General features: G+C 48.3%; 10 protein-coding genes across 12 annotated transcripts; all 10 read left to right on the top strand.

The window, feature by feature from the left end:
* The first annotated feature begins 7,022 nt into the window (after positions 1-7,022).
* Positions 7,023-8,779, top strand: HOXD13 (homeobox D13). Its single transcript, XM_056350377.1, has 2 exons — positions 7,023-7,737; positions 8,529-8,779. The coding sequence occupies exons 1-2, from the start codon at positions 7,023-7,025 to the stop codon at positions 8,777-8,779; spliced, it is 966 nt and encodes a 321-aa protein (XP_056206352.1).
* A 5,698-nt stretch (positions 8,780-14,477) lies between these two features.
* On the top strand, positions 14,478-16,130 carry HOXD12 (homeobox D12). Its single transcript, XM_056350315.1, has 2 exons — positions 14,478-15,114; positions 15,381-16,130. Exons 1-2 carry the CDS (start codon positions 14,553-14,555, stop codon positions 15,617-15,619), a joined length of 801 nt encoding a protein of 266 aa, XP_056206290.1. The 5' UTR covers positions 14,478-14,552; the 3' UTR covers positions 15,620-16,130.
* Positions 16,131-21,799: 5,669 nt separating this feature from the next.
* Positions 21,800-23,355, top strand: HOXD11 (homeobox D11). The gene is made up of 2 exons (XM_056349997.1): positions 21,800-22,484; positions 23,059-23,355. Exons 1-2 carry the CDS (start codon positions 21,878-21,880, stop codon positions 23,292-23,294), a joined length of 843 nt encoding a protein of 280 aa, XP_056205972.1. The 5' UTR covers positions 21,800-21,877; the 3' UTR covers positions 23,295-23,355.
* Positions 23,356-30,826: 7,471 nt separating this feature from the next.
* On the top strand, positions 30,827-33,675 carry HOXD10 (homeobox D10). Its single transcript, XM_056349872.1, has 2 exons — positions 30,827-31,622; positions 33,011-33,675. The coding sequence occupies exons 1-2, from the start codon at positions 30,881-30,883 to the stop codon at positions 33,286-33,288; spliced, it is 1,020 nt and encodes a 339-aa protein (XP_056205847.1). The 5' UTR covers positions 30,827-30,880; the 3' UTR covers positions 33,289-33,675.
* Positions 33,676-37,144: 3,469 nt separating this feature from the next.
* On the top strand, positions 37,145-38,735 carry HOXD9 (homeobox D9). The gene is made up of 2 exons (XM_056349822.1): positions 37,145-37,965; positions 38,407-38,735. The coding sequence occupies exons 1-2, from the start codon at positions 37,308-37,310 to the stop codon at positions 38,646-38,648; spliced, it is 900 nt and encodes a 299-aa protein (XP_056205797.1). The 5' UTR covers positions 37,145-37,307; the 3' UTR covers positions 38,649-38,735.
* Positions 38,736-43,274: 4,539 nt separating this feature from the next.
* HOXD8 (homeobox D8) lies at positions 43,275-45,512 on the top strand. Its single transcript, XM_056349352.1, has 2 exons — positions 43,275-44,122; positions 44,720-45,512. The coding sequence occupies exons 1-2, from the start codon at positions 43,588-43,590 to the stop codon at positions 45,013-45,015; spliced, it is 831 nt and encodes a 276-aa protein (XP_056205327.1). The 5' UTR covers positions 43,275-43,587; the 3' UTR covers positions 45,016-45,512.
* A 15,464-nt stretch (positions 45,513-60,976) lies between these two features.
* On the top strand, positions 60,977-137,312 carry MTX2 (metaxin 2). Of its 3 annotated transcripts, none has more exons than XM_056349007.1 (11): positions 60,977-60,981; positions 102,055-102,105; positions 115,913-115,960; positions 116,929-116,975; positions 129,511-129,583; positions 132,508-132,584; positions 133,333-133,425; positions 134,141-134,179; positions 134,590-134,715; positions 135,355-135,431; positions 136,812-137,312. In XM_056349007.1, exons 2-11 carry the CDS (start codon positions 102,066-102,068, stop codon positions 137,020-137,022), a joined length of 831 nt encoding a protein of 276 aa, XP_056204982.1. In that variant the 5' UTR covers positions 60,977-60,981; positions 102,055-102,065; the 3' UTR covers positions 137,023-137,312. The 3 variants fall into 3 exon arrangements, with proteins under 3 accessions (XP_056204982.1, XP_056204981.1, XP_056204980.1); XM_056349006.1 differs by lacking the exon at positions 60,977-60,981 and adding an exon at positions 67,558-67,561; XM_056349005.1 differs by lacking the exon at positions 60,977-60,981 and having other exon boundaries at positions 101,957-102,105.
* On the top strand, positions 61,076-62,840 carry HOXD4 (homeobox D4). The gene is made up of 2 exons (XM_056349010.1): positions 61,076-61,657; positions 62,061-62,840. Exons 1-2 carry the CDS (start codon positions 61,249-61,251, stop codon positions 62,363-62,365), a joined length of 714 nt encoding a protein of 237 aa, XP_056204985.1. The 5' UTR covers positions 61,076-61,248; the 3' UTR covers positions 62,366-62,840.
* HOXD3 (homeobox D3) lies at positions 76,194-79,321 on the top strand. Its single transcript, XM_056349008.1, has 2 exons — positions 76,194-76,731; positions 77,186-79,321. Exons 1-2 carry the CDS (start codon positions 76,236-76,238, stop codon positions 77,935-77,937), a joined length of 1,248 nt encoding a protein of 415 aa, XP_056204983.1. The 5' UTR covers positions 76,194-76,235; the 3' UTR covers positions 77,938-79,321.
* On the top strand, positions 86,469-89,482 carry HOXD1 (homeobox D1). Its single transcript, XM_056349009.1, has 2 exons — positions 86,469-87,214; positions 87,353-89,482. Exons 1-2 carry the CDS (start codon positions 86,776-86,778, stop codon positions 87,622-87,624), a joined length of 711 nt encoding a protein of 236 aa, XP_056204984.1. The 5' UTR covers positions 86,469-86,775; the 3' UTR covers positions 87,625-89,482.
* Positions 137,313-138,526: the final 1,214 nt, after the last annotated feature.

Below are 138,526 nucleotides of genomic sequence, written 5' to 3'. Positions count from 1 at the left end.
ATGTCATTCATCAAAAAGTGGTGCTCGTCATTAAGGTACGAATGACGCTGTTCGAATAATCATTTATTGTAACAGGTTTATAAGCAAATAAATACAAGCTTCTGTCAGTGGATAATGAAGGCGGCTTCAGAGCAGACAAATATATCCAGGTGGAAAGAAAGAAAGACAAGAAGTGAGGAGTAAAGCTCTTGTCCTTAGCTTGATCAGATCTTGCTTGAATTGCTCTGGGGTTTGGCCTCTGGGGTGGAATTGACAGTCTGATTAATAAAATGAGCTGTGCAACATTTCCCCCTTCATTTAGGTGCATCATTATGCTCTGATTTTTGTTTTGTTGCCTTTTAGGTCCTAATGATGCAGCTTCTTTCTCATTTGTCCTCGGACAGAACTACATGCTAAATATCAGATAATGCGTTTCTTTATTATTATTTCTGAGGCGGATTTTACATCATAACGCGAGGAAATGCTGGAAGAGGACCAGAGGACCGAGAACCTCCTGCCGCTGATATCTCTTTACTTTTCCCTCCCATTTCCAGACCACATTAGAACTTTTATTTAGGAATTTACACTGACACCCCCACGCACCCCCTCACACGCGCAAACCTTACGCCCAGACTTTAAAAGACCGCTGCTGCCGGCACGCACTGATTCGAGTGCACCTACAGCAGTTGCCTGGAAATTAGAATATTTATTATGATCTAGTGTATTATAGTTCCCATTTTTTTTCGTTGTGTCCTTACATTTGATCTCCTTCTTACTTTCTATAATCTTGCTTATCGACGAAGCTAGCCTGCGATTTTTCTTCCCTCCGGGACAGCACCGGCTGTTGTAGGGTATGATAGCGGGGGAAATAACCGAAGGACATAAAACGCGGCCGTGACTTAAGGCACTCCGCGCCGTGCCATCTCATCCTCCCAGCAGTTTTCTCTCCAGCCCTCTGCTTCCTCCCTCCCCACCGCCAATAAAGTCTACACATTTAAAAATTAAAAAATACTGATAGAAACAAGTGATGGGGGGTTATTGCCTACAGGCTTCGAGCGAGCAGAGGCATCACCTCCAGCACCCTCTCTCCAAAGTTACCTGTGGCTCAGTTAGCTCATCCCTCCGCTCTTTGCCGGGTGCCGCGGAGCGCAGCGTCGCCGCGCTGCAGGGGACACGGGCTGCCGCGCTCGGCAGACGTGACAGTCGGAAAGTCTCCCTTCAGTGATAACTTTGCTAGTAATAATGACGCTGATGGCAACCATTTAAACGAAGATAAATCCTTTGTCGTTAGCATCTCCAGAGTGCGCTTCGATAGCTGCCCAGCCTTTATTCTCGCCGTAATTTTCCCCCCCCCACATCATCTAGTATTTAAACCCTGGGAATCTGAGTTTCATCGCCCGGAGAAACACCCCAACGTTTCCTGTGATTAAACGCGGGTTTGATTTTTTGCGAGGAGAGCTGTTCCTGCTGTTAGTCACACACATCTCCTAAGTTCTTGTGCTCTTGCTCATGATTCATAGCTCGAAAATGGGATACTTGACAGATATTTTTTTTTAATAACCTGTTAAAAGTCTCCCTAAACATTCCTCCAAATATTTAGGAAACATTCTGGGCGTTGTTTGCAAAACCCAGCTTTTCATTAATGAGCGTTTTATGTCAGCCCTTTGAAATGCGAATTTAGACTGCAGTGTGGTGTCCTGCGTTTTACAGCCCCAAAACCAGACAAAAGTAAATATCAACTTTTCCTTGCCCGCGGGGGCGGCGGCGGAGCGGGCAGGACGCAAGCCGCGGGCCGAGCCGCAGACGACACCCCCGGGGCCCCCGGCCGGGACGGGAGCGGGGGCTCTGCGCTGCCCTGCAGGCGGGCAGGAGGGTGTCCCCGCCGCCGCACCCCAGCTCGTGCTGTCCCGAGCGCGGCCCGGCGGGCGAGGGGGCGCGCAGCCCTGCCAGTGCCGGAGCCGGTGCCGGTGCCCGGAGCCGCCGCTGCCCCAGCCGCACCCAGCTCCGCGGCAGCCGGCGGCCCTGGCTGCGCGGCCGGCGGGGCGGGGCGGAGCGGAGCGGAAGGCTGCGGCCGGGTTTATTGCTGTCGTTTGGCGCCCTCGTCTGTTTTCATAAAGGCTGTAACGGGGCGAGCATCTCTCCCCCTGCTCTTTCGGAAACCGCAGCCCAGATACCACATCTCCGAGGCACTCGTGTGTGCATACCGCCAAAGCCGGCACAACTTTAGGCTCCAGAAATGTTACTGCACGGCTGGGAAGGAGGGGATTTTTTTTTTATTCGGCGTTATACGGAGCTGGTGGAAAGGACTACATGAAAAGCCCCGACGTGAGAAAAAGAAGTGACAGGCAGGCACGGCTATGAATAATCTTTATTAGTGTTACATTATATTTTGCACCTTTTAAATAATACTGATACCTTAGGTTATGTACAACGCCTCTCCAAATATAGCTACATTCATATGCAAAGAAATTAACATTTATAAAAGATGTTAATAAACTTCCACTAAGTAGATGTGAGGTGACAAAACCCTTCCCTGCCATGCAGTTAATCAGTTCACCCCAAACCGTCAACTCACTAATAAACTAGTCATCTGACATTTATATTCCCAGCAAACCAGATGCATTTACTACACTGATGTTTATATACATATATATATCTCCAAAAACAATAGCACAGCCTAAAAATCTTTTGGCATATGTTTACAGTTGTTCAAAACCAACAGCTCAGCCTAAAGATCCTCTGGCATTAGAGTGACATTAGCGTGCAAAGAGGAAGGAGGTTATGGAGACCGACGAAATATGCAGGGTTTTGTTAGACACTGTTTATTCAGTTTTTCTTGTGTCAGTAGCTGTTTAGGCCTATGGCCAAACTTATTTTCATTTTTACCTTGCAAGTTATTACTCGAGGCATCAAAGAATATTTCAGTGCTTCTTTATTAAATCTTACCCAGGAAAAAAGAGGTCACACAACTTAATTGAAATGAAGTTCGTATTAAATCAGGCAAACAACACCTCGGCCAGCTTTTCGCCACTCGGAGCGTGCTTGGGAAGACGGACAGGAGTATCTGCTTCCTCCTCCCCGGCGGGGAGGGCTGCCAACAGGGGCCCGGGGCAGCGCGCAGCGCCGGGGGGCTGTAAGCGACAGCGCAAGGTCTGCGGGACGCGGCTCGCCGGGCGGGAGCAGGCGGCGGCGCGCTGGGCGCGGGGCGTGCGGGGCGCGGGCAGTCGCGGCCGGGGGCGCCGGGGGAGCGGGGCCGCCCCAGGGACCCAGCGGTGCGGGGGGGCCGCGCAGCGCCCGCGGCAGGCACGGCGACGCCACCTGGCGGCACTACGGCGGCACTGCGCGGCGGGGCCGCCGGCGCTGCCCGCCCGGCCCGCCGGAAGCTGCCTGGCAGCGCAGCTCCGCGCCCGCGCAGCGCCTGCCTCCGTGTCTCGGCGCGCACCGCGCTCCCGCTCAGTCCCGGCTCTCCCCTCCGCCTCAGGCCGTCGTATACTCATATATATATATATATATATATATATATATATATACACATGGAGTATCGGGCCAGTCTCGGGGCGTCTACCTGCATGTTCAGTCCCAATTCTCCGTGAAATATCACCCGCGAGCGGGGAAGGACACGAACCCAGCGTGTCCCCGAGTCACGCCGCCCTGGAGCACCGTCCCCCTCTGCGCTGCCCAGGCTGAGATCCCGCGGGCGCTCGCTTTGGGAGGTTAATGATTACATGATGTCTTCTGGGGCTGCCTTTTCACACAAACATGTTTTAATTTAAACGATGAAGCGTGACTCCAGCCGCAAAGCTGCTCGGCCAATGCTTCATTTTCGGTGGCAGATGCGGCAGGTCGGCGGGCTCGTCCCAGGTCAGGGTCGCCGCGCTGCTTTAGCTCGGAGCTGGGAGTCAGGGACCGGCCAGCACCAGCCCGTGACCCCAGAGCTCAAGTTCAACGCCCGCAGCGCTCAGCCGCCCCTAAGCCCCGCACCAAGGCCGCGCGGGGAGTCCCGAGAAAACTTTCTCCGACTCAAAATGGATTTTTTTTTAAGATTGAAGTAAAGAGATAAGAAGCTGTGGCACAGATCTGGAGGGAAAAAATAGTTTAGCAATTTTCCCCGCGTTGCTGTTAAATCTTATCATTATTGTAACTGGCTTTTTTTTTTTTTTTTTTTTTTTAATAGGGAGAGGGGGAAATGAAAGCTCTTCTGTTCTGTTTAGCCATTAAAAATCCACGCAAGTTAAAAGGTAACAAAGGATCGCAGTGGGCGCGGGGGAAGGCTTGGGGGAAGTATAAATCGATTGTTTTTCTCTTCGTTTGCGTTCTCCGTTTTGTTCTGGACGACCTTTTTTTCCCCCCCTACAGCAAACACTAACAAGAGAAGCAACTTCCCAAAGCCACAGTTACCATCGGCAAATTCTGGCGAGGGAGGTGATGAAAAAAGTGGGTTGTTTTTCCTGGGAGAGACCAGCCAGAGGACAGATAGCAAATACTAAAAGCCTGTGCTGTAAACTTGAGTGGAGTCCTAACCGTTAAATCATGGCAAATGTATCTGAGGAAATGAGATAATTTCAGAGGAAAAAAATTACTCTTTTTGGGGTAACACAGCCACTTTCTGCGGCGATGCCATCCGGCACTTCTGTTACGCAGATTCCCGTGCAATGTGTCAATGGAAAATGCAATGCGGCTCCGCGGGGCGCTGGGCACCGGCGGAGCCGCTGCCGGGGGGAGGCAAGGACTGCCCCGCGGGCAAAAGGCCCGGCACGTCGCCCTGCTGCCGCGGAGCGACGTCTCGTTGGGACTGCCCGCCCCGGGCTCGGGCTGCGCCGGGCCGGGGCCGCAGCACGGCGCCCCGCACGGCCCCGGCCGGGGTGCGGGACGCGTCCTGTCACTTGTGAACTGGGCGGATGCTCCCGGAGATCCGACCTTGGCTCATGAGCTCATTATTTTTATTCGTGTGCATAATATCCTGCCGTGCAAGGCAGTGCTGTTTTCTACACCCTCCACAAAACGGCTCATTATAGAATTGAAGCTGTCGGTCATAAACCCGCCCAAAGACAGAGTTTTCTGGGACATCGAGGGGCTCTCACTGGAGCAGAGGGCTTGGCAGGGCTGAGGTCCTCTGCGGGCGTCGCTGCGGCTGCACCGTGGTTTGCTTCGATGTAACGGAGTTCAAAAAGCTCCAAACCCCTGAGCTTTAGGTGCTCGTTTCTTTCGGCGGCCTTATTTTCAGTGTCGTGACGAAAGAGAAAATCTGACCGCGTTTTTGCAAGAGGAAACACAACGGGAGATGGGAAAACGAATGGAAATATGTCCGGAGAAATAAAGTCTTGTTTCTCGGGACTTCAGTGCGTTAGCAATATTTTCACTAGAAAGCTGCGTGCAGGGACATAAAAGGATGAGAAAGTTGTGCCTCGACAAAGCGTCCTCCTAATTATGTAGGGTTCCATGTCCTGAGAGTAAATACCGATTCAGCTTATGACCGAGTGAAACACGTAATCACGTCTGGCTCACTTGTAAGGTGATTATGAAAGATTAATAGCCATTAAGTGGTTAGAGCTAATGAACGTGAACTCGTGTTTGCCATCCGGTTGTTGCTGTGATTACTGGCACCCGTTTGTCATTCCTCACCCCACTTCCAGAAACTGCCGACGATTATTAGACCCTCTACAAAGCAGGGCTGCGGGACGGAGGCCGCTGCGCGACCTGCCGCGCTACCGCTCGGCCCCTCCGCGCCCCCGCGGCAGCCCAGCGGCCCGGGGGGACCCACCACCGCGGGCCCGAGCTGCTTAGCAAGGGCACCCCCAGCCCCGAAATCGTGTCAGCAATGAGTTTCACCTCCACGGCGGCTGCCTTTCGCCTCCCTTGCGCCTGAGCCTCCGTCGGGACAGTAAACACGGCCCCAGCTATACGCTTTTCAGAGGGCGCGGAGTTTCCCTGTCCTTCCCCGCGGAGCTGCCGCCCTTCCCAGCAACTTGTTGCCCTCCACACCTAAGCGGGTTAAGTGTCTTCAACACACAACCGCGGAACGACAGGAGCCGGCCCAGAGGGGCTGGGGCTGGGGCTGGAGTTGGGGCTGGGACTCGTCTTCGGAGCTTTCTCCATTTCCAGTTCTTCGCTCTCCTGCAATTTCCATCCCGGCTCAGCGGGAGAGTCGAGAGAGACGACAGAAGGATTTGCCACAGTCTTGGGAAGTCACCACCAGAACAGCCGTCAGCATAAGCAAACGCTGCGTTTTAACTAGGCTGCCTTACCACGACATGAACTGACACTGCAAGGGGAAAAAAGCCACATCTAATCAGTGCCAGGTTTCGCATCTTGCGCTGCGCACAGGCCCGGTGCCTTTTCCTGGCTGGTAGCAATATCGGGGGGCTAAAGGGGGGTTCTCCCATGGACCGAGAGCTCAGTGGAGCCAGGGGACCCCTTCTCCCCTATAACAAAGCCCTTTTACTCCATACATCTCCGGGAAGGAAGGAGGTGGGGAGGATGGGACACAAAGACCGCGTCGGGTTTTTCCCCCCGCCACAGACACAACAATGAGCTGGGGAAGGTCTCGCTGGGGATCCGGTCAGACCCCTGCCAGCGGCTTCAAAAGGGCCAGAGGAGGACCAAGGGTCCGCTGGCCCTTTTGAAGCCGCGGGCAGGAGGAAGGGGGGCATGAAAGCGACGGGGGCGAGGCTGGCCCGGAGGGGCATCACTGCAGCCCGCCCGCCTGCTCAACCCCTCCCCAGCGCCGGGAGCGCGGCGGGGTGGGAGCGGGGCGGCGGGGCGGGGGTGGGAAGGGGGGGGGGCGCCGTCGGTGCGGACCAGGGGGCTGCGAGGCGAAAGGGGCAGTGCGGGCAGCTGGAGGGTCACATGTTTCGGCGGCAGCCTATGAGCAGCCCCCCGGGCTGCGGCAAACTAATCTGGAGCCGGCCGCCCCCACCCACGTCCCCCCTCCCAACCTGGACTTCGTTTTTATAAACGTACCGCCAGGATCCAACCTGTTGGAGGCAAATAACCATTTGCATCATGCCCGGCCGGGGACCCAGCCGCCGCCGCCGCCGCCCGCGATGTGCAAGGCCATGAGCAAAGCAGCGAGCTGGGAGATGGACGGACTGCGCGGCGACAGCAGCGGCGGCGGCGGCGGCGGTGGCGGCGGTGGCGGCGGTGGAGCCCCCGGGCAGTGCCGTAATTTTCTCTCCTCGCCCGTTTTCGGGGCGGCGCACACGGGCCGAGCAGCCGCCGCCGCCGCTGCCGCCGCCGCCGCCTCGGGGTTCGCCTACGCCGGCGGAGGGGAGCGCTCGGGGGCGGCGGCGAGGCCCGACCCCCCGGCCAAGGACTGCCCGGGCTCCGCCGCGCCGGCCGCCGCCCCCGCGCTCGGCTATGGGTATCACTTTGGCAATGGATACTATAGCTGCAGGATGTCCCACGGGGTTGGGATACAGCAAAACGCCCTGAAGTCTCCCCCCCATGCCTCCATTGGCGGCTTTCCCGTGGAAAAGTACATGGACGTCTCCAGTCTGACCAGCACGAGTGTGCCCGCCAATGAAGTCTCCTCCAGGGCGAAGGAAGTGTCCTTCTACCAGGGCTATACAACCCCCTACCAGCACGTTCCTGGGTACATAGACATGGTCTCAACGTTTGGCTCTGGGGAACCGAGACACGAAACATACATATCAATGGAGGGCTATCAGTCTTGGACTCTGGCTAATGGCTGGAATAGTCAGGTTTACTGTGCCAAAGATCAGACACAGAGCTCACACTTTTGGAAATCGTCCTTTCCAGGTACGAGAGGGAGAGAAATGGTCTGAGCTGAACCCCCCCCCCCGCGCCTCCTCCGCCTGCCCGTCCCCTCCCCCGCCCCCCGGGCTGCAGGGGCGGCCTGCCGAGGTGGACACGCTGCACAGACACGCACAGAGCGGAGGGAGAGGGGGGACGGTGGATTTTCCTTTTTCCTTCCCCTCCCCCCTCCCCACGAGGAAACCTCACCCTCTGCTTTCCACCCCGCGGGACAGACCCCAGAGCCCCCCCGCCACCCAGCGCCAGGGCCCCGGACCCCTGTCCCGCGGGCACCAGGACGGCCTCGGGCTCCTTCTGCTGCTTCCCTCGGTGGCCGGGCTCGTACTCGCGGTTGCAGCTTGCAGGACGATGATGGCTCGAAGGCTTGCGCTCCTCTGCCTCTCCGGCTGGCGATTGACCCGGCCTCAGAGCACTTAAGAGACTACGAGTAGTGAGGGCACAGAGGCACAAACCACATGCAAACAAACCCGGCGAAACACACACCAAAGCGATTTGTGTGTGTGCGCTGCCAGGACCGACCTGCTCTCGGCCCCCCGGCCAATGCCCCCGCCGTCCTGCACGCTCGCTAGCGATGCATGCCTGAAAAGTGATGACAGTCCATCAAGGTTTTGGTGCTTGACTAACGCGCAAATAATGTGGCAGTGTAAATAATAATAAACTGTAAACAACCCAGCATTATTTATTTGCCAGTGAAAACCAGTGCCCAACAAGTATTGGTTAAGCTTTAAACGCCTGTAATAAAAATCTAATTTTTCACATAATGTCTTTTACAATAGGAGACGTTGCACTAAACCAGCCCGATATGTGCGTCTACCGGCGTGGGAGAAAGAAGAGAGTGCCGTACACAAAACTGCAGCTTAAAGAACTCGAGAATGAATATGCCATTAACAAGTTCATTAACAAGGACAAGAGGCGAAGGATATCCGCAGCCACAAACCTGTCTGAGAGACAAGTTACCATTTGGTTTCAGAACAGGAGGGTGAAGGATAAGAAACTAGTCTCCAAACTGAAAGACAATGTATCTTGATCTATTAGTTGCGGACAGTGATGGATATATAAACTCAATTTACGACCAGCTAAAGACTTTTGGAAAGACTTGAAAATATATTTAATTTTTTTTCTCCTTCCAGCGGTGGCGAAACTTCGGGAATTGTTTTCCATGAAAGTCAGCGGTTTTCTCTCAGTGGAAGGGAGTGCTGACAAATCTTGAATTATAGTTCCGTTTCTTCCTTTTGAAAATAATAATAATATTAATATTAATTATATTTTCTGTTCTTCCCTCTAGGCCAGTATAAACGATTTTAAATATGTTGAAGGGTTACAGTTATAACTTTCTTAAATGCTTAACTCTTTAGGGGTTTTTCTGTAATTTTTTTTTTCTCTGAACAACAGCCAGTGCCAAAAGTGTCAGTTTTGATTTGGTATCGTAAACTTCAAAACACGCCTAGTGGAAAAAATAAAAAATCAATCGAAAAATGCAAGAAAGCCGGAGTCCGGACCCGTGGCAGCCCTCGGCTGCTGTCAAAACCCACCGAGACCCAGACAGAATTACGAATTGCGAGGAGGGGTAACGTCTGCAGCCGGATTTTTAATTGATTTTCCGAGAGAGAGAGAATCTCTCCGAGCTGTTGCAGGACGCAAAGAGCACGGTCCCTGGCACGTCCCACCGCGCTCCCCGCTTCCGCAGGTTTGGGTTTGTTTCGAGTTGGGGTTTTTTGTTTTGATTTTTTTTTTTCCCGCGGTTTCGTTTTCAGTGGAGGGATTTCATATTGGCCGGCTGAAAAGGGAGCCGCTTGTTCCTGGGAAAGGGCGCCTGGGGCCCGGCCGGGCGCTGCGCGGAGGCGCAGGTCGGGGCGCCCCCGGGAAGCAGTTTCGGCGGGACTGATGGGCCGGCTCGTCCCGCAGCCAGGGCAGAGGCTGCCGCTACGGAGGTGTGTATAACCTGAGCAGACCTTGTGTAAAATGCCCGCTCTAGCCTATTTGTCCGGACAAGCAAAAGACTCTTGTCCTTCCTCCCACCATGGCGCTTATAAAAAGCAACTCCTGGTCGGAGAAGCAAAGTTCACCGCTAACTTTTAATTTACAAAAATAAACGGGTGTTAATTACAGAAGCAATAAATAAGGAATTTCAAAAGATGCCATAATTTATATAGGCCGGAAGGCTAGGATTTTGTCGATTTTTTATTATTTTAAACCTAGTGTGCATGTTATGATATACACAGGGTGATCAGACACGCTACTCAACTACTAGGAGAGAGAAGCGATATCCTCTCTGTTAATGTGCCTCGTCTAATTATTAAAATGTGTGTGTTCCGAACTAGTATTATTTATTATAATATACTATTGCTCTAAACACTTTGATTACCAGCGTATGTGGGTAAGACATACGGTAAGACTATTTCTCCATAAACCATATATTTTCCTTTTCTTGTCTTAAAGTCTGCTTTTACTTTGTGTTGGAAGTACGGGCTCAACTTCCAAGCTGTTAACGATGTTGCCAAACTGTTCCTGAACCATCTTTAATAAAACGACTTCTTTTCGATATGTATAAAAAGAGAGGAAGAAATTTGCCTTCTTTTTGCAGCAGGGCGTTTCGCGGGCTCCAGGGTTGCCTGGGATCTGCCCAGGGCCGCTAACAGACCGCAGTTCTTGGGAAAGGAGAGGTCGATAACAAGCGAGGCGCGTTAGAGGAGGGAAAGGCGTATACGAGAGCGCCTGGCCGCTGGGGAAGGACTTTTTGGGAGGAAGAAATGCTGCCAGCGAGAAATACCCGGGGTGGGAGGCAGGGGAGAGTCTGTCTTTCCCTTCTCCCCCTAGCCCGGCTCTGCTTAGCCGGTGCCCGGCGGCCGAGGACGGCCCAGCGCCCCGTTGTCTCCTCCTCCCCAGCCCGGCACTTGCCGGTGCCCCGGCGAGGCGCGGACGGCCCCGGGCAGCGCCCTCCGTTCGCTCCACAACGGGCTGGCTCCAGCGGGGGGTGATCTTCCGCCTCCTCCGCCTTCTTCCTTCCTCTTTCTCTTCCGCTTGCACGTTCACGACTTTTGAGGCATTTATTTTCCCCGAACGGACGCAAAAAATCCACTTCGGAGCATTTCCGATTTTATCGCGAAGTGCATTTTTGTTCGATTCTGGGAACAGAGACTTGTGGGGCACACAATTTAAGTACCGGGATCAGCCCTCCCTGCTGATGCAGTCTTGTTTTCTCTGAATGTTTTAAATTCTTCTTGCCTCCCCCCCGCCCCCCGCCCTTGGCACCACACACCCCCCACACCCCCGCACACATACTGCGGTCCTATTAATTCTGGAGAAGTTTTTCCTCCCAGCCAGTCTCCCCGCGGACGGAAGGCCGGGCACTGCCAGAGCTGCTGTATTTCCCGGCCACGGAGCCGTCGCGGGCTGTTCCCTTCCTCCTTCCAGGCTTAACCTTTGGCTTTGCCGGGCTCCGGGCTCTCAGAAGACGCAGCTTTGCTACGGCCAAAACTCCCTTCCCAGGGCAGAGGAAACGCGAACGGTGGCTGGCAAATAGGTACCAGATGGAGACGAGTCGCCTTTTAATTTCGTAACAGCATAGAGAAACATTAAGAAACAAGCAGCGACAGCCAGGAACACGGCAAGGCCAGGGCTGCGAGCCGAGGCGCAGAAAGCCCGTCCACCTACCAGTGCAGATTAAAAGGGTTTTGTAAGCCTGGAGCTGGGGCATTGACGAGCCTTATTCAGAATCCCGGTGCTCACAGCCCGGGCTCTTCCCAGCGTGTACGGACCCGGCCGGACCCCGGCGCTCCGCGGGCGCGGACCGGGGCCGCCGCGGCGCAGCCCCCGCTGCAGCCGGGCACAGCCGTCCGCCCTTTAGAGAAAAGGGCATAATGGTTCGCTTGAAATGTAGCGCGTATTATTACAGATAATAATATGTACCTTGGCAAACTGAACTGCAGATGTGCGGTGGCACAATGATGCACTGCAGGTCAGCCGGCTCGCCTGTCCGCAGCTGCCATGGAGCTTGGCTCCTGTCAGGCAGCGCGTTTCCCAGCCATGTCTGAGGCAATCCTGCCATCTCCTGGACAACCCTCGGCATAGGCAGGGGAAGCCGCCGCCTCACTTCAGGAGCCGCGTTTCTGAGTGATAAATGAGCGAGGGAGACTACTCGGTCACACGCAGAGCAACCTTCATCTGTAAACTGGAAGAATATGCCAGTGAAATTATAGCCTGTGGTCAACTCTGATGTTCAGGCCGATCCGGCTGCCTATTTAAAAAACAGCAGCAACAACAACAACAAAAAAGAGCGGAAAGGAGCGTGTGAAAGCAGCCCGGCGGCTCGCTGTGTTCCTCAGCGGTAATATTTCCTGCACAGACAGAGGCAGGGGGACACCCGCGGCATTAAAACGCCGCCCCCCCAAACCAGAAGCCGGCTGTGGCTGGAAAAAACAGCCCCGGTCCGTCCGCGGCTCCCCGCACCGCGGCAGAGGCCAGCCGCCCTGGGAACAAGATGTTTCTGTCAGTTCTTTTCCTTACAGATTTAAACATAAACATCGCTTTCCGCAGCTGTGAGTGTCTCCAGCTACTCCAGATTTTGCTTTTCATATTTTTGCGCGGTATTAATTAGCAATTACAGATGAGTTGAGCATTAATTGAAAGCTCCGTTTTCTCTAACCCCATAAAAGTTAGTTTGAAGTGTCACCTTTCTTTCCGGTAACTGGGAACTCACATCCATTCCTTGTGTTTATTACGGGTGAAAATACAGTCTTTGAACACAAAATGCTCCTTCTGTCTTCCGAGAACCGAAGATCAGAGTCAGCTTTTTCGTAAAAGACGATTATGAAAATAAACTATTACCCATCCTCTCGAGGAGGGGGGGGGGGGGGGGAAAGAAGCAGAAACCAAGAACCAAGTAAGCTAATAAGAGGGAGATTCAATTGGTAGACATAACTCAAACAATAAAAATTAAAGGCAGTGGTCAGTAATATCCTCCAGCGGTGCTTGTGTGGTCCTGTGTGGTCTAGGAGAGAGCAATCACTTAAAGATTTCTTCCAGGGCAATGAAATTACTGCAGAATTTGCCTCAATTTCCCGTTAAACAGAAAGATGAATTTGATTAGGGGAATGTCAAGAGGGACAGCGTCTCTGATCTCGGAGTAGAAATAAAATCAAGATTAAAACTATGATTAACAGGACAATAATGGGGAAAATTAACCCTACCTGTTAACTAGGTTCGAGTTTTTAACGGAGATAATGAAAGTGGCGAAGTCCGGGCATTAAAGCTTTGCTTGAAGCTGGGCTCGCTCAGCCCAGGGGAGATTCTCTTAGAAAAGATGCCGAGGACAGAGGCGCCGGGTCGGGGTGACGGATGGGCCTCCGAGGTCCCCTGCGGGGCGCGGAACCGGAGCGGCCTGGGAGCGGGGTGCCCGCGGCGTTCGGCTGCGCTCTGGTGGGGTGCGCGTCCCCGTCAGCCGCTCGGCCCGCTGCGGGTGGCTCCGGGCGCAGCGCACAGCTTGCCTCCGTGGGCAGTGCACTGTCTCCCGACCCACATGGTCTGGGACAGGACACTAGCAACCTCCTGTGTGGATGCTCACAGATATGATTTTATTCGCGCTTACCCCGGTGCTAAGGGGAAAATGGGAGAGAGAATGGAGTAACTGGGCTCTTGGTTATCTCTCAGAAAAATACGTATAACCCTCCAAAATAACACTGTAATAACACTGTAAGGAATCATTTGCTTGACAGGGGAGAAAAATTCCTCCAGCGCAACTTGGGAGATAGCAGCGGGGTACTCAGCCGAGGCTGACCCTCCTCTGCCCACCGCCGCACTCACATCCTCTCTGCTGCAGAGCAGACGCCGGCATTTTCTTTCTTGCAGTCTTTCGATTCTATCTATTTTTGATATTTATTTTTTTATCTCGGCGGGTCGCTCAAATAATTCAGTGTTGCTGCTGTTGTTATTCTCGGTTTGATACTGTTTTTTTGATTGTATTTTAAAGACAAAATAATCCCCGAATTTTAGAAGCATCGTTTAAAACTTGTCGTTTCGGAGTGAAGATGAAAGGTGAAAGGAGTAAAAAGGGAAGACGTACGGACCTAAGAGAATACTAGTTGTTAGCGTACCAGAATGACGATCCTGGTAATATCCGATCAATTAAGGTTTTAATTGCAAGCATATGAAGATGCATGTGATGTTGCTCTCAATTAAAACAAACGCGTATATAAACCAGACAAAATCCGCGTTCTGCACACGCACGCACAAGGTGTACTCGTCTGTACGTGTGCCCCAGACAGTCACATCTCCTTCCCCTCAGTGGGAAGCAGCCACCGTGGGTTATTCCCCGCCCGCGGTGCACACTCTCATCGTGGGTGCTGTTCTCGCCCCGGCAGCTGCCCGGCGCAGGGCGGCCGGCCTGGAGGGGGCTGCCAGCCGGGGGGCACGGCCGGGCCGGGGGCTGCGCCCGGCGCTGCCCTGTCCCCTCGGCAACTCTGCAAATGTTTGTTTTCCCCTCATCTTTCCGCTAGTGCTGCAGCTTTGCCAGCCAGCCCCGGCCACTTTTATAGAAGCGGAGACCATGTTTTCCCCTCCCCCTTGCGAGCTCAGTGTTTTAATATTTCAAGTGTTATCATAAGACTTTTAAAAAGGGGGGGGGGAGAGAAGAGAAAAAAAAAGGGGGGGGGGGGGAACAACTCAGTGGCTGGAGGCGGTGCTGAAATTACCGGCTTTGAAGAACCTGTCTGCAAAGTTTCGTCCAATCGTTTCAGGCTTTCCGCTTATTCCCTGTTGTAACTAAATACTGCTGTAAGAACAGCTGAAGTCCTTTGTTGGAAATGTGTGATCGCAGTCTCTACAGATCTGGCTACGTTGGTTCTCTCTTGAATTTGCAATCTCCAGATTCCTTTTATTTTCCTAATTTGCGGGCTAATGGCAGTCAATTGGCGGCTCTGCCCACCATTTCCTACCCCCGGAGCTCGATCCCGTGGACTTGCTCAAGTTCGTGCGCAGCCCAGCCGCAGAGCCACGCGTTCAGCGGCGCAGCGCAGCCTTACCTCCCCGGCTCCGTTCCAATCAACATCAGCTCCAACGGCAACAAAGAGTGCCTGGAAGACAACAATAAATATTACGCCCACGATGCGAGCTCCAAACAAGAGGAGAGATGCAGGCAGAGGCAATCTTTTGCAAATGACCCAACTGTTACTCACGCAGCCAACTTAAAGCCCGTAAAGTATGACCACTCGAGCCTGCAGAGAAGTTTGCATGGCTCGGCTGCTCTTTTTGAAGTGAATTCCTGCACTTCCAGCTTAAAGGAGGACATCAAGAATTCCGTCAACTTGAACCTGACAGTTCAGCCCGCAGCAGTCCAGTCATGCCTCAGACCTTCAGTGCAGGATGGTATGCCTTAAATATCTCGCTTTAGTTAGAGGCGACCTAGCGATACTTGTTTTCTAAGAGATGCCTGTAATTGCTTTGTAACCCCCCTGTAACCCATTCGGAGCGATAATCGCTTAATCCGACTCGGAGGTAGATAGAAATTGTACTGTCAGATGTGCTTTGCCCGATTTGCCGACCTAGTCTAGCCCTGTTGTCTTGCGGGTTTCTTGCATATTCTCTTTAATACCCAGACCTGATCCACTAAATTATCGACGTGTTTGTTGTAGGTTTGCCTTGGTGCCCCACCCAGGGGAGATCAAGAAAGAAACGGAAACCTTACACAAAACAACAAATTGCTGAATTGGAAAACGAGTTTCTCCTCAATGAGTTTATTAACCGACAGAAGAGGAAAGAACTATCAAACAGACTGAATTTAAGCGATCAGCAAGTTAAAATTTGGTTTCAGAACCGGCGGATGAAAAAGAAAAGAGTAGTAATGCGAGAGCAGGCACTTTCTATGTACTAGAGCAGAGTCCGCCCGTTCCTGCATGAACTTGTGCCCGGAGTGTTCACCCCTAGAGTAGAGCGTATTCGCGAGTGAAACGCGGGGACTGTGTGTTTTTTAACATTTAAACCAAGTTCTCGAAACGCGTAGGATCCCTGCGTAAATTGGCAGACGCTGAGTTCTTAACCGAAGTGAAGAAGACAAGCCGGACCAGCATGGAAACCTGTATTATCAGCTTTTTACCTTTCTTTCTCCATTTATATAGATTTTCTCCTACTTCTTCCCCTCTCTTTCCCCGGAGAATGAGTGGTGCTAAACTAAAATCGATTTCTTTTATCTGTATGTAAACACCATTTTTCAGCAAAATAAAGGAATAATGCCTAGTAAAGACATCAGCTCTGTGAGTCCCGGCTGCTCCCTTCATCTGCTGCCCTGCACGCCAGGGCGAGCCTGTGGCGCCGGCTTGTTTTGTGGTTTGGAGTAACCTGCTCGAGCAGCGATGGGGGAAAGTGGTTAACAAATAAACCTTTTTCTGTCTTTTTTTTTTCCCTCCCCCTTCCCACCCCCCGCTCGGAGCTGCAGATCCGGCCGCAGCCCGGCGGAGAGGGCACGTGACACCCGCGCAAGGCCCGCGCGTAACCTGCGCGGCGGCAGCTGCCGCCCCGACGGCGGGGGCGCGGGCCCCGTGTGCCCGCCCGAGGGGCCGCCGCCCCCGCCCGCCGCCCGGGTTGCTCCCCGCGCACGGAGGAGAGGATCCCCTCTCGGGAAGGGGCGCCCCGCCGGGCCCCTGCCCGCGCCATGCGCCAGCCGGGCCCCGGGGGAGCGCGGGGTCCCGCGGTGGCAGAGGGGACCGCGGAGCCGGGCGCCGGGGCTGCCCCAGGTGGCCGGGCCGGGCCCTGCCCTCCCAGCGCCGCTGACTTTGGCCTTGTCCAGGCGCTGCCCCAAACAAACAGGCAAAGGGGAGCGGGCGGTGCCGAGGCCGCGGTGGGCTGGGGCCGGGGCAGGGGCCCGGACTGGGGCAGGGCTGGGGGCAGCCGGGGCCCCCCTCTCACCCCGAGGTGCTGCGGGCGCAGGAGAGGGGAGAGCCCGGAGGTTTTGGTGGGTTTGATGATTTTGTGAGACCGTCCCCATGGCCGTTTCCGCAGAGGTTTTTACGAGGAAAGAGGGGAACGCTTTGGGGTTTTTTTTTCACCAGACATAAACCTCAGAGGCTAACCCAACCAGAGGGACTGGGAGCGTTGCCCAAGCCGTTTGATTATTGGTTTAGGACGAGAATGAAATCGATTTTCCCCGCATGTTGCTGACAAGGGTTTCTCTGCCGGGAGCCGCCGGCCTCTGCAGCACCCGAGCAGTCAGGCTGGCCGGAGCGGCAGAGCCAGGGGAAATGGTAGAAGATACAGCCTTGGTCTGATACTTCAGGAAATAAATAAATAAACAAACAAACAAACAAATAAATACAAACTCACTGAATTTTAGGTCCGGATTAAAACGCGTTTTGGCTGCGATTTCCACCTAAATCTGTTTCTAATGGCGAGGAGTTTCCACACCCAAAACCTTGGGTTGCCTCTCCCAACAGCGACAGTAACTGCGCTGGCGGAGCCTGCGTTATTCGCTGGTATATAAAGTAAGCTCAGTTATGGTTGTTCGGGGTGTATGCCACAAGGCTGAACAACCACAAGGAATGGCACAAAGCAGCTACCTATTTACACGGGGCTATTGCCTTCCTGAGGGCAATAAACTCATTATTTCATGAAGAGACATATTTGAACTTTGCTCCTACCCACTCATGCAAGTCCTGCTCGCAAGGGCACAGTGGTCCAGATGACTTTGGAGGTAAATGCCGGATTTCTAGGCGGCTAGAAGTGCAGCCATCTTCCCGAAAGCTTTCCAGAGACCCCCAAAGGTAACGCTCGGGTGGTGTTTCGGGAGGGAGAAGGAAAACCAGCCCAACTTGGAGGCGCATTTCTCGCCGTCCAGAATGGCCACTCTTGCCGCATTGCCCAAGGCAGACAAAAACCTACCTCGCTCATGGCGGGGTGACCGCCAGTGGAAAAGCAGGGGCGAAGCAGCACCGGGTGAGGGCTCCCCGAGGGAAGGGAATGCACACCTAGCCACCTACAGCCAGAGGCATCACCCCTGGGTCCCTCCAAATCTTCGAGGCGTTCAGCCCCTGTGCTGTGCGCTGGCGCATTGCGGACAATAAAAGTCTCTTCATTCAGTAGCATTTCCCTAATTAAAAAAACTAGAAGCAATCCCAATGATGCAAGCCAGGAGAAAAGCAAAACCCAGATAAAGCCCCTTTTCTTATTCTCTCCTGGAATACTATTCAGCCGGCTACAGTCCATGAGAAATGGACCCTTTATGCCGTCCTTCCCTGTCCTAACCCGCCCCAGTAACACCAGTCCCTTTATTACTTGGGTGATGTGGAATCCGAACAGGAACCTCGAGTGAAGAGATGTGAAAGGCAATGTGTTATTTATTAAACGTATCTGATCCATGACGATGGCTCATTGTAAAGCTTCTAGTCTAAATCGCCCACGGAAGGAGAAAAAACAGAGGAGGTAGGACCAAAACTGCGGTGTGATGCGAAAGTATGTATTGCGTACCTCTGTGCGTGCCTGTATGTATACAGATGCACTTATTTCGGCAGCGACCGTTGTGTATAACCGTGTGTGCGCACACACACAGACGTACGTATTTGCGGGCTCCTACTGTGCATAGACACACAGGCGGTAGAAAATGGTGCACGATTTCACGCGTGCCCATGCTCCAGGTTTCAGCCGCTCCTCTGGGGCAGCGGGCGACGATAGTCGTTCTGGGCGTGTGGGGTGGCACACACACGTGTGGCAGAGCTGCAGACACGGGGCGCGCCCCGCCCGTGCGGCTGTGCCTGCGCGCACCCGCCTGAGCCGCCCCGTGGGCACATGTGTGCACACGCGTGTGCGACACGCCGAGTGGGCGTGCAGGAGATGCACCCGTGTGAAGCTGATGTACCCCACGCCCTACGACTGGATTATTTCGGGTGTCCTTCCAGCTGTATTTTGCCCCCTGCCCCGGCTTCGTGTGTGCATTCGGTGCGGGGGGGAGCAACGGGCACCCGCCTGCTGCTCCCACGCTCGCGTCCCCCCGCAGCATGCAGGCGACCGTCCATCCCTTTATTTACTCCAACATAAACATCTTTGCATTCCTACCGCAGCCTAAACCTGGTAAAGCCCTTTCGAGGGGGGTGGTGGTTCTCCATTCCTCCTCGTTTGATAAGGCTGCGAACGCAACTCGGCTTGTTGGGAATGGCTCTGGATGCCTTTGTGCTTCCTAAAAGAGCATAAATAATTAAAGTTTGGCAGGGAGGAAAAGCTTTCTTGCAGAACTGTAGTGGCAATAAATGAAATGACTCAGAATCTCTTCTCCAGTCGGTTTTTACGAGAGCTGCCAGACAGTGTCTGTTCACGTTCTCCAGATACTAGGGGCGCCATAACAAAGTTAAGGTCAAGTTAGTGTCTTATCTTGGGTGGCACAAAAATACCGCATCTTCTCCAGCCGGACTGGGTATATTTTAAAACCCGACTGTTATGCAAGTCGCCTTAATTTCCACGGAGGGCTTTTGGAAATGTCACTTGGACCTGAATACTCGGTAATTCCAGGCAACGGTTGCAGATGTTTCAAGACGTCTAACGGTAAAGTATTCGCCTGACTGTACATTATGTGCATTTGTTTCGATGCTATCTAATCTCCGTAAGGGGGGGAGAAGAAAAAAAAAAAAAAGACATGGAGAGGGGATATGGAATGTTCAGAGCTGGGCTGGGAACAGACCCCAGGGTGAAAATGTTCTGGCAGGCGGGGACCCCCAGCTCTGCCTTATTCCGACGGGGTCTCTGCTGCGATACTGGTCTCACATTCCCCAAATTAGATCGCTTTTTAAAGGACTGTTTCCTAAAAGGGCTGTTTTCGTATTAACAAATCGTCGCCATGTCTTTGAACTTGAATTAGTTGAAACTGGTTGGCTCCTGCGCCAAAATTTAATTGATGCTAGGCTTGCTGCATCGAAAGGAAGGTGAAGGATTCTGGCTAAGGCGTAATTAGTTGTTTGAACGATAAAGAAAATGAAGCTCCATAGGTTCCCAGAGCCATCTCTCTGGATGAGATAGGCGATCAGAAAGCTGGGGGCACAATCCAAACGGATTCCTGCCCTGCTCTGCTGCAAGCTCAGGGTGGTAAGTGACACAGGAGCCATTTTAACTGCGCAGGCATAATTTTTTGGTGGTGGTTCATGTGTTGCAGCAGAATCGAGAGGGCTCGAAAGTTACCGATAAAGGAATGGTGGTTTTGTGCTTTGATATCTAGTGATACCTTGTGAGAGTCTGTCTGCTCTAGGGAGCGATGTGTGGCGTTCGGGGTGATTTGCGAGCGAGGCACCAGGGCAAAAATGACCATACTGTACAAAGAAAAGAAAAAAAGGGAAGAAGGGGGAGGGAGGGAGGCATGAATTTCATCTTATCTGCCTGTCTTTGGTCTTTTGCTTTTTAGAGAGGGCAAGCTGGGCTGCGGTGTGGAAGCCCCTTGGGCAGCCCTCGCCTGCTCTGGGGGCCGGGGGAAGCAGGAGGGGCCGTGCCGGTGGCAGCGGCGGCGGCGGGGCGGGGGGCAGGGTGCGGGGCGCAGCCCGGGCTGCGGGGCTCCCGCCCCCGAACCTCTCCGTGGCGCGGGGCCGGGGGCGCGCAGGAGGCGCCTGTCGCAGAGGGGCCGAGCCCTCCACGGGCACCGCCGCCTCGCAGAGCCGGGAAGCCCCCGGGCCTTCCCCCCCTTTGCCCGCGGCGCTCTGGGGCCGGTTCCCTACCTGCCGGGCTCTCTGCTTGCTGTGGGACTTGGAGGCTGCCTTTCTGGAGGGGGTCTGGGGCCTGCCGCCGGCCGGGGCGCCCGGGGATTGCCCAGTGGCAGGGCGCGACCCTGCTCGGCGCGGAGAGCTCGCCCAGGCTTCGGGTTTATTTGGAGAGCGGCATGTGGCGGGGCTACTCTGGCTATGCTGTACAGTGGCGGAAAAAAGGCATTCCCATAGAGAGCTGGCACACGATTCTGGAATGAGGAATTGCTCGAGCATAGGGCTATTGCTGGCGCGTATTATTTATTCTCTTCTCTTTTCAGCCTTTGTGACCCGGTTTGTGCTTTTCTATGTAAAATCATATTTCAAGGGGAAAAAGAAAATTGGCGAAAATGAGCCCTCGAAGGCAGGGCGGCCGTGGGGCTGGCGGCTGCTGTGCGTGTCGCCCGCTCCCAACCCTGCTTTTCCCTTCCAAGGAAAATGAACATTTTGGTGGGAGTTGGAGGCAGGGGAACAGAGGTCACTTTGTGTGCTGCTCTGCTTCCCGAGGAAACCGTGCTTGGTGGACTTCTCTTCCTGCCCTAGCCCTTTGCTTTCCAGAAAAGCCCGAAAGTGTCTCCCTTTCGTAAAGCCGGCTACTGGGAGATGTTCTGTGTGTGCATTTCCCAGTTCACTTTGTCTCTGGCGCCCTGACACAAGCGCGCAGTGTTTGGGCTTGGAAGCGAGGGAAAATGAGGTGATCGGGACTCAGGCTTTGAATTTCGTGACCGGTTTTGATGCCAACTGTGGATTGCTGGAGCCGGGCGGGCAGATCCACCCGTGCGCTCGGGCGTGTGAATGGGACTTGGCTTTCCTGAGTGAACCATCACCCGCTCATCATCTGCGTGAGCGGCGGCCAGCGAGCATCGCTCCCTCTAACGAGGAGCGATCACGCTTCCGAGCCGAGGGTGCTCGGCCGGGAGCCCACGCCCCGGGGGCTACCTTCCCCGACGTGGCTGTGTCCCCCCCTCGGTGCCCGCGGAGGGCCGGCGGCCGGGCGGGCTGGACGGCGATGCGGGCGGGGGGCTGCGCGCCGCGGGGCTCCGCGCTGGGCTCCGGCGGTGGGCAGGCGCCTGCCCGGCCCCAGGTGATTAGCCGCACCACCTACGTGTATCTCATCGCCTGGTGAAAGGATGAGGGGGAAAAACGGCTATATTTGTACAAAGGCTGCACTCGTCTCTCCGTGCTGGGAGGGCTCTTTGGAGAGATCTTAGGAGCCTTTCCGAGGGGCTGATATAGATATAAGGACATTTCTACATCGCGTCACGTGACATAATTACCACTAGAATCAATCAAGATGAATTGCACGTCAGCACACGGTGGGGATTTTTTCTTAGTTGATCCTGTCCAAACCCTCTTGTGCAATAGATGGATCTTGTTCAATGCATTGAAGCCTCCTGGTTGCTTGCAATCGCAAAAAGGAAGACATGACTGAGTTTGACGATTGCAGTCACGGCACATCCAATATGTATCTGCCAGGGTGCGCTTATTACGTCTCACCCTCAGATTTCTCGACGAAACCCTCTTTTTTGTCGCAGTCGTCGTCCTGTCAAATGACTTTTCCTTATTCTTCTAATTTACCTCATGTCCAACCTGTGCGCGAAGTAGCATTCAGGGAATACGGATTAGAGCGCAGCAAATGGCAGTATAGGGGCAGTTACGCTCCTTATTACTCAGCTGAAGAGGTGATGCACAGAGACTTTCTGCAGCCTGCGAACAGGAGGACGGAAATGTTATTCAAAACGGACCCTGTCTGCGGCCACCACGGACCGTCTCCCGCCGCCTCCAACTTCTACAGCTCGGTGGGGAGGAACGGCATCCTGCCGCAAGGCTTCGACCAGTTTTACGAGACAGCCCCCGGACCCCCGTACCAGCAGCACTCCGAGGGCGAGGGGGACGCGGACAAGGGCGACTTGAAAGCCCAGAACAGCACTTGCAGTAAAACACCTTCCAGCCAAGAGAAGAAAGTGACACCAGCAAACAGCGCCGATTCCCCTTCTGGTGAGGCTGTTGCAGAGAAGAGCAACAGTTCAGGTAGGTATCAGTAGTAAATTGGGGGCAAGAGTACAAGGCCAACACTTTGTCAAGCCGCATTTTATGTGCAATTTTATAAGCATCCAAAGGATTTTATATATCCTATAAGATTTCCTTTACCGTTGTAAAGCGTGTTTACGATAGGAAACCAATTTAGGTGGGCTTAAGGTATTCTTGGAAGAGGATATTAATTGTTATTAAATTGTTCATTTGGCGGGGGGGAGACGGGGAGATTTCACAGGTAGTGCTCAGAGCTGCCGTCGGTTTGGAGCTTAAGATCTTCGTTTGTTTGTGGCGGGGGGGTGGGTTAGAGGAGTTTGAGAAACTTGGATTTTTTCCAGCCCATTTAAATATCTCTCTGTATTGCTCGAAGTGCTCTCTTTTAAGGAGAAGTTGGGAAATATTCGCTTTTTCACTAAGTCACCCGGAGAGTAAAAGCCCCGGGATTTTTTTTTTTTAACTGCTGGAGGGCTGCTTTCCAGGCAAGGGGATATTGTCAAAGCCTCTGATCTCTTCCTAGCTGAGCATGTTCGTAGCAGCAGTATAAATCAGTTTCTTCTCTCTTGAATTTCAGCAATTCCCCAACGATCAAGGAAAAAGAGGTGTCCCTATACCAAATATCAGATTAGAGAACTGGAACGGGAGTTTTTCTTCAATGTGTACATAAACAAAGAGAAAAGACTGCAGTTGTCCAGAATGCTTAATCTCACTGACCGGCAAGTTAAGATATGGTTCCAGAATCGAAGGATGAAAGAAAAGAAACTGAACAGAGATCGACTCCAATATTTCACTGGGAATCCCTTGTTTTGAAAACAAAACAAAACAAAAAACCAAAAAGAAAGGAAAATATCTAAAAAAAGAAAAAAAGAAAGGGAGAAGAAAATAAAAGGAAGAAAGAAGAAAAACAAATAATATCTCGGTCTCTCTGACCTGCCATCTGAACGCAAAAGTAAATTGGTTTACATGACACATCCACCCTGCGGAACTCAAAGTTTCATTTTCATTTGCAACTCCACACACTGAATGGCCACTGGAGATTTCGGGGCTTGGCGGAGCAGATTCCTGATAAGGGGAAACTAGGGTAAATCCAACTGTCCACTCTCAAGTGTTTCTCGCCAAAGGTGCTTTTTTTCCTCTCCCACAGTACCAGCAATGGACCTGCAGTGTGTCTGGTAGTTTTTGCTTACAATTCATTGAGTTCGGGGGGGCTCTGTTGTTGCTTTTGAGTTAGGATAACACTTTCCTCCCTTTAAGTGAATGCGGTTTATTTAAGAGATGGTAAATGTACGTTCGCTATATATAAAATATATATATATATGTTTCTATTGTCATCCAAAAGCATGGGCCACTGTCTTTTTCATGTGAATAAATGGTTTCTAGTAAAGTTAAGGTTATAACTTCCGTGCACTGTATGGATTTCCATCTCCGAAGGATCCTAGCGTTTCCCGGGCTAGAGCCAAGTTCAGTTAAATAATAACGGGAGGAAGCCTAGTCGGGTTATTTAAAATGCATTTTAAAGAATAGTTTAGATGCCTAACTCTCCCTCTGTAGGTAAGCGTAACCTTCCCTGCTCGCTGTGAGGCAGAGCCAACATGGCTGTCTGCAGACCATCAGTTCTGATGGTGCTACAATTACTATAAACAACGAAAAGGGCTTTTTTTAAAACCGGTCAGGCTCCCGAGCAGCCCAGGACCCCCAACGCCAATGACTATTTACGTGTTAGTGAGGAGCAAGGCAGAAAGACCGAGGGCTCAGAGCGAGGCAGACAAGAGGGAGCTATAAACAATTGGCACTGGGGGGGAGGGGGGGCGGGAAAAAAAAAGGGGGGGGAACTTTGGAGGCAGAGGGGTGGATCTCTTAAATATCGTCCCTCGGTGGGGCGAGCGGAGCGCGGCGCCTGGCCGGGAGCGCAGCCGCGGCCGCGGCGGGCCCTGCGCGGGGACCGGCATCCGCCGGAGGTCCGCTCCGCTCCGCGCCGCTTTATCTTGCGTGACCTGGCTGGGCTGTTTACAAAACCTTGAACTGTCTAGACAACACCATAAAACCCGAGGTTCTAAACAGCTTAATTGGGTTATATTATACACCTTCTGGTGGGTGAAAAAGAGATTTCCGCAGTGTGCAATAAAGGCGAGGAGTGAGAGAAGAATTTGCCTTTTTTGAATAGGACGAAGCGGCTCTAGCTACACTCGCACGCAGGGAAGGCAAAAGTGCCTAAATAAGTCAGGAAAAGCCCGAGAATCCAAAAAATGGAGAAATAGAAGCGGAGGGAAGCATGACTAAAAAAAATTTTTTTAAACCCTTTAGTAAGAAAAACATAAGTGTATGCCTTTGAACTTCCAAAATGTCAAGGTCATCACCTTTAACCTTTCTGAATAATTAGGCGCCTTAAGGTTCCTCTGTTATTTTCAACCACCACCCACTCTCTCGCTCGCTCGCTCGCTCTGTCTCACTCCCTCCCTCCCTCTCTCTCTCACACACACGCACAACCACACACACACTTATTACCGCATAGCTGGCCATATTAACAAATGCATCATAACGCAATGAAAATCCCAGCTGGGTCGAGGTGAGCTTTCCGCGGCGTGCGGGGAGCGTGCCCCGCTCCGGTCCCCGCCAGCCGGAGCACGGCGGGCTCCCTGCTGCCCTCACCTTTCTCTACCGCGCCCCGGGAATTCGCCCCAAATCTCCGTATTTTCTTAGCTCTTAAAAAAAAATGTTTTTTCGCTAGGAGGGAAAAGAAAAAAAAAGCGTGGGCTGTAGGAAATGCTTCGTAATTGAGGGAGAAAGATGATATTTCTATGCAGATTTCTGCGGATGTGCGTTTCCCCACAAAGCCCATTAATTAGAAACGCACGAAGTCGCGGTGAATTTCTCACAGCATTTCGGCTGACCTTATAGCAAAATTCTTGCGTTTCTCCCGAGCCTTAATCCGCAGGGCGAGAACGAGTCGTTTGATTTTCTGTTCCCTGCAGTGCTTTAACAGTCTATCTCAGTGGATTAATACGCCTTTAAAATGCTAAGACACCGCAAAAAAGGGCCGCGGAAACCGAAACACCCTAGCATTAATCTTGCATAAATGCTCAATGATAGCAGTGTTAAGTTTCTATTTAAAAAGAAAGGAAGAAACCCATGACTGAGAGCAAACTGAGCTGAGGAGAAGGACCTGGGAGAGGAGGACATTTCCCGGTGCTTGGCGGCCCGCGGCCACAGGAGGGCGCGCCCATGTGCGGTAATGCCCGCAGCCGTCCTCCCGGCCACGTCTACTTTCTCTCCTAATAATAATTCCACTGCTAATAAAATATCTAATATATAAGTAACGATAAGATTTCAGGGCCTTCCAAATGAGAAAATAAAGCATCAAAAAGATTTATTAAACAAATAACCCATAACCGTGACGTGCTGGAGAAATATGCCACTTTAAAAGATTTTTTTTTTTGGTCGTAATCTTTTATAATGCATCCGAGCTTTTAAAAAAATCCCATAATTTTAAGAAAGAAAAAGACCCAACCCAGTGTTATTCAGAATTCGTTCCCTAGAACGAAAATCTATTTACTCCTTTAAGGACAGCCTTAACGCGGATGGAACAAAAGTAATATAAAACCCAGGCGTTTCCACAGTTTATCTTCGATTCTTCTTCGAGGCTTTTCTTAAATAAACCTCTAGGTACAGAAAGCATAATTTTAAAAACATATTTTATTTAAAGACGAGATTAACGTTAGATCCTGAGAGTGCTTATTTTTTTAAAGGGAGACAGAGAAACTAAAGCGAAAAGAACATCTTTTTATTATCCGAACATCACCTTGCCAAGGCATTGCTGAATGTAATCCCTTTCCTTAAAAGTACTATGGAGATCTATTAAAATGAAACTAGAGATTAGAAAATTAAGGTGAAGCTTATGGATTTCCTGGACGCTCTCCAATGACCGAGCATGTTCCTTTTTTCTGGTTTTCTGTTTTATTTTTTTTCTCTAGTGCGCACTTTTGGTCAGATTTTGAAGAAAGAAAGGGCTTCGCTGCTTTCTGCTTATTCGCAGAATTCATCGAAATCTGTTTCACGTTGGCTCAGCCATATTCCGCATTTTTTAAAGCCCCATCTCTCGTGCAAGCATTTGTTGGCACTTTGTCTGCTGGGCTGTTGGGTTGGTTTGGGTTTTTTTTTTAGAAGTTCATTGTTAACACTTTCCTAGAAATAGCCTTTCCGTCGGTAATAAAATGGCATTGTACAATCCGAAATCCTTGAGATCCCTGACGCCAAAGGTAGCCTTTGCAGGCGCAGCCGGGTCCCGAAGGAAAATCCCCTGGTCTCTCGGTGGAGATACCCGTTTCGAGAGGGAAACGTTTAGCGAAGTTTTTGTGTGTGTTTGTTTTTCTTGGCATGCGAGTGCTCCTTGTGAGAGCCCACACCAACCCCAAACCCATCAGGCATCATACGAGGTGCTGTAACCCCTCGCAATTACAGTGAGGCCGATCTCAGCGAACGCGAACGAGGGATGGGAGCCAGGGTGTGTTGTTAATTAAAAAAAAAATATACCGGAATATGGAAACGTCGCTTTCGTCTTTTTCGGATCATCATGTAAATGTGATGATTCTGTGCGAGTCTATACCCTCTTCTGTTCTTCGGGGTTTTTTATCCCTTTCTCTGTTTTATTCCTTTAGACAGAAAAGGCTGTGAGCTATTTCCAAATGTCCTGGGGCTTGTCCTTTAAGGAGAACGAAAAGGGCATTTGCTTATTTTCTGATTAAAATGCTTCAGGAATCTGCCGAAGGACAAATGTGCAGTCCAAATACCGAGGCTGAGGGCTGCATCGGCGACCAGACTACACGCTAAAATCTCATCATACCAGATATACACTTCTGTGTGCACAGAAATATAGAAATACAATAGAGGAAGAGCTGAGGCTTCGGGCGAAGCTGGGAGTACAGTCAGTGCTACAGTGCGATCCCCACGCTCAGAAATAACACCTTTGAAGGAATGGCCAGCATGCTCTTTTGTTTATTCTATAAGCTTTCATATTTACGAAAAGGCATAATATCATCAGTATGCCGTCCCGTCCCCCAGCCCCCAGCCCCCCGGGCCCTTGGTCAAAAAAATCCGGGGAATCTGAACCTCAGCCCAGACGCCGACTCTTTCTATGAAAATATGGTACATAGAAATCTGGGCAACGTGACAGTTGTATTATTAAAAGAAGAAAGGAGACAATATCGTGGCCAATTTTTTTCCCCCTTAAATAAAAACTATTCTTCAATCTCCCTGCAATATAACAGCGTGGCATAAAATATACAATCCGCGCGTTTAAAGACACCCTAAATCGAGTAAATGAAAGGAATTTTACTAAAAGCTTCCTGGGTTCCAGCCTGTTTTAAAAATAAGATATTTCTCGCAATACCTTTGTTACTGAAGGCATCTGCAAAATATCTAGCCTCTTTCGTACCTCCCTCCCATCCCCCTCCCATAATGAGACACAAACACAGCAAACTGCAACTATGAGAATCCTCAGCACAGCCGAGACAAAAAAATAATCGTATCACCAGTAATAAGGTTTAGGAAGATAAGGCGGTGAAAATTAAGCCCTGCTGCTACGTCTGGTAACCTCCAGTTTTTAGCCCATCAAACCTGACATTTGCTAGAGGAGAAAACTGTAATGTCCACCTATGCTTTATTACAAACAGTAATTTACATCTGCATGGACCCATTGGTTGGTTTTTTTTTTCCTCCCCCCCTTCCTCATTCGGAAAAATATGGGGCTCTGGGAGCAAAACCTTTATATTAATGTAGATTGTATATCTCATTTATTGCACAATATTGATTTATTTATTAATGTTAATTACTTGATTCCATTTTAATATGATTTAAAACAAGAGTGACATTAAATGCCCAGAGCCTAAGTCCCCAGTTCCCCAGTGGCTCTCGCATGTTTATTCAACTTCTATTTACATCAAACTTAAACTTTCCTACTGTTCATTTTCAATAAAAAATTGCTGCCCGTTTTTAAAAACCCTCATGATTTATCGTGAGCGAAGGGTCTTACGGAGCCGTTTGCCAGTCCCGAGTACGGTATTTAAACAACCATCATCTGAGTTTCCGTGTAGTGACATGCAAGAAATTCATATTTTCAATTTAAAAAATCAAAGACCCCTCATGTCTAATCAGGAGCCAAGAAGGCAGCTCCTCCAGCACCAGCGAGGCTGGAGGGGAAAGCAGCTCAGCATTTGCTTATTGTTTTAACTTTACTGTTGGGCGAAACCCGCTGCAAACCTCTGGGCTGATACTTCAGCTGGGATATTTCTGGGACCCCCTTTTCTTAAAGTGTAAATAAAGATTATGAAAGAGCCATTTGATGGGCATAAAATTCCTGATTAGATTTAACAGTCAAGTCTTAAACTGCGTCAAGGAAAATAGTATTTTGTTTCTTTAAACTCTGTGGGTTGTCCGGGCTGTTGTTGAAGAAGAGGAAATTGCTAGAAAGCGAGGGGGGGAACGCCGCGCTCGGAGGGAGCGTCGTGGGCTCCGCCGCAGCTTCTCTCCCGGCGCAGGCGAATCTTAGCAATGGCTCTGATCATGATCTTAAACAGCATCTCGCCGGAGCGCCCGTCTCCCTGCTCAACCCTCGGTGGCGGTGAAGCGTGCCCGGAGAGGGCAGGGGGCTGCGCCGGGCGCAGGGGATGCTGCGAAAAGATCTTGAAGGCAGCGAATATTACGAAGGTAATATTTAAACTCTCCGGCAACCCCGAAGCTGGAGGCTGCAGCTATAAAAGACACTGGCTCTTAACCTGACAATGATGTTGTATTTGAACAGCTGCGATAAGGTTTTAAAAGGTCTGTCTCATTGCCACAGCGAAATTTTAAACAGGGTTATTGTTTCCAGCAATGTAAAGTGTACGGTAAAGTGCAAAACGTCCAAACGCCAGGAAACAGGGGAAAATTCAAATCCATCCTGGTGGAAAACGCATGTTTGCAGCTGGGTGAAAGGCGCATTTAAATTTTTAAAAATCTTTTCACGTGCTGCCTGCTCTTAGGGATCTGAAAGGGTGTTTTGATGGTGGAAAGGCCCAAAATGAACAGGCGGATGAATCCGAAACAAAAATTATCAACAAGTTCACTTTGTCTGGATGAGAGTCCTTGACAGCATTAGTCCCAGATAAGAAATACTCCAGTTTGAAAACAGGGGGGGAGGGGGGGGGGGGGAGGGGGGGGAAGGAAAAAGTAATAAACAGTTTGTACCATCACTATTTAAAATGTAATAGCTGCGGGTGTAAATATGGGTACGAAGTGGGGGGAAAACAGTAAAACACCTTTAAAATGTTGGGACAGAAAACTCTGATTTGCCAGGTAGACAGTTACTGTTGCCTTCGGTATTTTTTTTTTCTTTTTATAATACAGATGCATTTTTCATTCTTAAAAAAAAAAAAAAAAAAAAGGAAAGAAAAGGAAAGGAAAGGAAAAGTTGCTCGAAGAGTTGCAGATATGATTTGCTGTATGTTTTTTAATGAGCAATACTACAGAAGGAGAAATTATCTTCATGGTGCTTTCAGTTTCCAGGGCAAGTGAAACCCCCACTTTTTTTCCCAGGCGGTCGGGAGAGAGCATTGTAAAATAATTTTAGGAATGTAGCTTCCCTATAAAACTCGAGTTATGACAAAAGTCTAGCTTTTAATATTTGACGATTTGTGTTAAAACAAAAATTGACCTTCTCGGTTAGCAGCGAGGAAAAAAATCAATAGTATAATTTTCAATAATTCATAACGCGAACGCCATTATGCTAAATCTTAACTATTAATCTTATCCTTTACAAAGTCTCGATTGATTTGTTAATAAAATATCTTCCCGTGCGCGGCAACAGAGGGTATAACTCTTGAAAAAGCTTCAGAAGCAAGAAAATTACCAAGTAGCCCGAGAATGTAGATGAGGGTTTTATTGATCGCCCCTGATTCTCCTTAATACGCATTAATAAATCCCGCAACCTTTTGTCCCCGCACTTGTCAGGAGCGGGACTTTCACAGGAGCCATCGCGGGCGGGCACGTTCTTCCGCCCGCCGTGCCACGCGGGGGGTTCCGCGCCCGCGGAGGCTCCGCGGCGCGGCGGGGGGGGCGCGGGGCGGCGCGGCGGGGCCCGGGCCCGGGCCGGCTGCCGCAGCGCGGGCGGCGGGCGCGGCGGGGCGGTGCGGTGCGGTGCCGGCGCGGCGGCCTAGGGGTCGCTGTTGACCGCGGCGGGGCGCGGCGGGGCGGCGCGGCGGGGCGCGTCAGCGGCGGGGCGGCGGGGCGCGGGGCGGCGGGCGCTGCCATTGGCCCGGCTGTCATGTGGTCGCGCGGAGGCATCCGCAATTACACGGGAATGTTTTCCTAGAGATGTCAGCCTACAAAGGACACAATCTCTCTTCCTCAAATTCCGCCCCAAAATGTCCTTTCCCAACAGCTCTCCTGCCGCTAATACTTTTTTAGTAGATTCTCTCATCAGTGCGTGCAGGAGTGACAGTTTCTACTCCAACAGCGCCAGCATGTATATGCCACCTAGCACAGACATTGGGACGTATGGGATGCAAACCTGTGGACTCCTTCCGTCTCTGGCTAAAAGAGAAGTTAATCACCAAAATATGGGTATGAATGTACATCCTTATATACCTCAAGTAGACACTTGGACAGACCCGAACAGATCTTGTCGAATAGAGCAACCTGTTACACAGCAGGTCCCCACTTGTTCCTTCACTACAAATATTAAAGAAGAAAGCAATTGCTGCATGTATTCCGATAAGAGATCCAAACTCATTTCTGCAGACGTCCCTTCCTACCAGAGGCTGGTGTCTGAATCATGCCCCATTGAGAACCCCGAGGTTCCCGTCCCAGGATATTTTAGACTGAGCCAGACCTACGCCACTGGGAAAACCCAAGAGTACAATAATAGCCCTGAAACGAGTTCAACTGTAATGTTACAGTTAAACCCTCGCGGCAGCTCCAAACCGCAGATATCTGCTCAACTTCAGCTGGAAAAGAAAATGAATGAAAACCCGAACAACCAAGACAGCACCGCTAAAGTCTCTCAAGTGGAAAGTCCCGAGCCCAAGTCCACGTTGCAAGACGAGCGGAGCTGCCTGCCCGAAGGCTCCGTGTCCAGCCCAGAAGTCCAGGAGAAGGAGAGTAAAGGTCTGTATTACCGAGTTTAAGCCGTGCCGTGGTGTAACTCCAACACGCCAGCACCATAAAGCACGCTCGAATATACTAACGAGCATCACAGCCATCACATTTAATGCTAAGGAGTATCGGGCTGCAGGTGCTGTGTCTCTGAAGATTTTGGCAGGCAAAAATGCTACACAAAAGGGTCCAAAGATTTTCTGTAGAGATCTGCCTCTGTCGTGCATGCAGACCGCCTCTGTGATGCGGGGAATATAGCCGTGTGCTCCTTAATGCGCTGCAGCAGCCAAAAGCAGCCCCATACCTCTAAAAAAGCAGGTCTGGAGGTTGTAAAATACGACCAGCTCAACTTTTCTCTCGTAATATTTCGCTGATTTTTTTTTTTTTCACTGAGCCTTACTGTGGTTTGAATTCATTTAAAGTTAATTACAAATCCTATTAAAATAGGTGAGGAATAGGTGCTACCAGGCTGGGTAAAGTTGGAAACAAATGCACAATGAAAGCAGCAGCCCGCTATCTGCCTGGTCCAAAGGTGGAATATTTCAGTGTGGTGCTTTAGATAACCTTGGATTGGTCTCCAAAAGTGCAACAGTATTTTGAAATGCGTTTGAAAGCTAAAGGTGGTGGTAATCTGATTTTATTTTCCCTTTAAAAGTGCACAAGAGCCTTCCTTTCGAACGGCGTGTGTCGAAGAATCCCAAAACGGGAAATTTTCTTCTATCAAAATGTACTTTGCAACCTCTAGGTCGATTTTTACCCTACGTGTGCATGGAGATTCTTTTTATGTGAATTATATTTAACAGCCCAGGTCTAGGATGATGAGGAGCAGATTTCTTTCTGGTGGGGAAAAAAAAATCTAAAAGGAAAATGGAAAAAAAAAACCGAGGCAGAGGGTGTTAATTTCGTGTATGTCTTTTCGGTTGGGAAAACGTCTATGTCTGCTTCTAGGTGTGCTTGTGTAATTCAGCTGTTGGCTGGGGGGATGCTGCTTCAAAATACAGTGCGCGAGGGTATTTTGTAATTTGGATATTTTCGTAGCAAGTGTCGTGGGAGCCCGAGGCGGCCATGGTGAGGCTAGACCCGTTAAAATGTGGCCATGAGGCTGGTGGCAGGTTAAATATTGTTGAAATGCTAAACGACAGCTGAAAACTTGAGATTCCCTTTTGGAAGGGGCACGAGTGCGGGGCGGCTGCAAGGCAGGGTGCCGTGTGGTGGGGACGGGCGAGCTCAGCCTGGCAGCAGGTCCCCTCTCTGTGCCCACACCTCACCCGAGCTGTGTTTAATGCCCACATCCACCATATCTGCCAGACACTGCAGAGGAGGGGTCATGGCCAAGGGTACACTCTAACAGCCTGAGGTATTTTTGATTTTTTTTTCTTTTTCTTCTTTGATTTTGATAGAGGAAATCAAGTCTGATACTCCAACAAGCAATTGGCTAACTGCAAAGAGTGGCAGAAAGAAGAGGTGTCCTTATACTAAACACCAAACACTGGAATTAGAGAAAGAGTTCTTATTCAATATGTATCTCACTCGAGAGCGCCGTCTAGAGATCAGTAAGAGCGTAAACCTCACTGACAGGCAGGTCAAGATTTGGTTTCAAAACCGCAGAATGAAGCTCAAGAAGATGAGCAGGGAGAACCGAATCCGGGAACTGACCGCTAATCTGACCTTCTCTTAAACCCTAACCCCGGGGGGGGCACCAGTGAGAAATGGGCACAGCACCACCACTTGCTAAAGGCAGGAGAGACTCTGGCAAAACCCGGCATTTTCCAGTTTTGTTTTGGTTTTTTTTCTGATAGAATGTGACTCTTCGTCCTTCTTTTAGCGCTGCAAGTGAATATGTATTACTATGATGAGTATATATAAAACCTAGCACGTGTAATTTATTTTTGTTCTCATCGTAATGCAGGGTAACTATTATTGAATATTATCATTTGGTCTTAACTTATTGGAACTGTCGAACATCCAAGCAATGTGACTTTTTCATGTTTTTACTAACAAAATGGTATTTATGTGGGGCTGTTACACGGGCCATAACGTTTTGAGTACATTCAATACTTTAAGAAAAATGGGGGGGGGGGGACGGGACGGACTTTGGGGGCGGGGGGAAAGAGAAGCACATTATAATGTAACTATCCTCGCAAATGAACTTAGAGATTGTCCTTCGTAAAATGGAATATTTCCTTCTTCTCCATTGTAGACATTTCCTTGTGGTGCATATGTGGAATAGTAGTCGTTCAGCAGCAATATGTCCTTCTTGTGCATGTTCTGTTCGCATGTATAATGCAATAAACTCTGTAAACTACTGCGGTTCCTTTGGTTTTCTACAAATATTTATAGTAGGGATGCAGGTTGGTCTCCTGATCTTTCTCTATCAGCAGCTCTTTGGACTGATGTACCTCCTTTGCCATTTTCTGGTCTTTGTGTGTGTCTGCCTGGTTTGCTTTCCTTCTTTTCCCCTCTTTTTCTTTTTTTTTTTTCCCCCTTCCCTTTCCTTTTTTTTAGGGGTGGGGTGGAGACTGCGGCGGGAAATGATGTAAACCTAATTCATCTATAATTGTGCCTGTAAACAAATGATTAATTGATAAAATGTTGTGTGATGTTCGCAGTCTGACAAACTGAATGAAAAAAAAAAAGAGAGAGAGAAAGGAAAAAAAAAAAAAAAACGTAGTAAAATATTATGACCTAAACTGGACATCCTCAACCAATCAACTCGTAAATGGTAAGTGATAAAAAATCTTTCTACTACAAGCTGTCAGCAATATGTGTGTAATTTTGTTTGACGTTCATACGTTGATTCAAAAAATATCAGTCACTGCATGCTTACAATGTGTAGACTTTGATTTCGTGCCTTTACTCGCTTAAAAAACAAAACATCATTCCAAATGCAAAGCCGGGTATAAGTTAATGTTAAGTAGTTCGGTTCTTGGTCAGCTCAAGAGCTTTCAGAAGATGGTGGATGGGAAAATGTTGCCTCAAACAGCTGGCAAGGTTGGCTTTTTTGAGCAGAAACGCTCCCAAGCGTGCTTACAAAAGTACACCAGCCTCCTCAGACCTACTTTTGTCACCCTGCACCGTTTCTGTTTGCTCAGAAATCGTTTTATTTCGCGCAATTCCATTTTAGTAGCACACATCCAGATAATGACGTTCACGACTCTTAACCCTTTCTGTACATAGCTGAAAAATGTTGTTAGCAGGGCTCTGTACTGGAGGTTGGGGAAGGGCGTGTGTTTGTGAGAGTGGGTGAGTGCCTGTGTGAGCAGAAATACTAAGCAGAACAGCAAATGGCTTGCAAATGAACATGACTCCAAATTGAAGTGCAAATACTTGGGCATACTTTCACCTTCAAACAGTACTGGAAAAATAGCGTGGCTACTGTTTGCGCTGGGAAACCAGCTTCATCACAATCAACGCCCATTCGTCCCCTAAGCATTTTCTAAATCAAGAAATTAAACGCAAGATAGTGCCAGTGTTGTCTGACTTGGTGACACTGATACTGCTCATATGCAGCTGGTGGCGTTGTATTTTGCTCTCTTGTCGCTGATATTTAATTTAAGCCAATACTTTCTCATGTGCACGTTTACTCGTAGGACAGAGGTGTATTTTCCTCAAACCAAAGCATCATCGTTTTGAAGCTGCAGGAGCCGCAAGCACGTAGGTATTTTGTGCTCGCTCTCCTTTCGAAAACAAACAACAAAACTGTGCTCGGAAAAAACCCCACCTCTTTAAATATCGCAATCATTTGAACCGTCTTTTATTTTCCTTTAAAGACACTCGCTACATCACCAAAGAAGTTTCAGCAGTGGGAAGTAATTAGCTGGCTCTATACCAAGTGTTTAACTTATATAAAAAAGGAGGCTCACTCTCATCTGCCTGCTTTATCAATTTATATCTGTGTGAAGCGAGGGGCAATTTTTCGCCATACCACAAACCCTACTTCTAAAGAAAAATATAACAGAAGTATGAAAACGCGAAGGAAAATGTTAGTGTGAGATGACAAAAAGAATGTTTGGGGAAAAAAAAAAAGACAAAGAAAAAAAGGGAGAATTAAAAAGGAAGAAAACAACCTAAGAGAGTAATAAATCATTAAATAAACAGGAATTTCAGTCCCTTCCTCATAACGGCCCGCGAGTAGGAAGTGTTTTCTCAGTGCTGCAGTTCGTGCCCTCGGCGGGCTGTGCTGCGGGTCTCCACTAACTGTGTGCGTCTCCTCCAGATCCCGACACAGCCACCGTCCCTCGCTCGGGAGAGCAGGCGTGGGCAGAAGACCATGGGTAATCTAGTTTTCAATGCTAACCGGGCACCGTTTCGCTCGGGGAAGGGTAACTGGGCCGGGAGGGAGGGCAGGGAAGGGAAGGGAGGGAAAGGAAAGGAAAGCGGGCAAAAATCTCACGTAGGCATTGAACGTGGCCAGCGCGGCCCGGCCCGGCTCCCCTTAGCTAGGGGCGGAGGAGGCAGCTCTGCCGGGGAGCGGGGGCAGCGGCAGCCCCGCGCCCCTCCGGGGGCCGGAGCCCGCCTGCCTGCCCGCCTGCCCGCCCGCCTGCCTGCCCTTCTGCCTGTGCGGCCCCCGCCCCGCGGCCGCGCGGCCTCCTCTGGGCAGCGTTTGCCCGCGTCCCCTCCCGGGCCGCGCTGGGCACCAAGAGGGGGGCTGTGCTGGAGCTGTGTAGCCCCCAAGTTTCGCAGATACAGGAGCATGTGTTCAGCCACACGCCAGTTGTGCTCGGAGACACAGGCTTTGCTGTTTCCATCCGTCCATTTTATTAGGGACACATTAATCTATAATCAAATACACCTCATAAAATTTTTATTGAAAGGCATAAAATCATTACAGAGGTCTTCCACCTGTTTTAAAACAACACAATGGGCATCTCTTTTAAAAAGTGTATCCTTTCCATGGAAACTTTCTGTCTGGGGGTGGGGGGAGCGGATAATAATACCCGCACATGCTCTGAAATATGGAAGTACCGCAATGTGCTTTTACTGTAACATTTTCCTGTTTTATGAGAAGTCGTTACAGTCCCAGCTTGCGATGGTTTGTTTTTACAGGCAAGAATCCCCCTTTCCCAGCGGGTTTCCTCAGCAGCTTGGAGTGTGATTAGCAAGCCAAGGCTGTTGGATTTATTTAAACACCCTGCCTCTCATTGATTAAGAAATGAATGGCAGAAATCACTCAAAGGAGGTGAAGAAATAGTCCGCGCCCGCCGCGGCCGTGGGCTGCCAGCGCGGCCACGCCCGCCGCGTCCCGGGCAGGCATGGCAGGCAGGGCAGGCAGGGCAGGCAGGCGGGCAGGCGGGCAGGGAGAGCGGGCAGCGAAGGCGGGCAGGGCAGGCGCGCAGGCAGGGCAGGCAGGCGGGCAGGGCAGGGCGGGCGGGCAAGCGGGCAGGCAGGGCAGGCGGGCAAGCGGGCAGGCAGGGCAGGCAGGGCAGGCAGGCGGGCTGGCGGCCCCTGCGCGGTCCGGGCGCGCAGCCGGCGCGGCGCGCTGTGCGGGGCCGTTGTTGATGATGATTTTTTTTTTTTAATCACAGCAGCCCCAGTTTAGCGGATTGATTTACTCGCAGTATTGGTAAATATGATCACGTGGGCTCCGCAACCAATGGTTGAGGGTTGCAGTCTGCAAAATACTACGATTGTTCTCCGGGAGGGTATCATATACAGTTAACAGTGTAACCTTTTATATGACTAAGAGGGGAGCCTAAAATGTCGTCTAGTGGCACCATAAGTAACTATTATGTCGATTCTCTCATAGGCCATGAAAGCGAAGAAGTTTATGGGAGTAGATTCGTCCAGGGAGGTCACAGTGCGACCTCCAGGCCATCAGGTGTTGCAGAGAGTTCAGATTTTTCCTCTTGTAGCTTTGCACCAAAATCCACCGTGTTCTCCACCTCCTGGTCCGCGGTTCACCCTCAGCCGTCTGCGGCAATGACCGGGATCTACCACCCCTACATGCACCAGCCCCACTTAGGGGCAGCCGACGCCGGCCGCTACGTGCGCTCCTGGATTGAGCCCTTCCCGGGCTTCCCGGGCGGCGGCGGCGGCGGCGGCGGCGGCGGCGGCAGCGGCGGCTCCGCGTCCAGCTCCGGCTCCTCCAACGGACGCCACTACGGGATAAAGCCGGAGACGGGAGCAGCCGCCTCCTCGTCTTCCTCCTCCTCCTCCTCCTCCTCCAAAAGGACTGAGTGCTCCTCGTCCCGGGAGTCCCAGGGGATCGGTGTGCCCGAGTACACGTGCAGCTCCTTCCTCCAGGAGCCCCGGGAGAAGGCGGCTGCCGGCAGCTCCAAGGACCCCGCCGCCTGCAGCCACAACCCCAGCCCGAGCAGCGATCTGAAGGAGGAGAAACAGCAGCAACTTGACCCAAGTAAGTTAAAAAAAAAAGGGGGGGGGGGGGGGAGAGAGGGAGAGAGGCAGAGAGAGAGGGGGAGAAAGAAAGGAAGGAAGGAAGGAAGGAAGGAAGAAAGAAAGAAAGAAAGAAGGAAAGAAAGAAAAGAAAGAAAGAAATTGCCCCTTTGATTTATTGCCGAAATCTGTAAGGCTCGAATGTGCAAAACTGATAGTTTTACTAACCTATAAAAACGTCTAGACGCCTACCCCAGCGCAAGCAGCAACAAGCACCCATAAAAGACTCCACATAACCACCTACCATCAAGACATCATTTGTACAGTAAACAGACTGGGGCATTAAGGCTTTTATGATAATTCCTCCAAAGTTGTGAAAACAGTCCATCCTTCGTTAAATTAATTTAACGACCTTTCTCTCCCCCCACCGCCTCCCGTTCCCTCTATACCTCCCTTCTTCCAGATAACCCTGCAGCAAACTGGATCCACGCTCGTTCAACGAGGAAAAAGCGTTGTCCCTACACAAAGTATCAAACTCTGGAACTGGAAAAGGAATTTCTGTTTAACATGTACCTCACCCGAGACCGCCGTTATGAAGTAGCTAGGATTTTAAATCTCACAGAGAGACAGGTCAAAATCTGGTTTCAGAACAGAAGAATGAAAATGAAAAAGATGAACAAGGAGAAAGGCAATAAAGGAGACTAACGCTGGGGTACAAAAGCAGTTGGGGAATATTGCTTTAGTTTTGAGTTTGGGGCTTTTGGGTTTTGTTTTGGGTTTGGGGTTTTGGTCTTTGGGGTTTGGGTTGTTTGATTTTTTTTTTTTTTTTTTTTTGTTGGTTTGGTTTTATTCTCCTCCTGCACCCTCAGCTCCCCCCCCCCCCCCCCCGTTTCTCCTCCTCTCGCGCCCCCCCCCACCCCGGGAACTTTAAATCAATCTGGCCTTTTTTTTTTTTTTTTTTTTTTTTTTTTAGATAGAAGTGAAACGTGGTCTATGTCAGGTATTTTGGGAAATTTTGTCTTGCTCGCCAACGTGTTTTGCAGAGTCGCTTCATCTCCCTCTCCTTCTTCCCAGACCGTTTGGTTGATGATATTGTGAGTGCACGTTAGCTTTGGGAACTCCATCCGATGTTAAATGTTTGACATGTTTCTTAAAAGTGATGTAGTCTAGATAGTTACTTTGACAAAATAAAGGTAAGGAAATTAATTATAATTACGGTAATAAAATATATATTAAATCACAGGCGCTTAAATCAATGGGGGTGCTGTGTTGTCCACGATTTACTAAGAGAAAACCTTTCCCAAAACCTCTGCTTTCTAGGTCTGCATTTCGCTCCTTTGCAATAGATGCCACAGTAAGGCCACGGGCTGTTCCCCCCCTTTAGAGCACTGTTAGGAGGTTGTCTCATCCCTGAAGCCGTTCGCAATAGGCCTAACGTCTGCCGGTCTCCCGGCTAGCTGGCGTCCCTGCCCCCGGTGACTGTTGTATTAATTAACCACCCCGTGTCTCGAACTACAGACCTGTTGTAATTGTTGTCAGTTATTACACAATAAAGTCTGCCGTGACCGAACGACAGCGCTGCGGTGAGAGGAGAAATCTGTGCGCCCCTCGCGATGCCCTCCGCGCCGCCCCCGCGCCGCCCCCGCGCAAGCCCCCGCGCAGCCGCGCGCTGCCGGGCCGGGACCGTGGGGCAGCGGCACCTCCGACAGCCACAAAGGCCGGAGAGCCACGGCCCCCCGGCCTGACAGACGTTTGCTCTTGGAGGTCAGTGGCGCGGAGGCCGGCCTCGGCCGCGCCGTGTAGGTGCGCCCGCTGCCGTGCCGCTCCCCAGCGCCTCATCCACCAGCGCTCGCTGAGACATCAGCCATCTCCCGGGACAATTTAGGGAATATTTCCGCACCGGTCCTCCAGAGCCAATGAAGCAAAATTATGCCTATTGCTTAAACATTTTTCTTTTTCTTTTGTGTGCGTGTGTGACGGGGCGCGGGGGGGGGGGGGGGGGGGGCGGGCGTTTCTAACCTCTGCGCTCTTAATCTGAAGGTTGGGAAGCTCGGGGGGGGGACACGGCTGCTGCCAAACGTTCAGCTTTGTTGACGAGAGCTCATTTAGCGACGCGTCTCATGCCTTCTGCATTTATAAACACACATGACTTTATCAAGATAATTGAGATGAAGTTCATTGTAAAAAATACTTTGTTTAAAGAGCAACCATTAAAATGAAGGACCCGTAAATATTTACGAGCAGTTCAGTTAATTCAAGATTAAGGGGAGAGCTGAGAGACCTGGTGTTTAATGCTTTTTACCTCTGAAGAAAAAAAAAAAAGGGGGGGGGGCAAAAGCATGCAGTGCCAGGAAAAGGTGTTGCATTGCTTCCCATCCATTGTCGAGAAGATACCTATAATTCTTTTAAAACAGGAAGAACCGTGGTATAATAAAACCATTGAGATGGCTAGACGTCTGGACCTAATGAGTTTACGATATGCTATGGCGCTTTTCTTTGAAACCACCTTATTTTGGTGTTTGTGTTTGTTAGAGGTGGGGGAAAGGCCAAAAAATGCAGACAAACTAGGTCTTAAAATCTTGGACTATAAATTTCAATATGTCAGCATTGGGACAAGGCAACAGTATCAAAAAAGACCCGAAGGTCACGAAACGGAGAGATTTTACAAAGTCCACTGATTTGTTGAAATTTATTTTATTGGATATTCTACTGCAATGAATCCTACAATGTTATCCTCCATATTTTCGAAAATAACCATGGAGGAGGGTGATCTATAACTAACAACATGTAAACAATATTATTGCCACACAACATTCTATTATGTTGATTCCAACAGAGGCTCTGGTAAGACATTGTCACCAAGCCCACACCATCTCCTTTTAATATTTTATCTGACGCAGACTGACAGATTTTACCTTGTATATTTTCTCTTTTTTTTCCCCCTTTGTTTACCTATTTCAAATATTGTGTGCGTTTATTTCAAAATGGCAGAAAGAAAACCAAACGTTTCGGACGACGACACGCAGTACTTCCACGGAAATTACTTTTAGTGTCAAACTGAACAATAATTTAATTCCTACCCGTTGGTTGTCTTAATATATGTTTGTACATATGCACAGTCGCGTGCACACGCACACGCATTATACCGAATAATTCACAGACATGTGTGATGAAGGGCGGGGGGGGTGGGGGTGAACAAAGATTCTTCTTTACTTTCGTTTACATAAATCAAACCATAAATACATAAATGCACGGGCAAACAAAATAACATGTTCAAGACAAAAACGTGTAACTCTGGAACTACCACACATGGAGAATTCGTGGTGTAGTATGTGGGGAAACATGATCGAAAACGCGATAGCAGCGGTCTTCAAAGCTCAGGCGTCTTTCCTGGCTGCCATGTGTAAACGAGGCGCATTCTTTGTATGTAGTTAATTAAAGCACTGGCAAAAAAATAAAAGAGGGTCACCGAAATGTGCTAAGAAAATGGCACTGTAAACTCCGATAGACACACAGACACAAAAAAAAAAAAAAAAAAAAAAGAGAGAAGAAAACCAACCCAAAAGCAGCTAGCAAAGGAAGAGCCGCTCGTCCCCGCGCGCCCCGCTGAGGAGTGCAGAGCCGCGTCGGTGTCCCGCAGCAGCCGTTTGGGTTTTTGGCGAAATCACCGGCCGGAGATGGGGCCGGGAGAGCCGCGGGTAGCGCGGGCAGCGCAGGCAGCGCAGGGAGCGCGGGGCGGGAGGGCGCTGTCTGCCGCCGCCGCCGCGTGCCGCCAGAGGGCGTTCGCGCTCCACTGTAGCGCCACCGCCGCGCCCCGCTCTCCGCGCAGCGCTCCGCGCACCGCGCATCGCTATCCGCGCCCCCGGCCGGGAGGAACCGCGGTTTCGCTTATGGGTCCGCATCCCCACGCGTGTGGCAGTGCTGTCCCGTGGGACTGGCTCCCAGGGTGGACAAGTGTGAGGAGGGGCGGGGGGCTCGGGCGCAGATGCTTAGAGCAGCCGCTGCCCCTCCGCGCCCGTCTGGAGGGTGAGACGGTGTTTCTCTGCTGCTCCCCGCCTCCGTCTCCCCCCCTTCCTCCCCGCCTGGCCTGGTCTCCTGCCTTCCCGCTGCTCTCCTGCGATGGGCTTTTGCTGCTGTCTGTCCTTGTGACACCAAAAATCCCTGTGCCCCCCCTGCCTGTCCCCGGGCTGCACGGGGGTCTCTGAGCCTCCGCCGCCTTCCCAAAGGCGTGTGGCCGGGGCCGCGGGACCCTGCCCGGGCCGGGGTGTCGCTGCAGGCCCAGGGCCCGGACGGGCACTCATATGCGGGGCAGGCGGGCCGGTCACCTGGACAAAGTGAGTTAACTGGCACGGGGGCGGTGGTGGTGGGAGTGGGGTGTGATGGGGAAGGAGCCTGCGATGCTTTTTATGTAAGCACAAGTATTTTTTGTCAATTCACAACCAAACGGTCACACGTGGCTCTGGCGGGGCCCATATTATATTTCACCTACATTTTTCGTTTTTCTTCAGAATAGGGCCGGCTCGAGCTCCTGGGGGTGTCTGTCCAAAAAGCTGGTTCCCACTGCAGGACGAGGCGCGGAAGACAGGACCGGAGACGGCGCCTCTCGGAGCGCGGGGGGCCACCAGGGTCCGCGCAGGCGGCCCGGCCGCGCTCCCCCGCGGGGGCGGCCGGCCCGAGGAGCCGGGGCAGCGCCGAGCCCTCCGGCCAGCGCCTTCCTTCCTTCCTCCCGGAGAACAGGGCTCGCTTATTTCGGACCGCGTCCCCGAGCGGTGCTAACCGCTCACCCACACATATTTCCCCCCCGCCCCCCGCCTCGGTAATGACGTCCACCAAGGGTGAAATGATGGAAAGTATATTCATAGGCATGATTTCCATTAAGTATCAATTAACCTGGAGCCTCAGCCATGCGTGCACGGCGTCAAGGGTAAATGTGCATCTCATTTCCCAGCGCTCTGCTCGCCTGCAAGGAAATGACCCGGAGGGCCCGCCGGCACCGGGGCCCGGCCGCTCCACCCTGCCGCCCTGCAGACCCCCCAGCTGCCCTCGCCGACGCCCCGGGCTCCCTGCGCCGGGCACCGGCTCCCTCGGCGGCCCTCTGCTTTTCCCGGCCGGCGGCGCAGGCCGCGCTGCAGTGCTTAGCGGCGGCCCTGAGCCCCGGGAAGCGCGCCCGCGGTTATCGCGCGGGATCTGCGCGGCCGCCTCGCCCTGCGCGGCGGGGGCTTCGGCGGCTCCTGGCGAGCGCGCACCGGCGGGGGGGAGCGGGGGCGCCGCGGCTGGGGTGGATCCGGGTAGGGCTGGGCCGGGTTTTTTTCTTGCCTGAGGAGCGGCACATGTAAACTGAAGCCAAAAGTCCCCCCTGAGCTCATGAGCGTGTGTGTGTGTGTGTGTGTGTGTGCGCGTGTGCGTGCGCGGGCTGCTGTGTGCCTAATAGGAAATAGTAAAAGCAGTGAGGCAGGTCATTTTGGGAGCGATTATAATCCAGTCCTGGTCACCACATACACGGAGAGCAGGAGCGGGGAGCGCACGGGCCAGCGGCGGCGGCGGCGGCATGAGCGCGGCGTAGAGGCACCGGCGGCGGCGGCGGCGGCGGGAGCAGCGCCCCGTGCCCGCGCCCGCGCCCCCGCCCGCCGCTGCCCCCTCCCCGATGAGCTCCTACTTTGTCAACCCGCTGTACTCCAAGTACAAGGCGGCGGCGGCGGCGGCGGCGGGGGAGCCCATCAATCCCCCGTACTACGACTGTCACTTCGCGCCCGAGGTGAGCGGCCGCCACGCCGCCGCCGCCGCCGCCGCTGCCGCCGCCCTGCTCTACGGGAACGGCGCGGCCACCGGCGGCTTCCCGCACTCCGCGCCCGCCGGGGCGGGGGGCGGCGGCGGCGCGGCCGCGGACTTTTACCACCCGGCCGGGGGGAGCCCCACGGCCGCCTACCAGCCGCCTCCTCCTCCCCCCGCCGCGCCTCCGCCTCCTGCCCCCTGCAGCGGGGTTACCTGTCACGGGGAGCCCGCTAAATTTTACGGATACGATAACTTACAGAGACAGCAGATTTTTACGACACAGCAAGAGGCCGAGCTGGTACAATATCCTGACTGTAAATCGTCCAGTGCTAATATTGGCGAGGAACCAGACCACTTAAATCAGAGCTCGTCTCCTGCTCAAATGTTTCCCTGGATGAGACCACAAGGTTGGACGCAGTCAAAAATTTGCTTCCATCTCACGTCTGAGTTTGAAACTTTCTTTTCCTCCTCCCGCTTCTTTCTCGCTGCCTCTCGCTCCCTGCCTCTGCCTCCCTCGCTCCCTGCCTCTCTCCCCGCGATTCCTATCACCGCGGTGGCTTGCGATAATAAAGCGATACAGTAAGCAAACAGAAACCTCTGCAGAGGGCGGCTGCCACCCCAAGGGTAGCCTTAGAGTCGCCTCTGGGACACATAGGCGCAGATGACACGCTTGCCCGGCTCCCGCCGCCACTGCCTGAGCGGGAAGGGTGCGGGGCCGGGGGGGGGGGGGCGCTTAGCAGATGATCCAGCGACCCCGTAAACTCGGTCCCGCAAACCCCGATGAAGGGGGAGAGCGAGCTGAGGCTCTTCGTGCATCTGCTGTCGCTGTTTTTCCCGCACTCATGTGTAAAGCTTTAGACTCCTCCGTGCCCTCCACTTCCCCTGAGTTTCTGCGGGGCTTCTCTCGAGGGATTCCAGGGGGACCCGAGCCCTCGCTCCCTGCCTGCGCTTTGTTTTGAACGAGCACACCAACCTCCAAACCCCTGTGTTTTTCTTTTAAACAGCAGCGCCGGGTAGGAGGAGAGGAAGACAAACATACAGCCGATTCCAGACCCTAGAGCTGGAAAAGGAGTTCCTCTTTAACCCCTATCTGACCAGGAAGAGGAGGATCGAGGTGTCCCACGCACTAGGACTCACCGAGAGGCAGGTAAAGATCTGGTTTCAGAACAGGAGGATGAAATGGAAAAAAGAGAACAACAAGGACAAATTCCCCGCTTCCAGACAGGAGGGAAAGGAAGGGGATGCCAAAAAGGAAGCACATGATCTGGAAGAAGACAGAGCCGAAGGCCAGACGAATTAAATTTTGCCCTAAAAGCCTCTGTGAAAGGCTGTCAAAAATAACCAGCGCCACAGCCCGACATCTCGGCCTGTCTCCCCCCGTGTACGTGGTTCTGCCGTGGGACGAGTGACCCCGTGTTCCTCCGCTTGACATTTCTCTGCTTCGGGTGCTTCAGTTGTTTGTGGTTTTGTTTTGTTTTGGTTTGTTTATAACTGTACCCGGAACAATCTCTAGATTTAACAGTTCATTTTCTTCTTTTGCAAATTTGATACGGAGTTTGTAGCAATACATTTCTAATGATATATATAATTATATTTTTTTGCAATCTTAAATGACGGTGATTGCGGGAAACGACATAAATTTCCTAATAATAAATATCAATAAGCAACACATTTAACAACGCTTTATTAATCAAGACAAGTGCACTTGTACTATTTTAATTCTTGTTCTTATATTGAATAAATTAAATAAATCTAATAAATTTGAAGAAAAGATCTTAGAAATATATTTAACCTTCTGCTATGATATTTGATTAAAATAAACCAAATTTATTCAAATATAAAATGTATCGGCAACCTGTTATCCTTTTTGCAATCCGCTTTTCCAGTAACCTTCAGAGCCTCTCCGCATCTGGAACAACTCTCCCCTGCGCCTTTACCCCGTCCTTCCTCCCAGGCTGGGTGCTTCCGTGGGGTCTGGGAACGGCACATCGGATACAAAGTCCGGGTTTCGCTCCTGCCGCCTGCGCACCGCGCCAGAGCCGCCAGCCACGGGCTCTGCGGGGCCGTGGCCGAAGCCGGCGGGGACGGCGGCCCCACCTGCGGGCTGAGCCCGCACTGCGGCCCGGCCCTGGGAGCCCCCTCGACGTGTGGCCTGGGCCCTGCCTTCGCTTTTTCCCGGCCTTTTACCCCGCGGAGCCGTAGGCTGCCAGCCCGACTATGGGGAGACGGGCCCGGGGAGCGCGCCGGGCCCACGCCGGCCCCGAGGGTTGCTCTCGGCCGGTGCGGGGCTTCGAGCCCCACCACGCAAACCGGGCCTAGCCTCCCCCGCGGGTGGTGGACGAGCAGACGAATGCAAAGCTTTTGTGGCCTGGCGCGGGGGGTTCTCAGGAGCCGTAGCGGTCAGCGGTGCCAAACCACGCGTAAACGGAGAGCAGGGTACTTCGTCCCGTAAATACGACCCTGCGGCTGGGGTGCGTTTCCCAGCGGAGGCCGCTGCCGGCGAGGGCAGAGCCTGCTGCGCAGCTCCCCGCAGCCACGGGGAGAGAAGTCCTCTCCCATCAGTAAAACGGTTTAATTTATCTCCCCCTCTCCCCTCCCTCCCCTGACTCCCACTCCGCAGCGGGGTCCCGCAGACCGCGGTATTTCAGAGGACAGCCGAGAGCCGTCCTTTTTAGGAGCAGCAGGCAGAGGGCTGAGGTATGAGGTATAAACCCCTACCAAGATTTCTGCGTCATTTTTTCCCCACCGCCTCACGCCTCCGCGAGTGATGGTTCCGCGAAGGGAACCGCAGGGACGCGCCGGCCACTGCGACAAACACGACAAATTTATACTATCAGCCCAAGAAAGGAGCGTGCTCCCGGGGGAGCAGGGGCCGAGCCGGGGCCCCGCTCGGGAACTCGCATCCAGGGGCTGGGGAGGTGCTGGCCCGCCCGACGCCGGGGCCCTTCTCCCGCATCCACCGCCCCCCTCCCGGGAACGGCCCCGGTACGGTGGGAATCGCCGTCCCCGGGGTCGGGATTTGTGCTACGGATTTGTTCATTTCGTTTCCCTTCCTCTTCCCCCCTCCCTGCCGCTGAGGCCGGCACGCTTCCACTCCTGCAAAGCGCCAGCTCTAGAGGGAGGCACTAGCAAGCGGAGCTATTGTTCTCGGTTTATTTTAATCGCGTAGTTGGTTAAAGTTTGTAAATGAGAGGAAACTGCAGCAAAGCGGCGAAGTAAACATTTTGCTGCATGGATTTGCATAAATACACCGGTAGCCCTAGTGTACAGGAAGGATGTGCGCGTTTAAGGAAACCCAGTCGCCTGACGCGTAAAACAACCTCGGTTTTCGAAATATAATCCCCGTTGCCAGTGGCACCGGCATGCTGGGTCTCCGGCCACGGAAAAAAACTCTTTACCCTGCTGCGCTTGCGGCTGAGGCTGGGTGCAGCGGGGTCGCGGCGGGCCCTGCGCGGGTAAAGCCGCGCTGCTGCCGTTCGCTGCAAGCCCGGGCTGCCGGTGGAGACCTTCACATCCGAGCGGAGCATTTTCTAGGCTAGTATTTATCCGGGAAAGAGCTGCTGCCGCAGTTGTTTTTAATTTCCAGACAAAGAGAATAAAATTAAAATATTCCTGAAGAAGTTTCCGTTAACGTCGCTCTCCCTAGGCCAACTGGGAACGCAGCCACGGAGGCAAAACCCTACTTCCTTCTGCGCACATCATTTGCGGAGGCCTAGTGGCGACTGGGATCGTCCCTGTCTTATCTATTAAGAAAAGCAAAAAATTGCTGAAGTTGTTAACGTATTTCGCCCCCGTAGCCTGGCAGCTAAATCTCTCCCTCCTTCACACTTGGAGTCTTGCTAAGAAAAAGAAAAGCGAGCCAGAAATTGGCGCTGGCGGTCAGTAAGCACCCAGTAAAACCGAGCCATCGAGCGCCGGGTCAGGCAGTGGTATTTTGGCAGGGAAAAGCCCTAACTGCCGCCTGCGACAACGGCAGCGCGGAGGTACCGCGCCTTCGGTTGCCGCGGAACATTTCTGTTCCTACGTCGAGCGGCTCTGCGCGGCCGTGGGTGCTCTAGGGTCGCCGCGAAGGGTGCCGGCGGGACCGAGGGACACAGTGCACGGGTGTGATATTCACGGTTGTGCAACCAGCTGAAGCAGCATGTTTAAAAGATCCTACACCTTTAGGAGTGTTTACGTTTGTTAGCTCTGTTTTCGAGGCAGGTACGGTCAACGGGGAGGGCACTGGCTATTCCCCGAAACAAAAACCGAGCAAGAAACACCCACAGTACTCCGGTCTCCGTGCCGAGCATTCCCTGGGGACACCGGGCCGGTTTTAGTCTTTTCGAGTATTTTCTAAGAATCGCATTTTCCCTGTCGGTGCCCCAGGTCCGAGCGCCCCCGGGAAGGTTTTGTCGGGGGCAGAAGCCACCCCGCCCGGGGGGCGCTGCGGGCAGCCGGGGTGCAATGCCAGCGCCCGACGCAACCTGTGGGAACGGCACACTCCGGGGTGGGAAAGCAGCTCGGACTATTTTTAGGTCGTCGTCGGCTTCAGTAGTGGGCGCTAAAGCCAGCGTGGTTTCTTTTAGGGCCCGGCGGAGCAGGGGGGTGGGATGCGGGTAAAGCCACCTTTCGTTGGGGCAAGACGGCGACCCAGCGCCACAGCGCGGTTGCCCCCTTTGAGCGGCCCCGCGGCCGCTGCGCGGGAGCTGGCCAGCGCTCCGCTCCCCGCGCGGATCTCCCGCACCCCGGCCGTGCCCGCGGGGCCCTGACACCGCGCCCGGGGCGCGCAGGCCGAGGGCAGGCGGGACCGAGGGCTCCGTAAAAGCGCAGCGCGCAGGCGAAAGAAACATGGCGCTGGGAAGCAGTATGTGCAAAATCCGCAAGGAATTGCAGTAAATTCCTTTTTGTTTGAAGAAAATTTACAACTTGGTAATAGACCTTTTTATGACCTATTTGGGCTCGTCATTGGCTGCGGCTGGTCATGTGCAGGCAGCGAGCGCTTTCATGGCCTTTTCCTGATTTCCCTGGCGAATTTCCCTCCGCATTCTGCCTTCAGAGAGCCTCAGCCCCTCTTTTTCTAACCTTTGTCTAGGCTGAGGTGTATGGCAGTCGCCCTCATGTTTGTGTCCCGCGCCCCGAAACCCGCGGCGAGTCCCGCCGCCGCCGCGCTGATACTTCCCCGACCCCGCGACGCCTCGTCTCCCGCGCCCGCGGGGGGATACGCGGAGTCCCGCGCCCGCCCCCGCGCCGACTCCAGCCCCCTGCTCCGCCGCCGCTGCTTGTTGCCCCTGCTGCCGCTATCTCCTCCGGCACACGGATTGCTACGCGGGTGTAAAATGGATTACAGCGACCTTCCCGGGCTCCTCCGCATGCGGGCAGTGCCGCGAACCGGTAAGCACTCGGCTCCCCTCGGGCTGGCCGCCGGTACTCCGCGCCCGCGCACCGTCCCGCACCACTCCTGTCCTCCTGCCCCGCTTGGTCACCTGTCCCTCTCAGCCCCTTGGTCTTGCTGTTACCATTGCTGTTATTATGATTGTTACTGTTGTTGCTGTTATTGCTATTGTAATTATCGTGTTGTTATTGTTAATAATAGTTGTGGGCATGCCGCGGGGTGCGTGCAGCTGTTGCGCGGTCTGGAGCGGAAAAGGCGCTGCGGGCCGCGATGGCGCGGTGACCCGCCACCCTCCGCGGCAAGGGGCGGAAGGCTGGGACGCAGTGCGAGTCGGCAAGCACCTCTCCTGCCGCGGGGTTTCTTCCAATAAAAGGTTGTTTGGGTTTTTTTTGATCGGGGGGGGGAGATACTTTTCCCCCTGACAGTCTGAAGGGCGGTGTGGTGATGCTGTGGTTTGTTTTCCCCAAGGCGGAAGGGCGGTCGAGTAACTTTAAAGCTTAACAGGTGTTTTCGCAGGAGAATGGGGGTCAGTGCTCCCGCGGGGGCGGAGGGCGCGAGGCGGCCCCGCCGAGCCGGTCGGGCCGGGGGCTGTGCCCGGGGCCAGCCCCGGGAGCCCCCGCCCGCCCCGCCGGGCCGGTTCAGCACATCGTTCCCCACGGTGCAGGGCATGAGCTAGGGCTGCGGCTCCAAGCGGGAGGCGCCCGGGCCGGGCCGGCAGCGCGGGGGCGGGCTGCGCGGAGCCACGGCCGGGAGCGCATCCCCGCAGCACGGCTGCTTAGCCACGTGGGAATCACGGGGAGCTAAACGGGAGATGAGTTCTCGAAAAAATACTCAAATCCGGGTTTATTTTGAATTATGTAGAGGAGATAGAACAGTCACGCAAACTGTGTCTGCATTACCTATCTATGTATACATATCAGTATACACATTACCTATATACATGTATATACGTATCTACACTTCTGCTTCTCTCTGGAGAACATAAATTCTTTCGAGGTACATTATTTTGAACATATATATTGTACATATCTCCTCTTCATTTTCAAAATGTTAATGCACAGCAGAAAACCCGCTGGCTGGTTTTTTGTAGTGTTTACATCGTTGGACAGTAATGGAAATGCGCTGTGCACTGCAGGAATTTACCGAGTCGCCATTTGCCTCGAAAGCAGCCAGTTATTTAACGTAAAAGCAAATGCCTGATTAAAACATGCCCAGTAAGGGTGGAAAGGTATGGGTCGTGCCCCAGGTACGTATCTTGGAGCCGCAGAAGAAATTCCTCTTCAATCCATCCCCGAGCAGCTCCCCAGCTGCTGAGCCCGAGCCCCGCTGCGGTAAGCGACAGGGTGCCTTTCCCTCACGCTTGGGCTGTTTGCACTAGCCGACCGCCCTGCGCTGCTGAAGGTCTTGGGGATTATTTGGGAGGAATCGTTTTCAACATAGGCAACAGCCTTCAAGAGTAACTTGGAAAGTATGTATTGCGTTAGGTTTCACTCTCAGAATCCCTCCTAGGTGACACAGTAATTATAGCTGCCTGGCTATAAATCTCTCCAAAAACTTCGAAAAATCTCTTCTTTGAGCTGTTTTGAAATTATTCGTAGCCTGGGGGGCGGGGGGGGGGGAGAAGAAAACAAAAGCAGGATGTTCTAACGAATTCTAATGTGCATGTGTGTGTCTGCGGGTCCATATGCTGACGCATACGGATACACATATGCATTTATGATCCCACTGGTTTATGTGGGAGTTCGGCTTTTTTCCCTCCTAACCGGCTTCCTTCCTTCCTTGCTTTTGCTCTTTTTCTTGGGTTTTTTTTTTCTTTTCCTTTCATTACTTTCATTAACATAGAAGCTCACATAGGTATGTGTATGCTCTTAAATATACCTATATGTTTGTAAGTATTCATAACAAACTCTGTATGTGTGTGTATATATATATGGCACATAAGAAGACTGCATTTTTATATATATTTATACACCTACATAACGTGGGCGCCTGTATGAGCATAGAAGTGTTGGTGTGCTGTAATTTTTGATTTTTGGAATACAGAATTCACATTTCTCACACCTGCTTCATTTCCCGAGGTGTTCGACAGAATTTATGACTTTTTTTTTTTTTTTTTTTTTTTTTTTCAAAGGAAACAGACGATCCCTAGCCCACACTTTGCTGACGCACGGGCAGTAAAAGAACACCACCACAAAACACCCGGCAGGAAACGGCAGCCTGCGCTCCCTGGCAGTGCCCAGGTACCGCTGGCGCCGGCTGCCATTTGGGAAGTCATGCTGGGCTCCCGCTTGGCTGCTGCAAGTTGCCTGGGGGAGACGTGCAGCCTCTGCTCCCCGAGTCTGGCAGGGGTCTGGTGCAAGGAGGGGAATGCGATGTGAACTGCGGACCTGGGAAACCCGATAAGACTAAGCAAAGACAAACAGTTGGTTTTGCGCTCTTAAGAACCGCAAATCCCGCCGATTCGTTTATTTCCCAATAATGTTTCCCTTTCTCCAAACAAATATAATTCTCACGGGGTGTTTTATGAGCGCTTGGGGCAGAAAAAAATCCGAACAAAGACAGTATTTCACCCCTCGGTTGGCAGGCAGCTGTTAAAGGTATTTACGGCTCTACTGCAGTGCGGCACTCAATGCTGCTGGAGCGGGAGAGGAAAAAACAGGAAGCGAAAGGAAAAGATGAGGCACAATAAACATTGCAGCAGGTCGCGGGGGCCGGGCGGGGCGCGGAGGAAGGGTCTCTGCTAAAGACAAGGGGCAATAAAGTGCATTGAGCGGCAGCAGGCTCTGCCCAAGCCCAGCGCTCCCTTTCCATCACCAGCGGGGGAGGGGACGGCGAGAGCGGGGCTGGCAGCCCGCAGCGCCCACCCAGCGCCCCACGCCAGGGGCGACCCGAGCTGGACCCCGTGAGGGGGCGGGGGCGGCGGGGCCAGCCCAGCCGCCCGCTCGGCCCCGCCGTCGAGGCCCGGCTTCGCCGCCTCTGCCCGCGGGTGGGCGCCCGCTCCGACAGCCCGGGCCAGGGTCACCTGCCCGCGGCTCCCCGCCTCGGGGCGGCCGGGCCGGGGCGCGGAGCGGCCGCCGGGGGCGCGGCAGGCCTTGTCCGCCGTCGCCAGCCATTTTGTCTCCACGGCCTCTTCCAGGAGAAGGCGCTGTAGGACAAGCCTGGCCGCTCTCCCCGCCTGGCCGAGGGGCCCGCCGCCCCCCACCGCCCCCCGCCGCCCGGCCCGGGCCCCGGACCCCTCCGCCGCCCGCCTGGCCACGGGAGAGACCCGCCGGCGGACGGGGGGCACGGGGGGGGGTTCGCCATCCTTCTCGGGCGTCTCCGGAGCCCTCCCCAGCTGTGCCCCAGCTGTGCACGGCCTCCCGCGCTGCGGCTCCCGCCCGCCGCGGGTCCACGGGCCCTTGCGCGCCCCCGTGCGCGCCCCTCCTCGTTCCCTGCCTTCCCCACGGTGCCTACGGGGCTCACCTCGGGTGCCTCGCCGCCCTCCCGGTCACCGGCCCGACCTTTGATGTGGGGCATTCACTGCTTCCTTCCCTGCCCCTTTGATGTGGGTGCCAGAGCACCGTGGAGGCCCGCACCCTTCTCCCTGCCGGCTCCCCTCGTCCGGGCAGAGTCCCCGGCCTGCGCACATTCCCTCTGCCCCCTGCAAGTCGGGGCCCGGCAGATCTCCCTGCCTGCGTCTCACCTGTTGCCTCCAGGCTTCATCTTCCCCAGCCGTGCCCGGACATGACCCTGGCGGCCCCCGGCCCCCCGGGCCGTGCCTGCCCCAGCTAGACGCTCCCACGGCCCACAGCCTCGCCTCCCTGCCCTGCACTCCTCGCCCTCTTCCCCCGCGGACCCGGGGTGCCGCCGCCGCTGCCCCCGTTTGATGTCGAGGCGCGGCTCGCCGCCGCCCTGCCCGCTCCGGGTCTCTGCTGCCGCCGGATCTGCCTGCAGGCGCGGGGTGCTGAGGGCAGGGGCCTTTGCATGCCCACATCCTGCTCGGCGAGGGCATGGGCGGTGGGGTGACTGCTGAAAGGTCGGGGTTGTGATAAAAGCAGAGAGGGCTAATGCGTTTGACGCTATCAAGGCGTTCGGTAGGTCTTCAAAGTCAGAGATGGAGCCTGTCATTTTCTGGCGGTGTGGTCCTCGGGGCAGGAGGCTGGTCGTCATGTCTGTCAAGTAGTATCGAGACCGATGGTGATTTACACATGCGATTCAATTTCCCCAAGCCTTTTATCGCAACAATTACCAGAGGGAAACCAATTGTTACTGGGTTACTTCATTCCACATCTTATCCAGCTCCAGATCGTCAGCCCCGAATATGAGAACTTGCATAAAAGCCTAGAGAATGAACTGGCCAGAGCTTCAAAGTCAACTTTCACATCTGCATTTTAGAATAGGAACTGTGAAAATCCTCCTAAATCCCTCTTCAAAATCTCTGGGCTACAATTACTCGGTTGCAGAAACATTCGTCTTGCCCCTAGATCACAGGGAGCTGTATCTCACTCATCGACTCCTCACTATCCCACAGCCTCATCTCTCCCAGCCCCAGCCTCCCAGACACGTTTGCCCGAAGCACGTGCCCGGGCCTTGCAGTCGCTCCCTCCCTGTTTGCCAGGGTCTGACACTTCGGTTGCCTGGCCGGCCACCTGCTTTGCCACGGCTCCTCTCCTCCCGCACTCGCGGGAGGGTGCCCCGTCTCCAAACCGTGGGCTTCTCTAGCCCACGGGATGGGCCAAGGGAGCCAAAGCCATTGCAGACACCCGGGAAGGGACGTGACGCTCGCCATGTCCGCAGAGGGGCTGAAGCCCATTCGTGGTCCCCACTGCCCGGGACCGGACTCTGCAACACCAGCAGCTGCCATGCCCAGGGCGAATGCATTTGATTCTGCGTCATGGTTCTTGTCCCAGCCTTGTTTTCCCCACATTTTGTTCGTCTTTCCCGTTGCACCCTACCCCTCGCGTCCCGATCCGCAGCTTTTTCTCCCACCTTCCCAGGACACCGGCACCCTGGCTTCTCGCAGCTGCTTTCCCCTGAAGCCATTCCCCAGGAGGCCGGGGTCAGGCGTGGAGGGAGGCTGGAGGGTGCCAGGGTCCAGCACCTGCCGTGCCCAGGCCCAGGTGCCCAGGTTCCTGGGCAGGGCACAGGATACAGCCCCATGGAGCTCTTCTCCTGCCTGCCAGGGAGGGGACTGGGAGCATGGGCCGTGCTCCAGCTGAAAGCAACCCTGGAGTCAGCCCCACGCTGGGCAGCCCACCACTCTCCCAGGGACGCCTGGCCCGATCCCCCGGGGTTTTTGTCGGCCACCCAGTAAAGTTCCTCAGATTACGCACTGCAGCTGAAATGTCACCCTAGGCACTGCCCTTGCCAGCCGCCCTGGGCAAGGAAGGGCACAGAAAGAAAGAGCCATCCCCAGCTTAGGCCATCAAAAAAGCACGAGGGTGATGCCATGTGATTAGGGCATTGACACAAAGCAAGAAAAACAGCAAAGTGCAAATAACCCTGGGTCGTAAAGAAGGAGCAGGGAAACTGCTCGGGAGGCCTCTTGCTTTCTGGAGGAAAAAGAATTCGTCAGCTGAGATCTGAGCCACCTGAAGAGCACGGCCAGAGCTTACGCTGCCCGTTTTGGGCAACCTCGAACTCATATAGCCAGGTTCGATAGGAAATGGCCGAGTAAGAGCAAACCAGGAGGGACTTGACTCTGGCGTTAGGTACCACCCAGCTGGTGACGGTGCTACCACCCAGCAAGGAGGTGCAGTTGGCTCGCTGCTCAGAGCTGAGCCCCGCGGGCTGGGACAGCGGCCGGTCCCCTCTCTCCGCGGCCGGTCCCCGGCGGGGCTGACGCGGCTCCCCGCCCTCTGGGGAAAGCACAAGCTCCTCCTCGGAGGCACCAGGAGCTGCTGGTCGCTCCGACTTCCTCATCTTAGCCATGATAGATTGGGAGTTGATGCCCGGGTTCCTTTATGCTGTGTGACTGCCCGCGACATTTGACTTCCTGTGCTCAGGCTCCTTGAAATTCTCATTTGCTAACTCACACCCTGTTCCCTTCACACCAGGGCTGTTTTATTGTTTTATAACCGTCCTTAAACTTCCAGTCCTCAAAGATCTCTTTGTGGCAGGCTTCACACTTTCTCTTTTTCCAAAGCCCGGTGCCCTCGCTGTTTCCCGCAGTTTGGTCGCTTGCAAAGGTCCATCGAGTGCCCAGCGAGCCCGCAGCCCCTGGCACAGCTCCCCCGGGCAGCAGCTCAGGAGGTGCGCGGGTCAAAACCATTTTCCAGGGGCGCGTGACCAAAATGCCACATGCATCCAGGGAAGAAGGGAGAGGGGGTTCCTCCCCGAACCACCTCTGTTTTTTCCTGACGATGGGTTTCCCTGTCCCCTAAGAAGTGAAAAGAAAGGGTACCCACGGTGAAATGCACCCGGCCTCTTTCTCAAGAGCAATTTGGGAGCGCTTGTAGCAGCTTTACCTACAACACTCTTCTCAAAAAGGCCGGCATAACGCCGCGGAGCTGACCTTCTGCCCATCCCCGCTATTCCGATCCAGTCCCGTTTTATAGGACAGATTCAGCGAACCTTTATTTAGCGAATAAAAGTTTAAAGCTGAAGGTTATTTATGGTTCCACAGAGATAGGTCCTGAGTGGCTATTTAGAAGCACGTGATTCCAATAAACTTTGTTTTATGGCTTGAGAGTTGACAAGCCAAAATATAATTCCCACCATAAATTAGTTTAAGAGCATACAAGTGCAGATGCTTTCGTTCCTGGAAGCAGTAATCGGGAAAGTGTTAGCAGGGAACCGTCTGCGGGAATGCGGCCGCGCAGGCACCTCTGCTCCCGGGTCCCCCCGGTCGCGGGGGGAGCGCACAGTAAGTCCGCTACCGGCCTCCCCGCCGCCGCCGCCGCGCTCGGGCTCTTTGCACCCCTCGAAACTCTGCCGGAGCGGGGCACCGGCGCGCGCCGCCCGGCAGTGCGGGGCTGCCTTGCTGGGGAAAACGGGCAGGTAGAGCTCAGGTGGCTGGGGCAGCGCCGGGAGGAGCGGGCTGCCCTTGTCTGACATCCCTGAATCAATGGGGCATCTTATTTAAAGCTAACATTTTTATTTTTTTTTAAATAATAATAATTTAAAAAGGGATACGAAGGAAAGGAACGGTAAGGGAATGTTCAGTGCTGAAATGCTGATATTATTCCGCTGTTCTCGCAAGATCTGAATCCTATCCAGAGTGGGCAGAACTAAAACAAATAATTAATTTTTTTTAACAAAACCAGTCTTTGGAAGCTCTATCTAGTGAACTATTGATACCGAGGCAGTTGCTCTGTGTGTAATACAATAACTTTCCAAGATATCGTAGGAAGGCAATAGAGGAGGAAAACTCGCTGACAGAAAAGAACCCCCCAATATTATTTGCGTTTCAGGAGCGCCTGTTTTTGTTTTCCTTAATGTGATCTTTGAATGTATTTATTAGAAGGTTTGAAGGAAAGTTCAAGTCAAATCTGTCCTTCTGTAATGCAAACAAAGACGCATGTCTCGTGGTTACTGTTAGGTTAATTAGGTGATCTTAAAGGGGACCTATTTTAGAGTAATCCGAGACTTTTTCTTATAAAATTGTAGTTCTTCCTGTGCTCAGCATGGATACGATGCTGCATGGCATTTTGTGAGATTTTGTGGGTGATGGTTTAGCAAAGGTGATCTGAATATTTCATTTGTGACTGGATAGCCACGGAACAAAAAAAAAAAAAAAAAAAAAAGGCCTTTGTTACTCTTCCCCCCCCCCCCCCATCAGCGAAAGAGGGAGGTCTGGCTTTTCATCCCTTTAGAAATTATCCGGTATAAAATCTAGACTATGAATATTAAAAGTGAAAGATCACACCCCAGGCACAGGAAAAGCATGTGTTCATAAAAAACTGCCTGAGTGCAACGTGGTCCTCATTCTGAAGGGGCTTCCACCCCACCACTCCGCTGCTCGCAGGATTTACCACCAGCTCCTCTCTGCCTTCATCTATCAAACGTGGTCTGTAACTGTTCTCCAGAAATATCACCCGTATGTGGAATACAACAGTAACACACGTTTTTATTGCAACAGGTTCGGCAACATGGAAGGACATCCACCGTAAGTAACCTCTTATTTCTCATAATTTGTGTTGCTTGAAAATCCTGTTTCTTCCCTTCAGACTGGAAGAATTAAAAATTATGTATCCCTGCTGAATATTGCTAACAAAAAAAAAAAATATGGAAGGAAAAAAGACTATGTCAGCATGTGAAGGCTCTTGTGGAGTTGGTTTGTGGTACCTTGTCATAGTCCTGGCTAGCGTTAGGTGGAGAGGTGTAGTCTCCTGAGGGTTTATTATAGGGCTGTGCAGGTGTCCTGCTCTTAAGCACTCTGAAGCAATTAGCAGCGTTTCCATTTTAACTCGGCGGGACCGTACAGCGCCTCCCCGTGCAGAGCCCGGACGGATCACGTTGTGTCCCGGCGCCTCACAACCTTGGCTACTCCCACTCTTTCCTCCAGACGGGATTCCAAGCAGAGCTGTGCCTGCTGTCTAACGTTAACGTCGTTTGGCACAGCCCGGTGAAGGGGTGGGAGAGGCGGCGGGGTCTTTCCGGGGGCTGTCAGCGCCCGCCAGCCGGGTCAGCCGCGCTGCAGCCAGGTCGTGCGGGGCGGTAGCGCTGGTCCTCTGCTACCACGTCTCTCCGGGCAAGGGATATCCAAACGTGGATCTAAATGCTGTGAAGGCACGGAAGGGAATGGGTATCTGAGCTCAGGAGGGCAACCTTTTGCTGCAGGGGTTTTCGCATCCTCGGTGGTCCCGCATGAGCTGCGGTGGGGGGACCGAGGGGAGGGCAGCAGATCAGTGTGTAGCAGGAGATGCTGTTGAATCTTTCTGGCTGCAGTAAGGAGCTAAGTGCATAAGTCCTGGTGTGTCACAATGGGACTGGCTCAGAGGAAAGAAATCCTGCGATATTTGGAAATTCATTAGGTATACGTTGCCCTCCCTGCTCCTGTCAGCCCCACTCTGATCGGGAACATGTACAGGAGAGGAGCTGTGTTTGTTTGCGTTTCTCCCTGTTTCCTCTCCCTGCTTGCTGATAAATAATCTCTTTCACTGCTTTTGCCAGGCTTCTCCTTCTCTTTTTGCCTGACATTGCGATATTGGTTTCCGAGCCCTCATATACAAACTAAAGAATCGCCTGCAGCGTTGCAGTTTTAATTGTATTCCATAGGTAACTTTCCTCCCCCCCCGTAACTCAACCCTGTGCTATGTAGATGCCCTTGGCATTTTATTCCAGGGCCGGCCCTAAATGTATGGATTACTTGTTTTCTGCCAAAGTATATTTAGCATACTGATTATGAACCAGAATACAAAAAGCCTGATAGATCAAAAGCATTTTGTATGGGCAGTTGAACAGGAGGTGAATATATAACGCTTTTGTTCATCAATAACTCTTTGGCTTTGACCTGTCTGAGCAAGTCGTGCAATAAGGTGAAACGCAGGTCACAGCGTCTAACAAATATGAAAATGTGTAGTATTAAGCAAAGCGGGGAGCTGCTGCTTCCCCAGCCCCATCGCTTCTCCCCGGGCAGCCCTCGCTGGTCTTGTCCGCTCCCGGGGCTGCCCCAAACTCGCTTTGGGGGTGTGTGTTACCCTGCCAGTTCAGCCGAGTGGTTAATACCCCCCTCCGGGGGGAGGTATCACCCCCCTCCTCTCAAAGAAAGGAGGAGAAAGCGGGGCGAGCCGCTTAAAACAGTTGGGTGGAGATTTAAATAATCCGGGGGGGTGGGGGTAGCAGATTAGGGACACAAAATCGTTTCGAGTTGCACTTGCTGTGAAGAAGACACCACCGTAGTGGTAAGAAAGCAGATGTTTAAAACCAGCATCCCCCAGATCAGGCAGCTGGGAGTTGGAGCCAGGCAAACAAACCGGTACACATCGCTCGAATAAACGCAACACCCCCAAATCTGCCCTCCGCAGTGGTTGGATGTATCACACCCGCACCATTATTTGTCCTTATGGTGCCTGTTTTAAATAGTGGAAGCAGAAGAGGTTGACCGCAGGACAGCAGTGAGGAGCTGGGTCAGACACAATTCATGAACTTTTGTACTCCTGTGTGCCGCTGTCGACAAAGTAAAAATAATGAAACTTTGTGATATGTTTGTAAATGATTTCGGCTGACCTCTCGCCCTGCCCTTCACCATAAACGCTACGGCGGGGAGAACCTGGGAGGGTGCGAGGCTGCGGCTCGCAGGCAGCTCGCGGGGATAATAGCTAGACCAGCATAATGGGATGAAGGTAAATTTGGAAACTCTCCCCTTCCCGAGAGCAACTAACTCCAGCCTCTAATCTCCTCTTTTTCACCAATCGCTGTTTCTGTTGTAGGCTGTTTTACTTCTGTTTCGATGGTTTTTTTTAATTCCTTTTTTTTTTTATTTTGTTTGGGGGTGTGTGTGTATTTCTAATTATGGAGAATCTCTTCAGATTCCTGCTAGCCTAAATAGATAAAGACTATTTTCTAGATTATTTTAACCATTATTATTCTAAATAGCGCAATTTGACCGGTAACGTCCGTTTTCCGTAGCGAGGACGTAAATGGCAGAGCATTTAAAGTGAACAGCAGGTCTTTCTGAGAATTTGGTAGGCGAAATTCGTCGCTATAAATTGGTGCAGAGTCTTATAGCTCTATTACAGCAATAATAACAAGCGTGAATCTTTTCTGAAATCCCACCGTCCTGCAAATCCGTATTTCAGAACTGAGTCCCAGCAGAATAGTTTGCATTCCTCAGAAGACAGTAAAGACTTAAGAGAATTGCAAAGACCTGCTATATTGTAGATGAAAACAGAATGTTATTACGTTGTCTATATATACCCTGTAGAACCGAATTTGTGTGATATTCATATAGTCACAGATTCGATTCTAGGGGAATATATGGTCGATGCAAAAACTTCACCTTTCTGCAAATGGTTAGAAGTTTAAATACTGGCGGAATCAAAAGGCATGTGCGTGCTGAACACTCAGAATTTATAAAAGTTTTGCTGCCTCGCTCCTATTTGCTAAGGTTTAGGACGTCTCTTAAAATGTCAGTTATCGTTCAGTCCTAACTGTCACTGACAGACTGTGAATTTAAACAGTTAATCTCACCAGAAGTTGCAAATTTTCTGGAAAAAAAAATTACCTACCGATCAGTGAATGAATCTTTAAAAAGATACTCATAAATTAGCTAGATATGTCAGACGTTAGCAAAATTTTCCTGTCAAGGGTCCAGATCGCATCAAAATATTTACGACAGCAGCAAAACCAGCATTCGTCTCACTGGAATGTATTTACTTGTGCTCCAGGAATGATATTGATGAATGAAGACCGAATTTATCTCATTAAACCCGTGATATTTTTAACCTAATTAAATGGCGTCTCCAGTTCAATTGATTGAACTTTAGTGGTTAAAAGTGAACGGTTTCTTGCCATCTGTATGATTTTACACACGTGCGTGCACAGATTTATGTATATACGTGTGCGTTTGCATCTGTGCGGGCGTACGTATGCACACGTATATATTGAGGCTTGAAAGTGAATGAGAAGTTACTGATTGCCTAATTTTATTCAGCAGAACTAAATTCTGGTAACTTTTGGATGACCTCTGCGAGACAAAGACAGGACAGATCTATTGTACATGATTATTACCCCCTTCTTTGATGGCTTTTCTTTTCCTCGCCTCCTTATCAGCTTCCTCCCTTTTAACTCCACTTCAGCTCCTCGCTCCGTATATTTCTTTCGATATTTTATTTCAAGCGAGGTAACAAACCCCGGTGGCGATCGCGGCTGGTGAATCAGGCGGCGGGGCACCATCCGCCGGGGGCGAGGGCAGCCGGCTCAGACAAAAGGCTGGCCCTACCTGCGGGCCGGGGAGGCGGCCGCCGCCCGGGGAGCATCACTGCACCTCCGGTACCTGGTTCGGGGGGTGCGACCCGCCGGGGAGGGGGGTCATTCGGTTACAGGGATATTATTGAGCGAAATCGGTGGAAATGCTGAGCTGCGGAGAAATCCGGTGATCGGCTCCCGCCTCCCCATTGGCCGGGCCGGTCACATGCCCGCCTAACTTTATTCAGTTGACAGCAAGTAGGAGGGCTCTATGGCAGGGGAAAAAAAGACAACACGAGAAAAATTAGTATTTTCTACCTTCAGAAATTAATGGCCATGAGTTCGTATATGGTGAACTCTAAGTATGTGGATCCCAAATTTCCTCCTTGCGAGGAATATTTGCAGAATAGCTACCTAGGCGAGCAGGGGGCCGAGTACTACAGTGACTCGCAGGGCTCTGATTTCCAGCACCAGGGTCTCTACCCACGGTCAAACTACAGCGAGCAGCCCTTTAGCTGTAGCAATGCCCAAGGCTCTGCCGTGCAGCCGCGGGGTCATGGACAGGAGCAATCCGGCCCAGCGAGCCACTTCCCCGGCCAAGCAGAGCATTGTCCACCGCCTCCAATGCCCAACTCGCGAGCCTGCAGCCAGCAGCCGGCCCTCAAAGCCCCAAACGGGTCAGCAGTTAAGCAGCCAGCAGTAGTTTATCCCTGGATGAAGAAAGTCCATGTTAACTCGGGTAAGGATCCTCTTCTTACTTTGCTCTTCTCCCCTGCTTCCGATCGTCCTCAGCGACGCTCGCCCGAGTCCCTGCCAGGCTCGTGGACGAGCTTTTTAAGCCGAGGTAGCCAATTACACTCGTCATAAATTTTTATTGCTGAGGAAATAGGCCGTTGGCCATGCGGGGCTTTGCCGTGCAGGGGAAAACTCCATTTTAGGAGCCTGGTAGAGGCTCACAGCCTACCTAGCTGCGTGTGCCTGCAGCGCCTGCCTTAAATGAGGGGGAGAGCAGCCCGTTCATTGTAAGCGACTGGGACGAATCCAGCCCGGCCACATGCTCGCAGCTCGTAAGGTTTTCTTTTGTAAAGTCGAACCGGCAAGTCAAGATTAGCTTTGTAAAGTTCTCCGTATTTTTTTCCCAGTGAATCCCAATTACAACGGAGGGGAACCTAAACGCTCCCGCACAGCTTACACCAGACAGCAAGTCCTAGAACTGGAAAAAGAATTTCATTTTAACAGGTACCTGACCAGGCGCCGCCGTATCGAGATAGCCCACACTTTGTGTCTCTCTGAGCGCCAGATCAAGATCTGGTTTCAGAACAGAAGAATGAAGTGGAAAAAAGATCACAAACTGCCCAACACGAAGGGCAGGTCTTCTGCCTCTGGTTCAAACCCCCATTTACAGACTGGTTCCAAGGACCATCAGACTGACTTGACAACTTTGTAGAAGAGGTGAAATTTTCCATTTCATCCTTTGCTTCTGACCAGTACTGTACATAACTGACACTGCCCAAGCAGAACCTGCATGTAGCAGCTAAGGACTCGAGAAACTGTCATCTTTCTTTAAGGTACTGTTGTACAAAGGAGACAAAATGACGCTACTCTGGACTTTTATTTTATTTGCCTCTGCTAGCACAACCTAAAAAAGGAAAAATAAAAAAAGGGGGGAAAGAAAGGAGGAAAAAAAAAAAGGAAACATCATGCAGGCAGTGGGAATTGGGAAAATATTAAACGAGACCTTCTGTCCATAAAAAGTAATAAATCATTGAAAATGACACTGTCCTGTGTTGCAGTTTTGAATTCGAAAGTAGAGGTTTGATGCTTTATTCTTGGATTTTTACTTTTAATTGTCTTTTTATCCCATGCAGTTTCTGGAGGAGGATGCATTTGGGCAAGTTGAGGACAGGAAATTTATAGCATAGTCTTTTATTTGAACATAAAGACTAGTAATTGTGAACTTTTTGTGCTGCTTACCTTTCTTGGTGTAATGAAAATACTTGCTCATTTCTATAACGTCTCAGAAGGTGTGCATAGAAATTAAGTCAAAACGGGTTATTTTATGTACTGATAGTGTTAGCGTATTTATTTATTTGTTATGTAGAAGAGTAAAGATAAAAAACAAAATAGTCAAACCAAAAAAGGAGAAGGGGAGCTGAAATACAGTATTTCTCCTTCCCAGTCCCATGAACACATGTATAATTGTTTACTTGTCTTGGACGTACACAACTTTCTTGTCCCTTTTTTTGATTTTCCTTATTTGTGAATAGGAAAGGCGTCCCTACTCCTTACCGTGTGCCATCCAGGGCTAACAGGCTTGAAATCTGTTTCCCAAGTCTGCTTTGCTCAGCGCTGTGCTTTAAACCATCAATACCTCATTTAAAAATGTAGAAAAAAAAAAAGGGGGGGGGGGGAAAGGACCACAGAAGCCAACCCCTACAACAAAAAAATAAAAAGAAAACCCCCGAGTGAAAAATTAGTGTGATTTCTGATATAATCTGAGCCATTCAAAACTGAAAGCTGAATACATTCTTTCAATCAGATTTTAAATTTCTTTTCTGCCCGAGAGAAAGATAGGCTATGTGGGTTGCTGCTTTGTTTTGTTTTTGGGGTTGTTTTGGTCTGTTGTGTGTTGTTGTTTTGTGGTTTGTTTGTTGGTGGTTTTTTTGTATTTGGTTTTGGGTTTTTTTAAGAACAGTGATTGTTTTTGAGCAAGCCACAACACATGACTCTGATGGCTGGAAATCTCAGCAAGTTGCTTTCAGGGAAAGGGGAAAGGCTTGGATGGGAGCAGAGCTGGTCTAATATCCACGGGTTTGTCCCTGGCTGCTGGCTGCATCGTGCCAAAGTTTTAGTGAGCTGTAACTACCAAACCCAGCCAAACCAGCTCCTTCAGCCACTTAAATCTCTGCTCATGAGATATTAAAGCTCAGCCCTTATCTCCTGTACCCTCAGGGCAGGATGGGAGAGGGACCGTATAATTGAAATTGTAACGAGGTGATCCCTTTATTAAAGAGAAAAGAGGCAAAGAAGGAAACCCAGAGCAAACGCTGAAGGAAAGTGGAAAGAGCAGGGGGTGAGTTAATGTGCCCATCTCCAGGCTGGGTGCTTCCCACCGAGGACTCACTGCTTTCTGGGCTCGCTCGGGAAAACACTGTCCAAAATGGGCTTGAATTAATTCGAAAATAAAAGGCGAGCTTTTCAACAGGGGTGTATTCGGCAGCATTAACTGTGGCCAGCGGTTAATTTCTGCCCTTTTCTCATCCCTAGAAGTCTGCAAAGTGTCTTTAAGACTTGGTCTTTTGTTTTAGAGCCTGGAGAAAACTCTTTGTTCTTCCTTAGGGTTAGCCCAGTTCTCAGACTTGCACACGGCAATACTTGAATATCTCCACGTCGTGATATTAAAGATGGATATTCCTGCATTATTCGCATCATTGTTTCTATGACAAAAAGCACCGAGTTCATACATAGTAAAGACGTCTTTTTTCTGACGCCTTCACGTTGAGAAGCTGAAAAGGTATTTTACTGAAGTTCGGCTAAATTGCAGGAACAGGTTCACCCAGAGGACAAATTTTCTATTCGATTAGTTGTATTTCAGCCGGGAAGAGTGACCTCTAAACCCTTAACCTTTTGGACCCAAACTACCCTTCCCTTTCTCTGGCATGGAGAGCAGCTAGCAGCAGCGCTTGAGGAGGGAATTCCTGAGACAAGTTTTCAAGTTTTGTTGCACCCCGTTCCTGTGGCAGCGGCCTCCAGAGTTGTCCAAAGCCCTCCCTTTGCTCTTCATACGAATCTGGGGTGGGGTGAGGGGGAGAAAAACCTCTGTGGCTGCTCTTCTTGAAACCCCCCCTCCTGGACCCCCGCTGTTTACTTAGAGTCTGTGATAAGTTGGCTGGGAGCAGGGCAAAAGTGTTGTTCGAGAAAGAGCTACCAACTTTGGCATCTGTGGTACAGTTCTGGAAAATAATGGCCTTGGATAAGCAAATCCTTGCTTTGTGCTTCTTATCAACCGAGTTGGCTCCCGGAGTTAAAGGACCAAATTCTGCTCCCAGATTTCCTTCCCCCATCCACTGAAGTCAAACAGGGATGTAGCTTCCAGCAGAATTTGTCTCGTTGTCTTTTGAAATGTTAATATCTCCAGGACGAGTGTTGGGTTCAGCAGGCACAGCTCTTACAACCCTGTTTGCAAGTCCCTTTTGAGAGAAGCTGGGGCACTGTAAGTTTGTTTAGTTGTAATTGCCTTGTAAGCTTGCAGAATAAGTGAACAGGAGGCAGAAAGTACCAAAAGAAATAGTTTCCAGCTGCCAGTGCTCTGAAGGGTCAGGAATGTCTGTAATAACGACCAGCAGCACCCACTGGTCAGTATCTCCCGTGCAAAGCAAACCTGAGATTTATATTTTGTTGGTTTTTAACCTTATTCCAGAACTATTTTGTGGAGGAAGCGAAGTTGGTGATTTTTGTTTATCATGGGTGAAATGTTGTGCATTGGAGCCTTTGTTGAATAGTCACATTGTCCAGCAATACCCCCATCTCTGTTAAAGTGTGATGCTTTTTATAGACCTTGCCAATGTTTTGCTGCCATTGATTAAAGTGTTATTTATACTAATTGTCGCCTGTAGTTTTGATGTAAGCCCTCCATATACATTTGAAATAATAAAAGGTGTAGAGAAATAGATTCTGGTTTGTACCTTGAACAAACAGTCCTTACAAGGTGGGTCTCTCTCCTGTGAAAATGCTGTCCCTCCCATCATTATAGTGTTAAAAGATGAGTGACTGCATAGCATCCTTCCAAATGTCCCTTTGAACAGGTTTGATGATTGCCCCAGCCATAATGGTGTGACTCTAGGCCAAGCTGGAGTCTATATTTACATTTAGGCTGCAGTTAAAAGTGCCTGTCATCCATTTGCTACTGCTTTGCATTTAACAAGCCCTCCTAGAATGACTCCCGGATTTATGCATGTGTGGTAGGAGGGAAGGAACCACACCTGAAGTCACCTCGATCCCCACACAGATGTGTGCCTTTTAGATGGGTGAGTCCTGGAAGGAATCTATTCAAAAAAGAAATGGAAATTTGAAATTGAAATGCAGTGAGTAGCTTTTCCGGACAGTAAGCTTCACTTTTTTCGCCAATACAAGCAAAAGATGACAAGAGAACACAAAACTTGGAGAGTTTAAACTTTCCCATGCACCTAAGGCAAACATCAGCTTTTTCTCCCCTCCATAAGCACCTCAGACAATAACACATACCTCCGGCCAGGAGAAGTCGACTGCACTGTTTTTGTCATAAGTATTTGTCACCGAGGACTTGTCCTCTCCTGGAGCATGGTCAAGGCACGAGTCCAAAAAGACAGTCCCTTGCTCAGCCCGGGAAAGGAGCGAGGTGCACAGAAGGAGGCATGTGCCCTTACTGCCTGGAGCGCGCAGAGGGAGGGGGAGCGTGCGTTTCTAAGCACACACTGGCTAAGTTTAAACATCGAGGCACATTTTGTGATTATACTTTCTCTCGCTCCTGTTTAATGGCTCCTCCTGTTACTCCCGATACATCAATACCGTTCTGTATATTATATCACCACTAGTCGTTAAGGTAAGAATGAAGAGGAAAGGCAGAGTCAATAGCAAACCCCACTCACTGTACAGTACAGTAAATAGGGACCTCTCGGTGCAGAGCCACACCGCTTCCAACGGCCATGTTTGTTAGCCCTTTCCCCTGATTCTTTTCCTTTTTTTTTTTTTCCCCTCTCCCGTCTCCCTCCAAGCCTAGAGACCAAAATAATCTTGCTAGGAACAGTCATAACAGGCAGAATTTCAAAGTGCAAGGAAGATGATAAGAATAGATTTCTACAAGTCCTGACCACGTGATTTGCGAAATAATTAATTCAGCACGTCCCTTAAGAAACACGGAGTCGTCATTAATCTGCCAAGCAAAGGACTCTATCAGACTTGAAAACTGAAGAGATCCCAAGAATATAATATACAAAGGGTGCAGTCCCTCTCTCTGCACACCTAGCTCTTTGGTAGCTGCCGAAAAAGAAGCGCCCGGTACGTAAATATTTTTTACTTTTATTCCTTCTTATTTAAGCCTTAATGAACTCAGCTGTCAAACGCTTGACAAATAGGGCACGCTGCTTCCTGGTTTCCAGCTCGGCAGCGGCCGGGAACCGGACCGGGCGCAAGCGGTGACCTTTGCTTCCCAGGGAGTGGGGGGGAAGAGGGCGATCACGGAGCGGCGCGGAGGCACCGCGGAGCGGCGCGGAGGAGGCAGGCTGACCGCCTCCTGGGGCGGCGGCGCTGGCCGCGGCCGCCTTCGCGGGCAGGCGCGGAGCGGCGCGGAAGGAACAAAGCGGCTGCCAGGCGAGCCGCTGCCCGGCCCCACCGGCGGGGAAAGGCCCTCGGCCCCCTCTGCCAGCGGGGTCGTAAATTCTGCCGTGTGCCTTTGACAGGGGGGCTGCAGCGAGGCCGGACCAGCGCCGAGCGCGCCTTCCCCCCGCCGCCCGCACAAAGGCCGGCCGGCCCCGGCCCCGCTGCCCCGGGCGCCCTGCCCGCCGCCCGCTCCTGCCCTGCCCGCTCCTGCCCTGCCCGCTCCTGCCCTGCCCGCCGCCCGCTCCTGCCCTGCCCGCCGCCCGTCCCCGCCCGAGCCCGCCGCCCGTCCCGGGGCTGCGGAGGAGCCGGGGTGCACTCAGCCCCCGAAGCGGGCACGCCGCCTTTCAAGCCCCCGATCAATAGCCCGGACCAGAAGGAAATCGGATTTATATTTTTATAGAAAGCCACTCTCTATAAACCCTATAGAATATGGACAACGAGGCTGAGATTCCTCTGTGAAATCAGGGTCAGCTGGAAATACTTTCTGCAAACAGGATATTCTTTATTATCCCTTGCTGGAGTAATTTCTAAAAACCCCTAGATTGTAGCTTTTTATTACTTCCGTTTCGGTGGCAGGACAGAGACAAAGTTTCCTATGTTATGAATTATACATTCAAACAATAACACATTAATTCAATTATTCAAAGATGACAAATGTTTATGTGCTTTGGTAGTGACTAAGGAACAGATTTGCTACTTCACGAGAACTCCTACGTTTTTATCAATGAAGTTTTATATTATCCTGTTGGTCCGGGAAAGAAACCAAACTCCACCAAGACAGGCAATAAAATGGACCCGAACATAAATCGCAGCCCTTTCATAAGAGCGTTTATTCCCGCATATAGCCCGGGCTATTTTATCAGTTTGACAATTGCCGGAGTTGTTGTTATAAATCATCATAAGTAATTCCTGAAAGGGTGCGAGGCTGCTGGGGGGCGGGAGGAGACTGTAAATCTTTCTGTTTTATTGCTCTATGAACATATGCTCCGATTGAAGAAGTCTTAGATCCTTTACTGGAGACAAATTCGCGCAAAGCTGGAGTCCCACCAGCGAAAGGATTAACATTTCCTTAATACTTTTTCAGTCCCCTTTACGATGTCTTAATTCTGGTGACGGTGGCGAAGGTGCTCCTTTCTTTCAGCCGTCCTCCATTTTCGCATTAAGCAGTGCCTTTCTTTTCTTTAAGCCCTAGACTCTGAAAAAGACACCCCAGGGCTGTGGGGCTTTTTCCAGGGGGTTCTGAGCTGCCCTCCAAAAAGGCATATTCTTCTGAATCTTCTTCGTGTTCTTTGCTCGACCGGTGGCCAGCTTTTCCCTCGCACTTTTGTGTAGGAAGCGAAAGACCTCTCCGTCATCCAAAATGTCTAAACAGCGGCCAGAATTATGTTCGGCTTTGTGTGTATGTACACAAGTATGCAGAACACGCTGTGCGTGTAGGGGTTGCTGTATGTACACACAGACACGCGAGCGCGGGGGGCTCTGCAAAACTACCCAGACGCCGAAATATATGGCTGACGAAAAAGGATATAAAGAACCATTACCTCTTACTTGAGGCGAGATTTAAGTGCATCATTTCGAAGAAATATAGGATTATAAATCCGAAGCCGTACACAATAATTTACATTGAACTTATGTTTCCATCACTGGACTCCAATCTTTTTATAACTGGTTTGCAAAGTCAGGAAAAGCAATGTAATTTAGATAAATGTTACAATGCACTTACGGTTAGTATTGTAAGGTAATACGTTACTGTCACCTCCCCATGCTTTGGATGGTAATGAAATCATAGCAGATGTTAGATTAGGTGTGGTGTATTTATAGCTACAGATATGTTAGAAAAATCAAACAGAGGAGCTAATATAAATTCCCCCCCCCTCCAACTGGAACTGTTGGGGAGCTTTGTGGGCACTCATGACGGATATACATCGGGTTTGCTCTATGTCTCTTCATACACACAAGAGAGGGGAGGCAGGCTCAGGGCAGACACACACACGCACAAATGTCATGAGGGTTTTTTTTCTCCCCAACGCTTGTTTAGCCTCCAGACAGGGGTAGTCTCCCCCTGCCCCGCATCTTCCCGGTACAGAGCAGGAGAAAACAAAAATTCGCGCAAGCCAGCGAGCACCTTTCGGCCAGAGCAGCGCTCCTGCGGAGCTGCCCCCGGCGCAGGCTCTCGGCGGCAGCCGGTCCCAAATACCTCCTCTTTCTCCGCCGGGAATTTCTGCGCCCTGGGATCATCCCGCGGAATTCACCTTTTCCCCGGCTGCGCAGGCCCCGCAGGGCGCGTAAGTGCGGAGCGGAGCGGCGCGGAGCTCCGCGCGAGGAGAGAAGGCTCGGCAGTGCGGCCGGGCGGGCCGGGCCGGGGCCGGGGCACGGGGCGGGGGGCGGCCCGTCCCACCGGGCCCGGTGCGGCAGCCCCGCTGCGCGGGGGCGCGGGCGGCCGCGGGGAGCGCGCCAGCCTCGGCCCCGGCGAGCTGCTCCTGCGATCACGTGGGCGAATATGCCTGTATTTTAAGGCAGTGGCTATATTTCTGATTATAAAGGGGTTTCTCCCGCTTGCCCCCAAAATTCATCAATGGCCGCACGATTTAGAACCAAAACAGAACACGAGCCGGCCAATTGCTGCCTTTGGTTCCAGGAGGCTGATGGCTAAAGGGTTGTGTTGATTTTTTTTTCTTTTTTTTTTTTTTCCTAAGCCCAACAAATTCCGATTTCCACTCGCTCTCTTTTATTGGTAGTTGAGTTTGAGCCTCTTTGCGTTCTATCGGGAATTCTGGTGTATGGAAATGTCTGTAAAACCGCAAGATCAGGTTTAGGAGAGTATTGTCTGCAGACAAAGGGTGAAGGATATATTCTAAGAACTGCAAGCGCAGATGCTGAAAAGTGAGAAGCCCAGGTTTATGATAAATTGATACACAGGTAAGCAACTGCATGACAAAATGGGACCTTTAACCACAGGGGCTGCATTATCGCCTTTACTCAGAGACTGTCTGGAATTTGTTTGCAATCTCTGTCCATAACGGCTGCAAATGCATGGAGTGGTCTTCACCTCCTTGAACGTTTTAAGCTGTATCTTCTTTTTATTATGCTCTTTAAATAAAAAGCGGACTCCTTCCCAAAGGCTAGGGGAAGACGTTTACCCCTACCCTTTCCCCGATATTCGGTGGTTTCAGGAAGGGAATTGAAAATAAGCAAAGAAAGGAGGGAGAGACAACTTTGCTGGATGCTCCCGTTGCCAGAATAAGATTGAGCATCACGTTAACGCGTTGCCGTGGATAGCCGGGCAGGGGGTAGCCGTGTTGATTTGTAAAGGACGATTTAAAATAGGTTCATCAGTAATGTAGCCCCTACATAGGGTCTCTTAAATATTCCTGCCAAGCACCTTCCCGAACCTTTTCCCCTCGCCGTGCATTTGTGTTCCTCAGTGGCTGTTGTTTTCCTCCCCCAGTTGTTTTAGTGTGGATATTACCGGTACGCTCATGCCTTCGAGTTAACACACGCTGTTTGAAGCACGGCTTGATGTTTAGCTACCGAGAAGTTTCTTGCCCTGCATTTGTGCGGTTTGATCAATAAGACGGTGGGAAGATGCCTGGGGAGGGGGGAACTGGTGCCTCTCCGGGCGGCCTGGGGGGCTGGGAGCGGCCACACAGCCTCCCCGCATACATTTGCGGCTCAGCTCCCTCTTGGGCTGTTGCAACTGGCCCGGTTCTCCCAGGAGCGCCTGTTTCCACTGCCTGTGGCCTGCCTGGGGCCCGGCTGAACTCTCGGTTATGTTTGTTCGACAGCCCCCGCGTGCAGCCCGGTTTTGTGCTGGCGAGCAGGAGCGGGTGTAGGGCTGCCCGGACCCTGCCCGCCCCGAGCGACCCGGGCGAGTCCTCCGTGGGAGACAGGACAGGGAGCCTAGGGGCAGAAAGTTGGGGTGGGTTTTTTTTTTTCTTTCTGTTGCTTGTTGCTCTGCTCGATCAGAAGTTAAAAGCAGTGAACATTTTTCTTAGCTGTATGCCTCCAAGCTGCTGGCCTGCCAAGTTAGTCAGCTGAATCCAATTACTGCAAGCAGCATTTCATTTGGCTCGATGGAAGCACTCACTTATAACTTCACCTAAAATTTCAATAATACCTATATTGGGCCCACGCCTGAATAATCCTAAAGATTTCCCTGGGTTTAGCTCTGGCAACTTCTCCGAGGCCAGCTCTGCAGGAGCAGCGCTGGGAGCGGAGCAAAACCCCGGTGTGCTCCTACTCCCCTCTCTCTCCGCAGAGCAAACTTTGGGGGCTCTCTCTCTGGCGCAGAAATCTCGATATTTGGCCAAGCTCTCTCCAAGTAAAGCGTGTCTAGAGCAGGAAGGCTATTGCTTCTAAGGTTGAGGAGCCGCTTCGGAAAGGGATGAGAAGTCGATAATTAATTAGGCACAAAATGAAAACTTACCGTGTAATCAACAGCGGCTAACAATGACTTGGTTTGCAATGTTATGATCTCTCCGCTCAAGGGCTAAGGTGCAACCCAACTTATGCTGCTTTCATACACCCTGTAAAGTGTGCTCTTTCTAATGAACTCTCTTGAAAAAAAAAAAAAAAAAAAGCACTTAAAGTTGACGTACGCCCACGTGAATATATTATATAAGACGTTACCGGGACAGGCCTGGGCCAAGAACCTGAGCGAGCATCATGTGTAATCATGAAGCTCCACTTCCCTAACTCCAGTTTGCCAGCATAAATTAAGGTGATTTGGAGGGGGAATGTAGCATCCTACTGGGTTTGGGTAAGGAGCGAGAAGACTTGGTGGAAAGTTGTAAGGTCTGTTGTGTTGTGAGCTATTGGAGGCGCTTCCGTTGGTTGTTCATTAAGTGGTGAGTTATTGCTGTACGAGCCAAAGGTCATTTCAAAGGCTTATGGTGGCTAGAAATCGTCTTTATAATGACCTGGGCTCCTTTGTGGGGGATTTTCTGGCACTCTTAAGTTGTTGAAGTCCTGAGTCGACACGTTACACAGCCAAACGCAAAACGCTCATTTCGAGCCGCGAAAATTTTCGGCGCATTTTCGGCGCTGGGGTTTCTTCGTTTGTCTTTCTGTCTTAACCGGGGCCTTGGGGGAGGAAGGGAGAGAGACCCGCGGTATCTCCGTTTCCGCGGAGCGCTCCGCGGGCGGCGGGTGCGGCGGGTGTGGCCGGCGATGGAGCGCCCGTCCCCCCCGTGCGCTGCTTCTCCGCGCCCCGGCCCGGCCCGGCCGCTGGGGAGGCGGGCGCAGCTCCGCGGCCGGTGCGCGGGGCCCGGCGGAGTGGCCGCCGCAGGCCGTCCTGCCCGGGTCCGATCCGCAGCCGGTGTATCTTGCTCGTTTGTTTGCTCCCCGCCACTCTCAAAAGCGCTATTACTAAATGAAGAGAAACGTCTGCCCTTTGTCTGGTAAAAGACCTGGCACGGATGCAGAGACACGGTGAGGGGCTGCGGACGAGGTGTGCATTTATTAACAAAGTCGTAAGGAAGAAAGTCCAAAACAAAGCAGTTTCCGCTGAGAGTTCTCAATTCTATTGCAGGTCCGTGCCCACGGATTATCCAAAGGAACCTGAAGATCCTACCCACACAGTTAAAGTCAAAAATCAAGAAAAAACATAAGTGTGGTGAGTTCTCTGAATTTCCTTTTCCATCCACGTCTCTCGCTTCCCCGGGCGCGATGGGCCCCTAGCAGGGTGCGCCGCCGTGGCCCGGCCGCCGGCCCGCCGAGCGGGGAGCGGGGAGCGCCGGCGGGGCTGAGCCCGGCGCCGCAGGGTCCCGGGGTGCCGCTGCCCGCCACGCCAAGTAACTAAAGCCCCGCTGGAAGCAGCCCGTGCTCGGAGGAAGCCCAGCCCGGCCGGGGAGCAGCCAAACCCTAGACCCAGCCGGTGGCTCTGGCGAGGGCTCCGTAGCCGGTTTGAGAGGCCCCAGTGCCCTCTCTCAGCACCCCCAGAGGCGAGACACCCCCCGGCTCAGGCGCAGCCACAGCGGTGGGTGCCGGCTGCTCGCCCGGGGCAGAGGCTCCCCATGGCCCGGCTCCCCTGCCCCAGCCCGGCGCGGCAGCCAAGTCCGCCGGCGGCTCCGGCGCTTTCCTTATATACGGGGCTGCCGCGGGCCGGCGGCCGGGAAACGTCCCGAGCGGGGGATTCTTTTGCCGGGCTCCCTCCTACGCGCCGGCTGCTTTGCACTTCTGAAAGTGCCGGGGCTTGGGAAGTGTTTTCCTTTTCATTCCTGGCCGGAGCGTTTACTGCCACGGCGCTAGCAGTCATAAATTTTGTTACAAACCGCAATGACAGGTGCATTGATATGCACCCTGAGAGCTCCGGCTGCTTTAATAACCGTTCCACTGGCCGTTCTCACCGCCTCTTATTTATTCGGTATCATATTAGATATTGATCCTAAGCAGAATTAAGTGTAGTGGAAGTTTTAGTAGAGAGCTGCTTAATATGAACGTGTTGGGAGGAAAGCGACTGGCAGCGCTGGGCCGGTGGCAGTGTAGGCTCCCGCTGCCCCCCAGACAGAGCCGTGAGGGGGTCGGTAACCTCCAAAAGCGCTGGAACCAGTGGTGGGACAAAAAGCCCCATTATGGTGTGCAACGCCTAACAGTTCAGATGAGGTTAAACTTTCTGGAGAGGAGGAAGGGAAATCTGAAACACAGACATGGATACTTTGCGGCTTCCTACCCTCGGTGCCTCCAAGCCCACCTCCCACGGCTCGGCCTCACCATTTGGATGTCACTTCCCCCCCACCCCCCTGCTCCCCCTCCTCGGAGGCTGTTTCTGGCCAAATCACCAAGTGTTGAGCCCCTGCTTTGGTGTCACCTATAAAAACATCACCCCGGGCCTTACACTCCTGGAAAAATCAAACCCTGGAAAGGTCTGTCTTGCTCCCTCTCCCTCTTTCTCTCCCTCTCTCTCTTTTTAAGATCTAAAGATGAGCCACCAAACAGTTGAGCATTGTCCATGTGATTTATGGCCCATAGCCTCCTTTTTAGGTTCAAGCAGAGTTCACAAGCAGTTGGTATTTCAGAAAAGAAATAAGGCTTTTAACAGCTTAACAGCAATATTCTTTCTTAAGATTCTGCGTATTCTTTTGGGAACTATATTTCACAAGGCACATAAAAGCCTACGCTTAAGGCGGTGTTGTGCTAACAAAAGTCCTCAGTCCAGACCGCTCCCGAAAATGTAGATGACAGAAATGGAAAAAGAGACAGTTATTTTGCACAGAAATTCTTTCAAGACTCATCAAGATTATCACAGCGTGTTAAAACTCATCTGAATCGCCATCGTCTATTTCCATAGATTTTTTTTTTAACTCAGATTTTCCAGGAGAGGAAAATAGCTCTTTCCCCATTTCTGTCAGCTTCGCAGATCATCCCAAGCTTTTGTTCAGGGAAGAAAAGGACCCCGGCAGTTCGTAACTGGGGATAAACGGCCGAGAGCGGCCGCGGATCGCAGCTCGCTGAGGTTATTGAGTTAAACAGACGTGTTTCCCGGTGAATTTTAGAGAACAGGTCAGCGGTATTTGGCGATACCAATTGCTGCGGGAGAAAGCAGTACCCTGGCAGTATAGGCTGGACTCTGTCAGTATAGGCTGGAGAATGGTAATTATCGGACACTGTTCAAAAAATTTTAGCTGCTCTTCTCTGGTATGTTAATAGGCTTAAACCCTGAAGAAATACAACGAACCCCTAAGATACGTTGAGTTACAGACTTACATTGCCAGGTGAAGTACGTGTTAATTTCAAATTTACTAAAAATGTCGTAGAAAGCCCTTATTCGACAAGAAAAATAAGAACAAGGAATATTGAAAAGCCGCAACAAAATTGCAGAACAGTTTCTATCTTGCATCAAGCTCAGAGAAGTTTCGGGAGCGGCAAAGGGAAAGGTAACAGCACCCTTCCCCAAAACATCTGCCCTAAGAGGACTATGCGCTTTCGGTCTGAGCAGCCCCGTCGGGGGGCCAGGGGGGCAGGGAGGGGAGCGCCGTAAGTTTGCAGCTGGAAAAAGAAGAGAAATCCCTAAAAACGATCTTCAGTGTCTCAGGTTCTTTATACTGGGGAAAAAGAAAGGGGACGAGAAACGTTGGGTGAGGGAATTTAATTCATCACGGAATTAAAATAGGGGAGCTGACCTGCGACTTCCTTTATAGTGCAAAGTGAAGGGAGTGAATGGCGCCGGTTATATTTTAACTCCGGAGGAATCCGGGGGAAAGAAGGAGGGCGGGTTTACAAAGGGGACGGGGTTTCTCTGCCTCTGCTAGGCCACAGCCCGGGCTCAATCCATCATGTCAGCCGTGCGCGGCCGTGCGCACGCGTGCCGGCCGGGCGGGCAAGGGGGCTCTCCGCCGGAACGGGCCGGTGGTCCCCGGGGACGCCACCCAGCGTGGCCCCGCATTGCGCTCTGAGAGCCCTTGCCTGCAGCCGCGGGGGCCGGTCCAGCGAAACCCGTGCGGGAACGGTCCAAAGACAAAACAAAGCAAGAAAACATCCCTCAAAAAGTGGCCTCTAGGAAGTCCAGCCAGTGTGGTGTTTCCCCCCGTCTCCCCCCAGCAGCATTTCTCTTGGGTGGCTCCTTCCCTCCTGTGCCCTGTTCTCTCCCTGGTGTGCCCCGGTTTGCACTGGCTCTTGCCGGCTGACCCTCTTCCTTCCCTGGTGTCCCTTGCTCCCTCCTTGGCAACTCTGGTCCTTCCCTGGTGTCCCCTGCTCCTTCCTTGATGACTCCCGGTCCCTCCCTGCTGTCCTCCGGTCTCTCCCTGGTGCCCTGCTCCTTCTCCGCTGCCCCTGCTCCCTCCCCACTGCCCCCGGGCCCACCGGCCCAGCCGAGGCTGGAGGTGCTGGGGTGCTTGGGGGCCGGCCCGGCCGCTCCCAGCCGGCGCCCCCCACTGAAGGTCTCTTTTGTGTCCCCGTTGTCCCCCTCCCCAGGTGGCTGCGAGTGGCCCGGGCCGACGACGTGAAGCGCGGGGCGGCGGTCAATGTTATTTGAGCGGGGGCCGCGGGCCTCGGCGATCGCAGAGCGGAGGATGCAGAAAGCCGCCTACTACGACAACGCGGGGCTCTTCGGGGGCTACACCTACAGCAAGGCCGACGCCTACCCCTACGGCGCGGCCCACCAGCCCTACGGCCAGGCTGGCCTGGACGGCGAGTACCCCGGCTCCGCCTGCTCCGTCCAGGGCTCGGCGCCTGGCCGCGCCCCGGCCCACAAGGGCAGCGAGCTGAGCGGCAGCTGCATGCGGACGGCCGGGGGCGGGCCCGGGGGCAGCCAGCCCCCGGGCATCGGCGAGCAGCAGCCCTCGGCGCTGCCGCCCTCCTCCCCGCCCAATCCCCCTCCCAGCGCACCCCCTCCGAAAAAAGCCAAGGGGGGGCCCAACTCCTCGGGCTCGGCCACCGCCACTCTCAGCAAGCAGATATTCCCCTGGATGAAGGAGTCCCGGCAGAACTCCAAGCAGAAAAGCACCTGCGCCCCCTCAGGTAGCCCAACACCCCCGCCTCAGCCCATTGCCCGTCCGGGGAGCCGGGCTGAACCCCTCGGGCTGAGTCCCATGGCCCTGCGCCTTGTTCCCTGCTCCTCCCGCTGCCATCGCCTCTCCGCCCCGCTCGGGGGTCCCCGCCCTGCCGGGCGCTGCAGGTGGGGCAGGCTGGGGGGTCCTGCCGCGCTCCCCCTGCCAGCCCAGCGGCGGCAGGCGCGGCCCCGACGGGTCCCGGCAGCGCCTGGACGGGCGGTCGCTGGGAGCCCCTGGGGGAGGCAGCTGCGGGGTGGTGGTGGGTGTATGCCGGGCAGGGACGGATGCAGCACCGCCCCCGGGCCCCCTGGCTCCCCTCCCCGGGTGCCGGCAGAGCGCGAGAAGGCGGCGGGGCTCCGGGGGACCCCGGGGGGGGGGGCCTTCGGGGGGGACCAACGGCTCTTTGTGCCTCTTCCCCGCAGGAGAGAGCTGCGAGGACAAGAGCCCCCCCGGGCCGGCCTCCAAGCGGGTGCGCACAGCCTACACCAGCGCGCAGCTGGTGGAGCTGGAAAAGGAGTTTCACTTCAACCGCTACCTGTGCCGGCCGCGCCGGGTGGAGATGGCCAACCTGCTCAACTTGACCGAGCGGCAGATCAAGATCTGGTTCCAGAACCGCCGGATGAAATATAAAAAGGACCAGAAAGCCAAAGGCATCATGCACTCCCCCGTCGGACAGTCCCCAGACCGCAGCCCCCCCCTGAGCGGCCCAAACCACGTCGGCTACTCCAGCCAGCTCCCCAGCGTCAACAGCCTCAGCTACGACGCGCCCTCGCCCACCTCCTTCGCCAAATCCCAGCAGAGCATGTACGGGCTGGCCGCCTACACGGCGCCGCTGAGCAGCTGCCTGCCGCAGCAGAAGCGCTACGCGGGCGCGGAGTACGACCCCCACCCCATGCAGAGCGGCGGCGGCGGCTTCGCCAACCCCAGCCTGCAGGGCAGCCCCGTCTACGTGGGGGGCAACTTCGTGGACTCCATGCCGGCCTCGGGCCCCATGTTCAACCTGGGGCACCTGCAGCACCCCTCCTCCGCCAGCGTGGACTACAGCTGCGCCGCCCAGATCCCCGGCGGCCACCACCACGGACCTTGCGATCCCCACCCCACCTACACGGACCTGTCCTCTCACCACACCTCTCAGGGACGGATGCAGGAGGCGCCCAAGCTCACGCATCTGTAGCGGGGCAGCGGCCGGCGGGGCCCGCTCCCCTCTCCATTACCTCATTTTTTCTGACGGGACAGTGTTACTTTGCTCTCGAGTGCCAACAGTATTAGTGGATTTGTCTCCCCTAGCAGCTCCTCTCTTTCTTCCGCAGCCCCGAGTAGGTCCGTGAGCAGGAGCCTTTCTCTTAGAGCTGTTTTAAGCATGACAGTGCAATATACTGCAAACCGAGGGACTGATAAGCTGGTAATGATGTACTTGAAGGTAAGTCTTAGAGATGCTGTAGTGTTAGCAGCCGTCATGCTGAGGTGTGTTAGACCAGGCGTGAGCGGTGGGAACTCGCCCGCGCGTAAGCTTATTTCAGAGAAGTTAATTTATGAATTCTTCCGTAACGTAAGGATCGCATCGGACTAAATGATATGTATTTATTATTTTAAGCGAGACATTTTTGTATCACTGATTATTTATCCTCGTCTTAATGTATTTATGTGGGTATTTGTAGAGTTTCTTCACCAGTACTTCGAGAGAGCGATTCAGGTCCGTGGTGACTGACATTTCACCTATTTAGTATATTCGGTCTGAGCTAGTTGAGAGAGTAGTCTTGAACAGTTGTAACAGTGGCTGGTGTTTGTAGTTTATGTAAGGGTTAAGTAAGACAGCAAGTCGTGAGTCATTAATAGAGTAAAACAAACTGTGGCATCACACAAAGAGCCGTTACACTTTAAAAGAAAATATCGAAAGTATTTTTAAAGTATTTATTTCTAACCGGCTGGCCCCACTCGAGCGCCTCGGTGGCTTGGCTGGCAGCAGGCTCGGCCGGGTGAAGCCACCTTTGTGGCTGGAAGCGCAGCCGCTTTGAGGAGGTGACCTACAAAGTGGGGCGCTTGGCCATCTTGTTTCAGATCAAATCCTGCATACGAAAACCTCGGTGAGGTTAACATATATTTATTGACTGGGTATCTGTCGCACATATTATTATTTCAGTGGGCTATTTTATTATTATTTTTTTTTAATTACACTCTGGCTATCTGAAATAGGAAAGGAATTAGAAGCTTAGAACGCAAAAAAAAAAAAAAAATTAGAAACCCTCTGATAGTGCTAATTTCATTAGGGTCTCCATGGCAATCCGCGCAGCAGCTGCTGCCTCCTTTGTTATTTATACTGTTGTCTTTATAGTAACCATAAATCAATTTTTTAGACATCTTTCGAAGCCCGAGCTTTTCCTCTTGTTTTTCATAAAAATAAACTTTGAAAGAAAATTGACAATCAGATACACGCAGCCGAAGGGGAGTCGCCGAGGCAAGGGGGGTGCGGGCAGCGGCCGGGAGGTGCCGCCGCACTCCCCGGCGCTTGGCCAGGACCGTCCCGTCCCCTCTGGCCGCGGCAGAGGGGCACCGCTGCCTCTCTGCCACCAACGGGACAGTTAACATGGGGGTGGGGTGAGGTGGGGACAGAGAAAAAAAAGAAAAAAGGATCGATGCTGTGAACCCTCGTGTTTCCTCCTCTCTAGTTACACGGCTGTGTTGAATCCCTCGCTGGATTTACAGAGATACTTCTTTTGTAAACGTTGTCATTAAAGTCTCTTCCTGACGGTACATGTCGCTCTGAGAAGACTATTCTTATCTCTTTCTAAAAGTGTCGAGTTAAAGATTAATCCGAACCTCTGTATTCCCCACCAAACCATCTGACGCGCCACTTCCCAGTTTGACAAACACTGCAGCTCCTACTCCATTCTCTAATGACAGGACCTGGCATTCCTCTTGTGAGAAATATTTTAACTTCTCCAATTCTGGTCAACACAGACAAGTTTTCTTTCTTTTATTTTCTTCTTTTCTTTCTCCTCCCTGCTTTCTTTCTCGTCTTCTGGTATTTATATTTGGCTGGACAGTAACGATTCAAAATATTACTTAGGGTTTTATTTCCCCCTCTGTGCTATTTTAACAATGTCGTGCTACATTGAGAAGTGTATCTTTCGTTTAATTTCACTTTTACCCAAGCAAATTTGGATATATGTGTTGTAGGTCTGTAAACAAAACAGAACAGAATAAAGTGCTTTGTTCGGAGACATATTTTAACCATTTTGAGCCCTAAAATTGTTTTCTATGGAAGTTTTCACACAAATTGTTAGAAGCTCCATCCAGGAGTAAACAAAACATACAAACAATGCAAAAAGTAAGGCTAAACACCACTTGTGAATTATACTTCTATAATATTCCATAAATATATATATATCTATCTATGTTTGTATCTCCAAAACTTTCTGTAATCAATGTACCCATGACTGAAATTGTCCATGTAGGGTTTCATGTGTGTTCTTGAAAAGACAGTCTGTTTTGCATCACCTGCCTCTATCTTCGAAACAGCAAGGCACTACCATTTCTGCAGGGCTGTCCCTGGTGTAACCCGATGTGCTTTTCCCAAGTGTTCCCCACCTTCACGCTCTATAGGCTGTTCTTCAGTGTTTGCTCTGACTTACACTATTAATTCTTAAATGTGTTAAGAAAGAAAAGGCCATTTATAGATAGCCCTTCCCCAGGCCTGAGGAAGAACCGGGTTTTGGAGGAATACTGATCACAAACACGATGTTACGACGCACACTGCCCTGAATTATTTTCATAGTGCAGAAAGACAGGGTTTGCAGATTTGGCTTCCAGTGGGGGAGGAGGAGGAGCATGTGCGAGGGAGAATCTTCTTGTAAATAAATTCACTTTCTTCTCTGTGACTCTGGCAGAGGTGTCTCGTTTGTAACGCGATAGAAGTCCATGATGATAAACCTAATTATTAGAAGTAATGTTACTTTAGCGAGATTGCTGGCATTTTTACAATGTTTGTACAAGCATCAGCCATCTAGAGGAGAGAGACACTTTGGCACAAGCCAGACTTTTTCTTGGCCCATCATTTAAAACCCATAAATTATAAACAACCCCCTTTCACACTCAATAGGAACTCAGATCCTTTGCAACAGCATCTGATGTGATGAACTCCGGTCACCTATTTAAAACACAACTCATCAGCCAAGGCCAGGCCTGGGGCTGATCCCAGCCTTGCCTTTCTCTGCAAATGGGAGCTATAGCACCCCTTCCCCTCCTTCCCTGCTCCCTCTGCTCCAGACCCATAACGAGGTCACTGAGCCAGGGCCTCTAAGTGTTGGCAGTGCTGCAGCAGTGTCTGGGGTAGGGAGCTGCCGACAGCACTGGCTGAGAGGTGTCAGGTGCACTGAGCTTCAGCAAGGCCATGCAGGTTCTCCTGTTCAGATCAGCAGGTTTCAGGTCTCCACATGTTGGTTTGGCCCTTACAGCAGTCCACCATGGGTGGATAATGGGGCTGCAGCAGTTTCCCTGCAGCAAAAAGGACATGAGGCTCTAGTGTTCAGATGACGCTTGGTTAGCTCCATCCAGCCAATGCAGGGCTGAGCTGCCTCTTTGCACCCTGTTTCTTTTGAGGGGGGTCCCATCCATGTCCCTCTGTCTAAGGCCTAGTGAGCAGCATTGGGGCAGGGGAACCTAGGCAGGCACAGCCAGGGGTTCCCAGGGACGCCACTGTCTTGTGGGTGCCACTTGTGTGGGGCTGGGAAAAGAAAGGCAAATGCCACCTGCTCCATTAGCAAGCACTCCCTGGGCAGAGCACTTCAGGCTCCCAGTTCTGGTCCCTGGGCACCCCACATGGCTGCCACCATGGGACCCTGCCTGAGACACCCAGGGCTGCAGGCAGCCTTGCCCATGGGTGAAGATGAAGCAGCTGGCTGCACACCCAGAAGGCAAGGACAGGTGGGGTGCGGGCTGGCTGGGGGAGGCTGGCTAAGAAAGAGGGAGCCCACCAGTGTCAGCTAGAAGCCCCCTGGCTTTCTTGGGGACCAGCTGTGTCATTGTTGCTCCATGACAAGAAGTCTGAAAGTGGGATCCACTACTGGGGTCTCTGCACTCTTCCAGCCTTGTGGAAAGCCCTGTGGAACAACCTGCAGGATGGTCCACGCACAGAAGGGACTACTTGGAGAGGGAAAAAAGGGGGTCAAGGGACTGCCAGGGTGCTGCTGGAAGGGTGCCTTGTTGACAGCTGTTGGCTGGGGAGGGAGGGAAGGAGCTGCAGGTCATAACGCCACCTTTCTATGTGCCAGCCCGCCCTGCGTGCCAAGCGGCTGGATACAATGGCACCCAGTGAAGGCGCAGCGTGCTGCACAGCGGAGAGGCCCAGGCGTGCAGCATCACCGCAGTAGACCTGCCTGGGAACAAAAGCTGGAGCCAGCCAGGCAGCACAAAGGGGTTGGTGCTGACGGGGCAATTAGGGCCGCAGTGGCTGGCTGCGCACCACGTGATGTTATATATTGATGAACCAGCTACCTCTGCTTTTAAAAGGTGCAAGATGGGCTGGACCAGAGCTCCATTGGCTGCAGCCACTTTCCGGGGACTAAGCAGCAGGTTTATGCCTGAACAGGCAATGGCTCTCCGTTCTCACGTGAGCAGCGGCAGTGGGTACAACATGGTCCTTGCTAGGAGTGGGGCTGGTGGGGGAGGGAGAGGGCTGGCCCTATTAAGGGTCATCAATCACATGATGAGCACTTTTCACTGGACAGCGGTTCCTCCTACTTCTGCTAGGGCCTGAGCCAGCTGGGACTTGACCAGAAACCCTGGCCAGCAGAGGCAGAACCCAAAAGCCATGGAGTAACATGGCAGGTTGGGATCAAGCCCCTTTGTCACGGAGGCTGAGGTGCAAAAGGGAACACAGTGAGGTGTCCATGCCTGCACATCCCCAGGACTCTGCAGATGCTGCTCAGGAGCAGAGGTAGGCCTTTGTCTCCAACTTCAGAGCCCAGGGTCCTGAAGCTCCCTGAACTGCTCTGAGATGAACCCCAGAAAGGCTTAGCTGCAATGACTGTAAGCATAAAGCTGAACAAAATTAGCATGGATCTGTACTAGGCAGGATGAGGTCTTGTGGGTAAAAGTGATCCCGAATGTATAATTTGAACACTTGGGTTATTTTTTTCTTTATTTGCTGATGTGCAGTTTTTCTTGCAACAGCATAAGGTTTAAGAGAGGGTAGACAACCCTATGCTGAGTGAGGTGCATAACCTCGATCTTCCCTCCAAGGAACCTGGGCTACCTTTTAGGATCTCTGGAAGCAAGAAGGGCTAGGCAAAGCAGAAATCTTGGCTGCTGGTGCTTTGACACCTCTGTTTTATGCACAGCAGTGTGGCTTACCTCGATACCTCTGGGTTATCAATATGCATAATTTTTCCTTCCTACTAACTTCTCAGCCACTGAACAGGGCATTACGTGGCGCAGAGGCCTATGTGGAATTGCTCTTCTGGGCAAATCCTTACAGAAAGAGGGAGGGACTTTCCTCTTCTCTGTGTTTGTGCAGAGGATCTTTGTAGTTAATCACATGTACTGGGAGAGCAGAGGTCCCTGTCCCAGGCCTGCTGAAACTACCCCAGGGACAACCAGGACAGTGGAACTTGTGGCAGGGAAATATTGAGGGCAAAGGGAAACACACCTTCCTCAGGAGAGCACGAAGTGCCCTGCCTGCCTGCAAGGGCTGTGCTTGTGCTGGAACTGAGCCTGGCTCCCCCAGAGTGGCAGGATGATTCCTCTTCTTTGCCCTGGGGTCTCTGTACATCCCTGGTTTTATCCACTTTACAAAATAAACTCCCCAGAGCTTCTTCTTTTCTCATAGCCTTCCTCCCAGGGGCTTTTGATAGTTTGCCTGGGTTAACAGGGCCACCGCTTAAATCCTCGGTGTTTGCTTACCTCTCTTTGGGATGCTCACCCACACACTGGCTATCTTCATGCCATGGATGTACATCCATTCCTACGTATTGCTGAGAACCAGCTCTCCCTAGCTGGCAGTGTCATAGCAGCAGAGGGGCAAGGACAAGGTCATGCTTGAACCAGGCCTTCCATGTCATTTTCCTGAGGGCTGGGGAGGGATCTGTTGAATCTCCTATGTGTTAGTATTGTGACAAGCACAGAGGGTGGAGGCTTGCTCCAGAGAAGAAAGGCAACACGGTCCAACATCAAGAGGTCTCTGGCTCAGGGCTGCCACTGCTTTCAACACACACACTGTGCAAGCAGCCTCCCCAGGGCACTGCTGGTTAGTGTCTGCACCCAACAGGGCTCAGGGTTTTTTAGCTGGGCTTGTTCCTACATCATGTCTTAATTTCACAGTGGCTGTCAAAGGTTTTTCAGTGGCCCACGTGTTTCCAGAAGTGTGGTGGCACAGGAGCTGGTTTGGTCCATTGTTCTCACAGAGGTTTCTGCCCCAGCAGCTCCCCGGGCTCATGCCATCACTGCACTGCTTGCACAGATGTCCATAAAGCTCCCAGCCATTCTCAAATTGCCTTTGACAGCATTATGTTCCCCCCACTCTTCTTTTTAACCCACTGTTTTTCTTCCTCCTTTTGACATCCAGGGACTCTTTCCATTAGACTTCTTGCAAAAAACCAGCTGCAGTCACTCAGTTTTGTATCACTGGCAGTTAGCTATTTATGTCTGAACACTGTGAAATTCAGGAGCATAGAAAATTGCATCCCCCTCAAAAGCCAGAGCAGCAAGAGATTCTTTGCCTGTGTTTAGCCACTGATTTCCAATTTCCTCATCCTTAAACAGTCCTGCAAAAACAAACAGGTAACAAACAAGAAACTTGGTAATAGAATCCAGCTGGGTGAATGGAAAGATCTTATGCTGGTGTGAACATGGACAGCTCTTTTAGTGTTTAAAACACAGCTTTAGGTGTAATTAAACCAGTTGCAAACAGAAGACTCAAGTAAAGCAGCAGCCCTTCTCCAGAGCCAGTGCTGTCTGCTTCGCTGCAGGCAGGAGTTTTTTACAGCAGGGAAGACTGAAGAGCACAGATGCTCTCCTGCATGGACAGCCTGTCTCTGCTAAAGAGAAAGCCTGGTGTTCCTAGGCTTCTGTTTTGTCAGACGATGGTATTTTCTAAACTGCTGATTGCCATGGGTATGCTGAGCAAATTTGTATCATCCAGAATTCAACTGCTTCCTCAAAATGCAGGTTTCCTGACAAGGTGTATTTGATTAAAACTGTTCTAATTTATACCTGCATCCTCTGCAAATGGAAATGTAGGTGATCACCCATTATTACTGCAGTAGGGCAACACAGCTCAGAACAGTAAACAAGTCTGTGTCCGGAGAACAGCTAACTTCAGGTCTCTGAGCTTACAGCGGCTGCTCTGCCTGTAGACTCTGAGTTACAAGCACATTAAAGCAGTAATCTGTATAGCCAGCTTTTGCTCTGTAATAGTTGCTTTATAGCGGATGGGCTGGATGAGCTGGGGAGAAAGCGGGGCTGATAGAAGACTGTGTCGTTGGTTAGATGCATATACAGGGAAGTGCTCCTGTGTCCATGTGGGCTTGCATCTGCCTGTACCAGGGATGTGTCCTCTGCAGGAAAAAACGCCACCAGGCCTGCTTGGAAGCATTGTCTGGGCATAATGGTGGGCCAGCTGGGGCTGAGCTGCAGAGCACAAGTCTCCATGGGAAAGAGTTGAGGCTGAGTCCGTGAAATGGTCTGACTGCGTCTCCCCACGTCCCTTCTCTGCCATGAGTCAGACCTCTGAAATCAACAAAAGACCCAGAATTTTTCCTTCTCTGGGGAACCTGGCTGCCCTTGGGTGGTTGCACCATGTCTGGTCCTTGCAAAATTTGTGGCAGCGAGCAGCACTTGGCCAAGAGCTTATAGAGCTCTTTGGGCTATTGAGTGTAAGGCAGTAGATGACGGGCGAAGGCATTTCAATTTCATGCTTTTATTTAGAAAGAAAATGATTTTTTATAAGGTACCATCCTTGCATTTCCCAGCTGAGTCCACATCTACCTCCTAAACACTTAGATAGTTACACATCTAATTCAAAGCAGCATGATGTAGCCTTTCTTCATGTTCCTTGTCTGTCCAGTCCCCAGGCACCAAAGCCCAAGCATGCTTGCTCAGCACACCCTTTTGCTGTTCTGAACTGCTTTGACACATGGTTATCAGTTGATGACTTGGATGAAACCCATCATTATCCAAATCAAACATATGTATAGCTCAGACTGGATGGTCAAGCGTCACTTGGAGCCATTTAGGGAAAGATGATCACTTTCAGAGTCCAGGCTTCATAACCTCCGTGCCTGTTCCTGTTCTCTGCCGTTCTGGGGGGATGAAAGCCAAGAGAGAGAGCTGGAGGGTTTGGCTGGGCAGTGCAACTTGGTGCACTCTCTGCCGGCTGCAAACCCTCAGTAAACAATGCTGAATCGCCAAGGGAAAAATGAAAGCCCATTAACGGGGTGAGCCTGGGGATTCACTTTTGAGAGGCTGCAGAGCACTTATCTGATGGAACGAGACCATTAAGTGCCGCGAGGTGCAGCAGTCCCCCCCTCACCAAGGGTGCGGACAGCCTGGGGGTGCCTGCGCAGCCCGCTACTGCTCCGGCTGCTCCCTCGGGCTGCGGGGGCTCCCGTGGGAGCCTGCGGGGGCCTGGCCAGTAGCAGAGCAAGGGGAGGGGGCAGAGGTGGCCTGGGACGGGAGCCCCGGTAGCGGGAAAGCGCCGGCTCACCCACCCTCCAAACTCCCGGCTAGCGGCTCCGAAGTGCCCGGCGGCTCCGGCGAGTGCAGAGCGAGCGGCCCGTCGCGGGGAGGCCCCGAAGGGCTCGGGGGGCTGCCCGCCCGCAGCCCCCCGCCGGGCCTGGGCAGCCGGGCGTGGGCAGGGGAGCCCGCGGCGCCCGGGACCCCCGATGAAGGCTCCCCCCGCCGGGCTCCCATTGGCCGCTGGGCGGAACGTGCCGCCCCGCTCCCGGCCCTATATCAGGGCAGTATTGCCCCGGCGGGGCGCGGGGCAGGTGCGGGGAGGGGCGCTGCCCCGCGGGCCATGGACCTGGGGTACTTCCCCCTCGCCTGCCCGCCGGCGCTGTGCCGCGGGGCCCCGCAGCCCCCCTGCACCCGGCGGGGGGGCCGCGCCTTCCCGGCGCTGGGCACCGTGGCCAGCGCCGCGCCCTCCCCGCCGCCTGCCTGCGCCGGGGCGGTGGGGTGCCCGTCTGCCCCCGCCGCGGCGCCGAGCTGCGGCTACCGGCCGTCCCGCGGAGCGGGGCCGCCGGGCTATGCCACGTCCATTTTCCCCGGGAGCGGCCGCCCGCCGCCGCCGGCGGAGCCCGGCCGCCCCTGCCCCGGCGCGGGCGGTGGGGGGCCGCGGCGCCTCTCGCCCTGCCCCAGGGCCGCCCCCGCGCTCGGCTCCCCGGCCCCCGCGGCGGCCCCGGCGGCGCCCCGCACCTTCGAGTGGATGCGAGCGAAGCGGAGCCCGCCCGGGAGAAGTGAGTGGGGCGGCGGGGCGCGGGCGGGGGCTGCTCCCATCCCGGCTCCCCTCTGCCCTCCTCCTTGCCCCGGCCCCGACCCCCGCCTCGCTCCCTTCCCCTGTCCCCGCTGAAGCACGGTGTTTTTCGGCGTTGCAGGCTGCGCGGCGCCGTGCGGGGGGGAACCTCCCGCCTGCCCCGCACGCACCAGCTTCAGCACCCGGCAGCTCACGGAGCTGGAGAAGGAGTTTCACTTCAGCCGGTACCTGTCGCGGGCCCGCCGCCTCGAGGTGGCCCGCTCGCTGCGCCTCCGCGACGCCCAGGTGAAGGTCTGGTTCCAGAACCGCCGCATGAAGCAGAAGAAGCGGGAGCGGGAGGCGCTGGCCGCCCCCGCCGCCGCGCCCACGGGTGCCCCGGGCGGCCCCGCGTGAAGCCCCGCCGCCCCCCCGGGGGTCTGCGGGGCCGGGCGGGAAGTTGCGGCCGGCGGGGCACCCGAGGTGGGCTTTCAGGCGGGAGTGCGGCGATGCAGCTCCGCTGTTTTTTCTGTTGCAACTTATTTACAGTTTTATTTATGAGGATTCAGGGAACGGTGCCAGCCCCGAACGCTGCTGCTGAGTTTCGAGCCGGGCCGAGGAGGCAGCGGGTGGGCGCAGCTGGGAGCTAACGGGGGCTGCCGCTCCCTCTCTTTATGGGGGAGGGGGGGCTGCCCCAAGCTCCCGACCTCTTCTTCGTATTGCATTTAAGAAGACATCCGCAGGCTCAGGCAGAGTTCACACAGAAGAGAGGGAGAAACCCCGAGAAGGCAGAGCAAAGGAGAGCAGGGAAGACTTCTTACGGGAAGGGGCAGGGATGGCCACTGCCACCAGTATGAGTCCAAGATCCCCTTTTGAAAAAAGTGCCCTTGTGTTCTGTCCTATCCTTCAAAAAATGCTGCAAAAAAAGAGGCTGTTTATGCTTGTATTTATTCCTCATTCGTTCCCATTCCTTTGCTGATGTGGCTGATTTAGTCCAAAATCTGTTCAGTAACTGTGAGGGAAAGTTTTAAAAGAAATAAAGTCATAGGAGGAACACCTCTTCCCATTCAAACTGCAGGGGTGCTGGGATTTTCCTTGAAGGGGCTGCCCATGACCGGGCATCTGCTGGCTCCCAGCACCTCTTGTGTGCCTGGGCAAGGACAAGACAACATAAAGCCTCTTACGAGCATCCAGGGCCAGGCTCTGAGATCATCCAGCTTTCGCAGGCTTGATTGTATCTTATGGTTAAAGAAATGCACCATATTAAATCAGTTTGCAACAAATCTTACCACAAGAAAAACCTCAAAGACCTGTTAAAGTGCAGAAAGATGCCTGGGTTTGACCACAGACCTCTGCCAGTGAAAGACCAAGAGGATTCCTGGATCTTTTACTTGGCGTACTTGTTCAAAAAGAGTGATGATGACTGATTCCTCCATGCAAGCGCAAAATTCACCAGTGATCCTCACTTCTCACAATTTTGTCTTTCCCAGAGATAAAATTCAGTATCAAAGTGGACAAAGGAGCCAAGTTTAGACTTTTCCTACCTGTGACTGGGAAAGCATAACACCAATGCAGAAAGGAATGACATCTGGATTTATGGGAATGTGATTTTATTTATCTGTGGCACAAAACTACTTTGGACAAGTCTCTGCTCTGGATTTCTCCTGGGTGTTGGACTTTAAGGTGCAGAACACATTGTAGCACCAGGGGAGATGGATCTCAGAGGATCTGTGACTGCTGCTGTTTGGAAGCCAGCCCCAGACACCAACATTTGTTGGTCTTTGTTGAATGCTTCCTGGGCAAAAGGAACAGAGAGAGCAGATGAAGGTGGAACTTTCAAATCAGCAAGTCCACGACGTAAGGGATACTTATTCTCTATAGTACCTTCCATTCCCCAAGGCACCCTTCTGCTTACAGGCTTTTTTATGAAGATTTCTCTTCAGCCGAGGGACTGGGAAGCCACTGCTGATGGCAGCTTCAGCAGAGGTTGGTGGGAGCCCTGGGAAACAGTATGCTCCCAAAAGCTGGACAGGTACATTGGAATGATGCTGCGGCAGCAGGCTTACGGCTGAGCTAGGGCAGGAGGCCTCCTCGACAAGGAGATGGGTGCCCCCACAGTGAGCATCTGAGGGGGGGACCTCCCAAGACAGAAGTGTTTGGTTATGCATCATATCCTGACTGTACCTGGAAAGTACAATAAAGCTAGAGGCTCATGGTTGTGCATGCACACAGAGACATTTTTGTTCTGTATATGGTGTTATGGTTCATATCCCACTGGCTGGTTCACTTCATGGGTTATCACTGAAAAATTCTCAGGATAGAAGTACTCGTGTGAAACTAGTTGCATCCAGATTATGGGGTTTGCAGTTCTTTATTAAAGTAATGACACCAAACAGGCATACTGCAGGGTGATCATTCATTGCAAAGTAGGAAATAATATTTCTGCCATTTGTTTTGGAGAAGATGCTATTTAAAGTAGAATGAAGCAAAATCTGGTAGAATTAATGAAAATTCAAGTAAATCAAATCTGTTTTGCAAGCTGAATATTACACGCAAGTCAACTACTATCCAACCCTTTTCACTGTTTTTAAACTAAGTTTTTACCAAGTCTCCTGTTAGTACTCCTTGGTTTTTTTAAACAACAAATAAGCATAGACATGTAGCCAGAATAACCCATCTTTCTAAGAGCATATGGTTCACATGTGAACTTTAGAAAACAGCTGTGTTTTCAGTTGCCTCCATATTTGTCACATGTCTATGGGGTTGCTGGTTTGGCAGGCTTTTATTTTCCTAATGATTTTGACATTTGTGCTAGGCACTTCAGGTCAGAGGAATGTTTTCCACACTGCTGGCATGCTCCTGTGCTACCAACATGGAAAGAAAGATTCTCATTGATTTCAGCGGTGCTGGATCAGGCCATTAAAACACACTAAGTCTTTTATAATGAATGTTTTCATGCTGTATATTTTCCTGTATAAATAAATACATGTGCCGGCCTTGTAGCAGTGCACAGTTCTGTATCCATCAAAATGACACAGCCTGAATATAGAGAGATTTACTTGCAAATTAAGATGAAACCTTACAACTCTTTTATGGCAGTCTGAATCAATTTGCTACTATGAACACAACTATATTCTGTTTTAAGAACCAGTACTTAGTACTAAGTGTAATTTCTGCTCACATGACAGGGCCAGTTTAATAGGATCTTTCTTCTTCACGAAGAGTGTTAGCTGTATGAGGATTAGATATTGCTCCTTTGCACCATTCTGTCAGCAAGATACCCTGAGGAAGGAGCTAATGCAAGTCATGTGCTAATTCCTGAATAATTAAATAAAAATGCCTGTGATATACATGGGTGCACACATGAGACAAATAAATGATAGATAAGGTCTAAGATTCACTCATTTCACATTAATCCCAAGAGTTGTATCTCACACATGTTCAATTTGATGCCTAGCAGCTGGAATCAGGTTTTAGGTTAGGCAGATAGAGGTAAGAGCACAAGCTGCAGTTCTCACTGCAATCAGAACAAAATATTCCAGACTTACCTCAGTAGATAACCACCACCATATAATTTATCACAAATTATGAAAATACTATTTCCTGGCCTTATTTTCCCTCAAACATCATTAGAAACCACAGAAAGACCATTCTATTTCAGTCACATATTAGTGTTTGCCTACTGACTATTGCTCAAAGGGCCACAGGCTACAAAGAGATGTGAAAAAAATAACTTTTTTAATGTGTTCCCATTTTGCCTGAAACAGAACAAAAAATTGATTTGGAAGGCTTCTAAGGAGAAGAAAGTTGTAAAATTACTGTTCCTAAGTGGTATATGTGAATGTAGAGATTTCATATCCTTTGGATAGGTACATGATAACAGAAAATCACACCTCTTTGAAAACCAAGCTTAGGCAAGAACCCAGGCTTGCTTGGGTATCTGGCTTCCCATGCGGAACTGAATGAGTATGTTATTGCTTGCAAATACAGTACAGGGAATGCTTTGCCAAGGGTCAAACCAACGACTCTGGTTTATGGTATGAGCTGCATATACAGGTTTATTTTAAGCATGAAAGAGCACAGCAGTAGGCCAGAAAACAAAAATATGCAACCCAATCACCACGTTTTAATCTCCTTTTAAAAGTGTGCCATTTCCTCTATTTATTGGTAAAACCTGGAATGGTGGCTTATGCATAAAGCAGTATAGATTATTAGTAGAGAAAAACAGACTATTACCTCTTTTAAGAAAAATCTTTGCAGGCAAAATTACAAAATGGAAAGACCTCCTTGTAGTTCCAAGCACTTGTCTCTAGCAGCTAATAAATCATACTTATGATTTGTCCTGCGCCACGCTGTTAGCCTAAATTCCAAGGAAATCCCGAGAACACTTGCAAATCCCTGACGACCAAGGAGAAAGATGTATGGAGAGAAACCCCAAATAAGACATGGTTGTTACCAGTTTATCGTTAAGAGGTGACTGAAGTTTATGGGAAACGCATTCTTTTTCTATTGGCAATATGTGGTTACATATAGCTATATGTATATGTGGCTCACTTAATCTCAACCATCATTCTTTATGGCTTTTCCTAATGTCTGTGAACTAGAGGAGTCTTTGGCCAGAGAAAGGCACTCTGTTGAAAGAAAGAAAGGTGAACCAAATGACAAATCATTCCATTCCCTATTGTAACAATGTCTGTTATTCACCTCCCTCCCCAGCCATATCTCAAAAATGCCACCCAAATAATTCTGGGCAATATATAGGAAAAGATACTACCCAGAGCCAGTGTCTTACTGTATTTTAGTTTTATCCAGAAATCATTTGCTGTTCTTGAGCACCAGCCAAGTGAATAAAGTAACCCTCAGCTGTGCAACATGTGAATCTTCCTTGGCTAAAACTTATGCTTGCATAGAGTGCTAAAATCTCAGATAGAGATAACAGTCCTTAAGAACTATTTGTAAGCAGGACAAGGCTCCCTTTATTATCAGACCACTGGCCCACAAAAAAGCTTTTCATAAACAATTTTGGTTTTCTTGTGTTTTTGTTTCCCCTAAAGGCAACAGCCCCTGGTGATTAGCAGATTGAAAACCAGCAGTTTAAGTAAACAAACAAATACATGAACAAATACAGTCAGTTCCTTCTCTACCAGCCTATCAGACTTCCCACCACCTGGAAAATAGATTTTTTTACTACACTTCATCAGAAAGCATAGTGTTACAAATAATAAACCACAAGAATTTTCAGTTTATTCTGAAAACCGAGGCATTTTTTAACCAGGATGGTGCATCACGCCTTATGAAAATGTTTAACAGGTCTAACTCAAGCAGTCTGGCCCATGGCCCTGGCCCTGGAGTGAGACCCCTACATCCACCAGCATGGGGGACATACCTAACCTGCGTGCTTGTGCCCTTACACAGAGAACAATGACCTTTGCAATGCATCAATCCATGCTGCTGTGGGTCTGCATAAAATTACACCCATGTGTGTTCAGTGTGTGAATTTAGTGGATCAGGAGAGCTGCTTCTGCTGGGCAAAAGAAACCATTCCTTCTGCCCATACAGCCTATGAAAAACACCCACACCCCTGTAATATGATTTTGGTTATATTAGTATACCAGAAGAATCTGAGAGCTAAGGCTTCTCAGCCATTACTCTTCATCTTAACGGTTGTGCTACACTAAATCTACATTCCTAATGCCCCTTTTTATGTTCCTTTAACAAGTAAGCTAGATTAGACACAATAAAGTTTAGAGTGGTATTTGAAAATAGATAAAAATCTCACTAAATTTTTTAATGACTACTCAGATCAGATTTTGCCCAGTTACTGTTCAGATAATGGAAACAGTTTCTAATCCTGGCAATCTCTACTATCAGATCCCTATGCTAAGCATAGCTATTGGAATAATTATTTGTAAACCTCACACATATATGGATTTATAAATTATACCATTTATGTGGAGTGACATTTTCTTCAACATCCCAGTGTATGAAATGCAATTATAATTATCAAACACTGTTAAAAGCCTATCAACAAAACCTTCTATCCTTCCCTTTAGAAATTTAGCTGAGTGAAAGCGTGGTAGGTACGTGACACCAATGGATTATAAACCCCATCTTCTCATGCTGGAGAGACTAGACCCCAAAACACAGTGCATGCAATAGGATGATGTCTTACAATAGGTCCAAGATTTTCTAAAATTTTGTAATTATAACCAGCACTGTGACTTTCATTCTAATGTGACCAGGCAGACAAAAAAATGGGACAGGACTGTTGAACACCCTTAATGTCAGGTCTCACTTAAGAAATGGATCACCTGGTGCTTCTGGTTGATTTTCAAGGTGGTACCAAATCAAATAGATTTGGTAATCTGATTTGGGACTTCACAGGTGTGAATTGTTGCAGCAAGAATCACAGGAGAAAAGGACTATCAAAACTCTGGGGCTAATAATAAAGGGAGGGGGGGGCAGGGGGTAGGAGAGTGTGTGGAAACAAAAAAAAGAAAAAAGCATTACAACCTGTCTGCATGTTGTCAGTGTCATCTATGATGCTTGTTTTGTCTGTCACCTGTGATCTAAGGCCTGCAACAGAGCTCACTCACCCCAGAGGCAGATGGCCATACTTTCAAGAACTGGAAGAACATGGCTCTGGCTTGTTCTTCTGAAGATTTTTTTCCTATGTTTAAAATCCATTGTATTTAATAAAAAGCTGATGGCATGTCTGGATGTTGTTGGCAGTGGTCACATCTAGAGAGGGACAACCGGATCTGCTGTCACTGCCAGCCTGCAATTTGTTTCCTAAAGCCTTCATCAGCTGCAGGCTAGCCTAAGCCTCACTGGTGGCTGTATGACGTACAAGCAGTGCCACCAACTGCTCACATGTGCTGGGTTTGTCAGTCTTAGGGCTTGTTCTGCATTGGTCCTGCCTGCATTTGATGATGCTGATAGTTGAGACTGACTGGCCATCTGACCCATCAGTGTAAGTGTTCTGTACCAGAGTTGAGATACATTGGCAAGCCCAGGCATTCATTTTACTAAACACATTTAATTCTGAACATCTGACTAAGAAGGCTTCAGATCCTAACAACATTACTCTTGTAACTTTTTCCAGCCTTCAGGGAACTGAGAGGAGGTAATGGATTGGGGATGTCATGCTTACACATGGCTGCTAGCTGGACTAGGTTGGAATTTAGCTAGCCTGTGCTCTCTGTACACTCATGGTAACTGAATCTGGCTGATGTGGCTCAAAATATTTCTCAATCAGGCATTCCTATTCCATGTCTCAGTGTTCAAAAGGCTTCAAAGTGCATATTCTTTGCAAAATGTCCTGAAATCATTGCTGCACTATTTTTTATTTCTGGCTGCTTGGTCCCAAACAAGACCAAAGGAGACACCTGGTGCTTTTCTCACATCCTTCTACTGGTGCCAGTAAAAGGATCAATCAGATCTGCCACATCTCCTTACAAATCTCAGGAGGTACCCAGCCTCACCAACTCATACCCACTACTAAAAAGACAGTATGTTTTTAATCTATATACGTTCAAGTTATTTCAGTTAGCATAATTTTTCTCCTTACCACAGTTGTACCCTGGGGAGAAACTATGTCAAGTATGAACTTCTACAGCTGTAATGAAGATAATGGCAAAACTCCTCTTGTTCCTTTTATGGAACAAGGCAATGATTTTAGATGGAGTAGATTCAAATTCTGAAGTTTCTGCTATGTTGTATCTAGTGAATCAGTTCTCAGTCTCCCTTAAAAATATAGCAGGGCGCTCTTGTACGGTCAGGCTATATGTTTAACCTGGAAGTGTTGACAAAAAAACCTAGAGAAAAGCTTCTTATTTATGAGACGTGGGGGAAATGATTCAGAAAACAGAAAGTTACTTCTATGTAAGCTTTTCAAAAAAGGTTTCCCATTTGGAGGCAGAAAGTTTATAAAAGGTCATTCAGCTCTCCAGTGTTTAGCTGTAAAAACAGAAAAGTCAGTATAAACAACGCATTGCTTCTCTGAGGACTAAGTAATCAAGCAGAACAAGTCAATGGCTCTTCTGCTGAAGTGAGATGGACATCGTGAAAAGCCAAGAGCTAAGCCCCATCCCAGCTCAGAAGAGACAGCACTCATGAGAGATCAACAAAGTTCATGTCCCTGCTCCAGCTTGTTGGTCTCCTCCCTAGAGCACTGCCCAAGGATATGGATTCCGTGAATTCTCTACCACTTTCTTCTTAGATGTTAGAATTTTCTGTTGGGCTTTCATGTTGCAAAAGAGTCCTATACATACAACTGATGAGGGTCTTTTGTAGGTGGGTCTTGCTCTTTCTCTCCTTCTGAGATCTTTTAAAGGGGTTTTGGTTTTATCCCAGTGTGGAATAGCAACACATTTTTAATCTCAAAAATCTTTTGGGACAAAGAAACCATTTCCTGCCCAGCTCTACAATTAATCACAGCACATCCCTCTTACAGTGTGCTACAGATAAATAATTCATTACAGCTGCCTCTTCCCTCCACGCAGGCAGTTGTGATCATTTCTACAGGAAGAAGGAGAAAGTTAATTCTTTCTATGCCGGCCTCCAGAGAAGGATTTAGATCCTCTCACAAGGAGCTTTGATGAATTAATAAACCTCCTCAGTATTTACCACACTTGTCCAGAAACCGAGTTCAATCGCAGCTCCTTAATTTTCCAGATAACATCTTTAGAATTTGAGAAGACTTGCCTAACCAGTGCCTACAGTCAAACTGTGAACAATTATTCTTACTTTCATTAACAAGATGGGTCAGGATTTTGCTGCAGTATGAGCTATACAAATATCAGGATGAACCTTTACAGCCATTGCTACTGCAAGTTGGAGTCATGATTGCTGCTTTGACATTTGTGCCATTTTGACAATGCAGCCCTGATCCATGCTTTAAAAAAATTATTTGCTGGTGTCTGGTCAATTAGGGATTATAAAAAGATAGACAAGAGTGGAAGCAGTCTGTTAACACAGCTTGGATCCAAGGGAGCCAAAAGTAGAGTCAGTTTGGCAGGGAGGGGAAGAGGAAGACAGCGCAGACCAGTGCGGTAGCATGAGCAGGGCAACCAGGGCAAAGTCCCATTGAAGCCATTAGTTCTCTTCTGGGAGCTCCCCCTTGCAAGCCCCTCTGATCTGAGATTTTGCTTAAAAGCCAAATCTGGTCCTATATAGCATAAGCTATGTGAGCTCTGTTGCTCTAAATCCACCACTTGAGAGAAACATGCTCCACATGCAGCTGAGACACTGCCAGGGTCCTTGGGGCATTGATGGCCTGACCAGCCTCACCTGGGACCCCCCCTCACACCCTGCCCATCAGCCCAGGGGATCTATTTAAAGCTCAGCCCAGAGCAATTGCCCTGTTCGCCTAACCATGGTTCTTGCTTAGCTGGACCCTCACTCATGAGTTGATGTCCCTGACCTCATGGAGGTGTGTGATGCCTTGGGCTGAGAGCAGTAGGATGGGCTGTGGCTGTAGAAGCCCTGCCAGCCTGCTGAGCTTCCCCAATGAAAATTAAGTTAAAGCGGGGAAGAACAAGGTCTGACTTCAATATCTTAGCTATTTCAGAGCATGGGGAAAGCTTCCTCAGCAGCTGCTGTGAGTAACAGAGATATGCAAGAGCCTGGGGGCTGGCAATGCCTCCAGTGAGTAAAACAGTGCAGTTGGGATTTCTGCACAACTACTTTGATGCCTGCTCAGGGCAGCTGCAAGGACAACAGATGTGCTAAAACAGACTTGGCACCTCTGAAAATCTGACCCTGCTGAATAAAAGAAGGCAGGAAAGGAGGTGAGAAAGGGAGGAGAAAATGATTCATCTAATGGCTTTCATTCACAGCTTGAGATACCCTGTTTGCTTTCAGAAATGCTATTCTTGTGCCTCTTAAAACTCTACGAAAACTCTTTCTATCCTCATGTGAGTTGTTGGAAATGCATCAGCATTAATTGATTCATCAGTTACCTATGCAGTATCTTCCATAAGTGCAAAGTGGTTAGTGTTAATACTCTGACTACTGCATTTTTTCAGAAGCATGTTCCTAGAAATCATACCTTATCATGTTTACACAACTATTAGATCAAAATTTGTACCTGCCGGAGTATGCAAATAATTGCATGTTGCTGATAGTGTTCTCTTAATTTTATCATTATAAGATATGCATGAACTGCCAAAAAAAAATCTTCATTACTTTCTCTGTCATGGATGCTACCACAGGACATACATGCCAGCTTCCCAAGGAAGTGCACAGGAGCTGCAGAGGTGAAAGTCTGGCTTCAGGTTTGATTTCAGGTTCTCATATAAAATGGTACCTCCTTAGTAAACTCACAGGATTGTGTGTGTAACTGAAAAACATGCAGCTTGGCCCATACTTGGGCAATTTTGGCACCACTCCTCACACTGAAGAACAGTGGATTGCATGAAATAGCTGATAGGAAAACACTTGCATTAAAGATATACTGAATGCCCTGTGAGATCCATTTGATCATGCTAGTCCAGATCCATCTGTTTCTGTTGCTCTGTGTGCTTTGCCAGACTGTTTAGTGTACAGAGAACCTCTGGCATGAAGTCATGCTAAAAACACCCTCCTGCTGCTGCCTGGCACTGGATGTGTTGGCAGGGAAGGATTTACTCAAGTCTTCCTTCATTGCAGAGATTCCCAGCAGCCATAATAGCTTTTTAAAGACACTGACAGGCAGCATAGTGCAAAGCAGCCCCCAGGATGCCCTAAGTTACACCAGAGGGGCCGCCTGGCCACAGGCCAGGTGAGGAGAAGGTGATTCAGGGCTGGTTTGTTTGCTGTCTCTTGCTACTGCTTGGCCTATTCTCAAACACCAGCCATACCACACAAGCAGTCTTCAGAGGTTTCACTCATCAGTGAAATTTCCACACAGTTTTCTTTCAGAGAGAACCATTCCTAATTGAATCTATGACTGGCAGCACTCCTGTGCCTTGAAAAGGCCTGGCTTCTTAGAGACCTGCTCCATGGAAATGGAAAACAGCGGTTTGGGCAGAGGTCCCCTGTCATGTGCTGAGAAGGTGCTCTGCTGTATGGGCCCAGCCAGTTGTCTTGGGATGAAGAAAGGTCATACCGCAAAACAGAACAACTCTGCAGTGTCCTCTGTCACCTTCACAAACTTAAGAATTGCAAGCAACACCTAGCAGAACCAAAATTTGGAGACTCTCATTCAACTGTCTCCACTTTCTGGTGGTTTGTTTAATCTTATGTCCTGTCATACACTTGGCCAGCTAGACTGTAATTCGAATGGCCAGCAATAGTGGATGTGTTAAAAAGCTAACAGCTTAAAAAAATGCAGGAGACCAAAAGCCTTTCATTGCCATCTTCCAATTCTTCTTGTAAAAATATTCCTAACAATTATATCTGCAAAGGACTTATACTACACGTATAATATGCACATTTTATTAAATATTAACATGGAACAAAAGAATACAAGCTAAACATACATGTTAAAAGCTGTCTAAATAATATTAAGGGAACTAAAAAGAACAGTCTTTTTTTTTTCCTAGGCAGAAGATTTATCCTATTCAAATTCTATTCTAAATGGAGTGTATGTGTGTATGGCCTAGCCCTGTTTCCCCAGCAGACAGTGTAACCCTAGCAATTAATACCTTACCTGGTAAAGGCAGTCCATGTGGAGAGATGCGCTATGAGAAAACTACTCCATCTTTTGGGCATGCCTGTGTAAGGTGAGACTCTTATTAACAGGTAATGGTTCTACTAGATCCACTCTGGTTGACTTTCTGAAATGCAAAGCCCAAGGGACAAACTAGTTTTCCAGAGGTCCCTTCCAACCCTCACCATTCTTTGATTCTGTGTGATTCTGTAATTCTGCCTTTTGGTTTCCCTTGAAATCCTATCTGAAAGTGCATCCTTCCCTCAGCACTGAAATCAGGCGCTAGTACCTTGGGATCTGCTGTTAAGCTTTTAAAATCTGTGAAAACTGGGGAGCTTTCCATGGCATGGAGTAAGTATTACCAGAAAGTTTGTTAATTGTGTGACCAGCTGAAGAAATGATTCACATGCAGGCCCTGCAGGAAGCCAGGCTCACAAGACCGATGACTTTCTTCAAAAAGCCGGGGGAGGCAAGAGGAGTATCAAATAAAGGTAAAGGTGGTGATGGAGTCGGTTTCATTATTACTATCTATCATCACTGCAGGTCTCCCTGGAGGATTTCCTACAAGATACTCTGCTAAAGCAGTCATTTTAGTGGGAGCAGGGAGGAGGACTGGGAATGCAGAAAGAAAAACCACTGCTCTGACCTGCCCCAGAGAAGGGAGCTTAAGCATCTGTGTCCTGCCACACACTGGAGGCATGGGCTGAGCATCATTCAGTTTTCATCCTGTTTTGGCTAATTGTTTGGATTTTCATAGATTTCTGCTGGTGTGTGTTTGTTGATACTTGCTGGATTATTTCCCGATTTCTGTTCCCTGACTTAGTTTGTATCATCCACCTTCATTTCTGGAGATGAGCTCTTTGTATTGAACCGAGCTCTACAGAGAAACCTTCCTCTTTAATTGGTGCTAATATTGTGGATTTGGCCTAGCTCACACCTAGTTCAAGCTCAGCCTTATCAGGGCAACTTCTGCACTGTCTTGTGGTTTTAGCCTTCTAAATACTGTTGGTGGTGAAAGGACTCAAATAGGACACACCATCTTAATTTAGACTGTTATAATCTTCTAATACAAAGCCACACAACTACTCAAGACTGCTCGGAGTTTCTATAATTCAGTGCTATCCAACTTATAACTGTAACTAGAAATGCAGCTTTCAACAGCATTTAAAAATAATCAGTCCTCTTCCACATTACTGTTTTCAGGCCTCGGTCCATTGTTCCAATGTATTTACTGGCTCTTCTGCTTTTGCCCTAATATCATGCTTTGCTACCGTGTGAAGAATATTTTTAGTAATGACACTTTGTGATTCAATAGTAAGCGTCACCAGGACTTCCACATACTTCGCAAACATTAATACATTTCTGTATTTGTTCTATATCTTCTAGTACTTGTAAGATCTTAGAAGACTGAAATATCATTGTGTTGCCTGTCCTTCACAGTAGAGTAAGTCTATTTGATAAAATGAGATAATCTTAATTCTCACTAAAGTGTGGCTAGATAAATGAGGACCAAGAGGCACGCAGAATAATGGACCACATCCACTATGCTCTCTGCAATCTACATATTTGATGTATAACTTAATTTTACGGCTTTTTCCCAAACTTTAGATAGTCTTAATATTATGGAATCAAGATTAAGAAATTAGTGCTTGTTTAAAGGCAAGGTGTACACCCCAAAATGCAGAGTTTGTCTTATGGAATCTTAATGTGAGATGAAGAAAAGGCAGCTGTACCCTTTACTGAGTCCCTTTAGTTATAACTTACTGTCCCCAAGACACTTCAGGAAGCATTTTGGTACCAGGACGTGGAGAAGGACATATCCAGTATGCTCAGTAAAGAAAGCACCTAAGCTTCTCAGAACAACCTTGTGTCAGATTCAGATCATTTAATGCCCACCTTGTCTCCCTTCCTCTGTGATTTGTGTTTTAAAGGTCAAACAATTAATGGCCCAAGGGGTACACTGTTCTGACCTGTCCAGGGGAGCGGTGTGTTCCAAAGCTGTGCAGCTAGAAGCAGCTCTTTCGTTCATGTTTGTATCAGGGAAGAGTTCTGGCTCACCATCAGCGTGGCAATTTCAGGTGCTTAGAGGCTGGCCTTTTTTCTGCTTTCAGCCTCTAAACCATATTTAGCCGTTTGTGTTAGCTTCAGAGAACTAATGAGATAAAACCCACGCGTGTGTCAGAACTCCGCACAGATGAGCGGCAGGGGAATGAAGGCTTGAGTCACCTTGCTGGGGAGACCCTAGAGCTGGTGACAGCATTCCAATCGCTCTTTCTACACTGAATTAAAAAAACCAAACACACCCCCTCAACAACCCACGAAGAACCCTGTTGGGACTCTTCCATAAGAAAGGAATGTAAAATAGTCTAACTTGTGTCTTTCAGCTCCTTAAGATACTGCCTCCCCACGACACGTGGGGTAGGCTGAGCTGCCCTTCCATCCCAGTAGAGCCTCCCTGTGACTGGGGACTCAGCCGCAGCAGCCGCGATGTTCCATCCCGACGCTGCCCTGCCGGCCCAGCGCAGCCTTGCCCGGGGTGCTCCCCGCGGGGCCACCGCGCGGGTTGCACACGCCTCACCCACCAGCAAGCAAGAGCTGCAAAACGCCAGCAATGCTCCCTCCGCGCGCTCGCATTTCATTTTGCTACCAGAGTAACGCTGAAGCGCCCGCGGCACCTCGGGGCCAGCCGCCTCTGCACGGCAGAAGGCTCCGGCGGCGAGCGCCAGGGCTGGCCGTGCCCGGGCCGCCGGCCGTGCCCTGCGCTGCCAGCGCATCAGCCCCGGCTTCTTCCCGCTACTGGCAGCCCCCGGTTCTGCTTTCGGTGCCCGCGCACTCCCCAGTGCGGAGAGTTGCTGCGCCGTGGCGAAGCGCGTGGTTCCGCCCCGCTGGGGCTCCCAGGGGACGCGAGTCCAGAGGGACGGCTCCTCAGACCGGACCGAGGCGGGTGACAGCAGCTCCCCAGCGCCCGGTTATCCGCAGGCGCCGCTCGGTCGCCCTCCCGGACCCGCTGAGCGCCGCCAGCGAGCAGGGCCCCGCGCCGCGCGCGTGCCAGCGCCGGGCCGCGCTCCCCGCCCCGCGTGCCGCCGGCGGGCGGAGGGGGCCGCGTGCGGGGCCCCGCCCCGGGCGGCGGGGGCGGGGCAGGCCCCGGATGCAGTTGCTGCCCCGGCGGCGCGGCGCCCAGTTCCTGTGCGTGCCCTCGGCCTGCCTGCCGCCCACCCTGCGCGACATGTCGCTGGTGGCGGAGGCCTTCGTGACTCAGCTGGCCGGTGAGGGGCGGGGGCGGGCGGGCGGGCGGCGGCCCGGAGAGCCGCGGGCGGCCGGGCCCAGCTTCGCGTCAGGCGCCGCGCTCCGGGTGGCGGTCTGAGGGTGGCGGCGGGGCAGGAGCCGCCCGGGTCCCCTGGGTGACCCCTCAGGACGGGGCTGGGGCGCCGTGGGAGCGAGCCGGCCACTCGTGCCGGGAGGGCGGCTGCGTAGGGCCAGCGGCAGACCGGGGCTCCGGGTGCCGTACGAGGCTCGGTGCCGGGTGCCTGTCCCCTCGCTGGGCCCCGAGGGCGGTTCGCGCTGCGCGACTCCCCGCGGAGCACAGGTTCACCCGGCCCCCTCCTTTATGGGGTCCCTAGCCCCTAGCTGGGCCAGAGCGCCTGTTTACTTTGATTTAATAACTTTTCTGTGTTTAAAGCAATTAACTTTTCCTCAGTCGTCCAAAAAACTGCGTCGTATTTGTAACTTCAGCAGCTGGAGCCGAGTCCCGCGCTGTGGGAGCGCTCGGCGGGTGCCGGCCTCTCCCGCTCCCCGCGGGTGCCTGTGGCGTTTCCTCTGTTGCTCTTGGGAGGCTCAGAAATGTAACGGCACCTTCGCTACTTGTTAGTGCTCTTGTGGTTTGCTGCAGCCGGGCCGTTTAAACTGCACGTGAGCCTTGTCATAAAAGAGAAATGTGTGTCACAGTGGAGTTATTTAGTAAAAAATTACGTTGATCTGCTCTGAAGCAAAAAAACCCCAACCAACTCTTGCACCTCAGGTAATTCGTTGCTAGGAAGTTCAAAATACATTTAGTGTTCTGCCCCCTGAAAATCAGTGTGTTGCCCAGTTTCCCCTTACTTGTTATTTTTTGTTACAGTTTTCTTGCTGCTCCACAAGCTCACAAGCCAGAAATACTGCAAGGAAATAGCATTCTTGACTGTTAAGGAGGAAGGTGGTGTTTTGTCTCAGAAGCTGGGCCTTCTGCCATTTGGTAGAGGCCCCAGCATAACAATCTGAGTTGGAATCTCTATGGTGAATGTACAGTTTCCAGAATAGGCTTGCCCCTGCCTGGTGGGTTAACTGAAGGTGTTGGATCTTGAATCTGTGTGTGTAGAGGTACCCATAGTCAAGCTTGAAAGTTGTGCTGGGCTCTTGGGTTGGCGTTCATTAATTCATAGATGTTAGCACAAGTGGTGCTTACATTCTGAGGGCCAGAGCCCTGGATCCTCAGGATGTGGAGAATACAGTCATGATCAGCATTGTTTTAGTGCCATTTACTAGCCTTTAGTATATTTTACTTACTTGGTGGAACACAAGGATAATGACATATGTGAGTAGGTGTTGATTCTGCTGTGTTCCTCTGCTCTGTGACCTTTATGAATATTCTAGAGTGACAGCTTGCTGATACTTACTTTCTTCTGGAATTACAAATACAAACTCAAAACTCTACTGTATGTAGGCATCTCATTGTTTTCTTATTGAAAGTGCTGGTTTTTTCCGCAACAACTTCCTGCTAAACGAGCAGATTGTTGTGGAATACAGCAATGTCAGATCCAAATTAAGTATAGTGTAAGGAAAAGGCATATTTGAAAAAATGGAAACAAGAAGAAAAAGTTCTGCAACAACTGGCTCTTTCCCTCCTTGCTGAAGCATTCTTCCTCTGTTCCTGGAGAGATTCTTGCCTCCCCTTCAGGGTAGTTGCATGCTGCTTATAATACTCAGACTAATGTGCTAAAAATTGTACTATTAAGGTGGTGCTTTCGGGGCATCAGAGCTGCTCAAGTACTTCTGGATCCTTCTGCAATTTAATAAGCTTAAAACAGTAGCACTGCATCTTTTACCTGTCAGTCACAGGTTAAGTGATGCTCATTTTCTTTCTATAGGTAAAGTAATATGTAGGCATCTAACAGAAAAATACTGTCAATACTCCTTTATTTTTTGCAGAGCAGGAATGCTTGGTCCTTATTTTATTAATCTTGTACTTCTGCTGGATATGCAGCTATTTACTGTAACTCAAGGTGCAGTACAAATCCTTGTTGCAGACCTGTCCACTGAATCGTTCTTTAAAACAAAATTATGACATATTGCCTTTGCTTTGCAAAAGCGAATCAGTGGCAAAAGCAGTTATCTCCCTTGAAAAGAAAAAATACCTTTGCCAGTGAGTTGTGGCCTTCTTGGCTCGTCTGTACTATGTACCAGTCCCTGACTGGAACTAAATGACTGCAGAATCACTCACTCTGTGGATATGGAAGTTTTTTTCTAGTGGAAAAAAGAAAAAATTTATCTGGGATCTTGGCCAATACCCACCACGCTTCTGGATTTCCTGAGACATTGCACAAACACAGAGAACACTTATTCTGGTACCAAGAAGATATAAATATCCTGCAAATGTAAGAATATTTGTGAGAAAGACAAATGGTGTATCTGTGAGGAAAAAAATACCACTTAACAATGACACTTGTTTTAATAGCGTCTTGTCCCCATATCTGTGGTTGTGAATACTGCCTTTCTTTTATGTAGATATGGAAATGTAAGAATGATAAGAATGATTGAGGATTTTTTCTGTGTCCATAAAAATAAAATTTGACTGGCTTGCCATCAAGGATCCTGTTCATGAGGATGGTCGCTTTGTCGTGGCAGTTGCAATGAATTACCACTGCTCCAACATGTCATAGCCATAAAGCAAGGCTCTTTGCATGCCAGTGTTTAAAGACAATCATCCCAGCATAGGTTGTTTTCTAGAAATGTTTTAAAAGCTTAAGGGAGGGTTTTACTAGAGAAGAGGATCATAACTTTCTTCTACACACTGACTTGCTTGTGTATGTGTTAGAAAACTTCTTTTCTGCACCTTATGCATTCACTTCTGATGTCCCTATTCTAAGGTTTGTCTTGACACAAACTGAAACACAGAAAATACCATCTGAACATACGAAAATTTTTTTTACTGTGAGGATGTTTTAATACTGAAGTAGGTTGCTCAAAGCAATTGTAGAGTCTCCCTCCTTGGAGATGATCAGTACCAAACTGGAGATGGGCCTGGGCAACCTGCTGCAGCTGACCCTGGACCTCCAGAAGTGCCTTCCAACCTCAGCTGTTCTGTGGGAGCACCAGTTGCTCAGCCTGCTTGCACTGCTGCAGTAGTTCTGCACCCTCTGTGTAACACACGTTCACCTGAACATGCTGAGCACAGCCTGCTGCTGTAATGAATTAATGATTAAGTACAAAATGATGACTAAATCACATCTGTAGAGTAAACCACTTGCTTTAGTGCCATTCAACTTTTGCCTATTCAGAAATATAAAGAGGTTGATGCTGTGTCTCAAGGTATAATAAACAAATATTTCCATAGCTTCATGAATTGCAAGGATGTTGTCACATTTTAAAGCATCTGTTTCTGAACTGCAGAAAATATTAATTGGATAATATGGTAGAGAATTTGTTTAGAGTAGCTCGGCATCAATCATGTATTAACGGGATAGGAAATGAGTGTTTATACTGTAAGAAGAATTAGAGTGCCAGCTTTCAAGTGGTCCAGAACATTAATCTTCCTAACTCTAGTAGTTTTGAGAAGCTGACTGCTCAAATAATCTGTAAAAGATTGTTGAAAAGATGTTTAATTGATCACTAAATTACTCAATATGCTTATCCATACCCCAGCCCCACCCCCCAGTTTTAGATCAGTGATCAAAAGAGAGAAAATAATGTCCTTGTTTGTCCTTTGATCTCTGGAAAATTACTTCTGTTTATTGCTGTTGAGTTACGTCCAAAGGTCTTAGGCTAGTTTTAATACTAAGGGAAATGAATGCAGTTTGAAAAACAGATGCCCTTCTGCCTTTAGATATTTTACATTCTTAGTGAGTCTACCTCCAGTGTGACATGCCAGAGCACAAATAAATCTCCGATGTGCATGTTTAATGTATTGAGACAAGCTGCAGTTTGGCTGAGAACAAATACATTGGGAATGAAACCTGACCACCTGAATTGTTCCTGCACATAAAGACATAAAATTTAAATGGAGTATGCATTTTGTGCATCAAAATGTGCATAGGTAAATGTTAACATTTCCTGCATGTGTAAGGTGAAAAAACATAGTTATTCTTGCTTAATAACAGGTTGCCTGCAGCACAGATTGTTTAAGGCTTCTGCAGAGGTGCTTGTAGTCAGAACCAGGCGATTCGAAAATACAAAATTTGTCAGGCTGTATGATTTTATCTTACAGTGTTCTTTTACCTGTGCTTTTTTTTTTTTTGGTAATGAAACTAAAAGGAATCCCTTTAACTCTTGTTCAGTTCCAATAAAGAAGTCTCTTACACTGCTCTTGCCAATTTATGCTCAGACACGTACGTTTTATGGCTTGATTTGAACCAGTCCTTTGAGTGGGTTGCCTATCTAGTCTTTTTTTAGGTTGGGGGAAAAGTTACTTTCACAATTATTATAGTACAGTACACAATTCATTTTGAGATACTGTTATTTTTTGTTTTTAAGAAGCGATACAATTGCAGTTTATAGTAAGAGTATGCTTCTGTAGTTGTTTCTGGCTCCATTAAAACTAAGCAGTCTTTCTCTAATCAGCATTTTATTGTTACATGTTTTCTGCTAAAGTACTGTTGTCTTTTCTCATGCCAGAAATGAGATTGCTCTAGAAATAACAGTAACAAAGTTAGTAAATGAAAAGTAACACTTATTTTGCTATTGTCCAGTTTGATTTGCAAGTGAGCTTTCATCCGTTGTAGAATGCTTCAAATATGAGTGCTGCTTAGGAGCCTAACTGTTCAGCTCACAAGAGGTCATAGAAGAATGACTTTGGAGAGAGACCAGTTTCTTGTCTTTCTCACTCCTTTTTTCTCTCTGGTCCTTGAATGTTCTATTCTCTGACTGTCCTCAGGCACTAACGTGGTCGCTTCCTGTAGGTTTGTGCCCTATGAGCCACTCCCTTTTCAAAACAAGAATTGAGTGAAAGAGCTTGGTTGCTGTCCTTTCCTCTAGGTGAACGGGTGTCCAATGTTGCTACGCTGCTGGGCATTTTCAGCTCTTTCTTGAAAGTGAGTGAGAAACTGCAGATGCATGCAAGTCATGGAGAGGACAGGGAGAAAGTCCGCACCAGGTTCTGAAATTTTTATTATTATTCTTCTTTTTAAATTCTGCTCTTTAGTTATTGAGAAGGCGACATAGATGGCACACAAATGTGGATTTTTTAATACAAAATGGAAGAATTTACATGTAGTAGTAAAACCTATGAAATGCGTAGGAAGGATTGGAAACATCAAAGGAAAAAATTACAATGGTGCTCCAAAGAAAGAGGAAAAATTGATACCAGTCTCATTTGTGGGGGAAAAAGCCCAACCAAAAAAATGGAATGTGTATGCTGAATTGGAAAGAAAAAATGCTGAGAGATGGGAATTTTTAACAGTTCTGCCTTCTAGCTGTTGTATAATAAAATTGAAGCCAATGTCATGCTTGCATCCCTAGCAAGAACTTTCCAAGTCCAACTGCATGTTTTTTGTTTTTTTTTTTTTTTTTTTTTTTTTTGGGGTGGCATTTGCATTTGAATACCATATTGGAGAAACTCTGGAGGCATTGGGTGTGTTCACTGAAAGCCTTGGAAAAGAAATGAGGAAGGCTGTGAGGATATGATTAAAAGAACAGGATAACATTTTCAGATTTTGAAGTAGGGAGTCTGCAGTGTTTCCCAGAGGTGAGGAAGAGCCTGAGAGGTGCTACTGCAAAGACCATTGTCTGTTTTGGGATGACTTAAAGACTGTGAGCCCTAAAGCACCATCTTTCCCCTTGCTAGTGGCAGCGCTTGGCTGGCTGACTGCATCAATGCTCTGTTTTTACCCTGCAGAGCTCTTCTGCCTAGAGGTCTCAGCTCTTCTTGCCCCTTTTCAGGACTCTGGCAGAGTCTTATTTTGTCATCACTTGTAACTCCTGGTACCACTGTGCTCAGGGCTGTGGGCAAGACAGGAAAGGGACAATGCAGGGGAGCCTTACTGAAAGCCCAGAGGGACTAGGGCTGGGTGAGCAGGAATTCTGTGTGTGGGGAGCAGCTTTTGGAGCACCTGTGGGATATTGAGGTCCTGTCTGGCTGGACAGATGTGTAGGATTTCTGTTGTGGATCAGGGCAGGGGTGCTGTGGATGAGAAAGCAGGGAGCTCCGGGCATTTTGCAGAAGTGGTGTTCAGACTGCCTGCCAAATATCTGTAGGGGAGGAGGAGTTCAGACTACCACAGAGAAGAGGGGATCTCAATCTAAGAGAGCTTTCAAAGGACTGATTTAAAGTATACAAGTGTAGATAACATGGCTAAGAAACATCCCAGCTCAGTAAGGCACTTAAGGCATTCATGAGTACCATACCTCCACTGTCCTACTCTTCACAGCTGCTGTGCTTAAAGTTTCACTTCTTGAGTCAGGGCCAAAGAGGGGCAAGGGACTTAAGTAGCACAAAGGGAAGGTATTGATTTAGAGATCTATAAAAAGGTATGATTAAGAATTACAGAGCTTCTTTGAGATGGAGTATTTATGCTGAATATCAGGAATAAGTAAAATAGCTCCATCTTGTCAGGACTTTATAAATAAATGTTTTGAGATCATTTAGCTGGCACACTCTCTTGTTTTTTCTGAATAAATCCAGATGTTGATTTAGGAGCAACTTTTATTTATGGATTTAATTTTGTTGAGATTTTTTGGCCGCCTCTGCTGGTGGGAGGTGTGATTGTGCAAGTGGGGAGATGCTGAGTGATCTCTCTCCTGTGGCCTCCCCTAGCAATGAGTGCTGAGCATCCTGGATGATTGAACTGCAGATGTGTATGCTCTGGAAAGTCAACTCAAAGATAGTAACAGAATTGGACTAATGCTTAAATACATGCAATTAGTAGCTTTCTTGGAGGGTGAAGAAGCAGATTGTGTCATGCTAAATGGCTGCTGCAGTAATGTCACATGCTGACTGTCTTAGTGGTGCAGCCACAGGAAACTCAAGTTTGAGAATTGTTGCTGAGATTGAGTCTTTATGATGACAATCTGCTTGATCAATAATTACTGAACAGTCATGATTTACGTGAATTGTAATAGCTCTGTGTAGGAGGCCTGGGATGGATTTAAGCAAATGGTGTAATTATTTGATACATGATTTAATGCATACGGTTTAACTTGTGTGAAAGTCGGTTTTCATTTGGCAAGGCACTATGAAACACTTTTTAGTCCTTTGTCAGCAGAGCCAGGGAGTTGCTGATGTTTTCGTTTTTTCTTGGCCCTTGTTAGTTTACAGGATCAGACCAATTACATGAAATTGATCTGTATTCAGTGTGGGTGGGTTGGACTGGTGGTGGGTCTTAAGGAAGCTAATTCACAGCTTTCTCATACTTCCTTTATTGATCACTGTTAATGTATGAGATACATATTTTCAACTGCTTTGGTTCCAAAGTGGCCACAGCTTCACTGTATTAATCAAAATATACCCCTCCACTTATTTTCTGTAATAACGGTATAGAAACACATAAATTCTTGGCCTTTTCTTTTAAAGTAATATATTACTACTTGAAAATATGACCAATTTGTATTATGAAAAGAGAATGAAGTGATTGTCTGCTTCTTTTTGATGCATCTTAATGTCAAGTGGTGAATAATCCTCTTTCCTTCTGGAGTCTGTGCGATAGCGTTCTGTGTGGCTTTCTTTGGGTTACTACATCTAGAACATAGTGAGTAGCCGGTCACCCCCATAGCACCAGTCTTGGGAAACCAGAAAAGGTAACTGTGTTCCTGCTGACGGTTATGATGTTTGCTGTGTAATGTTTGGAGACTGGTGTGTAATGTTGGATGTGAATGTTGCCCAGATGTAAGACTAAATTTCTTTTTAGTGTTTACTCTTGTGAGAAAGCAGTTTTGAGGTATCTCATTATAATTTAATCAAATTTGTACCTGGGGAGAGGCTAAAGGAAACTGGAAATAATGTGTAAGTTAATCTCTCCAGCTGTAATATTGCAATACTGTGATTCAAATTAATGCCAACTTTTTTTGGTGTTTAATAGAGGATATCTTGCCTCTTGGCTCTTTTAACAGGCCTTGTAGTGCTGTGTGAACCAAACTGGTAAATACAGATGTTTTAGCTTTCCTCCTTTTTATGCAAGTTTTATATAAAAGTGTTTAAGAGGAATATATCAGAAAGAAAACTGATCCATGCAAATGTGGTGACTTTAGAGAAGTAGTCTTTATTTCTATACAACCCATAAACTTCTTAACATTGCAGGAAATTACTCTGAGAAGATCAGATGTTCACTAGCTAGATCCTAGGCTCATCTATGCAACAGCACACAGTGAACTGCATGGAAGAGGTTGTTAGTTGACTGAGTACTGTGTTCACAGAAGCAGGAAGAAGACACAAAAGGAAAATTGCTAGCATACTGAGAATTAAGTAAATTTTAGTTTATAGGAGATTCGGGGCAGAAATTGTCTTGATTTAATTCTCACTGTATAGTTTTTCACTATTTGAGAAATAATCAACAGGATAGTAATATTGAGTGTTAATGCAGTAGTCTTGATTTTTATTAGGTATAGGCTAGTTTTATAACAGGAAACTATTGCGATCTGCATTGTCTTTCAGAAATGTTCTTGCCCCACCAAAATTCTATGGTATTGCTAATAGCTTGCAACAACCTAATTTCAAGTTGAATTTTTCCTACAAAAACTTTTAGCCTGTTGATAACTTAATTTCCTGTGCAGGAGGGAACATCTTGATGCCTGGATCCAGAGGTCTGTGGTGTTTGCTGTGGCTGATATTCAAGAATGCTGTAGCTTGACAACAAACAGACTAGCAGGGCAAATCACACTGCATACCCTTCCACTTGAAACTGGCTATTCATACTAGACTGCTGAAATGGCTGTGTTGTTGTTTAGCATATTACATGATTTAACATGCAGAGTATTTTGTGGCTTCTCATTTCCATAGTCAGAGTCTCATTTTTTGAAGTAACAGAATTAAAGGCATAACTGTAAACCATCATTTCATTACATCTCTTTCATCATTGTGAAGGTGGATGAAAATGTCTGTTTCCCCCGTCTGTCCAGGCAGCACTGACACAGGATGAATAGTTTCCCAGTAGAGTGTAGGAGTTGAAACTGAGTTGTGTACATGTATAAAGAGACTCTGAACAGCCTGGACAAGGAATTGGTGGGGCTGGGGCACTGTAGAGCATCTTGGGAATGTGGTACTTCCTCTTGCATAGACTTCACTGGGGGAGTGCTATTGCAGCCTCTCATTCTTTGGATTAAAATTCAGCACTGTACAAGTACAGTATGTCCTGTTTTGAGAGCATTAGTTGGAGCTGAGATGTGCACAGGCCTCAGGTAAGCTCCTGATCCCCTGCTGGTAGTGGGGTCCAGTGCTCTTGAGTATCTCTTCTTACAGCATATGTGCGTTCTTCTCTCTTGCTGTCCCAAAAGCATTTGGGTGGATAAAGTCTTAATATTGAAATCACAGTCTGAAACATCTGGAAACGTTGAAATCAAAATGCTAGTTGAGTATCTGTTTCTGGCCTTAATGTTGCTCAAGTAAAACATTTCACCACAAAATCTGAAGAATGCATCTAATGCAATACATTTTTAGTGGCAAAGAATTTTATGTGACTGTCATGACTTATTGTGTGTTTTGGAAGTTTTTTACTGAGAGCAGAGATTACATATTTTCTAAGTCATTCTCTGACGTGACAGGTGAAGATTCTAGTAATCTAATAGTTTTAATGTTTTAATGGATAGTTGCAAACCCAAGTAATTAAAATTCCGCTGGGAACATGCAACACAGTTCACAGAATTTTCTTCTCGAAGTCTAATTTGACACCTGAGAACCCTGTTAACACTTTGAAATCACATTTTCTATGCTAAACTGTTAATAAATGAAACTTTGACTAACAAACACCTTGAGCTTAGTGAAATTTTCATGCATTTTTAGTCATCCACAAAACCAAATAAGATTTTATGTAGGTGATTTACTTGCTATTTTACTTCTCTGGTTGTTGTGATATGCTGCATCTGCTGAACTCTCAGCTCCTAGGATAACAAGGCTTGCAAAGTAATGCTTTCTGTGTCCATCTCACTCTAATTTTCACTTCCCAGTAATTTTTGAACTCAAACTCACTTCAGACAAATGCTACAGGGAGGACTGATCCTGCAGATGGTTGTTTCCTATACCTGGCTTTAAAGCAAGCAGTTTGGTAGAGGGGAGGCAGGGAGAGACAATAGTATGAGGTTTGCTTGTCCTGAACAAACAGCAGACCATCTACATGAAAGACTAAAATTTGAATTCGTTAAGCATGGGAAAAGTTTCAGTAGGGTGGGAAAACAACTTTTACTAAAGACTGCACGCCTGAGAGACAGACCCATTGAAAACCACACAATAGTAATTCCTCTGATTATGAAGGCAGAAGGAAGAACCAAATAGTTCCTAATTCTGAAGATATGTGGAGAAGCTCTTCCTGTAAGGCATACTTCCAGGCAGTTATTTAATCCTGTGAGCAGCTAATGATAAAAATGTCTGTTGCGTAGGTTCTAACACATAAATGTGATTCTGTGTTGAAAGCTTCTGAAACTGAGTTGACATCACATTTGTTAATTTTCTCTTTATATACCTAGTGCCACAGTAGCTGTGGTTAGCAGGGAAACTAACATCTACAGACCGGAAGATTATAGTTGCCAAAGGATAAACTGGATTTGACTTCATTAGTGCACAAATGATAAGTTTGTGAGGAGTTATTATAGCATTAATCAACTTGATGGATTGGAAATATGACAGAACTGAAGCAGTGTGTAATATTAGTGCCTATTATTCTACAAATTATGTCTTCACCTACATTCATAAGGCAAGAGTCATTGCCGTACATTAAAGATGTTACACACTTTCTCCTCTCGTGGAGGCGTGTGACAGCCCTTCAGCAATTCCTCCTCTTCTCTTCCTCCAACACGGTTCTGATCTCCCTTAGCTGCATCTTTTCACCTTATAGCTAATTGAAGGTGGCTTGGTAGCTGATACATGAGCTTAGCTTGCACTTTACAAACCTGGACCTCTCAGGTAGCAGTGTGTATTTAAACTTCTTGCTCCATCAGAAAAAAATATTTAATACTCTAAACACCTTGGAAGAAAGAGTGAGTAGAAATTGGAAGATATGAGATAGATAGCGAATGAGTGTTTAATTCTTTGATTTTCAGAGGATTACACAGGCTTTGTGTATTTACCTCTGGTGCGGCTGAACGTGATTGGCTGCGTGCAATTCTGAATGCATGCTGCAGAATATTTGTTTTCTGGGATATGAGTAATAATAAGTGAATCTTAACATGAAGTTGATTGTTTTAAAATCCAGTCCATACAGTGACAGCAAAATCAATTGTCTGGTCTGTGTGAAAAGGACTGGAGGCTTCAGTTCAAGCTCATGAGCATGTGTCCACCTTGTCAGCATAGTCGGAATTGTGACCTCCCTCTGGAGACTTGTCAGGTGCCAAGTGCAGGGGCTATTATTCATTCATTTTCTTGGAACTGCTGAAATTCAGAGTTTAAGGTATACTGATAACGAAGGCTGAGATTTTCATATGGCTGTTTGACAAGTAAATGTAAAGATGACAAAAGACATATATTAGTACACAACTAAACTGCGAATGAGTGAATGCAAAGATTTTAAACTACCCTTGTCCTTTCCATCCCTCAATTTGGGCATGTGCTTTTGTGTACTAAGACTGTGTGATAAAGACTTAATATCATGACTAATGAAATTAGGATCAGCAGATAATAGTTCATGAATATCTGTATGTGATCAGTGGAATGTGGAAGGAAAATATAAGCTGATAAGGGCAAACAAGTTACAAAAAACCACTCTACTCGTGTTTTAGTTTATGGCATGGATATGGCATGCCTTACCAGCGGTGTAGTTTTGGGTTCTATGTGCCGAGAAGCTGTTACATATATACGTATATCTCTATGGCTGCATATAGCTTAGTGCCAGGATCAGACTGGAATTACTAGTGTTTGAATTTCTTGAAATACACCAAGCATTTTGTTGGAAGATGAAAAGTTCACTTCATTTTTGTGGGCCTGAAATATTTCAGCCATGTTCTTATGTAAAAATAGGCCATTTCCAGTTGGGCTGGAATTCAAGAATGCAATATAAATCTGACATTTCAGTCTGAAGAGGCTCAGGCAAAAATTTTCAGTAGAAATGGGCCCATGCAATTTGAAGTTCTGTGTACTGTTCTGGACATGTGAAAAGGATGTTTTCACTGGTTGGCTGGAGTATTTGAGATCAGTGTGCCTTTGTGACTTAGTTACTTCTGTAAGTATCTCAGTCTAGCACTGATAGTTTACTGAAGTATAATAATAACATTCTTAATTTTCTCATTCCATTTGCTCTTCCAAGACTTCGGTGGACCTGAAGAAATGTATGTTAGATAAATTATTTTAAACAGTTAAGACTGTAATACCACAGACACTATCTTGGTCTCTTTTTATTTAAAGAAGTAAATGTACTTCCACCTCAAGAATTTTTACTCCAGGGCAAAACTTTAATGGAGGTGTGTAAAACCAATAACTGCTACAATAAAACATAAAACATTTTTTCATGACACTTAAATGTGATTAGTTGCTTTCTCATGCCCATACTAGTATAGCTTTTGTAGGCGCTCTGCCTTAATGTTAGAGGCCGTGACCTTTGCAAAACTGTGTACAGTGTTAGAAGCTTTACAGTTCTATGTGACTTCCATAGAAGTTAATACTTCATGAGTATCCAAAAAGGATGATAGACATTTGTACTTTCTTTCCCTTCGAGTTCTGAGGGCAAAGGCACAAAGAATGACCTTACGGAAGCCAGTGACATCTTTCTGTTTGAACCGCACAGTTATTTATAGACATTATTGCTTAAAAACATTAAAGTTATGAGGGCATTAATTTTGTTTACAAATACCTAGTTTGGGTAGAATGCAAGTTTTGAATTGGTATTTTAAAATAGATTTTTTAATCAGACATTCACAAGGAATGTAAGGGAGATGAAACAATGTGGTGACCTGTTATCTTAATGTTACCATTAACAGTAAATCAGTACTGATCACTGTTTTTGCGTTCCCATAAATTCAAGTGGTGTATGACTGATTAAGCGCAACGGTTCTTAATGGAAGATGTGATTGTCTTTTATTTTCTTGCCTTTTTTTTTAACAACTGTTTAACTGTTTTGAACAACTGATGATGCAGTTTTGTTAATACATATTGACATTCCCATTTTAGGGTTGACCAGTACATCATTTAAAGCAATAAGTAGTCCCAGTTGTCCTGGTGGATAGGTTTCTGATGTGCCCAAGCACCTGACTTTGTGGTATTGTATAGGACCAGTGACTTTCATTTCCCCAAAGCATTGCTCACACTTGGTTTGGAGGTTTGTGCCTATCTCCTCTGTGTGTTGTTCTGTTCTTTCCAGAATTCTTTGTTTAGTACCTTAATAAATAGTTGATCTTGAGAGTGGCCAGAATTGTGATGGGGATGTGCACAAGGATGTTTTTATGGTGGAGGTAAAATAGCTGCTTCAGCTGCTTGAGAATTAACAGGGCCTTCTGTAACGTAGCTTGAATTTTAGCTTTTCTTGCAACATTACATTTTGGGACTTAGTTTTCTGCTCTGTGTTGTCCCCCTGTGAGCAGGAGAGAGGTATGGGAGAAGACAGTGGCAATGGGGTGATTTTAGGACAGGTTAAATCTTGCATCAGCATCGTTGCAGTTTGTGTTCCTGCTCTAGGTAACGTTTGTGTTCAGTTAGCATCTGCAAGCACATTGTTGTTTGGCTTGCTTAATTATTTCCTCTTCTTTCCACAGCCACAGAGCCTTGGCCTGAAAATGCTGCATTGTATCAGCAACTGAAGGGTGGGTACACTGTTTGTTGCAATTAATAATTACTTTATTTTTAGAAAACGCATTAAATATGCACTAAGATAATTAACGGCAAGGAAGCACAGAAACTGTTAAAAGACTCCTTTGTGTTGTTTGTCTGGTCAGAGGTTTTAGCTACGCTTGCATCTGCCAATATAAACCAGCTATTCATGGCCTATAAGGTCCTTGGTTTATTATTGACTCATTATATTGGCTGCTGTAGGCAGTGTAAAATGATGTGGTTGCAGGCACAGTTGGCAGATTTACTGCACCAATAGCTGAGGCAGCAGATTTTTGAAGTCTTGTGGTAAAGTGGGCTCTCGGTAAAAAGGAACTGTTAAAATGTATAGGCTAGGATGGTTCAGGCTCCCTTTAGCAGCTCTTCATATATCATCAGATCACATTATGGCCCCCATTTGGGGCTCAGCAGCCTGCTACAGTTGTCAGAAGACTGCAAAGTAATGAAGACTAATAGGTAGCAGCCCTAGTCTTCTAAGCATGGAATTTTTATTGCAGTGAACTTGTCATCTTTCTTTTGTGTGACAGACCTAGACACAGTGTGCAATATTAACTGCAAGCCACTTTTATAGGTTTCTGAATGCTTTTACTTTTTAGCCAGAGGAGTTATGAAGATATGGGTTTATTTAACTTTGATTAGAAGAAGAGTAATTGGCATAAAACTCAAGCATTTGGTTGTTAGTTGTGAGTATTTCTTATTGTACATTGGTGGTAATGTATGATAAGTGCAACTGCATTTGCAGGAGAAATATTCCTGGTATTCTTTTTTTTTCTTTCTTTTTTTAATGTTCATATCATAGGTTTTCTAGACCAGCTGCATAATAATTATATATATGCTCCTTGTATTATGCATCAGAAATGCAATCTAGAATGGCTTACAATTACAGGTCAGTAGCTAAATGGACACTTTTTTGTAATTGTGTTTTTTGTTTTTCTTTCAACAGAGGAACAAATTCTGCTTTCTGATAATGCATCTTCCCTTGCTGTTCAGGTAAAATGTCATCTTTTCTAAACTAAAGATGTTAATTCCATTATATTTTTTGAATAGTTATCTAGCTTAAGTAACAGCATTTAGTGAAATGAATAAGTTAAGAATTATTTCTGTCAAAATCAATGACTTAGTTCCTGTATCTGATGTGCCTTAAGGACATTTGTGAGTCCTCTTTAGAGTGCTGCTGCTTGTACTCATATTTATATTGGTCTATATTTGTACAGTATCTGCTTATCTACCTGTTCTGGGAACTGTGCATGGTTCCTATCTTTTGTCACTTGGTATGGTAGTTTGTCTGGTAACATCTTGCATGATACTTGCTGGGTATTTAATTCTCGAAGCTAATACTGCCCCAGACTTGAGGCATGTTTGCTTCATGCTGTGGGTGTGAAACCTCTATATGTCTCTGATAGGTTTTCTCAATTTCATTATGCGTGCAGAGTTGAGATCCAATGTGGTTTTTAGAAATAGTCCATATAATTGACAAACCTGCATCTCTAATTGACTTAAAAGCACCTCTGTGGCTGTGAAGTCTGCATAAATGGCATTAACCTGTTAGGTTCAGTTACCCCAAATCTCAAGGGGATGTTTTCCCCATTAGCAAAGAGGGCCTGACTGTCAGAAGTGGTGGTGAGCAGGATGTCTGTAAGGTTCCTGTTCTTCAGAGTAACTGCTGCTGCTTTGTGTAGTAGGGAGTTGCACTGTTCCCCTGTTTCTTGCTTTTTGTGTGAGTTTAGCTCAGAGCAGCTAGAGCAAGCAGTCTTTGAGTGCGATCCAAAAAGGTCACATCTTGTTTAGTTGAGGTGAGACACTTGGAAACTTTAGCTGACATGATCGGTGAAAAGGTTGGGATCATTTGATCATGGTAATTACTTCCAAGATCTCTTAACTTTTTTCCTTCCAGTCTGGCAATCTAGGAGGTACCTCTAAGAGTAAATTCTATCACAGCAAGAAAACACTCTTATCTTTTCCTGGAAAGAGGAGTCATCTTTGGTACACAAAATAAATGGGGCAGTGTCTGTTTGTTTGGGCAGTGTGTTTTATATTGTGCCTCACAGTTAACGCAAATAAGTGCTTTTGTTGCTCACTTGATTTCAGTGTTCCTTTTTACTCCAGAAACTGTATTCTTTTGTGGCTGTCATGAATATTCTTGCCATCTAACAATATGTGTAGGTGTGGCTTGTATTTAAACCACAGAAAAAAGCATCAACATAACCCTAAAATTTCCTTTTCTAATGCATCATTTTGCTTTACTGTTTCCAGTCTGTTGTTATCCTACACGTGTCACTTAGATGATAAATTATCTATAATATATTAAAAATGCTTGTTTTTCTTCAATATTCTCTAGCTGGACAACTGATAGTAGCCATGACTATAAATATGGCTCTGGTAGATATCTGATCTTAAACTTTATAGAACAATTTTGTATTAGGGAATCATATCTATTTTGAAGAATCTCTGTAACATGGTTTTGACTGCAAAAGAATAGCTATCCTTGGTGTCTTTGATCCATTTTGAAATGTTACTAGGATCTGTAGGTATATATTACTAGCTTAGTGATCAGAAAGCTTTAAATATACTGGTGTATTTTGTGTAAGGAAATTGCTGAATTCCTCTGGTTTAGAATTTCCTTTTTATTCTGATGAGTGTTTATCTTTTTACTGGGTATCTTTTTGCTGGGGTGTGTGTGTGTGTCTTTTCCTGAGGAAGAAATGGGAATGGGGGATAGGAGGAGAAATAGGAGCTAGTACCTGGGACTTTTTCCCCACTATTGCCATTAGTTTTCCCCCTGTTACTAATTTGGGGCATAGAGATAGCACTAGAGAAGATACATACCTTGTTGATGGTTTGTTGAACATCCATGTGGTGAAAAAGCATCAGAATTTTGAGTCCCTCAGATCAAAAGAGCGTGTGAATCATCAGATCTTTAAGGAACATGGTTCACAACAAGACTCTAAATGTGCTGCAACTGGTCTTTCAGATCTTTCTCAGAATCTCCTTGCAGCACCTCTTCATAACGCTGTTCTGGGATAGCGCTCAGAGGACATATATACAGACAGCTACATATAAAATAAAGAATAAAATCAGATGTCATAATAAGTAATTATTTAGAGTAAAAGTTGACTGTTTAAAATTGATGATCCTGCAATACAGATGGCATTTCATGTACCTCTTTTCAACAGAGCAGATCAAGCAGACAGCAGAGCAAGTTACTCTCAGTGTAGGTGGAACAGACTGTTGCAGGCATTTTGTTTGAATTAATGAGTAGTGAGGGCTGCAGACTGAACATAAGAAGTTGGTTGAATCTAGCTGTTTTAATAATGATTTGGCTTATGACTTCTCATTGTGCAATGAAATCTGGACTTCTGACTTTAGCTGTATGTCAGATAAGAGAGGGGAGGGCAGTGTCTTCCATTAATTGCTAAGTAAATGTAGTGGTGCCTTCAATAGTTAAAAACCAACCAAACCACCCCCCCAGAAAAATCCCTCTCATCTGTGGAACCTTTCTGCTGATTCTTGTAGGGGTTTTTATTTTGTTGTTTGTTTTTTAATTCTGCTTCTGCCCATTGTTGTTCTTGGAAACAGACTAACAATTCCTTTCCCTTTTACTGGGTTCACCTTCTTTATATTTGCTGAAAATGCAACATAACTTCAAAAGAGCTAGTGCATTATTGCTGGTACATCTTGGTGTTTGCACTCCTTGTTCATTAACTTGAAGTATTGTATTATACAGTCCTGTTGAAAGTGAAGCCCATTTGATCTTAGGCTGCAAAATCTTGATATTGAATGAAGTTTTATTTTCACTGCAAATGAATTAAGATCAAGGAAAATACTAATCAGTAATGATTATCCAGCGACAGGAAAGAGAATGTTGTGTGTTGAATGAAGGCTCTGTTCTTCTTGTGAGATGTTCAGCCCTCTTCCCATTAAAGTTAATGAAGACACATACACCTCCTGGGTAACATGACTCATGGTTAAAAACCGTTCTCTGCTTATTTGTTATACAGCTTCCATTACACAGCATTCCTGCTTATCAGTCTTATGATAGTAAGAAAAGCCACCAAACCCCAGAAAGGAATACACAACTATATTTCAATAACAAAACAACTCTACAACTTCAGGGATGGAAAAATGGAGTTTTAAACGAATTAAAACTGAATTACCATAGGAGAGTATATTTCAGTGTGAAGCGGAGAGCCTGTCCAGGCCTCGTCTCCCTGTTGAAACCCGGTGCAGGTAAAGCCTTTTTTGTTTAGTGCCTGGATGGAAGTAGTGTGGCTGCATAGGAGGGAGGGGGTTAATACAGCTGTGCTGTGCCAGGCCTCTTGCTTCAAATGTTAGGACTTGCTGGGAGGAGGAATGTGGATGTTGAGACTGCCTCTGTTATTACAGGTTCTTCTGAAATCTTTATGCAAGTAGTGTCAGAGTCTTGCTTAAAAGGCTGTCTAAAATGTTCAGGATTGTGGAAATTCTCATAGCTGTCCTGAGGTTATAGAGCCTGCAGCTCATTATGTTAAGATATGTATTAATTGCTTGTGCAATTGATGTCCTTATAAATGGTCTTAATATATTCCAGGAAAGCGCATTTAGAATTGTCTGTTCTTAGTCCTGAATGACAGAAGGATGTTTGGGCAATTTAAAATTGTGTTACACAGACCAACTGCTTATTTACTTCAACAAGTAATCAAATGAATGTGTAAATCATGCATGATTAATTGCCCTTGACAGATTTGTGATTTTTTTTTTCTTGAGTGTGTGTGTGTATATGAGCAGTGGTTTGTTTTTTTCTCTAGGCAAAACATTAGCAGAAATTTGAACTTGTTGCTGAGGCTTGAACAAAGGCTTAGTACTGAAATGAAAATCTGACAGTCTTTTTTTTAAAGAGAATAAAAGTTGGAATTCTTCATGATGAGAAATGCAGTATCAACATAATCAATCTAGCACATTGCGTTGTAGCTGAAAACATGCTTAAATCCCAAGCCATACAGGTACTATTTGTGAGTGAAACATCTTTCATATAGTTCTAAGATGAAATTACCCCTGAATGAATAGCATCTTCATTTATCTTCAAAACCTGTGTGCTACCAGTGAATCTACTCTTTCTGCATTCTACAACAAGAATTACATTATACCATTAGAGCAGTGTTGTGCTGCAGTGTAAAATAGATTGTTTTGGAGAATGAACGTGGCTTTGCTATAAATTACATTCACAGGTACAAAGGAATTTGTTATTTTGTTTAAAATAGTCACAAATATAATTAAGCTCTTAATTTATGTTAAACTACACATGTGGCCATTACCATAACTGGATTAGGAATTTAATCTGTCACTCAAAGAATGATACTGAACAGTTTTCATTTATAACCTTAGACACACTATTTCAGTTACAGGGTCTGCAGCTGTTTGATATGAAAACTGAATTATTCTGTAGATTTGTTCATGGTTTTTAATTTTAAAATGTGTTCCTGCAATAAAGTAGAGAATAACTCTTTAGTTGTCATCACATATTGTCCTTTGTATGCTCATGAAATAATGCAAAAATGAAAACAGAAAACGCCTTTCACTCTTTTTCACAACAGTATTGTATAAGTGCTTTTAGAAGTGCTGCTGAATAAGAGGTGGCTTGGAGTGCCTCGTTCTTTATTAAAAACTAATCATGAATATATCTTCTTCAAATGAAGCCTGGAGTGTGCCATCTGAAAATAGTGTTGCTCATGTGGGGATATAAGTTGTGAACTATTTGAGTCTTGACATAAGTAATTTCATTCTTGCCTCTGATCTCAGAAACTGCAATCTGGATATGATTTACATCAAATTGTAACTAATTTTTAATGAGTATATGTGTTTTGCTCATATGTATTATTGTGCGAGGGGACTGAAGGGGAAGGGAAGAGCATTGTGGTGGAGCTTTGAAAGGGTGATTTGCTGCCTGATGTGTATTGTATTTCCAGCTGACAGTGTCCAAACAGCCCTTCCTTAGCTGGGGAGAGCAAAGAGGAAGGGAGAACAAGAGTAAGAATGGCATCTGAAACAATTAACTGTAAAATACAAACGTCCTCCCTCCTGTCTCTTAATTCTTTCCCATTGTATTTCATGCACAGTCATTTTCCATCCTTGTCATCATAGGAAGACACAATGGCATCCCTTTCTTGCATTGTTTCGAGGACGGCAGCAGTAGCAGAGACGAGAATGTCAGTTGTGTGAGAAAAGGAGGAAGGGGAGGGTGGGGTGAGTTGCCCCGCGGCTGGCTGTGATTTCTGGGCTCTGGGCTTTTGAATTGGGCTAAGGCAGCAGAGAGGTGATTGCTCTGATTATTTTTTTAGATACCTGAAATCCAACATATTACCTACATTTTGAATTTGAAATTGGTCAGGCTATAAGAAAACAAAATAAGCCTTAAATTGATTGTGTCCTTTAAGCAATGCTGTTGTAACTGTACTCTGTAATTCTGGCAGGAGGTGTCACCTGCCATGATTGAAATGAATGATAGGCATAAGATTGGTGATTAATACTGTAACAAGTGTCACCTCAGAGCTTCCTATCAGCCCTTCTGCACATAGCTGCTGATACTTCATTTTCTCGCAGCAAAAATATGAACTGGCTTGTTCCATGCTGACTTCGAAAACAGAGTGGCTCATGCTACTCTTGGGGAGGAGAAGGCAGTGCAATGCAAACCATAGTCCTGTGTGGATCAGCTTGTGGTAGAGCAGGAAAGGCGCTGAGAGGCTTCTCCATGCCTTTTCTTCAATTCGTTGTCCTCACTTCCACAGTCTTTGTTCCCTAGTCTAGAACAGTAAATACTGGGAGGGCAGGGAAAGACAGACATAATTAATCTGGTGGCACCTTTTTATCTCCCTCTCCTCTATTTTCCCTCATGGACTTGCAGCCCCTCTCCTCCTCCCTGTTTACAGCAAGATCTCCCATTAAAAACAAGGTGCACAGAGGCAGTAGTAACTTTGTAGGCTTGGTGCTTTCAGTCTGGAAGAAGAGAGACAGCATTGCTAGAAATACATTGTCCACATTTCTCCCTTTCCCTGGTGCTGGCAGAGTAGCTGATGCTACAGGTAGAGGGGCTGAAAGAGCATGAGAGGGGAGACTGTTGGCCTGCAGGGAAGAGAGACAGAATAGGGCTGTGTTGGAGAGAAGCTGAACAGACCCCATTAAGCTGAATCTTTATTTTGTAATGCCTTTACCTGTTTCTTATATTAACCTCATCCAAAGAAAGGACACACTTTGTTCCAGAAGTAAATTAAGTGTTTGTAGTAGACATTATATTAAACATAAGTTACTAAACTGGACAGTTTTCCAGGCATCTGCTCCAGTCATTGAATGCTGATACAGCACAAGAAATCGGGCCCCTATTTTTAAAAGTACAGAAATGCAAAGAGTCAATGGAACATATGAATAAAAGAGGCACTCCTGCTGATGCCAGGGGAATAAACCCAGTTCTTCCTAACTGAGATTTCATTATCCTTGTTTTATGCTGCACTAACTAGTATGAGCCATGAAATTACTCATTCCTTTTAAAAGCCTGAGTGTTTTTGTTTGATGTCCTTCAGTTGCAGTGAATGCCATAGATTTATGCCTGAAGGAAGTTACCTTTATTTGTGTAAAGTCTATTGGGAAGTAATTTCTTGATCTTCTGTAACATGGGCAAGGGGATATGAGAACATTAATTTCTCCTTTTTATCCTATTTGATTCAAATAGTTAACTCTTTGGATAGGTGTTAAGCGTTAAAAAAAAAAAGTTTATCCTTTCCAGCAGGAATTCGGTTCTCCTTTCCTTGCTTAGAGTTTGTTTAGGAGAGTTCTTTTCAAAGTATCAACAAACATTTTCAGTGAACATCTTTACTTTGGACTGGAAAACTTTAGATGAAGTAATGTGTACCAGTTTTACCACAGACGGGAGAGATAATTGCCAGCCCTACCCCCCGCCACCCCTATTCTGAAGAACTGCAACTGCTGTAGTATTATTGCATGAGAATCCTAGGTGCTGGAGGAGATCCAGGTTGTAGCCTACAATAGTCACCCTGTTCGTTCTTTGGCAGTACATTTTTTTTTTCCAGAGGAGAAAAGAGTGGGAAATCTAATGCTGTTCTTTGGAATTACAAGTCAAGGTATGACACGCTATGCTCAGTTAAATGTCTTGTTTCTAGTTTTGTTGTTACAGTCTTGCTTACCATTTTTAGGTGAATTTTCACAAGGGCTTGATTAACTAGCTTATGTCACTTGGAATTCAGTTGGCCCCTTTCAGTCCTTTTTTAAGTTGATCAGTCAAATTTATGATGTTAGCAATAATCTCTGATGTACTAGAATAAGCATGGGCCCTTGATCTTTCAGATTGCTCAGCTTTTGATGCTGTGTCTTTGAAGGGGTGTTGATATCTTCATGAATCTCAGCAGAACTGCACTGGGGTGGTTTCAGCCTTCAGCCTTTTGCCCTTCACTCCAAAAGCACTCAGAGGAGCTAAGCTCACTCCCTTTTGCTGGTTTCTCTGACAGGAAGAGTAAGGGTTTATTTGCCTGCTCAAATTATATGTGTGAGGTACCCAAAGGGAAATGAGATGCTCTGAGCTGAAATAATCAGTGTTTCACTGCATCTTTTATCAGGGTTGGAAGCCATGACAGTCTGATACCATCTGCACACCAAATGTGTTGGTTCTTGACATTCTATGTGAGCGTCAAAAAGGGAACAAATCCTCCCTTGATCACTGGGCTAAAGTGTTAAATGAGATAGAGACTCACAAAAATTGCTGCTTTGTCCTGTATTCTCTCTGTATGATTTCTTTGATCTGTGCCAATTTCAACTATTTTGGTAATACTTCATGCCACTTACTATCTAACATCAGTTACTGTCTAAAATCTGATTTTGCTAATTGAATGCATCAGAAAAAAAATTTTAGAGGCTTTCTGGCAGTGGATATTTGTAAGAATGCATTGGTCATGATCTTTGTCCATCTCTTTTTCTAAAAGAAACCATAATTTCCATAAATATGAAATGCATTCACTGTGCTTGAAAACTTGAAAAGTCAAAAGCACTTATGTTGCTAATACTTCCAACGCTTTTCAATGACATCAGTGGAAGAATGTAAGTACTCTCCTAGCAATGCAAATTGTAAGGCTTATTTCTTAGTCTAAGCCCTCATAGTTTGGGATAGCACTGCCTCTTTTTATCAGTTGCCATATATTTTTCAGTGAACTTGAAGGCTCTCCAGTTGACCGTTAGTTTAAGCTGAATCAAGAAATGGATACTGGCCTATTTCTCTAGGTAATGATTAGTTCATCAGTGTAGATTCAGTAAGGATTAAACGTGTCTCATATCGTGGGGCTTTGCTTCCCTTTCCTGCTGCAGAACAATTTTTAAAGAGCACTTAAAACTGAATAGGTCATGCTTTGGATGCAAATTACAGCTCAGCATATTGGTCTTTTAATTCCCTGGGTGTCTGTCTTTTTAAAGATGTAATTGTGGGTTTAATTTTTTTATTTTTTATTTTTAGGTTTATGGTATGGCACAAAATGGTTTTTGTCTTCAACTCTTTCACTGTTCTGTTTTCCTTTGGTTTTGTGTTTCATTACTATTGCATCACTAATCTTAAAGCCAATCCTAAATACAGACGAAGATTGAAGTGTAAAGCTGTTAACACGTGGATGCTGAAGGGATAGCTGGAACAGGCCTTGTAATGCTTCTGGAGAGGCAGCCCCAGTGGCCACTGTTCCTGAACCCCACAGGAGGACTGCTGGGGTGAATGCAGAACCAGATGGATTTGTCCAATTTTAGTCTCGAATCACTCTTTAGTTTCCCAAGCTCAGTCATCTAAAAAACATTCATCAGAACTGAAGATGAGTATTCCAAGGAAGTTTATTCAGGTTTTTGGTTTGGTGTTTACTTTAGGGTCATCTTTTAAATTTTTTAAAAATTATTATAACCTCACTGAGGGTGGACTGACTTCTAAGTTTACTAGAATCTGTGCTTTATTATGCAGAGTAGCAAACATTTTGTTTAGTTAATATTTGTTCCCAATTTAGAGCTCAGTTCTGGCTCAACTTCCTCTCTCCTCTTTTCTCTTAGAAGTGTGAAAAAGGCACATGGTCCCGGCGTGTTTGCATTTCTGAGATGCCAAAATGGCAATGTATTCTCAATCCCCTTTGCACTAGGCCAGAGGCTGAGGTAGAATTTCCCTGCCAAATGTAATAAAGGTTGATATTCTTTGATCTATGGATGTTTATTGAGAAGGAGAGAGAGAAAGGTCAGATTCAGATTTTTGATGGAAACTTGGCTGAGCTCTTTACACTGAAAAGATTTTATTTATAGTTCAGCCTCTATGTTGAGGACTGTTTTTCACAGTCATGAGCTGTTTTTGTTAGAAACCTTGTACACACAGTACCAATGTATGATGTGATGTACAGTAGGCAGTAATTTGCTGAAGCAACTCATGTAACTGAAGCGTTCTGTGCCAGTGTGTCTCATTTTTGACATGCTGATATGAAAAAGTAATAGTTCTCTGATTCACCTCCTTTTGCTTAAATATGTCTCTGTACTTAAGTTATTCATGTGTTGCCCTAACTCCAGTGCTGTTCAGATTTTTTTCTTCTAAACTTGCAGTGACAATAGTACATGGCAGTTATAAAAGTAATTTCTAGCTTAATGCAGAATTGGAGAGTTATTTTAGTGCCTTACTGCAAAACAAATTCATTTAGGAAGCCTAGACCAAATGAAACTTAACATATTTTTGAGATGAATTTCAACAACTATGGACTAAGTAGTTGTCCTGGTTTAACCCCAGCCGGTAACTAAGTACTACCCAGCTGCTCACTCACCCCCACCCCTCGGAGGGATGGGGAGGAGAATCAGAAAAGAATGTAAAACTCGAGGGTTGAGATAAGAACAATTTAATAATTGAAATAAAACAAAGTTAAGAGCAATAATAATAATAACAATTATAATGAAAAGGAGGGAGAAGGGAGAAAAATGAATCCAGAGGAAGGGAGAAAAGAAAACAAGCGATGCACAATACAACTGCTCATCACCTGCTGACCGATGCCCAGCCAGTCCCTGAGCAGGGATCTGCAGGCCCCAGCCAACCCTCCCCAGTTTATATACTGAGCATGACGTCCCATGGTAGGAATATCCCTTTGGCGAGTTCAAGTCAGCTGTCCTGGCTGTGTCCCCTCCCAGTTCCATTTCCCCAAGAAACTGAAAGGTCCTTGACTTGGTATAAACATTACCTAGTAACAACTGAAAACATCAGTGTGTTGTCAACACTGTTCTCACACCAAATCCAAAACACAGCACTGCACCAACTTCTAAGAAGAAAATTACCTCTCCTGCCAGCTGAAACCAGGACAGTAGTATGGTAGAAGTTCACTCTGCTCCTCCCACCCAAAGAGGAAATTCTTTGGAGCTGTTGTTTGATGCCATCAGCTCCACTGCAGCACAGTACTGTTGAGATGATGTTAGCTACTGGTAGAAATTTCAGAAGAACAAAGTCTGTGTACCAGTTGAGTTAGAGTGTATGTTTTTGGTGTGTTAGATTGTGCCCAGCAGCGGCATAGGAGCATGTATTTAATAGAAACCAAAGTCTCTGTATTCTTCACTGTTTCCAAAGAAGTTGCATATGAAGCCACCGTTTGGGCAGAAGACATGATGCATTTAACAGTAGCTGGAACAGCCTGGACTTTACTAGGTCCTGCAGAGCCAGGAGGCAAAGGAAGAGACCCTGGGCTGAAGCAGACCAATGCCTTAAATTCTTGTTTAAGAATTAGTCCTTTGGGTATTCTTACTGTTTGCATGGAGTTCGAGATGCTAAGACAGCAAAAGCTCAGTTTTTGGTTGACTAATGGGTACACAGACTTAGAAAGTGGGGTGGTGTCAAATGTGGCCAGTACCTTGTATCGTCTTTGGTTGATAGTTGCATCCTTAAGCAGCAGTGGAGGTTCCAGCTGGGATTAAACACTCTAGATACCAATTTATTGCTAAATAGGGCAGGAGCTGCAGTATTTGGCTTATGTTGATGATGACTAGTACTCTGTGTCTCTGTCTGCATGTGCATGTATAGTAATTGGCTTCGGAGTAGTGCATTAAGTTAAAGAGTTACGCTGAGGACATCAAAAGATGTTAGAAACCAGGTTTCTGGTGGATTTTGCAGAGCCTCCATGGTTCTGAGGCAGCCTCTTGTCAGCCATAATCAGTGTCGTGTGTAGCAGCTTGTGACCATAGTTTCTTGCTTTAAATTGGGATTTGAATTTAAGTCATCTAAACCTGCAGGAGCCAAATGTTGTAATGGACTGTGCAGTTGTTGAATTTGGTTGGAAAAGGACCAAAGCTTTTGGCTTTTTTTTCCCTGGATTGGGTTAGGTTTGGGAATAAAGGGCTTGGAAGAGCACAGGAGAGAGGAGAGCGGGGGCTGTTTGGCTTGTTTTGTTTTTTTCCTTGATGGATACTGCATAAACCACCAAGTTAGGAACAGGACTGATGCCGGTATCAGTTCATGTCTTATGGTCTCATTTAGTGCAGATGTGGGTAATCTCAAGGTTAAGGTTTAGGTTACTTTGATGTCTATGATTATGGTCTCAGCATCTAAAGCTGTGAGAGTGCAGTTTACTGCCAGGTCCTGCAATTTGAAGAGGTAGGAGGAAGCTCATGTAGAAAGTGCCATGTTACGGCAGCATTTTTCTTCATGGTGGTAACCGTCTTGGTGTATGTTTTTTTGACCTCAAGCCACTGTGGATAAATAAGTATAATTTTGGAATCTGGAATTGTGACCTGTCTAATTGCAAAGACAAAAAGAATGGTAGGACTTAGCTGAGTGGTGAGAGACTCCGGAGATTAAGAGGTACTTTACTGGCCATGTTCTGTCCAAATTACAAGTATTTTTTTTGATATTTTGGTATTTCAACAGAAGCACACTAAGGATTTTGTGGTGATGGTAGGTGTTGGCAAAATTGTATCCTACTGAGAATGCTTTGAATCTGAGGTTACAGATAGAAGCAGTAAATCGATCACTTACGCTCTCCATGATTCACATAAATTAAACATCACAAATACTTCCTCCCAAAGCAGGCTTGTGCTCTGACAGTATCATAGAGCAAAACTTCTGGCAGCTATTGTAAATATAATGTAGGAAGGTACTGTAGGTGTTCGCCATGTTACACCGCATGAACTTGGTTAGCCGGCTTTAGCCAGAAGAAGCAAGTACTACGATTTTCTGGAGGGGCAAAATGTCACTTAATTTTGTACAGCCACAGCACTAATTGTGTCTGTCAGATACTGCTTCTCTCTGCTTATGTTGAAAAAACAGGAAAAATAGATAGAATTCCAGTCAGTGACTGGATGATAAAACAGTTGTCTAAGGAAGTTAAAACCCCCCTTGTTTTTCTTTTACCTACCCTTCTTTCTTCCTAAAAGCAGTATGCAAGGAACTATACTTCATAAGCGATACTAGGAACTGCTAAAACATAGTCAAATGCATTGAGAATAATACATTTGTTTGTCACTGGTCTATTAATGCTTTTAAAATGTGACTCTTTGTTTCCAGGCCTTTTTGCAAATGTGCAATCTGCCAATCCGGGTGGTTTGCAGGGCAAATGCTGAGTACATGTCCCCATCTGGTAAGTGTGGCCTTCATTAAGATTACTACGTTATACCTCCATTTTGATACCATGGCAACTACGCCTTGTCTTGCTGATAACAGTCGGTCGGTGCAACCGTGCGCGGGTTGCCTTCCCCCTTCCTCTTCAGTGCAGTTTCTCCTCTGCAAACAGTTAAAACAAATGCAAAGTAACAGTGGCACGGTGTGTAACTGTGCCTGTGAATGCGGTACCCATACAAAGCATTCAAACAGTTTAGATGCCTGGTGGAAACCTTTTCTCAAATGCCTGAGAGTGGTTGTGTCCTGAAATAGAAAGACATATGTTTCCAAAAGTGGCTTTATTCTGTATCCAGGGAATGTTCCAGTGAATGCTGTTATATTTTCCCATTGCTGGGGTGAGACGACGCTGGAGAAAGATTATCTTTTGTTACCCTGTCTGGGATATGATGCCAGGATGTTGATACAGGAGAAGACTGAAGGGTGCATTGTCGCTGTTCAGGGTGATAGAGGATTTAAATCTTCCTCTGATCCATGAGTCTGGCAGAACATCCCAACTCACCAACAATAAATAAAGCATTAGAAGGGTACACAGCCTGCCTTTTGCTGGGGATGACTGGTTGCCTAAAAACATCCAGAGGCCAGCTTCAGAAGGTTAACTAAAACCCAGAGAGAGTTGCTGAATGCAGGGCACAGACGTCTGGCAGTCCTTGCAGACTGTCCCAGATTTTTGTTTTGTGAGGAGGTGCTGCTTTACTGATTACCTGGCTCTGGTGACTGCCACGTGGAAGTGCTTGTCAGTATATGTCTGTCAGCTGCATGGGTTCTGCTGCTGCTATTACTGATATTTTTGTCAAAAGCAGTGGAATTAAGCTATTTAAAAAAAAAAACAGTTGCCTGGCAGTAGCAAAAAATCAGCAAAATATGGAGAGAGATATATTATTTGTTGGTAAATAAAGTAGCTTTGAAATGCTGAATTCATGCACAGAGGAGCATCTTGTGTGCGCAGGAGTAGGAGTGGTGACAGTTGCATGTTTTCATTTCTCTGCCACTTGCACCCCATGTCCACACTTTCTGGCATCTGACGTTGTAATTGGGTTTGAACACTTCCTTCTTCTGAAAACAAGGAGCATGAGAGGGAAAACGATACTGCTTCAATTTAAACGTAGGTAGAAATACATGTATTATTTTTGCCCTTACACCTGGAGTCCCTACTATTTTTATTCACTTGCCACATGTTCTGTCTTTATATTGGTTCAATCTTTAATGATAATTCAAACAAGGTTGTCATTTATTCCCTTCTCCCTCCCCACCACCCTCTGTCTCGCAGCAGCAGACAAAGATCTGCATCTCATCTTTTTTGGGGAAGGTTATTTATCTCATAGTTGTCATAATGATGAAACCCATTCTGAGGGAGTCAGAAGCACGATACCAAAGAATTGTCCTGGTATGTGAAGTACAGTCTGACTGAAACCACTGAATTCTGCAGCACAGAGAAGACTCTGTTTCCTTCTGCAACCTGCAGTGTGCGGATGCAGATGAAGCCTTTCTTGGTGTGGTGCACTTCATTTATTACCCTTAGGCCGATGAGCCAGTGAGAAGTGAGTGTTTGAGCTAGGCCAAACAGTAGGTATTTTGTCTTTCATTGAAAAGAGTGAATGTATTGCTAATAACATATTTGGAGTCAGGCAGGTACCGATCTTGCTCTTTGTGCTGTCTATGGAGAGCAGAGTTTGCCCACAGTGAGAGGTGGGAAGGTAAAAGGGTGCAGTGCCCCACTGCACTGGGCAGGCTCATTTACTGCCTTTGGGTTTGAGGACATTTTCTGTAATACAAAACATCCAGCATTTATCTCTGGTTTGTGGATTATTTCAATCATGTAAATAATGCTAAATGATTTATAAGTTTGGTGTTTATCAGTTGCACTTGGATGAAGATTTGCAGAGCAAGCAACCTGGTTAGGGTGGATTGGAGCAGGAGTCCTCAGCTTCACACGCTGAGAGCTGGGAAAAGGGGCATATGGCAACTTCTGTCATACTCCATGGCACGCTGTGTGTGACAGGGCTTCCTCTTGTACCCCTGCCTGCCTTAAAGCTTTGGCTTGGTTCTGTGTGTAAGAAAAGTTACCAACCAGAGAAAGACTGTCTGTTTTTAGCCCTGCTTCACACTGGGCTATCAGGGCTCAGCTTCATAGACTGAATGTTGAGCCTTCCTAGTGTTACCCATTTTTGCTTCCATGATGGTGAAGAAGCTCCTTCCTCTGCCTGGCCCTCCAGATGGAAAAGCTGAGTCTCATACTGAGAACCTCTTCCTGACCCCAGGACCACGGGAGCTTGAAAATGCCGGCTCACAACTAGAGAGTAAAGACTGGGGCAGCCAACAGGAGCCGGCTGGCCCAGTCATTGGAAATCTAAAGGACCAGAGGAGGGAGAGTCAAGACCTTGCCTTGCTGAGTGTGCATTTGCACTTCCCCCTGCTTGCTTTCCTGGGCATAGTGCCACATCTCCCATCATTTCAGCAGCCCTTTCCCTGACAGTGGGATAGGAGGGAGGATGGGAACACGCGTCGTAAAACTAGCCAAGGGCTCTGTCTGCTTTCCTGGGATTTCCCAGCTGTACTTCAGAGATACGTTGAATTAAGTCTTTCCGGCAAACCAAAATCCATTATTAAAATACAAGTCAATAGATCTCACTCAGTAACTTTGAAATACACAATTGCAAGTATTGTATGTAGAAAAGGTTTAGGAGGAGGAAGATGTTTGTTATTACAGACATTCACCAGGTGAGCTATGCATTAGAGCTTTGCCTGTGCTCATTTGAAAAAAAAAAAACAAACAACAAACCAACCCCTAAAACCACTGATGCAATATTTAATTGCTTTGAAAATTGTAAATTATGTTTTACAGGTATAAAAAGCTCTTACTAAAATACATTTCTCATTTTACAGGCAAAGTTCCCTTTATTCATGTGGGAAATCAAGTAGTATCTGAACTTGGACCCATAGTCCAGTTTGTAAAAGCCAAGGTAATAGTACATTGTTTTCAGAAATTGGTGAATAGCATGTTAGTCCTGCTTAGCATTGTGCTGAATTGATGTGCTCTTCTGGAATGTTACTTATTTGTTAAAATAGTGTAGAAATGTAGTGCTGTTCTAAAGAAAAGATACCCTGGCATAGAAGTTTGTTGAGGTGGAGACGTTTTTCTTTGTCATCTACTCAAATTCTGGAAGCAAATTCTATGCAGAATAGCTGCATAGCAGTGCTAGTTTCTGAGAACGTTTTTCTACATGCCCTGTCTCAGGATCTCAGAGCTCTTAAACCCAGAACTGACTGGTTTAAATTCTGAAGTGTCAGGTACTGTTCAGATTTGCCTTTGCCTCCACCCCCCCCCACCCCCCCCCCATATTTTAACCAACACTGTCTTTTCACTGAGCAGTTGATAAAGCTGTATCACAGATGTAAATTTGTGTTTACTTCTTGCCACAGAGGTACACTAACCTGGGGCTGTGTGCTCAAACTGTGTTCATCTATAACTGGTAATAAGTCTGTATTTCTTGTAGGTTAGCTATGTTACGTTAAAATTTTTATTTTTAATTCTAAAGGATACTGTATGTAAAAATAGCCTGTGTATTTTGTTACTGAGCTATGTAAGAGATCAGGGTCTGAGCCAAAGCTCATTGACTTTAGAGGTCCTTGGGTCAAGCATTGCTGAATATTCCAATACTATTTCTTACACGTTTGTCTTTTTCTTTTTTCTCCCCCTCCCCCATTTAGGGCCATTCTCTCAGTGATGGGTTGGATGAAGTCCAAAAAGCTGAGATGAAAGCCTACATGGAATTAGTCAATAATATGCTCTTGACAGCAGAGGTACAGCAAACTGTAGTAACTCCACACACTTACATAAGTGACTATAGGCAAGAAAGCTTGAGGATGTTTCTCTGTATTGGAAATGCTGCTTATTCTTAGGTGAGGTCAGCAACTTTTGGGGTGAAAGGAAGCAGGAATAAGTTCTCTGTGCTCTATAGATTGCTTGCTGAAATGTTCCTCTAGACACAAGCTGCCTGTATGATTCCCCAAACTGAAATGTGTCATGTATCTGTAGATGTAACCAACTGGAAAATGCCAGTGGTTCCTGGGGTCCTACCCCAACCCACAGCTGGCCAGGCATCCTGCGATCACCTTCTACAGTGTGTGTGCTCGCGTGCCTAGTGGGAGGCTGGGGTCCTCTGCGGTTTGTGTCTGTGGCCAGTTAACGAGATGCCATCCCAGCATGGGAACTGTGTTGGAAATGCTGGTGAGCTGCAGGTGGCTGAGCAGCTGAGGGCTGGTAACCTGTCCACGGAGCGTGTGCAGCGGGAGTGGGCTTTTGGTCTCAGCTTGGTCCTGGTGCTGGTGAAGTAAGGACTAGCAGCTGAGCTTTTGCCTTCCAGTTCTAATTTCTTTTGTACATTCAGAGGTTTAACAGAAGGAATGAAATGGAAATTTAATCTAATATAGAAAAGAAAATTCTACTAGTGAGAAATTATTGTCTCTGGATTCTGCTTTATTAGGAAGTTTTAGTAAGTGTTCTTTCTGTTCCTAGCTCTATCTCCAATGGTGTGATGATGTTACAGTAGAGGAGGTGAGTGGTTCTGCAGCATTTATCTTAATTAAAATTTAATGAGAAAACACTTTCGCTCACAATTGCAAGTCCCTACTCATAAATGAAACATTGAGGTTTATACCGTTAATGATATGGTCTTTTCACTTTAATTTCGCTTGCATATACATTTTAGGGAAGTTGTGTCATTACTGGAGTTAGCTGACTGCAGAACAGATGCGGGTTTTGTATGTGTTTCTGAAGTAATAGTTTTAAATGGTTATGCTGCAAACTATAAATTCTGCACAAATAATTACAGCATGTCATACAACTCCCTTTCTCTTTTACAGCTCCCTTTCTGATAGAAGTATTTGAACATTAGCTATTTTATGCATAGAGGTATCTGTATTTTCTTATATGATAACACGGTACCTTTCTGTTTCTCGACAAAGATTACTCACCCGAGGTATGGCTCTCCTTACCCGTGGCCTCTTAACCGCATTTTGTCATATCAGAAGCAGTGGGAGGTAAGGCGAAAGATGAAAGCCATTGGATGGGCTGGAAAGACACTTGAACAGGTCAGTATGAAAAGTGAAGCTTTTTTAGCCTGTTTTATTTTTTGTTTATTTTTAAAGGCTTTGAAGAGTAGCACTTTCTTGAAACAGATGTAGGAAAAATATATATTCTGTACTTAAAACATTATCTAGAGTCAGATATTTGCCTTCATCAGCAATAAATCTTACATTATGTGCAACCCGATGGCGTGGGAGGAAGGATGTTTTACCATGAGTCTACATTTCTGGTGATGTTAGTTTAGGCAGTAGTCCTGAAAATAGGTTTTAAGTAATGGCCCCCACTCTCTGTATGGTGTGGGGCACACTTTGCAGGATTGTGGCTTCCATTGTCAGAGATGTAAAAAAAAACCCCAAAAGCAAAGTAGTTTTGAGGTGTAAATTACTACTTTTCATTAAGCTGAGTTATCAATGTTATGGGAAGCACTTAATCAGAATTGCCTTACATCAAATGTTAGATTAAATAACTCTTAGCTACCTGCCTCCTGTGTAGGTTTGATGACTGACTGTAGCAGCTTCTGATGTGCCAGCATTGTATGTACCGTGTTCCCACTGTCAGTGCAAATAGACGAAGGAGGTTATTTTTTGCAGTGTTGGTATTTCCCCTGACAATACCGATCTTTTATCTCTTGTGTGTTTTGATAGGTGCTTGAAGATGTAGATCAGTGTTGTCAGGCTCTCTCCCAGAGATTAGGAACACAACCGTATTTCTTCAATAAGCAGTAAGTTACTCTTTACTGAAATACTACATCCAGGAATGTGAGATACAGATATATGGAAAACTCCTGACTTATTTTAATGCTGCATGATTAGTTGCAGACATAGAAATGTGTGACTGGAATATAAACATGAAGTTTCAGAAATAAGTAATTAAAGGTTTTAAAAGGAAAGTTTATATAAGTTTCTGGCATTTATGATTTAGTTTTAATCCTGCTTGTCTTCTCTACAGTGTCTACCACAACCTATGTAGGGTACAAATGTACACCTTTATACTGTGAGTTTCTTATTAAAAATTATACATTTAGAGCTTTACTCTAATTTCTTGGGTAACATTCGTTAATAGGTACAGGGGAGTGAATGTATGTCATACCATCCTGAGCTGGGCAGCTTGTCTTGCCCTTCTTAACACCAGGGGCAGTTCTGAATGAACTGAGCTAGCGTGAGGGTGCCTGTGAGTTGTGAGGACTGGGGAGGAAGCTAGCCTTGTGTCAGCAAAGTGTCAGTTGCGAAGTGAAAACTAGAATTCACATTCCCAGGGGAGAAAAAAGGAACAATCTGGCCTTCATGGGATGTCTTCTGCTCTCACCAATTTATTCCAATTGCAAAATGCTTTTTTTCCCCTTTGTTTTTTTTCTTACCAGTATTTTAAAAACGTTACAGATTTAAATGACATCACATTAGCTTCTTCTTGTCTCCTGCACGTAGAGAAGACTAGAAATGCTCAGGTCTGGGCTTCAGTTAACTACATCTGGACAGGGAGATGTCTTCAAAAGGCAGCATACGGTCTTGGTTACTTTTCTGTGTGTGTTTTTGCCCCTTAATCTTTTCCAAGTTGGGTGGGTAATGTAAATTGAGTGGATACAGAAATACGCATTATAGAAGAAAAGTTTGAATTGCATCTTCTCAAATCATTCTTAAACATAGTATAACCTAGATAAAACATTGTTTTATGCTTTTTTTTTTTTCCCCCCTTCCTCTTAATTTTGTGTGAGATAATAGCTGAGGGTCTTATTCTTCTGCAGATGTATGTGTGTATATATATATAAAAAAAAAACCAGACCCAAAAGACATGACAAACACTTGCCCTTGTTACAGAACTAAGAGGTAGAGTATGGTTTGATACTGGATCAATACCTCTGGCTGATCTGGGAAGTGTTATTTCCACGGTACCAAAAGCAAAGAAAGATGCGATACTGAGAACTAGCAATGTGCGTATATACTGTATACACAGTTTTCGTGCATTTGGCAAATTCAGTGTTGCCTGGTTTCTTCCCTGTTCTTCAGTTGTGTGGCTCCCTAAAAATTATTCAGAACAGCAGGATTTTTCTTGATTAGAACTTGTCTTCCAAAATACCTGTTCTTTTTTCTGTTTGTTTTTACAGACCGACTGAATTAGATGCTCTGGTATTTGGACATCTGTTCACAATCCTTACTACTCAACTAACCACTGATGAACTTTCTGAAAAAGTGAAAAACTACAGTAATCTCACAGCCTTTTGTCGGCGAATAGAGCAGCAGTACTTTGAGGGTCACGATAAAGACAGCTCCACAACTGTTGCAGCCCGATCTGCTAAGAGGTCCTTACTGAGATAAGTGTGTTGTTTGGTGGTTGAGGTGGATTGCATTTCAGTTTTGGGCTTTGTTATTCAATTAATTGATTTCTGAGAATGGAAATGTGTGTTAGCTTTTTAAAACTGCCAAATCATTGTGGAGAAAGAAAAAACTCTAAATGCAGTTTTTGTGTTGTAGAATATACCATGCATATTTAACCTGAAACAACTGTATGGGCACTTCAGTTTTACTAGCCTGTATGCCACTTACTCTAAAGTGACCTTGGACAAATACTGTATCTGGATAAAAAAAATAAAATACTTTAAAAAGTCTCTCTCTGATTTTTCTAAATGCCTTTGTAAGTTTTATGTTTTAAGGTTTTAAGTTTGCCTGACAGCCAAAATTCATTCAGAAACTGGTGACAAAAACGTCTTGGAGCTCTGCAGCACACAAGTGATGTGCTTTTACTGTCAGTTCTTATTTTGTGTCAAAGTGGCTCCTGGCTGTCATTACTTCTTATGTGTCCTACCTCTGCTTTTATTTCTTGTTCACCTTCAGGTTTTGGATTTACATTTTTTCCCCTTCCTATGATTTCCCTGTTTTAATCCTCAGTTTGTCTTGCTTTTTAAGAAATGAATTTGCTAAGTAAGTGTATGTTTCCCCTTCAGTACGTTAATGTTGCTTCTGAACTTTGATGTACTGGCTGGGGCGGTTCCTGTAGCAGAAGGACGTGGTATGAGCCTGTGGCTGGCATGCCTTGGTCCTTCTGCCTCCGTATCGCCCTATGGTACACGTACACACAATATACTACAGCAGTAAAGAAATATTGTGGTATGCCCAAACCCCTGGCAACGTGGCGCTTTTCAAGGGGGAGTTCCTGTGTGTAGCCAGGGGCTCAATTTCACTAGTATTTCTTTGAACACATTAAATGGCACCACTCTGTTCTGCTTTGTCAGTTATACTTGACACTTTTCCAAAAGCACCAACAACTCCATGAGTGTGCTGGTGGCAAAACCAGTCCTCATGCACTCAGGAAGTCCTGGGCACAACTGGGAGCCAGCTCAAGCTGTTTGACTTAGTAAGAAAACAAAACGGTTCCAACTATGAAACGTATTCTTTTGACTGTACTCCTCGGTGTCAAAATACTTAATGGCTTGAACTGGTTATGCAATGGTCATGAGGTTTTTGGCTGCCATTTCCTTCTCTCTTAAAAACAGAACAGGAAACAGCTGTGTACCTTGGACTGGCTGCTCTCCCTCCACGGTGTGGCTCATGAACCACTACTGCTTACTCACTCCTACTGCCGGGGACCACTCTTGTCAGCTTGCTTGCAAAATAGAGCTGAATTTTTACTGCCTGCTTCTTGATACAGGATGTAAGTATCAATGTGTAAGGGGGGCTTGGCCTTCTAGCAAATAGCTCTTTGCCATGAGAGGAAAGTTAACCTTGTCCTGCATTTCAGTCTTAAAATTCTACGTGTGCACATTGAACATCAACTCTTGACTGCTTAGTGACAGTTTCTGCTATCAAAGTGGTTGGTAGCTGA

The sequence above is a fragment of the Falco biarmicus genome, chromosome 8 (assembly GCF_023638135.1).
Source record: "Falco biarmicus isolate bFalBia1 chromosome 8, bFalBia1.pri, whole genome shotgun sequence".
NCBI classification, from domain to species: domain Eukaryota; kingdom Metazoa; phylum Chordata; class Aves; order Falconiformes; family Falconidae; genus Falco; species Falco biarmicus.
The sequence above is the reverse complement of the archived record's forward strand: the minus strand, read 5'-3'. Positions and strand labels throughout refer to the sequence as shown.

Coding starts and splice junctions, on each gene's coding strand:
- HOXD13 (XM_056350377.1), top strand. CDS start 7,023: ATGTGCAAGGCCATGAGCAAAGCAGCGAGCTGGGAGATGGACGGACTG. Junction 7,738..8,528: donor TTGGAAATCGTCCTTTCCAG/GTACGAGAGGGA, acceptor CTTTTACAATAG/GAGACGTTGCACTAAACCAG.
- HOXD12 (XM_056350315.1), top strand. CDS start 14,553: ATGTGTGATCGCAGTCTCTACAGATCTGGCTACGTTGGTTCTCTCTTG. Junction 15,115..15,380: donor CAGACCTTCAGTGCAGGATG/GTATGCCTTAAA, acceptor TGTTTGTTGTAG/GTTTGCCTTGGTGCCCCACC.
- HOXD11 (XM_056349997.1), top strand. CDS start 21,878: ATGACTGAGTTTGACGATTGCAGTCACGGCACATCCAATATGTATCTG. Junction 22,485..23,058: donor AGAGAAGAGCAACAGTTCAG/GTAGGTATCAGT, acceptor CTTGAATTTCAG/CAATTCCCCAACGATCAAGG.
- HOXD10 (XM_056349872.1), top strand. CDS start 30,881: ATGTCCTTTCCCAACAGCTCTCCTGCCGCTAATACTTTTTTAGTAGAT. Junction 31,623..33,010: donor CCAGGAGAAGGAGAGTAAAG/GTCTGTATTACC, acceptor TGATTTTGATAG/AGGAAATCAAGTCTGATACT.
- HOXD9 (XM_056349822.1), top strand. CDS start 37,308: ATGTCGTCTAGTGGCACCATAAGTAACTATTATGTCGATTCTCTCATA. Junction 37,966..38,406: donor ACAGCAGCAACTTGACCCAA/GTAAGTTAAAAA, acceptor CCCTTCTTCCAG/ATAACCCTGCAGCAAACTGG.
- HOXD8 (XM_056349352.1), top strand. CDS start 43,588: ATGAGCTCCTACTTTGTCAACCCGCTGTACTCCAAGTACAAGGCGGCG. Junction 44,123..44,719: donor TCCCTGGATGAGACCACAAG/GTTGGACGCAGT, acceptor TCTTTTAAACAG/CAGCGCCGGGTAGGAGGAGA.
- HOXD4 (XM_056349010.1), top strand. CDS start 61,249: ATGGCCATGAGTTCGTATATGGTGAACTCTAAGTATGTGGATCCCAAA. Junction 61,658..62,060: donor GAAAGTCCATGTTAACTCGG/GTAAGGATCCTC, acceptor TTTTTTTCCCAG/TGAATCCCAATTACAACGGA.
- HOXD3 (XM_056349008.1), top strand. CDS start 76,236: ATGTTATTTGAGCGGGGGCCGCGGGCCTCGGCGATCGCAGAGCGGAGG. Junction 76,732..77,185: donor AAGCACCTGCGCCCCCTCAG/GTAGCCCAACAC, acceptor TCTTCCCCGCAG/GAGAGAGCTGCGAGGACAAG.
- HOXD1 (XM_056349009.1), top strand. CDS start 86,776: ATGGACCTGGGGTACTTCCCCCTCGCCTGCCCGCCGGCGCTGTGCCGC. Junction 87,215..87,352: donor GCGGAGCCCGCCCGGGAGAA/GTGAGTGGGGCG, acceptor TCGGCGTTGCAG/GCTGCGCGGCGCCGTGCGGG.
- MTX2 (XM_056349005.1), top strand. CDS start 101,988: ATGCAGTTGCTGCCCCGGCGGCGCGGCGCCCAGTTCCTGTGCGTGCCC. Junction 116,976..129,510: donor CATCTTCCCTTGCTGTTCAG/GTAAAATGTCAT, acceptor CTTTGTTTCCAG/GCCTTTTTGCAAATGTGCAA. Junction 129,584..132,507: donor TGAGTACATGTCCCCATCTG/GTAAGTGTGGCC, acceptor CTCATTTTACAG/GCAAAGTTCCCTTTATTCAT.